Source organism: Cucumis sativus, chromosome 1, assembly GCF_000004075.3.
Source record: "Cucumis sativus cultivar 9930 chromosome 1, Cucumber_9930_V3, whole genome shotgun sequence".
Classification (NCBI taxonomy): domain Eukaryota; kingdom Viridiplantae; phylum Streptophyta; class Magnoliopsida; order Cucurbitales; family Cucurbitaceae; genus Cucumis; species Cucumis sativus.
Genome location: NC_026655.2, coordinates 8,984,884 through 9,129,062, shown reverse-complemented (window position 1 = coordinate 9,129,062; position 144,179 = coordinate 8,984,884). Strand labels below are relative to the sequence as shown.

Here is a 144,179-nt window from a genome sequence, read left to right as displayed (position 1 = left end):
TATAACAATTGAAAAACAAAAAAAAATCCAAAAAATATCATGTGATTAATTGGCTTCTAGCGTGCGTAATATATTTAAAAAATAATTGTTTAGATTTGGCTATCATTTCCTACACGATTGTTTAGATTTGAGAGTTTATTTGATTGTTTAGATTTGAGAGTTTATTTGATTGTTTAGATTTTGCTACCTCAATCTAAACGATTTTTCAAGATTCTTTAGAACATGATCATTTAGATTTGGCTATTATTTTTTACACGATCATTTAGATTAGGTTATTTTTTGCTATACGATCATTTAAATTTGGGCAACCAAATATAAACGATTTTTTAATATTTTTTGGTACACTATCATTTATATTTGGTACAAGATCATTTATATTTGATATACGATCGTTTAGATTTGATCGTTTAAATTTGGGCAGCCAAATCTCACCGTTTTATTTTTAAGATTTTTTGGCACAGGATAGTTTAGATTTGGTGTACAAGATCATTTATATTTGGTATACGATCGTTTAGATTTGATCGTTTAAATTTGGGCAGCCAAATCTCACCGTTTTTTCTTAAAGATTTTTTGGTACATGATAGATTAGATTTGGTACAGGATCATTTATATTTTGTACACAATCATTTACATTTGATATAGTTTAAATTTGGCTACTCAAATCTAAACGAATTCTTTTAAAATTATTTGGTACACGATCGTTTAGATTTGACTATTTTTTTATATACGATCATTTAGATTTGGGAGACAAATCTAAATAGTGTTTTTCTTTTCCAAGATCTTTTATATTTTGTAAACAATCTTGAACAACCAACCGTTTGAAAAAAGTAGATGTTTCATATTTGGTACACGATCTTCAACCAAATAGCAATTCAAAAATAAAATAAAACAAAAATGACAGAAGAAGGGAAGAAAGACGATGAAAATGAAGATCAAATATGAAATATATTTTAAAAAATGGCCAGCCTAACGAGCATTTTCATTTTGTTACACGGGCCATAAATATTTTAAGTATATTTATAAAAATTAACCTATATAATAAATATTGGGTTAATTTTCTGAAGTATAACAAACAATCAATATATTTACGGCTCATGTAACAAAATGAAAAAGTCTATTAAGCTAACAATTTTTTAAAAAAATTTCAAATTTACCATTTCTTTTCATCGTCTTGCTTCTCGTCTCTTTTGCGATTTTTTCTTTTCTCTCCATCGTCTTTCCTCTTTTCTTCTGCCATTTTTTTTTCAAAGTTGTTATTTGGTTCAAAATCATGTACTAAATATAAAAAAAAAAAAAAAAAATTCGAACTGTTGGTTGTTCAAGATCGTCTACCAAATATAAAGGATCTTGAAAAAAATATCGTTTATATTTTGCTCCTAAATCTAAACGATCATATAAAAAAATTCCAAATCTAAACCACTGGTACCAAATCTAAATGATCGTGTACCAAAATATTTTGAAAATAAATCGTTGATATTTGGCTATCCAAATTTAAATGATTAAATCTAAACGATTATTTAGTAAATACAAACAATCATGTACCAAATATAACGATTAAATCTAAATGATCGTGTACCAAACAATAGTGAAATCTAAATGATTGCTATCAAAAGAATCTTCAAAAAAAAAATATTTAGATTTGGATACAAATCTAAATGATTACGTAGGAAAGAATAACCAAATCTAAACGATCATTTCTAAAATATATTACGCGCGTTAGATGTCAATTAATCGCGGGACACATTTTGTATTTTTCATCGTTGGCCTGTGAGATTTTTCTATTTTTTAAATTGTTTTGTAGGAGGTAAATATTTTAGCATTTTGTTAGATCTTTTAAAAAACCCTAAATATTTTTCATTTATAAATTTGAAAGTTCCAAATTTTCTTTTAATGTATTTTATTCTTGTTAGTCAAAAGAAAGTTAGCAAGGGACCTTATAGAACAACATGTTAGAACAACAAATTGATGATCCAAGATTAAATTATAACTAAACTCTTTAACTAATTATCATTCTTTCACATTAGCTATAGGGAAACCACTATATACCTATTGTTAAATTTTAGACACTGTATTATAACTAAACTCTTTAACTAATTAAACATTCATTTTCATTTATATACCTATAATGAATGAATGCTATAGGTATAACAACTAAACCACTGTATAGTACTATATATACCTATAGTTGATCAATTTTAGACACTTTAGGACAAGTTATATTCATGGATATAATTACTGTAGTTAGTAAGTTGAACCTTAGAGAGTTTTTCATAATTACACAACTGGATTATTAAATGTTTGTTTTATACTTGTAATTAACTCTTTTTCTCCAGTATTATCGATTCCTTCAAAGAACAATGTCTTTATACCCTAACCATAAACCAAGTCCCTTCAAGTCAATGGGAGAGTGGGCTCCGACTTTATTCCTCGAAGTCAGCAGCTCCGACTTTATACGGAAACTATTTAATTCCATATATTGTGAAGTTATGTTTTCAACTCTCTATTGGCGTTGGACTCTCTAAAGTCTCAAAAATAGTAAGGTTTGAATATCAATCTACAACTCGAGTCACTCTCATCCGTGTAAATAAAAAATAAAACCTCACAAAAAGAAGCCCATAACTCACTTAAGATTCAAACCAATTTATATGTGATCATCCTAAGAAATATTAATCTCATCCATTCATTGATTTACATCTCATCGATTCATAGATTTACAAAAGAGAGATATTCCTTAGGGAGATATTCCTCCCTAAGAATGGTTTGGATCAAACCATTAGTCATATCCATAGTGTCACAAAAATAAAGCACACAACCCTACCTACATATATAATAGAATATGATCCACCTATGTTCAAGATTACACACATAAGAACCTATATTTATTTTTCTAGTTTTATTTGATAATAATGTTATGCAACATAAAACAGCATCTTGTTTTATTAATGACAATAAATAGTTTATCCACAAAACTACGAGCTTTATGGCGAAACCTCAACACTAAAGTGGTAAATAATCAAACTATATTGAAAAAAAAACCCAATATTGTTATGAATCATTAATATCTCCATATCATAGGCTATCATATTATATCATAGGACCTATCATTGTGAAAGGGCATTTGTGAAAGTTGTACTTTATGACCTTTTGAGGTCAACCAATATATCTCAACTTGAGCAAAGTAATTTCAAAAGCCACTAACGAGAGAGAAAAATGAGTAACAAATTAAATTTATTGACGTGTCTTCAACTAATAAAAAGAATAATCCCTTTTCACTAGATCATCTTTTGGATGAGATACGTAGTGAGTTCTCCTTTAACGATTTATCAATGTAATTATAAAATATAAATCTTTCACATATATATTGTCAAATGAACTTCGAGTGATTTGTTAGACTAGGTATCTAGGTGTCTCCCCCTTAAAGTTTTGGGTTCAAATTTTTAATTAACAAATAGCTTTGTTTATCTTTTTAAGAATAACAATTTATAAATTTATGTGAAATTATTTATGTGCAATTCATTCCATTATTAACGTAATTACTCTAGGTTTGTAAGACAAGGAAGAAAATAGTGTTTAATTTAATAGCGGATATAAATACGAAGTTTTTGACAGATTTTGATAGAATAAAAGGTAAAATTAAAACGGAGAAAAGGAAGACTTAGCTTTCATCGCTTCAGATATTCCCCGAGTTCCTTTCTCTCTTCAATTTTTGCCCGCGATCTTCTATCTCCAATCAATACTCTTCCGAGATCTTCACTTCTTTGTCCCGAGGTCAGCTTCAGATTGCTTGAGATCAACCTCAGAACGCCAAAGATCGGCTTTCCTTTAGGTAGTATCAAGGAATAGTACTTTAGGTGTTTTGAGTGTTTAGGGTTGGCGAGAAGGAAGGATCGTAGAGGTTCGACGTTTTAGCTGACTTTATAAATGAGTTTCTCACAATTCATTTGAAAAGTTGTACTAAACTTTGTATTGAAAGTTCATAATTTGAATCTAGTTTATTGAGGAAGGCGGCTGGGAATTTTGGATATGAGAAAGTTGGTGTTTTGGATAAAAGAAGGGGAGAAGATCAGTTCGCGAGTGAATCTGAGTAAGATGCACTCTTAGAAAACTGCATAACACATAGTTTGGCATTTTGCTCCGAAATTTATAGAAAATAAAAGTTAACTCATTTTAGAAAAACATTGTAGAAGGAAGTTTGATCAAAAGAGTTAAAGATTGAAAGTTATAACTGTGAAGTGTCAATGCCTTGTTAGCATGTGTTTTGAGGTGTACAATTAAGCAGAAAGTTTCTTAATAAGATTTAATGTGGATTTAAGCAACGATGAGGTGAACGTAAATTCATGCAAGGAACTCTATAAATAGGTCAATTTCAGTATTGAATTTCTCACAATTCACTCAAGCGTTTTGAATGAAATTATTCTCAAAAGTTTCTATTTTGAGTCTTTTTTCTATATTGGGGCTATTGATTCAATTTAAGTAAGAAAAAGTTAAGTTTGAGTTAAAAGAAGAGAGGAAAGTCATTCTCAGGTAAAAACTGAATAGTCTTTTCACCAAGGAGGTTATAGACTGGTTAGATTGAATCTTTTGTTGAAAGGTTGAGGTAATATTATCAAAACATTTTGCAACAATAGAAGAAAGTATTTTTATTGGAGTTCTGGATTTTAAGTTATTAGGCGTTAAAGTGAAGATAAGATTACGTTATTGCTGAGTGACAAGGTTACGCGAGATGCGCAAAATTGTTATGTTATAAAGCTTGTCTTGATATTTTTTGGGGTTTTTTTCTTAAGAATCTTTAACATATTTTCATGTTCAAGGGGCTAAGTAAGGAATAAATATGAATTTTTCAGCCATGGAGAATTGGAAGAAATTCTCAAAACCAAGGCTATTTAAGTATGGTGAGTGGCGTTTTAAAATGTTATATGTGATTTCACTTTACTATTTTGAAGAATGATTTGAAAGACAGAAGAGTTTTGAAAATGATTTATATGAAAAGTTTATGTGTTTCAAGAGTGATTTATAATGGTGAAAGCTTGATTTGATAAAGTATGATTTGATGCTAACTTTTATGTGCACATAAAGAGTCAAGGCCATCATGGGGTGTACGAACCACATGATGAAAAGTGGGCTTATACGTTGAAAGGAGCATATAAAGCTTAGCGGCTTAAGCAACAAGGACGAATCTGTATATTCTTGGATGCTGTTTGTATAGTAGTCAAACTCGAGGTAATGAGACCAAGCGTAAAGAATGGTTCAAGATAATTGACAAAAAGAATATTTGACTAATGTTTGTTTAGCCTAAAGAAAGGTTTATGCGAAATGAAATGTTCTTATGTTGTTTATGCGAAATGATATTTGTAAAAAGGTATTGCGAAAGGTTTTCATAAAACCTCACTAAGTCTTTTAAATTTAAGTTTTAAAATTTTCTCTTCCAAGATTTAGGCGTTGAGGTCAAAAGGAAAGGAAGTTCTGGTTTGCTAGGTGAGAAGTTGTCAGGTGTTTAAGTTTAAGGGTTGATTTTTATCTTTTGGTTGTGTTGTATCATTATGTTCTAGTACTAAATGCCTTGTTAAGGAATAAAAGTTTAAAGTTGTTTTATCATTCCACATTAAGTTCTTTATCGCCTAAAGGAATTTCATGAAGTTAAATATTTTGGTGTTTAAGCTAAGTTAAGGACGTTAAGACGAGTGTATTTGACGTCTAACATCGTTAAGGATGTTCAAGTCACACTGCGTCTCGTGAGACAAGCAAACAGATTATTTGTGGGGCGAGGTGTGACATGTGATCCCGTAGGACACTATGCTAAAAAGGTACATTATCCAATAGCTAAAGTTAACATTTTTTCCTTCATACAAATAGGTTCAATACAATCTAAATAGTCACAACAAATATGATTAGAACTACCAACAATACTTTAGTTCAACATATAACCAGTCAAAATAAGCTTGCTAGTACATATCTCACATCAGTCAACAATATAGTAATTAAGCCATCAACACAATTTAACGCTACGAATAAATAGTTAGACCATCTCATACGATACATTATTTTGACTTCAATCTAAGGTCCGACAATAGAAATCTTATACCTTCAGATTGGCTAGACATTTGCTCTCCAATTTACTGCCAAGAATTTTCAAATTAAACGGTTCTTAAACACAGTAAGGAAAATTTGAGTACCTTTCATTAATAAAATTGACAATTGAGTATTATTCAAGAATTCTCCCAATTTACTTAACCAAAAAACCAAAATGGCTCAACCAATTTACTTAACCAAAAATACCAAAATGGCTCAACATGGCTGAACTGGTGGCATGGCTAAACCAAAAGAAACTCAACTCGGGTTGGTTGGAGAAAAACATACGACTCTAGGACAAAGGTGTCGACTCATTACTGGGTCAGACACAATGGAAGCATGGCGGATGGAGGAGACCTTGAATGGAGCTCAAATGCGACTGCAACAAGGGACAACTTGGCTTGACAGAGGATAGCAAGGCTTCATCAGACGCTAAACGAAGATGTTGGCTTGTTGAACGACACACGATTTATGACGTGCTACGACTAACGATCCTTGATAGAAGAATGTGTTGTGGATCTGACTTTGACTCGAAACAACGCTAGAACATGGAAGAATGCTAGAACTTTGTTCATTATACTGAGATTTTATTAAAGAAATTTGACTCCTTCGATGTCTCTCTAGTGAGAACTCCCTACGATGCCAGTAAACACCTTAAAAAGAACAAAGGAGAGAGTGTATCTCAACCTGACTATGCTAAAATCATAGGTAGTGTTATGTACTTAATGAACCACACTAGACCCGGTATTGCATATGTTGTAAGTAGATTGAGTAGATATACACATAATCCTAATAGATACCACTGGGATGCCTCACGTCATCTGTTGAGATATCTTAAAGGAACTATAAACTACAATTTGCACTTCAATAAGTTTCCTGCTATATTAGAAGGATATTGTGATGCAAACTGGGTTACAGATAACGATGAGGTAAACTGTACCAGTGGATACGTATTTTTGCTCGGGGGAGGAGCAATATCTTGGAATTTTGCTAAACAGACCTACATAGCCATATCCACTATGAAATCTGAGTTTATAGCATGATTTTCTTTAGCAAACTTGATGGGGCATATAACATGATTGTGAAGGTGGGGCCGCCTTCTATGAAAGAGTTTAAGGACCTCTTTCTAGAGCTTTCATGATGACCTGGGGTTCATTCTATGTGCATGGCCAAAAAGGCACAAATTCATACTGCATAAACGATGATCGAAATTACGGATAGAGCGTGTTGTAAGGGTCTCAATTAACATTAGAGAAAGTTCAAGATCTAATTTTACTTTCTTCAACAAGGTTGTTGTCTTACTTCACTACGCATCAATTCAAATCTTCGGATATTTATGTCTAAGCTTAATATCTCATCCTTGCTCAGAACTATCTTTCTCTCGACCTTTATGTAACTTTGCCGCTACAGTCTTTTGTGGGGGATTGTTGGAAAAGCCTGTGGGCCAATGCCCAATTTAAAGTTACCCATCTATTGTTGTCCCACATTGGAAAATCTGGAAAAAAAAACAAATGAGTTTAATTAGTGAAGTGTTACTAGAGGATTATAAATTTTGTTGATGGTGATAGAATGACTTTATCATCACGCGCATCCTTGCCGCTCGGGCTTGGCAACTGAATGTACGATTTTTCCACGCGTCAAATTTGGGCCACTTCTCCTGAATAGTCGGTCTTCCACAAAGTGTCGCGTCTCTACCTTCCTCTACGCCCACGATTTCAGTTGAGGACTCCATTATAAATAGAGGCCTCCTCTATTTCATTATGATCATCGAAAACATCACATCTCTACTTTTCTCTCTAGATCTTCCTCTCCACCCATATATACTTCATGATCATTGAAAACATCCCATCTCTACTTTTCTCTCTAGATCTTCCTCTCCACTCATACATCTGAGCAATTCTTCATCGTTTCTATTCCTATTTCCGGCGAGTGCACATCAAGAATAGGGAGTTGTGTTAACCTTGGGGAGCAACCGGCAATGAGATTAGCACCACAGTCTGGCCGAATTTTGCTTTCAAGGCAGTGATTCATCACGACGCAACAACTAACCTTGATCGTCATCATCTAATTTTTTACTACAAAATGTATTTAAGCTTCAGTTTTATACTAAAATATTTATGAAAACCTGTTTTCTAAAACCGTTGGTCACTAAGTCTTTCGACTTACCTTATCAAAAACGTTTTTTCACTTTTCAGGTATAGATTGTGGATATCTGTGTGCTGAACATACTGCTGACAGGCCAACTTAGCTTTCATTATACAAGGACATTGTTTTGTTTCAAAATAGTAATGTGATTGTTCAAACACTTATATATTCATCTTTTGTTCATTATTCATGATACATTTTATAAAAGATTTCAAATGGGTCACCCAACGATTTTAAATATTTCAAGTTAAAAGACTTCCGTTGTTGATGATTTTCAGTCTTCCATTTCATGTGTCAGTTGAGGTTGTTCAAGTGACATTCACGCCAGGTCTAGGGACGAGAAAGTAAGTGCTTGAGGCAAGGTGACAAGATGCATTAGAATCGCCTTTTTGAACTCCATAATAATACTTTTGAAACTCTAAAAACCATTACTATTAGTACAACTCAAGTTTACTATCATCAAAATACTCAACTTTATTGAAGTTCTAAAGCTAACACAACTAGGGTAACGAAAACAAGCAAGAGCCAACTTCTAGATGAGAGCAAGATTTGAGAGCTTCCAAAGGTTTGGTTGATTGAAGAGATCCTTGGAGGGCCGTCTCAAGCTCAAGGACGGAAGTTAAGAACCCGATTTGTTTCTATTTCTCTATTTGATTGTATAAGTGAAATCTGTTTCTTGGTTCTATCTATGCATGGACCATTCTAGCATGTTAGCGTTTAATGCTATTGAACTTCTGACCAATGTTTCATTGATATTTGCTTGATGTCCTGCTTGAAAGAGTGGTTATTAGGTTAGATCTTACATTTCACGGAGCTATCAGTCTAAAAGGGTTGGATTAAAAGTTATGAATATGGCTATCATTTCTCTTAGTTTTAGCAATTTACTCTTTTAAGTTTTCCTTTCGATATTGGCCATCTTGTCCCTTGCCGTTTGACTCTTACTCTAGTGGTTCATTCAATACAAAAATTATTCATATATAATTAGGCAATTGGATTTAGGTACAGCAAACATCATTGTTCACTAACAAAATTTATTAGTTTTAAAAAGGAATATAAAAATATGCTTACGACCTAATTGAGAGGCCGAATGAGTGAAATAAAACTAGTTTTTTTTCTTCTTTTTTTTGTACAATAACAATATATTTGTTGCTTTAAAAGTACATACAAAAAATTAATATTTATTGAAGTTCTTTGTTACCTAGTAGAAACCTATGTTTGTGATCTTTTTTTTCCTAACAAAGTAAAGATCTTCCATGACTGTGCTGTAGATATGTTTATTTATTATCAAGATTGAAATTAATTTAGCCATAATTTTTATATATTTGTAATTGAGCATAAATATTAAAATAAAATAAAACTAAGAGCAAACAAAAAATATGTATGACGGATGACGACGGTGAACTGCAGAAAATGGTTAGTGGATCAACAACAGTGCATGCACCCAAATGAGAAAATTCTAGAGACTCTATTATCATGGATAAGAATAGTTTGCAATAATTATATTGTTAGTTTTGAGACTTTTTTTTTTTAATATAACAAACCAATTAATAATCTGTGCACGATATGAAATACCAAAAATACCCCAATCAACACACGATTAATAATCGACAACACACGGGTAAGTAATTTTATTCTAAACGATAGTTTGATACACGATCATGTAGTTCATTTTAAACAATCGAATAATAAACTCTGAACAATTGCGAGAAAGCTTTAGACATAAGCGACTATATAATATAATCTTCTTCTAAACGATCATTTACTATCGTCTAAACAATGATATAAATTATGATACACAATCCTATAATTCATTTTAAACGATGGAAAAAAAAATATTTTTCAAATTTAAACGATCGGATGATAAAATTTAAACGATTGAGAGAAAGCTTCAAACATAAATGATCTGTATAAATAATCTTCTTTTCAAACGATCATGTAGACTACAGTGTAATTAACAATGATTTACACCATGATACACGATCGTGTAGTTTATTTTATATGATGAAAAAATGCTTCAAATTTAAACAATCGTATAATAAACTCAAAAATGGCGAGAAAGCTTCCAATATAAATGATCACAAAGAAGAAGAAAAGAAGTTCACAACTCGTCCCATAATATTCAAAACCAACAAAAACATTCATATAATAAACTCCAAAATGGCGAAAAAGCTTCCGACATAAATGATCACAAAGAAGAAAGAAAAGAAGTTCACAACTTGTCCCACTGTATTAAGAACTAACAAAAACATATATGAAATTTATGGAAAAATAATTATCAAACTTGGTCGGCTTTCCTTCTCTTTTTTAGATTGGCAGTAAATATTTAGATACTTTTTACATTTAGGTAGATTAATCAAGTTTTTATACCAAATAAGTTGAATTGTTCTAATTTCTTTTCTAAATGATAAAAACTCTGTAGTTAAGGATGTGGTTGGTTTGGAAGAGTTTTGTAGTAAAAACATCCAATTTCTCGTTCTTTAGGAAACTTCTTCAATAATATGTGTGTGTGTGGAGTGGTGGAACAATCAAACCTCCAACATTTATGCTACTTTTTCTGGAAGAGCTGGTTTATGCAAGTTTAATTTTGAATTTAAACTTACTTTTTCTAGAACCCTTACTCATTTTGCATCTTAATTTTCAATTTAAAGTTTGCAATTTTATGTCCATGCTATTCAAAAACCACGTCATTTACCTTGATGAAAATTAGTTTTGTTGGATTTGGATGTGAAAATCTGATTTGAACAACATTTCAAGGGCACTGACAATTCTATTACTTTGTCCAATTTTTCAAGATTAGTTGTATTAGATAATTTATTTTATTTGCTATAATGCATACTGATAGGTTTTTTTATTTCATTAGTACAAATGTGACATCTTTCATAATGTTATTAAAGTTTTTTAATGTTGGTTGGATTTTGAAGTCCGTTTACAACCGACATTAAAAAGACCTTTAATGCTAGTTTAAAATCGATATTAAAGGTCTTTAATTAACGTCGATTTTCAACCGATATCTTTAATAGTGTTATTACCTCGTCGCTCTACATCTATTGCTAAGAAACTTATGAAATGGTGGAGAAAGAAAAGTTGTGCTTATAATATTTTATCTATTTCAACCCTTAATTTGGAAGGAATTTTAATCACAAAACAAAATAAGGAACTTAAGCTTCACCCTCTAATCAACTTTATCCTACAAGAAACTAACTCTCTAAAAAAATTAGACAACACCAATTCACATGCATATGTAACTCTAAGCGAATTCATAAGCTTGAATTGTCTAACCGACGTAAATAGCAGATCTTCGAAGATGTAGAATGGTGTGATGATGGGCTCGAAGGTGGGGTTCTAAGTGACAGTGGGCATGAGGGACGATTGGCCACAAAGGCGCAACAGTAAACAGTTCGGTGTGCTCGATCGGTATTGCAATCCTAGAGGGGTGAATAGGGTTTAGTTAAACTTTTTAACAAATAAACCTAAATTAAATTAATTAGATAAAATTTAAATTAAATAAGGAATCTTTCTAGAAGTGTTAAATAACAAGATTGATAAAAAGATATGGATAGGAGTATGCAATCAAACTCAACCAACAAAAATATATTACAAAAAAATTAAATTAATAAATAATTAGAAATGAGTTAGAGAAGAAGACACCGTAATTTTACCAAAACTCAACCTACATCCACTTTCCCAAGCACATCTTGGGATTTTGATTGAAAATTTTCTTTTGGCTCTTTCCACGGATTAGACCTGAACTACTAGTTGCTCCTTTTTCAGGTTCAAGAGAAAACTCGATTCTTTCCACGAGTTAGAATTCAACCGTTACAATATGTTGAAGTTTTAAATCACACAAAAGATAACTCTCTAAAAGAATGAGTATACAATTTGAAACTCTAAGTCATTAACCCTCACAATACAATAAGAATTCTCTCAATGACAAATTGAAAAGAATAAAAATTGGAAACTTTACAGAAAACAACAATATTGACTTCCACAATTTTTGAGAATCCTAAAGTTCAGTAATATTCTTGAAAATTTGTTAAAAAAATGAAGTATTTAATTAAAAAAAGGGAAACATAAAATCAAAATTATTTTGGGTCATTGGAGGTAAGTAAAATGAAAAATGAATGGATGAGATTTTAATTTAAATAGCCGTTAGACACAATACAAATAATAATATAATATGTCTTTTCAAAATTCTTTGTTTAAAACCCAATAAAGCAACATCACCATCTTTTCTATTAAAAAAACTAGTTGTTAGACACAAAAATAAATAATAATAATAATATTAAAGTCGTTATCTTTTTAAATTCATTTTCTTTATAAATCAAAATCAAAAGCCACATTTGTTACTCCTTCATTGCTGCAAGTGACTTTCTCTAATTGGTTCAAATTGAATACTTAGTCGCCACATCACCATCTCGGGTATTTTTCCATTAGGCTTCTTTTATAGCAATATTTTCTTTGTTTGAACTTCAATTTGTACGATTCAAGAGGCTTCAGAATCATTGTTTCAAACTCTACGTTATGAACTATTTAAAATAATAAAATTGTCAATAAAAAAATTAAATTTGTTATCATCAAAATACTAATTAATTAATTAATTTGAAATTAATGACCAAAAAGTCAACACGGTGGTGGTTCGACCCTAAACCCTAAAGTGAGATTGAGAAGAGAGGGAAGAAAGGCGTGAAAGAGTAAAATAAGAGCTGATAAGAGTAAATGAGGTTTAATGTTGCTTTTAATTTTATTGCCTTGGCTTTACAAAAAAAAAATAATAAATGAAGTCGGTTTAAAGCTCCCTATTGGATGTCGGTTTAAAACCGACATTAAACATTTGCATTTTAAAAAGCGACATTAAAGACCTGTCTTTATTTTTTTCAATAGACGTCAAAGCCCATATTTCTTCTAGTGTTTTTTTCAAAAATATAACAAGCCAAAAATTATTTACAATATAGAAAAATTTTGAAAACGGAAAAAGTTCATAGACTCGCGATGAAAAATTCAAAAAATGTCTCAGTTAACAAGTGATTAATTGGTCACTTGTGCGCGTATGCATAATATTTTCGATACATGATCTTGTATGTGAGATCGTTTAGATTTGGCTACCAAAATGTAAACAATTTTTTTCAAAATTCTTTAGTACAAGATCCGTTTAGATTTGTCTATTTTTTAGTACATGATCATTTAGATTTGGCTATTCTTTGGTACACGATTGTTTAGAATTTTGGTATCTAAAACTAAATAATCTTTTTCAAAATTATTTGGTACATGATCGTTTAGATTTAACTATTCAAGATGTTTTATATTTGTTAGATTTGGTTGTAGCCAACTCTAAACATGTACAAATTTTCCAACGATTTTTTTTCGAAATTGTGTACAAAGGTCTTTTATATTTGGTACACGATCTTGAACAACCAAATAACAGTTTAATAAAATAAAAGAAAAATATATCTTTTATATTTGGTACACTATCTTGAACTAAATAACAGTTTGAAAAAAAGTTGCAGAAGAAAGAAGATGGAAACGAAGGGCAAACCTGAAATATGTAAAAAAACAACGGGTGCTTCCAGGGCTTTTTGATTTTGTAATGCCCCAAAGGTATGTATATATATATATTTTGTTTTTAATTATATATATATATATATTTTTATACTTAATTTAAATAAAAAGAAAAGAAAAGAAAAGAATATATCTTTCCTTCCTTCTTCCTCTCGCGCGAGCGCCGCACACAACCCCTCCCTCATTTTTCTTTTCTTCTCCTTCCGGTACCCTAGCAGCCGCCCCATCCGTTCGCACAGCAACCGCCGTCGGCCATCTCCATCTTCTCTTTTCCTCTCCGTTCCGTCCAAACCCAGCCGGACGTCGCTGCAACCATCGGCCAGTTCGTGAGGCAGCCGTACGCGTCACCTTGCGGCCGCCGTACGCGTCACCTTGCGACCACCGTCCAGATCTGTACCGCAAGACCTTCCGCCGCTGCCCAGCCGTCTCAGCCGGTTCTGTCTTCGTCGAAGCCCGAGCCGCCATGTGAACCAGTAACCGCCACGTCCGCCACTCACAACCGCCGTCCAAGCCAGCCGCCGCCGATCCCTTCTCCTCCGTTGTCTGCACTGCCGCGCGACTCTCCGACCATCTGTATACGGTCTCTCCGTCGCACGTCATCTCTTCGCAAAGCCACTGCTCGATTTCTTTCGCGAAGATTTGGGTAAGTTGCAAAAAGATTCACATTGGGTTGAATTTAAATGACTGATGCGTTGAAGGGAATTATTGAGAAATTGTCTTAATGTTTAGGTTCGTTCTTCATAGACTTCAACGTGGTTAAGGAGCTTAACAAATTTGAAAGTAAGGGATTTTCTACTGGACTCACTTATGATTGTGAATTGTATGTCTGAATGATTATCCCTGACTGAGTAAAGATGTTGAGATGATACATATGTATATACACGTATGGGTGTAGATTCGGTGTTGAATGTATACTGTGGATTGACTGAAAATATATATATATGCATATGAATTGAAGTAGACTTAATGTTGAATGCATATTGTGATTGTCATGGAATATATATATATGTGGGTGGATGTGGACAGGACGAAAATTGTAGATTATGCTTGTATGAGATGCAGATGCGATCTTGTGATTGTCGTTTAGATTGGGTGTCGTTACGCTAAAGTATGACTGTGTGCTGGTGATCTGAGGGGTGTATTGACTGTATAGTTTGATTGACTGACATAGTAGTATATTATTGACAGACATATGACTAAAGTGAGATAAGTTGACTGTTAGGACGTTGAGAGAAAGAACTCTATGTTTTGAAGTATCTGAAAGATGGGTTGAATGGAATGAGGGGATAAATTGTTAGGTTGTATTGGATGATTACCTTGTAGGTGTCCCACGGGATCACCAATTTATTTTGCACCTTCGGGAGCATTTGACTGATATGTGTTCTGCAGAACACTTGACTGATATGTACGTCCCTCGGGGCGTCAGACTGATATGTACGTCCTTCGGGGCGTTAGACTGAGATGTGTATCCTACGGGATCACAAGACTGCGACTGTACAGGGTGTCCCAATAGAACTTTAACAATTTATTTTTCCCCTGACGAGACCAGTAGAGGGTCTCTTACTGAGTATTTAAAATACTCACCCTTCTTATGTTTAATTTTCAGGCAAAGGTAATAAAGGCGGCAAACCGGCGAGGGGCAGGAAGGAAGCGTGATGCCATAGGAAACGTGTAATTGCTTCCGCTTATTTAAGATTGAGATAAAAATTTAGTTTACAAACGTTTGTTGCAAACAGTATTATTTTATGTTTTCTTGAATGTTTAAAAATCAGGCCTGACTTGAAGATGTTTTTTTTTTAAATTGCTTACGTTTTGTTTTATATTAATCAAAGTCTTTTATTTGTTAAAAACTAACGATCTCGACTTACTTTGAAAAGTTGGGTCGTTACAGTTGGTATCAGAGCCTAAGTTTTAGGTTCTGTAGACTGACTTACGATGTAAGTCTATGTTTTTGTGTTCCTATGGCTAACGCGACCCTTCGTCTCTCGTCAGGTATGCTTTATGCTTATATGTATGGTTTATGTATATGACCTTGCCTAAGTTAAACTAGAATTACATGAATGTTATGATTTAATGGTGAAGGATTTAATGGTGAAATTTAGGAAAAATGTTGTCATGTAGAGGTGTTCAAAGGAGTGGTCGAGTAGTAGAAAAGTAAGACGTTGTTAGCGAAAATGTCTGTTTTGTGATTGGAAATCTAAGAAAAATAAGTTATGTAGGTGGTTTTAAAGAGGACTAAATACACGGTCAAGTTTATACGAAACACATTAAATGGTTTTAGAATGGAGGTATTGGAAAAGAAACAAGGAAGATGAGCATGGTTGTCTTGATGTGACTTTAAGAAACAATTTTGAGTTTCTCGTGAATGAAAAGTTACTAGTTTGGAGTTTGAAAATTGGAATGTAGTTTAACCATGTAAACATAAAATGTTCAGCGAAAATGTAGTTTCTAATCCTTCTCCAGAGGCTAGTTTCAAGTACAAAGAGGTTGGAACTATCGTTTCGCTAAAAGTTATCCCAGCTATGAAGGTTAGTAAGTTGCTTGACCAGGGTACCTGTTGTATTTGACTAGTGTGGTAGACATCAGAGAAGTCGATGTTTCTTTGTTATTTGAATCAGTGGTGAAAAAGTATTATGATATTTTTCTAGAAGAGTTTCTAAGAATACCGCGCTAAACAGAAATTGGTCTTCCTATTGAGATAGAGTTAGACTCGTTCCTATATCTAAAGCTTCATACAAAATGGCCCCAACAGAGTTGAAAGATTTGAAGGTGCAATTGAAAGAAATGTTTGACAAGGACTACATTCGACGAAGTATGTTATCTTGGGGTGCACCAATTTTTGTTTATTAAGAAGAAAGATGGGTCGATGCACTTATGTTTCGATTGTAGAAAGTTGAATAAGGTGTCGGTTAAGAATAAATATCTTTTACCAATGAATGAGGATTTGTTTGATCAACTGCAATAAGTCCGTGTTCTTTAAGATTGAATTACATTCAGGTTATGACTTGTTGAGGATTAGAGAACAGTGACATTCCTAAGGCAGATTTTCTTTCGAGATATGGACATCATGAGTTCATTATGATGTCTTTTGAGTTGGCAAATGCTCAAACAATGTTTACGACTTGATGAACAAAGTGTTTAACGATCTCTTAGACACTTTTGTGATTGTATCTATTGACGATATCTTAATTTATTCCAAAATAGAGACAGCGCATGAGGAACATTTAACATGGTTTTAGAGGCTCTTCGAGTCAACAAATTGTATGCAAAGTTTTCAAAATGTGAGTTTTGGATGAGGCCAAGTATCTTTCCAAGCCATGTGGTATCTAGAGGTGACATTTATGTGGATCTCACAAAAGATTGAAGTTGTTACTAGTTGGCCTCGACTTTTCATAGTCAGTGAGGTTTATAGTCTTTTAGGGTTAGCAGGTTATTACTAACGGTTTGTATAAGAATTTTCTCGTATAGCTACTCCTTTGACTCAGTTAACTAAGAAAAGGGACTCTGTTTGTTTGGGACAAAGCCTATGAGGATAGTGTTCAGGATCTTAAGTAGAAGCTTGTACAACTCCCGTGCTTACCGTACATGATGGTTCAGAAAGTTTCGTAATTTATAGTGATTCTTTTAGGAAAATTTAAAAGGTATTCTGATTCAACAAGTTAAAGTAGTTGCTTGTGCTCCTCGTCAGTTGAAGAGTCATGAGGAAAATTATCCAACTTATGATATGGAATTGACAGTTGTGGTTTTTACATTAATGATTTGAAGGCACTATTTGTATGATGAAAAGATATAGATATTTTCTAACCAAAAGAGTATAAAATACTTCTTCACTCAAAAGAAGTTGAGTATGAGATAGCAAAGATGGTTTCAGTTAGTAAATGACTATGATTGTGAGATTTTGTACCATCCTGGTAAGGCGAATGTGGTGGCTGATGCTCTTAGTAGAAAAGTATCACATTCGGCAGCACTCATTACTAGACAGGTACCAGTGCATCGAGACTTGGAGAGAGCTGAGATTGCAGTGTCTGTGGGGAGAGTCACCTCACAGCTAGCTCAATTAACGGTGCAACCGACTCTGAGGCACAAGATTGTTGATGCTCAGAGTAGTGATCCTTATTTGATGGAGAGACGTCGCCTTGTTGAAACAGGGCAGACTGATGAGTTCTCCATATCCTCTGATGGTGGGTTGATGTTTGAAAGACGTTTATGTGTGCCAGCGAACAGTACAGTTAAGATTGACTTACTAGATGAAGCCCATAATTCCCCATTTTCCATGCATCCTGGTAGCACGAAAATGTATCAGGATTTAAAACGATTTTACTGGTGGCGGAATATGAAAAGGGAAGTGGCGGAATTTGTTAGTAAGTGTCTAGTATGTCAGCAAGTTAAGGCACCTAGACAGAAACCAGCAGGTTTATTACAACCTTTAAGTGTGCCAGAGTGGAAGTGAGAGAATGTGTCGATGGATTTTATTTCAGGGCTGCCTAAGACCCTGAAGGGTTTCACAGTGATTCTGGTTGTCATAGACAGGCTTACAAAATCGGCACATTTTGTACCAGGAAAATCCACTTATACTGCTAGTAAGTGGGCAGAGTTGTATTTAACTGAGATTGTGAGACTGCATGGAGTGCCTGTATCGATTGTTTCTGATAGGGATGCACGGTTTACTTCCAAGTTTTGGAAGGGACTTCAGACTGCTATGGGTACGAGATTGGATTTCAGTACAGCCTTTCATCCACAGACTGATGGTCAAACTGAACGTTTGAACCAAGTTTTAGAGGATATGCTACGAGCTTGTGTTATAGAGTTTCCAGGTAGTTGGGACTCTCATCTACATTTGATGGAGTTTGCTTATAACAACAGTTTCCAGGCTACCATCGGTATGGCACCATTTGAGGCTTTATATGGCAAATGTTGTAGAACCCCTGTTTGTTGGAGTGAGGTTGGTGAACATAGATTGATGGGACCTGAATTGGTTCGGTCTACTAATGAGGCTATTCAAAAGATTAGAGCACGTATGCAAACAGCGCAGAGTAGACAGAAGAGTTATGCGGATGTACGACGAAAAGACCTTAAGTTCGATGTGGGAGAAAAGGTATTCTTGAAGGTAGCACCTATGAAGGGTGTTATGCGTTTTGAGAAGAAAGGAAAGTTAAGTCCTCGTTTTGTTGGACCATTTGAGATCTTAGAGAGGGTTGGTGTTGTGGCGTATCGCTTGGCATTACCACCATCTCTCTCTGCAGTTCATAATGTTTTTCATGTTTCGATGTTGAGGAAGTATGTGGCCGATACGTCTCATGTAGTGGACTATGAACCCTTGGAGATTGATGAGCATTTGAGCTATGTAGAACAACCTGTGGAGATTCTGGCTAGAGAGGTAAAGATGCTTCGTAATAGAAGCATTCCATTAGTAAAGGTTTTGTGGCGGAATCATCGAATTGAAGAGGCGACATGGGAGCGAGAGGAAGAGATGAGGACTCGTTATCCAGAGTTATTTCAGGAGTAAAACTTTCGAGGACGAAAGTTTCTTAAGGAGGGAAGAATGTAATGCCCCAAAGGTATGTATATATATATATTTTGTTTTTAATTATATATATATATATATTTTTATACTTAATTTAAATAAAAAGAAAAGAAAAGAAAAGAATATATCTTTCCTTCCTTCTTCCTCTCGCGCGAGCGCCGCACACAACCCCTCCCTCATTTTTCTTTTCTTCTCCTTCCGGTACCCTAGCAGCCGCCCCATCCGTTCGCACAGCAACCGCCGTCGGCCATCTCCATCTTCTCTTTTCCTCTCCGTTCCGTCAAACCCAGCCGGACGTCGCTGCAACCATCGGCCAGTTCGTGAGGCAGCCGTACGCGTCACCTTGCGGCCGCCGTACGCGTCACCTTGCGACCACCGTCCAGATCTGTACCGCAAGACCTTCCGCCGCTGCCCAGCCGTCTCAGCCGGTTCTGTCTTCGTCGAAGCCCGAGCCGCCATGTGAACCAGTAACCGCCACGTCCGCCACTCACAACCGCCGTCCAAGCCAGCCGCCGCCGATCCCTTCTCCTCCGTTGTCTGCACTGCCGCGCGACTCTCCGACCATCTGTATACGGTCTCTCCGTCGCACGTCATCTCTTCGCAAAGCCACTGCTCGATTTCTTTCGCGAAGATTTGGGTAAGTTGCAAAAAGATTCACATTGGGTTGAATTTAAATGACTGATGCGTTGAAGGGAATTATTGAGAAATTGTCTTAATGTTTAGGTTCGTTCTTCATAGACTTCAACGTGGTTAAGGAGCTTAACAAATTTGAAAGTAAGGGATTTTCTACTGGACTCACTTATGATTGTGAATTGTATGTCTGAATGATTATCCCTGACTGAGTAAAGATGTTGAGATGATACATATGTATATACACGTATGGGTGTAGATTCGGTGTTGAATGTATACTGTGGATTGACTGAAAATATATATATATGCATATGAATTGAAGTAGACTTAATGTTGAATGCATATTGTGATTGTCATGGAATATATATATATGTGGGTGGATGTGGACAGGACGAAAATTGTAGATTATGCTTGTATGAGATGCAGATGCGATCTTGTGATTGTCGTTTAGATTGGGTGTCGTTACGCTAAAGTATGACTGTGTGCTGGTGATCTGAGGGGTGTATTGACTGTATAGTTTGATTGACTGACATAGTAGTATATTATTGACAGACATATGACTAAAGTGAGATAAGTTGACTGTTAGGACGTTGAGAGAAAGAACTCTATGTTTTGAAGTATCTGAAAGATGGGTTGAATGGAATGAGGGGATAAATTGTTAGGTTGTATTGGGATGATTACCTTGTAGGTGTCCCACGGGATCACCAATTTATTTTGCACCTTCGGGAGCATTTGACTGATATGTGTTCTGCAGAACACTTGACTGATATGTACGTCCCTCGGGGCGTCAGACTGATATGTACGTCCTTCGGGGCGTTAGACTGAGATGTGTATCCTACGGGATCACAAGACTGCGACTGTACAGGGTGTCCCAATAGAACTTTAACAATTTATTTTTCCCCTGACGAGACCAGTAGAGGGTCTCTTACTGAGTATTTAAAATACTCACCCTTCTTATGTTTAATTTTCAGGCAAAGGTAATAAAGGCGGCAAACCGGCGAGGGGCAGGAAGGAAGCGTGATGCCATAGGAAACGTGTAATTGCTTCCGCTTATTTAAGATTGAGATAAAAATTTAGTTTACAAACGTTTGTTGCAAACAGTATTATTTTATGTTTTCTTGAATGTTTAAAAATCAGGCCTGACTTGAAGATGTTTTTTTTTTTAAATTGCTTACGTTTTGTTTTATATTAATCAAAGTCTTTTATTTGTTAAAAACTAACGATCTCGACTTACTTTGAAAAGTTGGGTCGTTACAGATTTTGTTACAAAAGGCGTTAATATTTTGGTGTTTTGTTATACCAATAAAAATTTCCCTACTTTACATGTAAATTATTATAAATTGCAAAATTGTTACAAATATTTAGGAAATATAGTAAAATTTTAGATTCTATCAATAATAAATATTGATAGACTTCTATCGGTATTTATCTACATCATTGATAAACTCTTGATAGATTTAAAATAAGTTAATTTTCATAAATATAACAAACCAACAAAATATTACGACCCGTGTATCAAAATCAAAAAGCTCACGAAGCTGGTCATTTTTTTAAATACTCCAAGTTTGTCATTTTCTTTCATCGTCTTTCTTCTCTTCCTCTTTTGCAATCTTTTTTCTTTCCATTGTCTTTTTTCCTTTTTTCCTTTGTCATTTTTCTTTTATATCTTTTTGAAATAATGATTTTTTTTTTTCAATCAATCATAAATCTAATATTATTTTTTTCAAAGTGTTATTTGGTTTGAGATTGTGGACCAAATAGAAAAAATCTTGAAAATAAATCGTTGGAGCTCAAAACACGATCATTTTCTTTCAATATTCTTTGGTACACGATCGTTTAGATTTGACTAACAAATTTAAACGATCGTGTATCAAATAATCTTAAAAAAATCATATAGATTTGGATAGTCAAATCTAAACAATCATGTACAAAAGCATTTTGAAAAAAAAATCATTTAAATTTAGGTAGACAAATCTAAACGATCGTGTAGCCAAATCTAAACGATCTTGGTACATGTACTAAATATATTAGGTGTGAGAGTGACCAATTAATCGCGTGTTGATTGGACCATTTTCTTTTATTTTTCATTGAAGTTCGTAGTTTTTTCTGTTTTCAAAATTTTTCTCTATGTAGTGTAAATATTTTAATGTTTTATTATATTTTTTTAAAAAAAATCCTTTAAAATATTACTATATATATTTTAAATATTTTAAACAATATTGTTATATTTAAAATTTCCTTCTTTTATATTATATAACAAAATTCTAATTAAACTATATATAAATAAATAATCTTCGGTTTTAGAAATAGTTCAAATTAAGAGACTAGAACAGGGAGTTGGTTGAAGAATCCCATTTCAAATTTTAAGCCAATTTCCATATTTCCCTTATAAAATATAAGTATTAATCAAAATTAGAAAGTTAGTAAAAAGAGAAACATTAAATAACTTAAAAGAGAATTTAAGAAGCACACTCAAGTACATCGTGTAAAACACTCATTAGCCAATGTTGAGCAAAAAAAAAAGAAAAGTAAAATCGAATATTACCAAACAAACATTTTTCATTGTGTGTGTTAAAATATTAAAATAGTAATTCACACTACATTAAAAATCCAAATAAAAAGAAAGAAAAAATCATTAGAATTTGATCATTGTTTGGTGAAGAAAATGTTGTATATGATTTCGATTAAATAATTAATCCCCAAAAATCTCACTTTTTGTATAAAGAAGTGATTTAATGAGAAAGCAAGGAAAAATAATTTAGTGTTTGGGGTTCACAAAGCAAAGCCAAGAAGCAATTTATTGTCACCTTATACATTGACTTTCACTATTTTAAATGTAAAGCACTTTGGCTTTCTACCTGATTTTCCCTGTTTATAGTGACGTCAATATCAATCCCATTAGTGTTAATTGGCTCAAAAGAAATGATTAAGTTCCCCACTTTGGATTGCCTCTAATTCCTTTTTTATGTCAAATCCAACTACTAACAAAAAGAATAAGAAAGATTAAAAAGCATTTACCCTTTTCACAACTATATTTTAATTTAGAAAATAATTTAGCGATCATCAATATAAACCATGAAGACTATTTATTGGCATGTTTGTGTAAAGACAACTTTATGGCATTCTTTAATGTATACGTTGTGGGGTGGAATTTGGTTTAGAAAATTAAGCAAAAAATCAAGATATAATACAATATAGTATGGTATAATAAGATTTGATCATATTAACTGATATAGGATTATGAAATTCATGTTACAAAAATAACACAATTATAACTTCACTTGACATAAGTAAGAACTTCTAACTTTGTCTCAATTCTATATAACTGTCTTGCTTATTTAAGTATCTTTGGTTTTTTTTTTTTTTAATTTTACAATTCCTCTCTTTTTTAAATGAGAAATTTACCATCGTTATTCCTTCAAAGTTAACTATGTTTTCTCATACCAAAATTTGATCTCAACAGTATGCAACATAACAAACTTTTTTTCACCTTAATAAGTGAACATGAAATAAAGTTGTTCGTGGTATAGATCACCAACACTTTTTGTCGGAATGTGTGTGGAAAGAGAAGTTTATAGGATTCTTCAATGTACGCAACAAAAAAATTTTATGATCCTGTTTTTTTATTTTGTAAGTTTCGAGCAATTCAGTGGTAGAACTATAGGTTGGTGTCAATTTGAAGCTTAATTAGGTTAATACAATGTCAATTTGCATCAATCACATAAACGAATATTTTAAAACCAAACTGAGATCGTTATTAAAGTAATTATTTTAACTTTCTATAAACAATAGCGAAAGCATAAACCAAGAAGTTTCCATATGGTTGGTCGCGGGTCCTTGTTGCTCGCCAAATTAACTTTTCCCTTACATTTGCTTAGAAAGTTAAACATGAAAATGGTGAGTATATACAATATACCTCGTAAGTAATCCCTCTACCGTGGCCTTTTGAATGAGTTATTAAACTCATTTCAACATAGACATAATGTGCGAATATAACATAGCATAGACCTTGAAGGATAACAAATCATAACATAGGTAGTGAACCCAAGGGAAAATATTGAATGAGTTACCTATGTCATGATTTGTGATCCTTCAAGGTCATTATCTGTGTCATATTATTATCTGTACATTATGCTTATGTTGGAATGAGTTTAACAACACACCCAAAACTCCCCGGTAGGGGGATTACTTACTGAATATTTTTATAATTATTCTTTCTTATTTCGTGTTTTTGAAGACAAGCAAGAACATACTGATAAATGACAAATAAAACTCGGCGATGAGCGATATGGCAACTGCTTGATTTATGCTTTCACTATATATTGTTCTCTACAAGTTAGGAGCACCGACTCTTGCGAATTTACATATGAAGCTGTAAGGCACTTGCTACCTTTATCACACAATATAATGTCGTGGGGCGGCTCTCAGAAGATGATCTGAGTAGAAACTTCATGTCATTATCACGAGCCCATCGCAATTTACTTAAGTATTTCTCCTCCGTCTGGTCATCTTATCTCAAATTTCCAACAGGCATATCATGATTTCTCTTGATTTTCGAAGCTCTTCTGACTAGTGTATGTCTTATAACTCCTTATCACCCAAAATGTGGATGTGAGGCTATGGTACTCGTTTCAAGCTTGGGTCTCTATGATAATTTCTCTATCAGCCACTTTACAATATAAATGATACATGTTCTACAATGAAATAACAAAATGGAAAGACAAAACAATGGAACATATTTTTACAAGTCAAGAGATAAACAACAACTAATCTTTCCTAGTATCATTGTTGTTTAATCTCCCCGTGCTTTTTTCGAACTTTTTCTCTCTTTGTGTTTTTCTCCAATCGCTTGAGTCTTTCTTTCTCTCTGACCTATTCAAGCTCCAAGCCTTTTCAAGCCACTCACCCCCCATTTTCTCTTTGAGTATGAAGTGCTTGTTATAAGGTCATTTTCGACGGTAAAACTTGGTTCCTCTAAGTGTATCAGCATCGTAATCTATCCCCTGTGAAGTCACATCATTACAACTATAATTTTTTCTTTTTGAGAGCTTTCCTCGCGTGATGTTTAGGTTCATCGCTTGGGTTGGTAGTCGTCGGGCACAATCCATATCATTGTCCTTGTGCAAGATGCCTCGTATGAATTGCTCATTTTTCTTTTACACACTTATCCTGCATTTAGACATGTTAAACGTGGAAAACATGAACTACATTTATGTAAGCCTTATTTCTAAGTATTTATGCTTTTACGACATAAGTTTCTACTCAGATCATCTTCTATTATTCTAGTAAAAATGGTTATATAATAACGATCATTTCTACCCGTTATTAGGATACAAGCCATATTTTTTTCAGATGATCGGAACAAAAAGTCAATATCATAAAACAAGAATACAAAAATACGAAAATACATCACACCTACCAACATGAAACAATAATGAGATTGTTTTAAATTTATGGACTAATCATCTTTTCTAAAAGCCATGTGTCCAAAAAAATGTTGGATGGAAAAAGTTCGAGATATGGATATTACTTTTTTCTATCTAGATATGCTTAAGTTAACACAAAATCACAACAAAAAAATTCACAATGACTAAAATATTGAACTGCTTAAAGTTCCTTAGTTAACTTCATCTCATAAAATAGAGCAAAAGCAACAATAGGGCCCAAAATTTTGGATAAAAATTACACAAATATGAACTCTAAACCTCAACATTCAGCAACAAAAGTTTGGATTTTCATTAGTAATAAAAGTTATATGGTATAAAACTCAAAATTGATCCATAAACAAAGTTATAGTTTGTTCTTCAAATGAAATTCACTAAAATTCCAGTTTTAATAATTACTAATGCATGAAAATCATCCCTTAATTGGAACCTTCTGTGACTTGGCCAACACTTTTGTCTTATAGGCCTTGTTCTCTTCCTTAGTTTTCTTAATCCTTTCTTTAATTTCACTGAAATTCCATCAATATCCATGGATCAATACAAATTCATGTTTGTATGTTATATAACATTCAATCCTAATTTTGATCGGTCGTTCGTGAGAGTACACACATTTTATTAGCAACAAAATGTTACCTTTCTGTTGGCTAGCCGTTACTACAAAATCAAAATGATTGAAGGCAAAAATTAGGGTTTGGAGTGGCTGAAGATAGAAAATAACATTCATGATTTAGGGAACAAAGATCCATAATTTCGTGTAGTGTAACCTCACAAAGTCTTGGTCACATAGCTCACCTTCTATGCTATTGGCTTGCCATAACACCTAGCTTGGAACTTTGGAGGTCCCCCTCGCCTAGCGTGCTTGTCACTTGACATCTAACCTTCTGACCTAGATATGCCCTTGATTGCATAGGACATGCCTCAAGAAGTTCTCAACACTTCTTAGTCGCCTAGCAATGTCCAAAACACCTAGTCTTTCAACACTTGGCCAAAATCTACTTAATCTTCATTTATATCCTTCACTTGGTCGCCAATCCCTCAAGTTCTCAACTTTTAGGCAAATTTTAGCTTTAACTTTTCCTTCAACAAGGCAACCTAAGCAGCAGAACAACAACTCAAAGCTAAACTTTGGCATTCCTTTTAATTGAAAAAATTCTTAAGATATGTTAGGTTTAGGGTTTACAAATTTAAATTGGAGATTGAATATAAAAAAAAAATACAATTGAGCAAATATAATAGGATAATTTTTAAAAATAGTAGAATTTATAAAATACTTACAATCTATAACAAATTTTATCACTGATAGTCATTGATATGCTATAGTGATAGAAGACTACCAGTGATAGAATCCAAAATTTTACTATAGCTTGTAAATATTTTAATTTATTTTGGTATTTTTAAAAATGCCCCAATATAATAATTAATTAATTAAACAAACAAGATAATATTAAAGTTTTTATAAAAATAATTATTAGAGACCGATCGCGACTACCAAAAACCAAAATTAGATCAATATTTATCGTTATTTCAAACCCTCCCTCATTCATTAAATAAAAATGAGTAATGATAAAGATAAATTAAATTAAATAAATAATTAACTAACTAATTAGTATCAAAATTAAATCGGACAAAATAGGTAGCTATAACATGCCCCCTTTGTCTATCCTATAACGTGGACAAAGGTATAGACATTATTTTATTTGGTTGCATCTACAAAATGATGGCTAAACCCATAAAAGAACTAAGAAGTCCCAAGCAAAGAAAATTAAATTATGATTTTCAAAATAAACCAAATAAATGTCGTAGATTATAATAAACAAATACCACTCATAGCACAATGTCGAGGGCTAGAGATAAAGAAGCACCTCATGACAAAAAGAGAGCTATAGGCCAAGGATAAACAAGCATCATCACAACAAAATAAAAGTTGAGGTTAGGGTTAAACAAACATCACCAATCACCACAACACGATATCAAGAGTCGAAGATAACAAGCATCTTGTGATGAAAAGAGAGCTAGAGGTCGAGGATAAACAACTGTCATCGCAAGAAAATTAAACTTTGGAGGCCAAAGATAAACAAGCACCACCATATCATGATGTTGAGGGCCAGGAATAAACAACTGACTTGGACAAGATGGAGGCAAGGGATAAAAAAGCATCATCACAGCAAAAATAAATGTCATAGACTAGGGATAAATAAGCACCACCACAACACTATGTCAAGGGATAGGGATAAACAAGTGCCTTTTGATGAAAAGTGAAAAGTGAAAAGTAAAAAGAGTTGGAGGTTAGGGTTAAAGAAGTGTCATCACAAAAAAATAATTAAAACAAACGTTACAGACACAATTTCAAGCTACTCAACCACAACTGCAAACAAATATAATTTAATATAATTTAAAGTTATACCATCTCAAGTGCATGAACATACTTGTAGTACACTCAGTAATCAAAATCATCACTTTCTCTTATATTATCAAAATGTTAAAGTACTAACTCATATAAGTGCATGAGTAATATTAGTTCCGACTTTGAAAAGGTCCCCTACAAATTTGATATATGTTGGAACTATGAATACAACCCTTAGGACACTCCAAAAATAAAAAATCAAAGACTAAATAAATAAAAACACTAGCAAAAAATTGTTCCTTCTATGTTTAATACTTCTTTACGAAATCTACACTTAACGGGTTAGACAGGTCACTCCCATCCATGTTCGTTAGGATCAAAGCTCCACTAGAGAATTCATTTTTTCACTACATATGGTCCCTTATAATTAGGAGTCTACTTTCCTCTATGATCCTTTTGAAATGGCAGGAGCTTTTTTAAGAACAAATCCCCCTCTTGGAAACAATGTTTTTGAATCTTTCTATCACATACACGCGTCATTTTCTTCTAATAAAGTTGTCCTATACACAACGCAATCATCCTTCTCTCTTCTATGAGATTTAACTCCCCATACCTCGCATGTGCTCACTCATATTCTTTTAGTTTAACTTAATTAATTACCCTAAAGTATGGTCGTTTGACCTCAAAGAGAAAAACAACTTCCACACTTTACACCTGAGACAATGGAGCTGCTTTAGTTGATGTGTGAACTAACATTTGGTAGTCATGTAATGCAAATTGTAACATCTCGTGCCAATATTGATAGGTGACAGTCATTTTCTTCATAACTCTTATGATATTTTTATTTACCTCCTCCACTGGTCCATTCATCTTATGGTGGCAAGGGGTAGACTTGGAGTGTTTAATTTTAAATCGATTGCATAATTCTTCCATCAACTTATTGTTTAAGTTCTTTGTGTTATTGGTCATGATGCGTTTGTATAAATTTTGACAAACGCTTGTTTGGTGACACTCTCATATGAGGCAACCTCCACCCATTTAGTAAAATAATATATGGATACCGAAATGAATCAGTGACAATTTGATGTCTTTGGTTCTAAATTACATCCATTTCTCACATAGAGAAAGGTCACGGTAAGGTTAATACGTGTAAGGGAAAAGTAGGACCATGCATTTTATCAACATATATTTGGTATTTGTGACATTTTCTTGCATAAGATTTTCCATTTAGGAGACATCATAATAGCCCTCACACCATCATAATAGTCCTACTTCATTTGTGGTTCCATCAAACAAAATTGACCATGTTTTTGTATCATGCGATATGTCTGATACTGTCATGATATCCTAAATTTGGAAAATTCAATTTCATTTGTTTGTTGTCTCCAACTGGAAATCAGCTAAACAATTCGCGATTCCACTTCCTTTTTATGGTTTTTCTATTAACATAGACAATAGCATACTTTGATAGCAATACATTTCATTTAGCTATTCGTCCAAACAAAGACAACTTATTGAAAATGTACTTTTAGATCCATTTTTTAGACGCATAAACCTAGTCGTGTAATACAACAAGTATTGTCTTAGTCTTTAAGATTATTTTATTGAAAGTTGGCATTCCCACATTGCTTTCTTAGCAATGTGAAAGACCCTTTAAATACTCACACCTTTACTTGTAGTTTTGGGTCCCAAGGGTCATCCAAGTTTTGGAAAATGAGATGAGACATGCGTCGTTCCTCTAGTTGATCGAGCATAGTAAGGTGAGAAATAATATAATATTTTTTGATAAAAATTACTTTAAATTTTCTCAAATCGATTCAATTACATAATTAATTTTCATTGAATCGTTTGCAACCATGGATTTAATTTTGTTGGACCATTTTTTATTGTCGCTAAATCGTCCAAACCATTTTTTACTGTCATTAATACTCAACAATTGGTAGCCTCCCTCATCTATATATACTCATCTCTCTTCTCATTTAATAATGTACCACCAAAAAAATCCAAGCTCTCTTATTTCTCTCTTGAGTTATCCTTTCTCCCATTCTATTTTCTTTTAGTTTTTCGAGCAAATTTTTTTTCTTAGTTTTTCGAGCAAACAAGTATCTATTGAGTGTTAGTATACTGATTGGTTCTAGTGTTGCTCATACCGATGAAATTAGATGTCGTTTTATCCTAGAGACGACAAGGGACATATGATATCTATTTGCACATTCGAGTAGAGTCATGAAGCCTCTTAGAGAGAGTCAGATGTGCAACTCAATCAGTTTATTAACATGCTTCTATTTTGCATGTTTTCTTAGGACGCTTAGATCCATCAAAGTGCAACAATAATTTTAAGACATTTCTTATGCTCTGATAGTCAGTATAATTCAAGTCGACATAATGTTCTTAGATCTTAATTGGCCATTCCGCTTTGAAAGAGCACATTTCAAGCCTTTGAAACAAAAGATGTTCTTTCTAACCTCGAAAAAGATTGTCATTGCTTGCACTACAGAAGAACCAACAGTTCCAGCCAAAAACTCTAACTTGGATGGAGATTTGAAATAATGATGCATGGACAAAGTCCGACTTCATATGTAAATCTAATTTTGAATGCACTTACTGATGAGCTTTATGATTACTACAATACCACGTTTATCTCGAAAAATTGTAGGATGCATTGCAACAGAAATACGACAGAAGAGGTCAAGTCTAAGAAGTATGAAGCAAGTCGATATTTATGGTACCAAATGACTGACGATAGATCTATGGAGGCCCAATCATACGAGTTGCAGAAAATTGCTAATGAAATAATTAATGAAGGCATGTCACTTAACTAGTAGTTTCAAGTTGCTGTTATTATTGACAAGTTACCTTGATTATAGGACTTTACCATAATACTCTAAGGCACAAGAAGGAGTTCTCACTAGAGAGTCTAGTTACCCGATTGAGGATTGAGGAGGAGACCCGTAAGCATAACCAAATGGAGGAGGTGAATGTTGTTCCCAAGAAAAAATCTACAACTTTTTTTTAAACAAGACCTGAAACCGAAAGGAAACAAAATGAAGGTTTAAAATCGAAGACCAACAACCAAAAGAACTCTTAGAAATCTCAGTTTATAAGTAAAATACATATATGTACTACAATTATAATAAACTTAGACCTTAGCTAAAAACGGTAGAAACAGAAATCATCCTACTACAAAAGCAAACCTGATAGAAGAAGATTTAGTAGTTGTGATCACAGAGATAAATGTGATCAAGGGGTCGGAAGGTTGGTAGCTAGGCGTGATAGAACTAAGTCATGCACAGCGGAAAAAGAATCGAATTTCTACCCTAATTGCCACAATTAACATCTAACCATAAACTAATCAAATTAGGGTTTTAAGAAGTATTACCTTTGAAGCTTTCAAAAGGTTTGATGTCTTCTTACCAATTCTACCCGAGACCACCACTAGTACTCAACTGCTATCCTCTAGACAAAGAACCGGGTTGTGGGACCCAATTTTGGTGTAGAAAGTAATGGAGATAAAATGAGATTGGAAGCTTTCTTTTTTCTTTTGTTGAGATTATGAAAATGATAAAAGAGGCAAAAAGTCCTTCAACATTTGAAAACATCTCTATTTATAGCCTAATTACATGCAAAAATGCATGCAATTCAATTGCCAAATCTCAACACCTAATATTCCACTAACAATTAGTGGAACTTAGTGGGCTAGGTGTCTATATCTCATATAGCCACATATCCCACTAAGAGTTAGTGGGATTATCCAACAAAATGTTGGATTTTCCCACTAACTTAGTCCAAGGGTAAAATGGTCATTAGATTTTTCTAGTCAAAAGTCAAACTTTGACTTTTCTAAGTCAAAAGTCAATATTTTGACTTTTTACCATTTTGTTCGTCCCCCGAGCATGAATCCGCATGAATCCGCATTCATTTTTCCAACCTCCCGAGCATGAATCCGCGTTCATTTTTCCAAAATTCAAATCACATTTGAATATAAGGCCGGTCAAAGTTTGACTTTTCAAAGTCAAAAGTCAACATTTTGACTTTTTACTATTTTTGACCAATTCCGAGCTTCTTAGTATGAATCCGCATTCATACTTATAGTATGTAAAACATAAAGCTCTATTTCTAATTAGAAGACCGACGATTATATCACTGTATATGTCGGTTTTCCTTTCTTCTCCCTATTCGAACAATTCGACTTATTTCATCACACTGTTCTAAGTTTAATCCATATGAGCTAGCAGAGGAACCTAATGGACCTATAGATCATGGGCTCCAACGATTCAAGATTAACTAGCTAAACTCTTTTAAACCGAGTTAATCAACATTCGTTAACTAACGGGTCATTCCACTAAAGTCCCGTAGTTGCACTCCCCTCACTATAGATATATTTGTGTCCATTTGATAAAACCATAATCAGTAAGTTAATCCTTCACAGGTTGCTCGTAACCTTAGCTGGGTCAAAATACCGTTTTACCCCCAAGATTACATCTTGCTCCTTAAGTCCCACTAATCCACTATTGAACAATTGGTTTAAGGTTCAACCTATAAACTTAATCCCTCTCGGGCCAATGAGAGGGTGGGGCCCCTTGTTCAAGACTTGGATTCAGTGCTTAAGAGAGCAACCTATCTACTAACCCTAAAGCGGGTAGGAGTGAATTCCATCTTGTACCCTATGTTCCCAGCTATCCACCCGATCTTACCCCTGAAATGGGAGGCTTATTGGGCCAACGCTGATGAGCTGCCCTCACCTATGCAGATCTAAGGATAATCTCGTATGAACAGGAGTTCATAGTTAACTCAGGATTAAGACTAAGTTACCTAGGTCATCAATAATTGAGATAGTCAGTTTTAAACAGTAAACGGTGTTATAACGTAAAAATGACTAATTCATGGTTCAGTCTTATGTAAACATTTTACATAGGATGCCCCCACTTTCATGTCTCTACATGAACGATTAGGATCACATCGTTTGTACTACAAAGTGGGCCGCATCCATAGTCTCTCAAAATAAGGCGCCCAACCTTTATTTCATATACTATAGACTATTTAGGCTATATACTCGAACTTGATCCACGTTTATGTTTACACATAAAGTTCAAGTTTATTCAAAAAATAGCCTTGGAACTTTGATTTATTGGATTTAAGATTATAATATTTAATTTCTCAATAACAACTTTATTGAATAGAATATGATTTACAAACTACGAGTTTTAGGACAAAAAATTCCAACAAGGCGTTGGTGCATCACGCCATGTCTGTCATGATCTTAGTCTGTTTAGAAAATATAATGAAACTAATGATAAGAACTTCCTTCTGAGGGATCACCACACGACCAAAGTAGTTGGCATTAGGGAAGTAGAACTAAAGGTCATATCAAACAAGACACTTATCCTGAAGAAAGTCCTGCACACTCGTGAAATTCAAAAGAAACAAGTTCAGGCTATCTCCTCGGCAGAATGAGTTTCACTCGGGAAATACGATCAGATCTCTTTACCTTAACTAAAAATAATGTATTTGTGGGGAATGGATATGCAATTGATGGCATGTTTAACTGAACTTAGAAATGAATAAGAAAATGTCTTCTACTTACATCTTGCATTCTTTTAATATTTTTTATGCTAGGCTTTGTTACGTAAATAAAAGATTAATTCGCAACATGAGTAGGTTAAACCTGATTCATAAGTTATCTTTGCATGAATTTGAAATATGTGTATGTTGTAGTCAAGCTAAGATAACTAAGACTACGCATAAATATGTAACTAGGGTAACTGAGTCATAGAACTAATTCATTGTGATTATTTAGTTGCATATTCAGGTCCTCTAGAATTAATTCATTTGGATTTATGTGAATTCGATAGCATATTGATTAGAATAGTAAAAGATATTTTATAACCTTTGTAGATGATTAATCTGATTTTACTTTTATTTACTTGCTTAGAAATAAAAGTGATGCTTTTGACATGTTGGTGTTTGTAATTAAAGTAAAAAATCAAATTAATAAAATAATTAAGAAACTTTGTAGTGTAGAGGAATTTAATATGATTCAATTGTTTTTATTGAGTTTTATAACTTAAAAGGAATTATACACAAAAAAAATTGCACCTTATTCTTCTGAAATGAACGAAAAAGTTGAAAGGAAGAATAGAACTCTAACTAAATTAATAATTGCTATCTTGCTTGATTTATGGACATTACCATCTTGGTGGGGTGAAGTAAGTAAGACAATTAATTATGTCCTTAATAGGATTCCTAAATCAAACACCACAACTTCACCTTAAAAAGTTCTTAAGCATAAAACATCAAACTTGTCTTATCTCAAAACTTGAGATTGCTTAAAGTCTATGTTAGAATTTCTGATCCTAAGAGAAGAAAACTAGCCAATAGAGTCTATGATTGTGTCTTTACAAGATATGCTAAAAATAGTAAATCCTATAGGTTCTGTGACTTAGAAAATAAGGTAATCATAGAACCAAATGATATGCAAACTTCTTTCAAGATATATTTTCCTTTAAGTCTATAAATAGTGGGGGCTCAAGTTCTAGTAGCTTACCATCAATTAGGATCCAAACTTAAAATAAGGAAGTAGATCATGAACCTAAAAAATGTAAGAGAATGAGAACCATAAAAGACTTTGGAGAAGTCTTCAAAATGTACAATGTAAAAGAAAATCATAAAGATGTAACAGAAGTCTTATCCCCAGTAGATGTCAACTTCTGGCAAGAAGCTATCAATGATGAAATGGATTCTCTTGAATCAAATAGAACTCGATACCTAGTTAACATACCCCCGGCTGCAAAGTAATAGGTTGTAAATGAATTTTGAGGAAGAAACTCAAACCTGATGGATCAGTACATAAGTATAAGGCTAGACTAGTAGGAAAAGGTTTTAGACAAAGAGGAAAAATATTTTTTTTTTACACCTTCTCCCAAGTGACTAGAATTTGTCTCAATTAGAGTGTTGATTTTTATAGTTGTCCTAAAAAAATTCTTACTACATCATATGGATATTTAGATTGATGGTGATTTAAAATAAGAGATCTATATGGAACAACCTGAAGGTTTCATAGTTCATGGTCAAGAATCTAAAGTCTGTAAGCAAAATAAATCACTCTATGGCCTAAAACAAGCTCTTAAGCAATGAATGAAAAGTTTGATAATCTAATCATGTTTAAAGGGTCTAAAGTAATGAGAGAGTGATAAATGCATCTACTATAAGTATGAGATTGACTTATGCACTACCATATGCTTATATGTAGGTGACATGTTAATCGTTTGATTAAACTTGACGTCATAAATGATGTAAAATCAATGCTGAGTTCAAATTCTAACATGAAAAACTTAGAAGAAGATAATACAATCCTAGGTTTAAAAATCATTAGAACTGAAAAGGGAATTTCTTTAGATCAATCCCATTACATAGAGAAGATTCTAAAGAAATATAACTTCTTTGATAGTAAACCAGTTTGCCACCTTATCATCCTAGTGTTAAGTTGTTTAATAACACTGGTGACATTGCTAATCAATTCGAGTATGTGAGTATGATAAGAAATTTGAGATATATTGTTGACTATACTAGGCCAGATATAACTTATGTTGTAGGTTTACTAGTAAACTTAGCCTAGAACACTGGAATCCTGTAAAAAGAGTAATGAGATACCTTAAGAAAACCCAGAAGATAGGATTACATTATCAAAAGTTTCCTATTGTTCTAGAAAGTTACTATGATGTTGATTGGAACTTCATCTTGGATGACTCAAATGTTACAAGTGGCTATATTTTTAGTAGGAAAGGTTGTTGCTTGGAAATCCAAAAAACAGGTTATTTTAGCCAAGCCAACGATGGACTCATAAATGATAGGACTAGTTACTGCTAGTAAAGAAGCAAGTTGGCTTCAAAGATCGATACTAACCATATTAATCCATTGCGATAATACTGCAGCTATCGCAAAAGTTCAAAAAAATCTTATTACAATGGCAAGAGACAACAGATACGTAGTGAGCACAGTACCATTAGAGAGTTTCTCACTATTGGTGCAGTAATAGCGGATCACGTATGGACTGATGATAACTTGGCTAATCATTTGACCAAAGGTCTAGCTAGAGAGAGTTTTTCAAAACCTCAAAAAGAATGGGACTCAAGTCTATAGAAAATTGAATCGTCTGTAAGGTAAACCCAACTTTAAAGATTCGAGATCCCAAGAAACAAGTTCAATGGGTAATAACTGACCACAAGTGATATGAAGAGAATTATGCTAAAACACCTAGGAGTTTCATTCTTATGATTAAGTGATTAGCATGATATATCCTAAAATAAGTGAAAAGGCTAAACTTAGTTATTAATGAATTCTATACTTGATGTCAAGTAGGGTACCTAGCTACAGGAGTACTCTTGAGAGATTCACCTTTGTGGATGTGGAAGTGAAGACAACTTGCTATGAAATTCTAGGCAAATACTCTAGAGCATCCACTGAACTAGGATATATGTGCAAGGCTTAAAGCACAGCTATTTAGAACTTCACTCGAATAATACTTTGTGTGTATCGTTGTTAGACGAGGTAAAGTTCAAAACCAATTGTTACTTGACAAGATTCTAAATTTTTGTCACTACGTAAAAGTTCAGAGTCATAAGACATTTTTGCTTAAGCTCAGTATTACACATATAGATATTGGTCGATTAAAATGTTTATAAAAATTTTCCAGTGAGGGGTTGTTAGTAAAAAAAATTTAAGTAGGGGATTTTTAATGAAAATTTTTAGCAATAATAAATTATAATATTATTTTATTCAAAAGTAGCATTCTCAAGTTGCTATAGCAATGTGGAAGCCCATTTTAATACTCACACTTTCACTTTTGGGTTGGGGCACCCAAGTTTTGGAAGGGGAGGGGAGATAGGCGTTGTGCGATCAGTTGGTTGGGGTGGCAAGGCGAGGAATAAAATAATATTTTTGCTAAAAATTTATTTTAAATTTTTTCAAATTTAATTACATATTTAATTTTTGTTAAATCATTCCCAACCATTGATTTAATTTCGTTGAACCGTTGGACCGTTTTCAACCGTTGGATCGTATCCTTATATAATTTCCCAACCGTTTCATTTTGACCATCATAAATACCCAACCATTGGACCATTTTTTATCGACATAATATCAGACAGACTGTTTTTTACCATCATTAATACCCGACCATTGGTAGCCCTCTCATCCACTATATATAGCCACCTCTCTTCTCATTTGATACATAACCAAAAAAAACTTCAAGCTCTCTCTTATTTCTCTCTCAAGTACTCCTTTTTCGCATATGTTTTCTTTTAGTTTCTTGAGTAAATTCTATTATCTTTTAGTTTTCCGAGCAATATTAAGTGTTAGTATATTGGTTAGTTCCAGTGCAGTTCCTATCGATGAAATTAGAGACTATTTTATCCTAGGAACGACGGGGCACTTGATATCTATTTGTACATCCTAGCATAGTCGCGAAACGTCTTAGAAAAAGTGAATTTGCAACTCATACAGTTTATTAATGCGCTTCTATTTTGCATGCTTTCTTACTACGACAACGCTTAGCTGCACCGAAGTGCAACAATAACCTCAACACCCTTGTTGTTTCGAAACTGTCAACCAACATCTAAAGCCATAATTGTTGTAGTGAAAATCTATAAAGAGTATATTAAAGTATATCAAAGTATATCAAATAACAGTGATAGAGATATGTCGTGAAATAAGAAATTAATTTTGTGCCTATGACTGTGTTGTTACATCAGTGAGCTTTTTGGACATGTTCACGGGTTGAAAGTAAGGTTTGCTGAAATGGCAATTAGTTTTTTTTTTTTTTCTTTCTTTTTTTTTTTCTTTTTTTAGAGAAATGGAAATTAGTTTAAGTTCTACAATTTCTGTAATATTTTAGCTTCATTTTGTTAAATATCCATGGTGTCTTTTTATTTTTCTTATTGTAAAATTTCTTATAGAAAATTCAAGAACATTATTTTTGCTATGAGCAAGCCCAATCGTGAATGTATACGTCAAACCTATGTATAATATTTCATCTTTCTAGGGGTAATTTCACAGGAAACTAAATCATTAATGCCGATGAAAAACACAGTTTCTCTCAATAATACATGAAAGCAAGTTTTCCTATTTATACACAGATTTTCTCATCTCAATCATTATATTCCAATGGATTTTAAAAAACAATTTCTACGATTTGTGGCTAACCCACTTAAACTTTGCCTTGTTTGGTGGAGATGAAAAATCCCACTAAAATAACCATATAAATAAACACTTCCTCCTTCATATAATAGAGCCACAAAACCACTTATACAAACATTCTCCCTCAAAAGAAGTCAAAATAGTAAATTATATATTCATTCTTTTTCCCCCATCAAATCCTTTTCATTACATTTCATGCAGAATCCATAAAAGTTCTAAAACTTGAAATCACAAAACTTTCTTTGCTTCTTTTTGCAGCTGAGAAGATGAGACAAAGAGTAGCGGTTGCCGTAATCATCATGTTGGCGTTGATGATTATGAACACTTTCTTCCTTGTTGATGGAAGGCATTTGAAGTTGCAAGACGAAGAGGAAGAGAAGAATCCTATTGAGAATCAAAAGTTAACAGGTAGAAAACAATATGAAACAAGTGAATATAATCACCATGGATGCTATAGAAGTGACTATAATTGTTGGAGTAATAAGGAGACGAAGGAATAATGGATTTGGAAATACGCGAAGGAATAATGGATTTGGAAATACAAACATACACACCGAGAGATATATTTGTCTGAGTTTGTGTTTTGTATAAGATGAGTATTCATTTTTCGAGCTAGGGTCGGCTAGAAAGATGATAACAAAAGAAGATATTTTGTATGCAATATTATGTTTGGCTAAAAATGATGTATGAGAGCTAGGAGGCGTACTTATTTATGGTATAATATATAATGCATGTGCATGGAATTTCAATAATCAATTGGTGGATTCAGAGTTTATTAAAATTAGTCTCAACCTAAGTATGTTTCAATCAATTAAAATATAAATTTCGACCAATAAATCAAAAAGTAAAATAAGAATCTTATAGTCTAATAATCAATATTACTTCGTGTGGTTGATAGATGTGCATGTTATGAGAATAAATTACGTACGGAAACAAATGTCTCCTCGAAGTTCTTTTTTTATCATAATAATATATGTTATGGAAAATTCTTAATCGGTGAAAAATAAAAATGGGAAAATTGTCTAATGTTGGAAATAGACAAGAACTGCTAAGAAGTGAGCCTACGAGAGCTCTTAACAAATAACGAGAAAAAATAATTGGACCAAAAACTAATTGACATGCCTTGACCTCAACCCACCGGTACTCTGGTATGGAACATCTCTAGTGGCCAATCCTACCCTTGAGCATTCCATTTTTCAAAAGGGAAAGGAAGTAAAATCTTAACTGCACCGGATTAAGAAAAGGGAAATTAGATCGGCCAAAACATTTAGAAAAAACAACTCATGGTATCAATTTTTTGTATATTACGAATATGGCAAAATTAATAATACCAAACGATTATGAGATGGTAATCATAAGTTATCAGAGCACTATCAAACGATAATCATAGAGCTATCAGATGGTCATCACTTTTAAATTTGTTACTTTTACAAATTTAGAAAATGTTGTAACATAAGTTCTATTATCATAAATTTTTTTGTCATTTTTACAAAAGTCCCTCGAGAAAAATACATAAACTCTATTATAAGTAAAGCATGATTGTCGTGCAAAAGGTAATTTCAATCTCTCTCCAAACTACTTACTATGATGTAAGATTTGTGCTAAGATATCACTTAAACATCAAAATGCATGTGACAAGTATCACATCAGTATGTTATTTTTTACTTTTTTGCATATAACATGTTCTCCAACTTACAAATTTATTGTTGGCAACACGTGATAGTCAAGTGAATTCACTTGACCAAAATTTCCCATCAAAAATGTATATTGGTCAGGTTTGCCTATCAAAATAAACTATTCTCATTTTGATGAGGTTTTAAAGTTACATATCATATTAATGAGATGACTTATCGACTAGATGTGTATGATTGATAGAAGTGTAAATAACATAGGTATCAGTGCAAGCAATTTCAAGTGTTGAATCCCACAAGATTAGTTTGAATTTCAAATTGATTATGAACAATAAACCAATGAAACCAAGGTAACCCAACGAAAATTTATAATGAGACAAAGGAATGTAGAAGTTTTACAGGGGTAAGCAAAATGTTTCAATCTTTCTGAAGTTACGCCTATAATGAAGTGACTGCATCATATCAAAACATGAGTTACACATGAACAAAAATCTACACTTGTTCGATATAGGAGGTCTAAGCAATTATTGACTAATGTTTCTATGAGTAGTTGAATCTTACACTAATTCAAGTTCAATTGTTTTATTAAGTGGTGTTCCTTGTTTTTAAGGCGACATGTGACACTTATATTTCTAAGAAATAATGGGAGAACGGCTCTAGAAGCGACAGCGCAGACCAACGGCAGCTCTCGGAGAACAGCACGATCGCAAAGGCTTACAGCGTCTGTCAGTCGTCGACGGGGGTTAGGGCAGACGGAAGCCTGCATGCGGTCATCGGCTAGCCGGTGGCCAACCAAAGAAAGTGAAGAGGGGTCGCATGTGATCGAATGGAAGAAGAAAGGAAAAATTACATTTAATTTGATTTCTTTTTCTTAATACTTGCATGCAAAACAAGGCAACCCTGATAATTATATATATATATATATATTTACTTTAAAAACTCCAATTTAACCTTTTTAATCTCTCCAAATCAAAAGTATATATACTAATTATATATTTTTTTAAATCCACTCTTTCTAAGTAATCAATATATCCATACAAAATTCAAATCTTCACACTCCACACATTAAATACCATCTTTTCCCAATTAATTATATGTATAATTTATAAATCATTACTCATAAATTCTCACATTTTCTCAGATTTATACATATATTTAATTACTTAATCCATACTCCACCAAATCACACATTTTTCCTAAACTTTCAATTAAATTAAATAATTAACATCCTTAATCAAATTAATTTTGAATAAACTCACTTATCATTTAATTAATTAAATATAATTAAGATAAAATTATCTCAAATTTGAGACGTTACATTGCAATTCAAAGAAAGGGGTTCAAGTATGAAGATTAAATTAACTTTGTTTTGATGTTTTGATTTCTGGGTTTAGGAACATATATATTTAACTATTATAAATTCATACTTCAAAGTTTTGTGGATTTATGACTTCATTAACAGTAACTAGGTCATAAAAATTTAATTGAAGAAAAACTACAGCCAATGTAGCCAATTTAAACATGCATGGTTTGGATTAGATAAAGCATGCCAAATGTTCAAACTTCATCCTCAACACATATTTTGAAATTCAAAAAGGAGAAAATGGGTAATCTTTTGTTTTATTTTTCAGTTCTATCCTTAATGAATTTTCAAATTTTCAAATTTACTTTTAGTATATTTAGTTAATTAAAATTTTATTAAAAATTGGTTCTCAAAACCTTGAGTAACTATTATATTATCATTTGTTAAGATCCAATTCATATGCCCTCAAACTTTGTCTATCCAACAAAGGAAAACTCACTTTTCAAAGCGACCTAAAAATCTTTGAAAACTTAAACAATTTGGGTACCTTTTTTAATGGATTATAATAATAATTGATGTTTTATGCATTGACCTGTTGCTACGATTGACATTTCACCTATATATCATTAATCTAACAAAAAGTAATTAAATAACTTAATTTCTAGACCACTATTGTATTGTAGCATAAAAAAGAAAACAGATGGATCCAATTTTGCAAAATTTAGAGGTCAACTTGTTATATATAATTCTTTTGTTTTCAGTTACCTTCAATTTTTGTTTTCAACAAAATATAGATAAAAGAGAGAACAAGAAGCACCAAATATATATCTGAGCTAAATTGACATACTTTTAGTATCCTCATTATTCTATGATTAGATTTCACTAGACAATCACTATAGAAAGATATCAATTGTGAGCTAGATAATAGCTAGATAATAAAAAAAAAAATGTGAATTTGAAACAAGCAAGATTCAACATTTAAGTAATAAATTTTGTTCCTAAATTTTTTTAGCATATGTTTACATAAAGAAGGAGCTAAACTCAACAGTTAATAGACACTATCCAATCAAAATGATTATAGTTCGAAGACATGGGTTTAAAATTATCTAAAAGATCAAAGGTTGATAATTTAATTTCTGTTATTTTTAGGGTAATTTGAAAATAGAATCTCAATCCTTTTATATTACACAATATATTTCAAATTATATACATATATATAACAACCTTTGGAGTTTTCCCCTTTATAACATTTGGCACTTATTAGTGGAACTTTTCTATTTAACCTCCAAAATGTCAAATAAATTTCCACGATCTCCATCATAATTAAAATGGAAAACCACCTTTTTTGCTATATGGGCTAAGCACTTAAGTTTGTCTCACTTGGTGGAAATCACCATCTCCATAATTTCAAAACCTTAGCCACCATCTTCCTCATCTCTCTCTACAATAACAACCCAATAACTCTCTTCTTCAAACCCCAACCATCTATATTATTTATAGCCCTGACAAAATTTTCTTTCTAATTTCATTTTTGCATAAAAAAGAAAAATGAGAAAAATTAGAAACAACCCATTGTTATTGCAAATTGGGTTGTTTTTGTTATTGCTTTTGAGCTGCTCTTGCTTTCCTTCAGCTGATGCAAAGCAATTTGAGGCCATGGAAGAAGCTCAAAGAAATCAATTGAACGAAGATGGGAAGCCTTATGTTATTGCTCGTCATTATCCAGAAGATGGTGGTTCAAAGAACCATCACTTTATCCCAAGAGAAGCTTTCAACAACTATGGTGGGAGTGATAATGGTGGTGGCTAAGAGCGTGTTTGGAGTGCTTTCTAGGTGTTTATATAAGTGTTTATAATTGCAACAAGCAACAAAAAAAAAAAAAAAAAAAAGTCCTTATAAACACTTTGAAAGATGGTCTAAACAGATCTAGAAAACTCAATATCTATAGTTTTTCTTTTAGGTTAGCAACAAATCTAGGAGATGAATTTGAACTGCTGACTTCTTAGCCCCTGTCTAAGTCAGTTGAACTAGACTATGAATTGCATTGTGTGTGTTTATAGTATTGTTTGTTTGCAAACAACATCCTAGGCCAAGAAACAGTTCATCAAATATATGATAAAGCTTTGGTTTTGGATGTCTAAATATGTTGATTGTTGTTCATCAAATGTTTTATAGTGTATTTAATAAGGTGTATGTGTTGGATTGTGAGTTTGATTGTGATATATGTATATGAGATATTTTGTAACATTTAGAGCTTCATTTATATTTGTTATGAGATTAGTTTGTTGGTAAAGTTTTTCATATACGTTTTTATTTTACAATAAAAATAAAAAAATAATCTTGAGTAGCTATGTTTTTTGTTTGTCATACAGTTTCTTTTGTAAGAATATTAAAATAGTTTAATGAAAAACTACTATTAGACTCTTACAAAAACCCCACTTTTTCAAGGGACTTCTTTAGTAAAACAATAATTTATTGTTTGAAAAATTAGGAGGGGGTTCTTCCCATAAAATAAAAATATATATTCTGAAAAGAAATAAATAGACCTTTTATATTTTGTACACGATCTTGAATCAAATAACAATTTGAAAAAAACATAAAAGAAATTACAACCTGATATCATAGGTGTTCCTTCGGATTCACCGATAGATGAGAGTATTCGTTCGAGGTTACTAAATTTATTATTTCGGGATCATTAGATTGTGTGTGTTCCATCGGGCAACGGAAAGTTTTGGATACTGTCTCACGGGATCCTAATGTGAAGTTAACAGACCACGTAGCGAAACTACTAGTGGGTCCCTTACTGAATATACGTTTATACTCACATTCTTTTTATTTTTAATATTTCAGGAAAATGTAGAGGTAGAGAAAATCTGGCAAGCAACAAAAAGGGCTCGTGACATGCCATATGTGGACTTAGTTTTGCTTCCACTTTTCATTTTGTTCATTTCCAGTGTTTTGATCTTACACATTTTATCTACATATTTTTATTATCTTTAAAATTTGTAAAATGAGCTGCAACATGTTTTCATAGTATTTTTAATGAAAATTTAGTTTTCTTCTTTTCAAAAAATTGAAAAATTTGTTATTTATCTTAAGGTAATGAGCTCATCTTCGTATAAAGAGTTGGATCATTACATGACAATCAACGACGTTATGCGGCTTGTAGCAAGCTACGACTAATAGGCTTACCAAAAATAACGAAGAGCAACAGTTTGGAAAAAACGGACAGCATGGGACGAACAGCAACAGCTTGGAAAAAATGGGCAACATGGGACGAAGCTCACTTGACTGGATGGAGGTCTTTGACTTCATCTGAGCAAGCGGTGAACAATGAAGAAATCGGTGAATGTTGGACGATCAACGACGAGGGACGGTGGCAGCAACTTAGGGTAATGCGAGAGGAAGAATAATATTAGTAGTGGAATAGGGTTGCATGCTGATCAAGGTGGTCACTGACGAAATTATCGAAAATGACAAACGAAGGTTGGCCTGCAACGGTCACTAGATGTGGCATCTGAAAGTTGATGGACGAACTTTCTAAATTAAATTAGGAAAAAAGTAAACAGTAACTCGTGGGTTCAAATAATGTTTATTATTCAAACTCGTGAGAAAGTTAGTAGGAAGCTCAAGATTCTAGAATTGTATTTGTTATTGAAAATTTGTCACTAATTCTTTCATTCATTTGTCAGTAACTTTATCAAAATTTATAATTGTATTTTCTTTTAGTTATTGAAACATATGATTGTTGAACCTTTTTTTTAATAATGACTTATAATTGAAAAAATTAAATGTAAATTAAAAGCATCTTTTAATAACCAAGTTACATTCAATTAAAAGATAAAAGAAAATCAATAATGTGTTCCACAATCCAAACGTCGTCGATTTCGAGCTAGTTGTTGTCGTCGACTCTGAAATCTATGTTGTTCTGGCTCCTCTTGGTTGTCTAATTTTTGTTGGTACTATGTCGATCTGATATCTCTATAGGTGCTTCATAGTATAAATATTCGTTAAGTTCTCAATAGCCATGTATGTGCCATGCATGTAAGAAGTTGATGGATCGGCATTCATGTATGAAGACAATGTACCGATTTCTTAATCATAATATCATGTACCGACTTCAGAATCACCATATCCTGTTTCAAATGTTTGCATCATCATCATCGGGCTACCATAACCAGTTTCTGTCATGTGAGGCACTTCTTCCACATTATGGTAAACTTTATCGAGTTCAGCTTCTTTCACTCAGACACGTCCCCTATGAACTAGTGGAGATACAATAGGTAGATCGTACATATTATGTATCTCTTCCATGTACCTCTTATTATTATAACATATATCAAGGACTTGTTATTGATCATCTGCAATGTACAGGGAGAGAACTCACCTCTTTATGCAATTAGGAGACTTCTTATTAATTAATTCTCTAGTTAGTTAATTACTAAATTAAATCTAGATATTTAGTTCAATCTAAATTTGAATCATATTCAAATATAAATTTCTCTCATAAGCTATAGTTTTAGTGTGTATCATATACATATTAAATTTTAACCTATAGTTTTAATATGAATATAATTCACATTAAACTAATATTTGAACTCATTCAAATATTTTATCTCTCATAAATTAATTTTGAATCATATCTAAAATCATATCTATATAGTAAAGTTTAATTAAGATATAAACATTTCAAATTACAACCAATAGAAATAAATGTCATTATCCTTTACGAGCTAGGAAGTGAACCTAATGGACCTACATATCAGAAGCTACAACGATATGAAATTAATTGGCTAAATTCATTAACCACATTAATCAATATTCGTTAACTGTGTGTACACTCTACTAAAGACTCAGTTGAACTATTCTCACTGTAGATATATTTTTGTGTCCACAGATATAGACCAATAACAATAAGTTAGTCCTTCGCGAGTGTTCATAACACTAGCTGGGTCAAATTATCATTTTACTTCTAGGTAACTTCTAGTCTTTAAATATCAGTGCTCCTCTAATGAACAACGGTTCAACTTTGAGACCTGGGACTCTCCCCTCACCTAGACTTGGGATTCGCACTCATCAATATCACGTGAGTTACCTGGGATCTTCACTAGCATTCAGCCTTACGAATACATCACAACTCACAACCACGCGAATTCAATAAAAGAGCAGTCAGCTCACCTCCTACTCTTAGCAAAAATTATCATAGATTAGTAAGGAACCGTTGCTTCAACGTTCTGAACTTTTTCCTCTCACTTTCATAAAAAATCTATTACTTTTTAGGCAAAACACTTTTTCTTTTCTTTTGGCTTCCGGCCCTATTTATAGAAGTCTTTCACCTCTAAGGGTTGCTTCCATGCCTTACATGTGTTACCTTTCTATCACGTCGTACTATGCCATGAACCTAAACTCAATACGTACTCTATCCATCAACAACGATTTAACTTTCCCTTTGAGATGTGCACCCTATCTCTTTGGGAAGCCAAACTCTAAATTGTTTGACTGTCCTTTTCTCTTCTCAAAAAGTCATTGTCATTTCCTTTCCCACGGTGAGTTATCAAGTCACTTTAAAAAGACATACTTCTTCACTTTAATCTCTTGGTTCAGATACTCCTTCTCACAGTATCCTATCAAACGCCTAGCTCTTGGTGCTTAACGCAATACCTTCCTTACTATTCTTCCCCATCACGTTGCTTACCTTCACACGATAAAATCTTTTGGCTTACGCCTTTCTCTTTCCATCACCTAATCTCTTTTTGCACCATTTCTTTTGGGATGTCTTGACACTTATCCGCAACAACCTTCCAATAAGAGTCATTCACCACAAGCGTTCCTTTTTCGAATTAGGGCCTCACATTTGATTTATCTTCACTTTCTGTCAAGCCGCAAGTCTCCTCTATTAAAGCTCCATCCAGTCCTTGTCGAAGAACGTAATCAAGTTGTGCGCATTTACCATTCGAGTCGAGCTCTCCTTGGACCCACCTTCTTTAGCCGAGCTGCAAGCTAAATTTCCCCATCTTTTAAGCCAGTTGAGCCATTTTGTATTGTTTTTCTTAGTGTGTTTTGATTGGCTTTTTGGTATGCCCATCAAATATGAATTTTTGTGCTAAGTAAATTAATTTTTGGATTTAAAGACTAGTTTATTTTTTTAAGGTTGTTGACGAACTTTTTGCAATTGTGGAATTTCTTTCAACCAAGATTGAATTGGATTCAACCTCGGTTTTAATTAAGTTTGGAAACATATGATAAATAATTCGATGACTGGTTGACAAAATTATTGATTTAATTTTGTTTGTTTAATTTTGACTATCAACCAAGGACTGGTAGTTAATCTCGAGGTAAGAGATTGTACTACTAGACCTCAAATGAAAATGAAATTAAAGGGCTTGCGTGCATTTAATTTCTGTTATGCATTGATGTAGCTAAGATGCATATTGTGATATAGTTGCTCACTGATATGTTTATGATGTATGATATATTAATCACATGATTAATAATTTTATGATTGATATTCATGTTATGTTTATGATATTTAAGATATTGCTACATGGTATGGACAGTGATGTCCCGTTAAATTTGGCAATTAGGGTTGTACATGTCTGGTGTCCTTCGAGATCACTAGATTGCATGTGTTTCATTGGACACATGATAGTTTTGGGTACCTTCTCACGAGATCCTAATGAAAAATTAACAAACACGTAGCGGGACTAGTAGTGGGTCCCTTACTAAGTATATGTTTATATACTCACTCTTTTCTATGTTCAAATTTTCTGGCAAAGATAGAGGTAGAGGAAACCTGACAAATGACAAGAAGAGTATGTGACTTGTCATAGGGGAATTATATTACTTCCGTCTTTCATATTTACATAATTTTTATTTTTATTTTTTTATTTTTTTATTTCAGAATTTAGTTTTTCTCTTTTCCCTCTATATGAAAAAGTTATTTATTTTAATTGTGATGATCTCAGCTTAGTATAAGAAGTTAGGTCGTTATAATATACAATTGAAAAATCAATGTTATATTTTTGTATCGATCCAACTTTTCAAATTAAGTCGAAGTTATTATTTTAAACAAAAATACTTTGATTTACACGAAATACGATAGAATTTGTTTGAAACAATCGTTATCAAAGAACTTCATTCGAGCCATATTTTAATCAAAATAAATTTTCTAAAGTATCGTTTATAAATTACTTAAAAACAAACCATCCTAAACATGAAACTCATTTTAAATCCTCAAAAACTGGAAAACAGTAAAAACACTAAACGAAAGCAATTTTGAAAGTAAATTCCCCTATGTCGATCACATGTCCTTCTTGTTCCTTGTCGATCAACCTCTCATATCACCTTTGCCTGAAAAGTAAAACATAAAAGATGAATATAAATATATCCAGTAAGAGACCCATTGTTGGTCCCGTTAGGGGTGAAAAACTATTAACTTTCTATTGGCAGATACCCTACATCATAACATTCTCGTGATGTCGTAGGATGCACATAATCAATCTAATGTCTCCAAAGGATACACCTATCAATCTAGTGCTCCCAAAGAATGCACAACAGGTGGTGATCATGTGGGACATCTACAAGGCGCACTACCCCATGATTCAAAATCCTTATAGTCGATGATGAGGTCGAAATCTTATATTTGTTACATTGTTTTTCATACTTGTGTGTTAATTTTTAACATATTTTTTCTACATTGTCTTCTGTGATTTGTTCCGTTTTTGCTGACTTAATTTAATTTATTTTCCTCTGTTTATGCTGGCTTAATTTATTCTTTATGTTTATGCTAACTTAATTTATGTTTCTATGTTTGTGATGGCTTAATTTATTTTCCTCTTTTTATGTTGACTTAATTTATTTTCCTCTCTTTATGGTGGCTTAATTTATTTTCCTCTGTTCTCACCATTTTTTTATATTTGCTGAGTATGCTAGGATTATTTGAGTGAAATGCTTTTTTTCCATAATCTCATTTCTTTTTCCTTTCGGCATGTTTCTGTTATGATAATTATTACTACTTTGCTCATAATTTTTTTATCATGTTGCTTCAATCCTTGTTTATTTTATGTTTTTTTCGTTTCCTTATAATATTGTTTAGGCTCATGAAAAAATAATGTGTTACTTGGTTTCCTTTGCTCAAAATCCTTGTTCAGTCCATATTTCAAAACCTATTGTGTACTTATGGGTCATATTTTACACAGACTTGTCTCCTCCTATTGTGTACTTATGTTATTAGGTCTCCTCCTATTATGTACTTATGCTATTAGGTCTTTCTTTTGACTGCCATTTTTGCTTGTGATATGGGTCAATTCCTTCTTTGCTTCCGATATGGGCATATCCCTTATTCCTCTTGGGATATTGTTGGCTCTTTACTGCTCCAAATCTTCATTACAACATTAAATACTCTCATTCCCTCTGTTATAAATATGTTATTCCATTTTCTCATTTCATTTCATCCTTGCTCTTTCTGCACATACAACCTTTTTACACTTTGGTATGTTTACCATTCTTCATTCACATGGTTGCTTAAATCGATGTCCATGTTCAGTTCATCTTATACAACACAATTTTTACTTGCATGTTAGAATTGTATTTATTACATTTTCAGTTACTGTTGTTGTGCTTATTACTGCTTCCACTTCAATGTTAGTTTTAAAAGAAAATAAAATATGTTACTATCTTTTTCTTCTTTTTTTTTGCACTAGGTTCGATCAAGCTAATCTTTGAAGTTGTCTATGTTATTTCTTTGAATCCTTGATCGGTCACCACTTCCATTCAAATGCATTTAAAAAAAAAAATCTTCTTTTCATGGTATTTTGTTGCTGCTTTCTTTGCATTGAGTGTTTGAAGACATCTTGTCATACATGAAATTCAAGGTCAATTTATAGGACGAATTTCAATCCTCTTAGGCTATTTTTTTTTCCTACTTTTTTACTTGCTGGCTCTTTAGTTGGTCCTTCAGGGTTTTATAGTTTTATGCAATTGTGAGGGTTAATTCCGGTCTTTGTTGTGGGTATGTCATCTCAACTTTTCTTTTCTTGTTTCTATCCAACTAGGATTCATTTACATTTATTTTTGTTATTCATCTCTTCAGGTCGCTCGAGTTCAAAATTACTATCAACTGAGGTACTAGGGTTCCTTTTGTATTGAAACTTTTATTTTATATGTTTGAATCATATTTATTTTACTATATTGTAATAGTTAGTAATATTTTCACAAACGATCATTGTTCCGAACATTGTATGTGGACTTGCTATTTTTTTATTTAATATATTCTAGCATTATCTTATCATTCACTTATAAATACATTACTAATATGCAATACTTTATTCCATGTACACTATAGAAAATTTGACTTTTCAATTTCATTTCAAAGTATTTCTTAGGTATATCAACTATGTAGAATTAAGCTAGGAAAACATTTTGATTAGTATTGCACAGTTTTTTTTGTAGATAATAGTAAGTTACAAATAATAAATGTGAAAATCCTTGGAGAAAAGTAATGAATTGAGAATATGGTTGTTAGAAAAACAAAGGTTAAAAATAATTTGTAATGCATTCTAGGGGTGTTTTTCAAAGATTTGAAAATGAGAATAACACTTTCAATTCAATAATTTACTTCCAAATTTGAACCATTAGACTATGTGATAAATTTAAAATTAACTTTTTGAAATAAAATTGCCATTCAAAAGTGTAACACACAAACTAATTTTTTCAACAATGATTAATTACATAAGCTTTTTATTCAGAAAACTTCAAAAACGTTCTTATCACTCATTATAGAGTCCATTTAGGATCTTTTTAAAAGGATAATTCATAGGTTTAGACAATGTAATCTTTAGATCAACTATACAAACTTACTTTGATTACACAGACTTTCTTAGTCTTAGCCTATTATAATTTGGTATAAAAAGCGTGAATAACATACAAACTATAGAGTGTTTAGGAAATTTGACTAAATTAGAATATATTACTACTAAATTTATAACTTTACTAATAAATTCTCATAGTAAATATTATAAGCAAATGTCCAAGTAGAATAAACATGTTTTTTTTATTTGTAGTCTTGCAATCTATCTTTGTACGATTGAATAATACAAAGGGAATTTGTACGATCTGGTGAGACTGTTTCTAGACATTTCAACCTCGTCTTGTTAGCTATTTTATGGTTACACGACGAACAAACGTCCACTCCCCAAACGTCCCATTTGTCTGTACTTTTTGGAATTTTATTTGGGTGCTTTTTAACAGATCGTGTGCTATGTTCAAACATCATAATTGCAATTATAGTTTCTTAATTTGGTTGATTTTATTATTTACCCGTATAGTATGGTGGCCATTTAATTTTTAATACTACTTCTACCTCTAAACACTTTATTTTGTATCTATTTTTAAGGAATGATTTCAACAACAAAAAAAAAAAAAGTTTACCTATAATTTCAAATATTTCTCGTAAGTAGACTAGCAAAATATTCAAACAAAAAAAATCAACAATCAAATAGTAAATTGATTTTATTTTTAAACTCTTAAACTACATATTTTAATAAGCTATGATCTCTTCATAAGTAAACTTCAGAAAAATAAAGTAAGTTAACCAATAAATTAGAAGTGCAGCCCTCGTGTGGTTGAAAACAAGCCCTACAAAGATTGCAATAATAACCATTCTTTATTGAGTATGAGTAAATATAGGGAAATAAAAAAATATTTACAAATATAATAAAATTTAGATTTAGATTAGAAAAGCTATCTTACATTACCCCTCAGAATTTATGACTAATATTAGCCACAATAAATGAAATACTAAAAACCAAGAAATTAGGGTTATTTATAAACAAATCAAACTAAAAAAAAGACATTGTAAATAAAAATATTAGTTTTTATAGGGACACAATAATATTCATAGGGTGAATGGGATTTATGAGTGCCCTCAAACTTTTATTAAAGGATGAAGAAGAAGTGTAATCTTAATGATTAGTAGTGAATAAATTAATGAGCCTATAATGTGGTGATATCAATTAGCACTATAAAAAGGTAAAGGTGATCACATTAGCTTCCAATTGCTAGGAATGTAGGTACCAAAATGCAAAAGTAGAAGTCACAACACATTTGCTTGTGGCCCATGTGGCCTTTACAAGCTTTTCTTTTGTGTCAATAATTTAAATCAAACTTTAATTTTTAAAATAATATATTTACTAACCTTTAAAATCCATGTCAATTTCTAGGGTATAAATACTCTAATTCACTATTTTTAGGTTTGAATTATTTACATCTTCGTTAACTTGGGCTTTCTAATTCGCTTTCGTATTATAAATACAATGGTTACCTGTAAATTAAGTGATTTGTCACTGTTCCTCCCAGAATTTACTCTCATAAATCCAAAACGAGATGCGACTTAGGTAAAAGAAATGTCAACATCCTTGGTTGGGGTGAGAATCGACTACTAAATGAAACTTTAACTCCTTAATGTTTGTTATGCGTTCAAATTACAAACTTAACGAATGTGCATCTTATCTATTCTAAGCAATGAAAACATAGCATTACAATCAAACTTATCTTTATTTATTAACAAATATTTTATAATTACGAGTTAACTTAAGTTCTTTATAACAAACTAAATTTACACACAAGCTAAGGTAACGTGATGAAGCTAAAAACGCTATGCGAAAAGGAAATAACAACTCCTTGGACGCTTGAAACTCTTCGATATTTAGACAAAAATATTTGAACATAAGTCTAATTCATAGTGAATGATAGGTTTTAAAAAAATAGTTTTGGAAATCATTTTATAACGCATAGAAACCAAATTTCAAAACCATTTTCTCTCTTTAGGCGTCCATTTGTTAATGAGCCCTCTCAAGGTGTCACACACCAAAACCTTATTAGCCTAGACTCGTCCAAACTTCTGGGATGGACGTATATATTCATTGTACCCTAAGTTGAATGTTGAAACAAACTCAACACTCCCAACTACGTGGTTTAAGCAAACTCACACAACCTATAAACAATTTGATTTATGATCAATTTATCAATAGAGATGTGCTAGAAATTTTAACAAAATCTGAAAAAATAACTTTCACATAAAAGATAAATTCGTTACAAACAGTAAAGTATGGTAACTAAATTGTTTGTCATTAAAGTTCAAACCAAAAGTGACTTTTAACCTAATTAAATTCACTAACAACCTATAATTAGATTAATCTTGTTAGTACATATGTTGAGTGTATGACACACTAACTAACGTTACATTTAGAACATAATTTTGAACTAGTGGTTATTTGCAATATATGTAATGGAACGAATGTATTTTAAAACAATGATATACTAACAATACACCAACATTATACTCAACTTGAAATGTTTGTTTTTGAATTACAACTATTGTAAAATTGAAATATCAATTGAATATTATATTTATTGATATTACAAATAAAATTAACTCATACCTCACCTATTTTTATCCTACCAGTATTTTTAAAAAAAATAATATTAGTAATAATATCTCATAATATCTCATTTTTATTATTTTAAGAATAACACATTTATGTTATTTGTACTATTTTAGAAAAAAAATAAATGAATTTGTTTTAAATAAAATCTTCTAATATCAATTTTGACTTATTTAAATCATTTAAAAAAAAGAAAATAATTTTAAATAAAGTATTTTAATACTCATTTGATTTGTTGTATTAATTTATTTTTCATCAAATCTCAAAATATCTCATTTAATTTATTTTAGAAAAATGAAAATTTGTTATAATGAAAATTTGTTTTATTAATATAATATCAAATTTTGATTTTATTCTTATTACTTTTTTCTAATTTGTGGTACACTCTCGATCTATAAATAGGAACCATTGTCATTAGGAAAGAAGAAGAGTTTCTTAAACAAAGAATTCTTGGAAAAAAAAAGTTTCTTAAACAAAGAGTTGTTAGTCTTTTTTCTTCTCCCTAAAAAATAGAAAAAAAAGAACATAAAGACTTTTTTTTAAACCTTGATCTTTATTTTTTTCACAATGAAAATATATAAAAAAAAAATAAGAAGTTCACCCACTTATATTTAAGTTTTTTATGTCTTATTTTACTTATTATTAATATATCTATTATTGGTTATTAACATTTTTTTATATTTATGTTCCTTTTACTTCTGTTTTCCTCTTTCTGAACTTTTTTATTATTATTATTACAATTACTTTTATATATATATATATTATTAATTCTTGTTTGTCATTACTTTTTTATATTATATTATGATTATGAGTGGCGGGAACAACCTGTCACCACACCTCTATTTTAAAAAATCTTTTTCTTTTTTTTTTTAATTTCTTTTTCTTTTTCTTTCTTCTTTCCTTTTTTTATATTATTATTTACTTGATATATTCTTTTTTGTCCATTGTTTCTATTTATTTTAACTTATGGAATTAGAAAGGAAGTTCGTTATTTCTAAATTTTTTATGTGAGAGAATCAATTCTTTATAGATTTTCAATATTTTTTTAAAAATAAAATTCTATCTTACTTGCTTAATTCGTTGTATAATATATTTGATTTCATTGACCATTATTTTCTATGGACCAAGTTTTGAAAATCTTTCTTAAATTTCCTTTTTTAACCGTTTAGAAATTTTTACTTTAAAACTATCCTTTTTAATTTTTTTAAAAAAGTTTAAAATATAAATCTATATTTCATAAGTTTTACCTCGTCAACTTTTTTTAATAATTCACTTATATTTCGCTAAAAAAAATTCCTACAATGGAATTTAGGAAATATAGGAGTCCGATTTCTTAGAATTCTTAAGGTGGAAAATCAATATCTTTGGGAGTCCGAGATTTGATCTCAAGAAAAAATGAATTTAATCAATATTTAAAAAAATTATTCGAAGACTAGTCAATTGTAATAAATTTTTATTTTCTTAAGCGGAGAAACTTTTCTCAATATATAGTCTGATTAATTGAATATTATTCTAGTTATTTTATGAGATTATTGCTTTAAATATTGGGGTAGTGAGGAGTAAAATAAGACATTAGTTTTAAAATAAATTAAAAAATATTTTTTAATTTAACATTTTAAATTTGGCCACCATTTTTCTAAATTGGTGTCGTGAAGTGTTAATACTTTTCTCACACACAAATTACTCACAAACTCAACCCTATTTTTGGCAGACCATTATTTTTTAAATTGTTTACTTTATTTTTTAATTCAATTACACACTAAAAAATATTGGTGACGATTCTTATTTTCTTTTAAAAATAACTCTCTTGAGAATAGAAAATTTCACTCGTCTGAGACACGTGGCGAGAGTAAGTTGATATAATTAAGGAAGCTATATGACATGAATCTTAACAGACCTATTTTGCCGTTACATTTTTCATAAATTTCCTATTCTTTGTTAAGCCTTTTTCAATGTATTTTTTTGTTTACAAGGAACAATAGATTTTGACTATCTAATTTTTAGTTCACAATAAATTTATATAAATACAATGGATGTTCTAATTTTTAGTTCACAATAGCATGAATCGATGTTAGCAAGATGTGACTCTTTGAGATACGATATAATATATACCACTTGGATGCATCTATATATTTAAATTTGAGGTTTTTATGGCATCAAATTGGTACATTGATTCCTTCAATATATATGTGACGTGTAAAGTGTAAAAAAAAAACAAAATAAATACTTGAGGTTATATTTTTTAATCAAAATTTAGAGAGTATATATATACTTTACTCCAATGAAAGTAGTAACTACAAGATCCCATGTGGATTGTAAGTGTTTCCTAACTAGTAATAAGGCAAATGAACAAAAAAAGCTTCATGTCTATATATTCCAGATCCAAACACACATATTTTCTACCCATTAAAATTTCTCTATAATTCCTACTCCTCCAATACTCAATAACATATCTTAGTATCTGCACAAACAAATAAGTATTAAAAAACAACTGAATACTTGTTCAAATCTCCCCCAAAAGAATTGAAAAGTTAGAGTAAAAATAACAAAACAAAGAGATCTATAGGCAAAATATGGGATATCCTTAAAAAATATATTAAGAAAAACTAAATGGTTGGTTAGGACACATGAAGTTGTTAAATATATTTATTTCTATTCTAAAAAAGTTGAAGTTAAACCCTACTTTGTGTTTCATTCACATTTTGATTCTTGTGTTTACAACAAGTATCTAATTTAATTACATTATAATGGGGTTTCCAGCAAGCTAGTTGATGGTTGAACAGTGGGCATGGCAGAAAAAAACTAAAAGAAAAGAAAAAGAAAATTGGAAGCATATAATCAGAGAAACAGTAGAGTTACAATGCCCAGTAAAATCCAGTAACAGTTTGAAAGTACAAAAATTATTCTTAAAACATAGGGTTTCAATACAGTCATTTCGGCACAGGCAGAGTAGCATTGGAAAAGATGGAAAAAAGTACAACAAAGCAGAGACTTACACACAAAAGCTGAAGAGAATATATTCATTATAGCCCCCCAAGTTATCACCATTGCGTCTCTCCTCATTGTCGAAAATTCAACCCTACTCAATAACACGTTTCTTCATCTGTTCGATTTAATCTATCCCTTCACAGAAATATATATATATATATATATATATATATAATCATCATTAATAATTCTGACAAAGAGTGTTAAATGAAATACCTGAAATATGGAGAGATTATACCAATGGCTCGTCAGTCTACTCAACGTAACTTATCCGGCAAGGCACTGATGTTAATCTATCCCTTAAAAACTTTCATAACTACAATATGATGTTCACAAGAAAAATAAATTTTCATTTAAGAATAATCCAACTATTCTACAGTTTCGTAGTTTTCCATTGTTCAACTAAATACCCAACGGTATTTTTAAACAACCTACCGACAACTCTAACTTTCCTACATCTTGTCCCTGCCTTCCCACCAATCAAATATTATAACTTCTGTCTCTTCTCTCTTAAATAGTGATAGCCCAGTTTTCCATTCTTGAAACCAACGGAGATTCGTGGGCTGATTGTTAGTCTGGATCAATACGAATATGTTAAACTATGGTTTCGTCGATCAATTCCATGCTTGTGAATGATTACTCCTTTTCTTCTGCTTTTTATCATGTAAAGTTGGTTGGTGAGCCAAATTACCCCACAAAATCATGGATCATTTCGCTTCCATAGTGGCGAATTAGTTGGTCATCTTGTTGCTGTAATTGATGCCGTTGCTGTTGATGGTGTGCACTCTCGACTCTGTGGCGAAGGCCTAATGTTAGAGAGACAGCACCAAGTCCTCCAACCTCGGATGCACTGGCCTGATATGGCATGAACCCCGTCAGTTCCCTTTCCATGTTGGACTGAATCCCATTGTTCAATTTTGATTGTTTGCCTTGATCCCATGGTTGGGCGCTGCTGCCGAGTCCATTTTGGTCGCCACTAGTGGAATCTACCCCAAAGCACTGCAAATGATGAGTAGACATTTCATTTGCAACACCCTGGTTTTTTAGAGGCTGGTGTTCGTTACTGGTCCAACCGGCTGTGTTTTCTAATGTAGAACTTCCATCTCTCGTACCATGGCTTTTGTTGTTCGTTTCTTCCATGCCCTTGGTTTCTAGCATGTGTATCTCTTCAACCATTGGCTTCCACACCCGCACTCGAGCATTTATGAACCAATTCGACACCTGAATTATGTGGTCACATTGTAGTCATCATCCAACCGACATCATGAAAAAAAGATATAACATATTCATACAATAACCACATGGTGTAATGAGCTACAAGTTCTAATCTCATGTACCGATAAATTACATATGAAGAGCACCGGTGTCCTACTTTTACACCACAAAGCAAGTACAAGGATACGAAATTGCAAAACAAACTGTGTTCAACAACCAATTTCGACACCACTTTCTACCAAAAAGAAATCTAATAATAATAATTTACCGAGAAGACAAGAAACATTAATAGAAGTCGTAAAGAGTTATAGGCCCACAAATAGATTCTTGATTAGATAAGAAATCAGTAGAATATGATATTCATTGCAGTCCTTTAACATTAGTTAATTCGTAAAGTACTAACAAATTATAACCAAGAGTTGACCCCTATACCTGGTTTCGAGATAGGCCTGTTTGAGTGGCCAACATGTGTTTATCTGTGTCTGTGGGGTATCTGAAAAAAGAAAAAAAAAGGTAATACAGATACGTAATCAAAGTACTTAGAAAGTTAAGAACTTCTCAAGTCAGCCCCGACGTAGAGTAGTCAGTCTAAGAGACATCTTACGGGTGAAGAAAATGCTCGAAGAGCCATGCTCTAAGAATCGCTACAGCACGTTCAGGCAAACCTCTCTGTGGCCTCCATGCATTTTGGGATTCGAGGAATCCAATATTGACAATGCCAGATTTTTGCTTTTGGAAGCTCTGTTCCATGTATTTCAACCTAGCTGAATTTGCATCGCCTTTGCTGCCGCTTGTCCCAGCAGAAGGAGATGACAAATCCTCACCAAGTACCTTCCTCAGATACTTCAGTTGTTCAGAGATGGCATTCTTTAGAGACCGGAAGTGTCTTGAGACTGTCTTGAGCGCAAGGGAAATGTACGGCGTTGCGGAACTAAGACCAGCTACTGATTCGAAGGAATTCACTACCATTTGCATTTGTTGATGATATTGTTTGTATCTTCTGCAAACCTTTTGATATTGACGGAAAAGACATTATAGATTGTACTAGTAGTCAAAAAGGCAATAAAAATAGATTAGAAATAAGGAATTGCTGAAAAAAATTATTATACACTTGTTGATGAGTTGAATACAAAATTATATTACAGTTTAGAACCCAAAAAGTTGAATAAGTTATAATACCAATTTAAGGGTGGAAAATAACAGGGAGATGTCGGCCAATATATTCAACTCTCGGGCTCTTAAAGGATAGAAGACTCCAATTATGACATAATTTAATCAGAATGCGCCTTGCTTTAAAAAAGCAAAAAAGAAGTGACAAAGACGTCTCTAAATTCTTTTGTCCTACAGCAACAGGAAGATATTGTGAAATTCATCCTTGCTTCCACAAAACAAAAATATGAATTTTTAATTTAGTATGAAAAATTAATATTAAAAAAATCAACAAGGTCAGAGAATAACTCCATACAAAATGACTTAATACTCCTTTTGAAGTTAAATGGATGGGTTTCTAATAGCTCGGACAAAGTAGCCAACGAAAATTGGCAAAAGTTAAAACTTAGTTGGCACTGCACAGCTAAAAATTTTGTGTCTGATGGAAAACTTCAGGAATTCGCCATTTAGCAACAATACAAGCAGTAAGAAACTGAAATAAATGAATTAGATCAAAAACTAAAAGCGGAGCATATAGAACAAGTTATAATTTAAGTATTGTAATGCATATCGAACCTCCTCAAGCATATACAGAAGTTTTGCTTTCTTTTGCTGATACTCCGGTTGATGAGAATCAGAAGAGATGCTTCCAACTCCACTAACATTTGATTCATTTGAACCGCAGAATTTAGAGGCATCTGCACATGAACTACTTTCCTTAACAACCTCATTTCTAAATGCATTAAGAGCCGTTGAGACACCAACTTCCCCGGGTGTTTTCTCAAATACCTCACAGGGTTGGACAAACCTATAATGACCATTTGAGCCACAAAATTCATCCAACAGCAGTTGGGCAGGTTTTAAGAATTTTGAACTCTTTAAAATAGTTGCATACCCAGTAAAGGGGCCAAGAGGACCTGTGTTTCTATATGGATTCACAGGAACTCCCATCACATCTTGAAAAGATTTCCCATAATTTTTAGTTCCAATAGATGTTGGCTTTGGTAATTTACACAAACTCTCAGATTTGATTGTTTTGGATTCTTGTGAATTTTTTAACACGGTTATACTTTCCTGCAATTCCTCTGATTCTTCAAACTGTGTGGTGGGCAGTTTAGACGGTGGATTCGAAGACAATGACAGGGCTAGACCTTGTGGATTGGAATCACTCATCAAAGACCTCAACTCTTCATCGGTTTTTCTAGCAATAGACCCCAATTCACCAATCCAGCTGCGGCAATTATAGTAAGTTCTATCAGTCCAAGAACCAGCACTGTCATAAGGCAACACATTTGGCTGATCCCTGTACACCGGAAGAAGAGCAAGCTCGTTCCCACTGCCTTCACAAGCAGCAGTTTGGTTGATCTCGGTAAAATTATGCTGCACAATGGATGTCATTTCAAGACCCTGAGTTCGAATAGAGGCTGATGTAACAACATCCTGAAGGGTATTTTGGTAAATTTGAGGCAAATGCAATTCTCCTCCTATTCGTTTTTGTCCATCCTGATTGAATGTCTGGTTGGATGTATTGTTAAAAGAGGAAGAGGTTTGGAATCCAATGCAAGTTGGCTTCAGTGAATACACTGTAGAATCAGTTACTTCCTGATTCAACAATTCACCTCCAAAAGAATTACTTCCACAGTTCACCACCCAATCACAGCTTGGATGAGAACTTTTCCAATAATCAATACTATTATCTGTCACAATTTGTCTACTGCATTGAGCCGGGTCTTCCAGTTCTTGACGCAACATCATATCCCTTACGTTCGAATCTCTTGAGAAATTTATCATTTCCGAAGGTAACAAAGACAAGTGATCATGAGGCAAAATCGCATCCTTGTTAAAACTTTGAATTCTAACAAGATCCAAATCAACCCCCAAATGCTCCGAGTTATGAAAACTCAATTGTTCATCAGAATTTCTCGATACTTCCCCGACACGCAAATAATTCTGCGGAACTCTTAACTTATCACGCCGACTTTGTTGAGCAACATGCTGTTCAAACCCATAACTATGTTCCATCCACACCAAATTTTTTTAATACCCTCCCTTCCAATAACACCATATAAAATTGCATCCACAACCCCAAATCCCCCAATGTTAATATACCATATTCCGATTAACCATACAAACCGATATCGTAGTTACCATCAAAGCCGGGAAGGCAAATTAAAAGTAACGTTTAAGACCTGCAAACCATCGAAATGCAATAATTACTACATCTTCGTAATATCTTTATCGAATTAACCTCAAAACTTCAAAATCATGAAAAGAAAAAAGAAAAAAAAGATTCAAATCATAACATGAATAGTAGAGGTGAATGAAATCACAAGAAACTCCTGGAAAAACTAATTCGAATTACAGAACAATTAAAGCTCAAATTAGAGAGAGAGAAGAGAAGAGAGAGAGAGAGAGAGAGAGAGAGAAGCGTACGTAAAACTGGTCTCGAATCTGAATTTCAATATGATAGCTCTAATATATCTCTCTTACTCTCTCTCATAGTCTGCTAAATCTACAAGTCTACCTCTAAAGACGGTGATAACTAGCCAATAATTATGCATAACACAAGATGAACAGTGCGAAATCCCACACAGTGTCGGTAAAACCTTCACTTGTGGAAAAATACAAATCTCGCTCTAATTATTTAAATTTTAAATTAAAATAACAATAATAATGATCACGTAAAACTCTATCTTCAACCTAAGCTTCTAGCATGCTCTATCCGTACTCAACCTTCTTCTCCAAGTCTTCACTGAAACCCTAAAATCTCCAAACGAAACATGCAGAACGAAAATGCCTTCTCCACGTGCTGAGCCAGTGGAGGAAGCGAATACACAAACAGCATCAAAAATCGTATATCCGGCAACAAATCGAATACAGTTCAAGTAAAAAAGAAAGATGCTCATCTTTCGTTTCAATAATTCAGACGGAAAACATTAAAAAAAATAAATAAATAAAATCACAACTACTTTCTCTCGTTTCGCAAGAGAGAATAAGAACAACAAAAGCCAAAACAATAAATCATTTCTTCATTACACTAAAAGAGAAACAAAAAATAAAACCTAACGGAAAGCAGATCTTCTTCGTAGTAGTAGTTGTCGCCTTCGTCTTGTTGTTGAACTTGTTAGTTCTGCGGTTAATGAAAACGAGGGCGAAGAGAAGAGAGAGTGGTGAAAGTGAGTTGAAGAGTTAGTTAGTGACGATCTAGGAAAGGAGGTAGCGAGGGCGGGGGGAAGTCCGGCGAGTTATACCGGCGGGGGAATTAGGGGACAAGTAGGGGAGTGGTGAGTGAGAGGGAGGTTTTGAAGAGCAATGATTGCAATAGAGAAAAAAAAATCGCCGTCAAGGATTTTAACGATATGAGGGCGGGTAACGGTTTTTCGAGAGGCGTTTCAAAAAGTGTGGTAATGAGGCGTTAAATTTAACGTCGAAAATATAATATAATATAGAACTATGAGACAATGAGTATACGTATAAGCGCGCCTAAAAAATTAAGCAGGGTCGGTCCTTAAACATGGCTTCTTGCCGGTTAAAACAAATGCCATTGCTTTGGATGCTAATTTACTATAATGCCACTTCCATGTGAAGTTTCGGATTTTTCTTATCCCCACGAATTACAAATTCTGAACACCTCTTTTTCTTGTTTCGGATATGTTGTTTTTATATCCATTTTTGGTTTTCAAAAAACATAATTTATCTCATCACTTTTTTCTTTTTTGTTTTTAATTTATTCTAATGTATTTTATATAATTTTATACCATTTCAATCTCAACTCATTTTCTATAGTCTAAATTATTTCATAAACATTTAAAAATTTTATTGTTTCAGTAATTTGAATCAATTCAAAATATAATATTTTTACATTTTCAACCTTAAGTATGTATCAATTATATCAAGTGTATTATTTGTGATGGACTTGTTTTTTATTATATATGTTAAATGGAAAAAGTTGTGTGATAAGTTTGCAAATCTCTCTAAACTCAAATTGTCGTCTACTATAATTTTTCTTTCTTAATATTTTGATTTACCAAAGAACGAACGTAGTTGAGAAAGATCAATACAAAATTTAAAGTATATATGGATCAAATTATTCGGTAGAAACATGCCCATAGTTACAAAATTGTAAAAAGGCATGTTAACAATTTTCCTAGGGTTCATTCCTTGCAAGTTTTGATAGTTTAGAGCATTGTGATTTGCAATAATCTCAAATCATAATGGGATTTAAATGAATTTTTGTGTTGGTCTTTTTTTTTTCTGCTTCTTGAGACAATTCTTGTTATAGTTATTGCAAGAAAGATAATGTTGAGTTTTCAAAGCTAAAGATTGTGTGGATGATGTGAAAGACAATATATATTGTCATGTCAACCCATATAAGTATTATATTTTTCTTTTACCTTTTTCTTGCAGTTTTGTCGTAAATTTTACTTGCAATTTTTGTAGTTATTGCTAATTTCATGAACATGTGTAGCAAAAGTCCTTTGCAATTCTTAGGGATTGATGTATGTAAAAGTTAATTATTATTATTATTTTGGTTTCATTAAGGCCTCATCCGTTAATCATTTGAATTTTTTTTTCTTCTTTAGATTTTATAGTTGTTTTCACAGTAAAAACCAAATTTGAAAAACTTAAAAAGTAGTTTTTAAAAAAATGATTTTGTTGTTTGAAATTCAATAGGAGTTCAAATGTTTGGTACAAATTAATTTCATAAATTTTAAAAAATAAACAAGAAGGTTTAAATGTTCTATTATTGATTGTTTTATTACATCCATGCAATTGTTTAATATATTTTAATGTTCTATTATTGATTGTTTTATTACATCCATGCAATGGTTTAATATATTTTAATCTACTGACCATTCGAATTAAATATCATCCTTGTTTTTTAATCTTAGGTTAAAAGATATGTAATTTAGAGTGTACCTTAATTATATGACTAAAGTCAATTCTTAATTTATATCGTTTGAATTGAGTTGAAATGATTTTTTAAAAAATGATTTTTATAAAATTAATTACTGCAAACTATACTTTTCCTTCTTTCAAAATCTATTTTAAATATTATCAAACACTTTAATTATAATTATTTTCAAAATAACTTAACTTCACAATTAAATCAAACATAAACTATCGTGATCTTAATTAGTACAGATTGTAAGTTAGTAAAACAAGAAAAACTATAATAGATAGTAATTTAAAAATAATAATTAAATACATGTCAACATTTTTAAAAAGATAGATAGTAATTTTAGAAATAATAATTAAATACACTTCAACATTTAAAAAAAGTTGCATATATAGCAAAGACTATCAGTAATTTAGATAAATATTTGCAACATAATAGATAATTTTGACCTATTTTGTTATATTTTTCAATTATTTTTAAAAAAATGTTATTATATATAATTAATATTTTGAATATATTTAGTATGTTTTCAAGTCTAGCAGGATAAAAATGGATATTGGTTTGCTTAAGATTTAATTGGACTGATCAGAAGACATTTGGGATATTGTAAAATCATTGACTTATGGAATGTTGAATCTCTTGTTAATTGCATTTAGTACTCCATATATATATATATGTCACCTTTTATATATATAGATATTTTTCATTTAATTTACATCAATTTATTTAGTTATTTCATTTTCATTATGCTTCTTTTTCACAATAAAATCAAAGGCTGATGAGTTAGAAAAACCAATTTAAATGATAATTTTGTATTATATTAAACGTGACTTGTCCACTTCTAGTTCGACACTTTTTTGTCTACAAAGATCAAGTTAAGAGCTCATAAATTAAGATGGCTAGTTAGTAAAAATTTTACAAAATATAAATTATTTACAAATTAATGATAGTTAGGGTTAGCTAAACTAAACATTATAATGAGAAAAAATGAAATAAATGATATGTAATCATAATTAATGTATAGTTAAATTAATTAACGAAATGAACATATAGCTCAAATGATACTTGAATAACCAAATGATTGTATGAATTAACACCATGTTGAGTGATCAAACACGGAGAGGATGAAGCAGAAAAAATGGTAAAGATAGCGGAAAAAACAAAGAATGCATGTATAATTAGTTAAAAAAATGAAAGAATTTAGCATACATAATTTTCCTTTTCCACGAAAGTATAGCTTTTGAAGTCAGTGTTGGTGATGGACGTTTTCTTTTGGAACACTTAGGAAAATGACCCATTAAATGATCCAAATTAAAACTGTGTAAGTACACTTAAAGCCAGATTGTTGTCAGAAACTTAAAGAGAAAAAAAAGGTTAAATTTGTAGATTAAACATATAATGATGAAGTTAATTAAAGAAAGAAAAAAAAGAAAATAATTGAAATTGGATGAAAGAGAAATGTGTTGATAGTGATAGTGATAGTGATAGTGAAAGTGATTGGATAATAATCTCAGGGGATCCTATTTCTACATGAATAAGAGCATTGGAGGAAGTGAGTGTGTAATTAAAACTAAAATTTTACAAAAATAAATAAATTCATTGATTAAATATGGAACTGGAGATTACGTCACCTGCAAAACCTCTCTCGTACTGTTTTGGGAATCACAAAACCGGGTTTTTTTATTCAATCTGGACCGTCAGATCTTTTGCTTCCAAACACCTCTCTATTCCCTATTTCCCATACACCCAACCATCACCACCTTTTACTCTTCAACTTCAAATGCAAAATACATATTTATTTATATTATAAAACCCAGGGCTGTTTCATTTCAAAACTATTTATACCTTCTTCAATGCTTCACTATTTTCTTTAGTTTAGATTATGGCAATCAATGTTAATCAATGTTTTTAAGGTATGACTACTGTTGTGTGAGTACAAATTAGTAAATACTGCAACCCAAGGAAAAAAACAGAGAATAAAAAATTAAAGAAATTAATGAATGTTAAATAGTATTTTACGTACTTAATTGTAAGGAGGGATCTTCTGAGATAAAGATTATTTAGGATTATAATAATCACTTCTTGCTACCATAAATATTATTAAAAGTCTCCAATTAGCTACTGCAAACAATTTTTCAAAACTTCTAATTTGCTACCGTTTTTACTATTTTCTTTCTTCTTTGCTATAATGTATATTATTTTCTTATCAAACTAAAATAGTCTACGTACGAAACACATATTATCATAATTCAAATTAAAATAATTTACACTCTAAACACAAACTATTCCAATCAAATTATAATAATCTAAGACTATAATAACTAATATCTTCCATCAAACACCTCCTAAATATTTGCTATGATTAAGCTAAAGTTAAGAGTGAAAAGGACAAAAACAAAAAAGTATTTTAGGCTAATAAATAATTTCATCTATGAACTTTTGTTCGGTACTGAGTACATGTTTGATTTTGTAACTATTTAGAGTGTGTAAGAAATTGATTTTTTTTTTTGTATATTATGAAATAATGTTGTTAAGATTATTTAATAGATAGACTTAATTATATCAACAAAAGCAACATTTTGTGCCAATCAAAGTTTGATCTCAAACTGTATTAGAGTTTTATATACTTCTTTTATTTTTTTTAGCTTTTTTTTCTATATATATTTTTCTATATATATTTTTCTTGCTTTTAAGATTAGTTTGTTGACGTGGTTGATTGTGACGTTAATGTCTGTTAAAACGTGAAGATTATAGAAAGATACCATGGTCATTAATCGAAACAGGTTACATACTTTGTTTAACGAAAGCTACAATTTTTTTTGTTTACAAAGCACAGGCTTTATAGTATGTATATATATGTTTCTGTTTGTTTTTTGTGTGATTATATTTACACTCTCAGATTATTTGATGAAGTTCCGGTGAAGCTATCATGTGGAGTATATCTTGGGTTTGTATTTATTATCATGGTTGAGTAAATGTGTTGGAAAAGAAATACATTCAAATAGAATCACTCCTTTTTATGAAGTCGTTTGGTTATTTTGAAATCAACTCAAGATGTTACAAGACATACTTTTTTTAATTTATAGAAATTTAGAGAATGAGATAAACGATTATAATCTTAAACTACAGTCATGGTGTTGGCATGTCGAAGTTTTGAAAGACGAGACTATCATATAGTTGGTCTATCTTCTCTCCTCAGGATTGAATTGAAGGGGAGTCATTACAATCTAAAGACTGTGGAACGTAAAATCAAATTCTACAGATATCGTTAGTGTTGATCTTATTGAGTTGTCTATCGATATCTCATAAACAAAAAAATTGTACCCACGTTGATTTCTTGCATGTTAAGTTGGTGTTTGCTCTTTCGTTAAGTATAATTTTTCTCTTGCATTCTGATTACACATGTTGTAAATTAAATTTGTTGTTCAACATTTTTTTCTTCTAGTTTGGAAAATCATATCTTTCATCTTACCATTTCTGTATGAGAATTATGCTTGCATGTTTGTCACAGTTTTTCAAAAAAATCTATAGCCATATACATGGTATTAAATTAAATACATGAGAAACTCCAATTCTAAAACAAGGTATTACTTGGTGACAAACAAACTACCTTACTAGAAGCTAGTGAGTTTATTACATTCAAAGGCAAGTAGCAACAAGAGTGATAGGGGAATAACAACAGAGATAAACAGTAAATAGTCGACTATGTAATTTCGCTTCAAACTTTAAAAAGAAATATAGGTAGGTTAAAATTAGTTACTATTTTGTCGTATACTATTGGAGATAAAATACATTTGTATTGACGCTAGAATTTTACTCACGAACCAAGTGAGTATAGTGAGATTTGAAAAAGTATATATATGTATATATAAAAGGCATAAAAATACAAAAATTAGAAAAAAGTCTTAATTGAAACTATTTGAAAGGAAGATTGTAATAGTTGAAGAAAGTACAGAAGTAGTCTAGGGTCAATCCAAGGGTCAAGGACGAAGTGTACATAATAATAATAATAATTATAATAAATAAAATAAAAGAATCAGCCCACAAAATTTTCAATTGGATAAAATAAAAAAGAAAGAAGGTAGGTCCCAGAAAAGCGTTCATCAGAGACGACCGTCAGATTAAGATCCGAAGGGCGGTAAGAAGCGTGAAAAATAACGGGCATAGACAATTGAACCTGCTGGGCGACAGTCCAATCAGAGTCGGGAGGCGCTATGTAATTTTGGGGCTGTCACGGTTCTGTGTGTCCTACCTGGGTGACCCACGTGGTCTTGGGATTCTTCTTCTTCAACCAGACGCCCACCAAAAAGGGAAATAAAAACAAAGAAAAAGCAAAAGCTTTAGTTTTATTATTAGTTAATTAATTAATTTATATTTTAGGGTGGGGGTAGAAAAATTAAAATAAAAAAGGAGACGTGGCGAAGATCTGATGTGGAAGTATGAATGAATCGTCCCCCACATTTGCGTAGCCATAGCACCTGCAAAATGCAACCACCTCATCAAAGACAAAATGGAAGTTTGCTTCTCCAAAACTTTCTTTAACTCCTCGTTGACCATTCTTTTTTAGATATCATTATTATTCTTTTTTCTTTTTTAATTTTTATTTCCATTTTAGTACTTTAACATAAAAATTAAGTATGTACGAGTGTGTATTAAACATTTTACCATCCAATTTTTATTTTATTCTTTTTAGAGTTAAAATTATAATTTAGCACTCTATTTTGTTGCTTATTTTCTTTTTTAAAAATTGACCATTTGAGTAGGAAATTTGAGCATGAATCTCATGTCTTCAAAGTAGAGGGCAACCACTTCAAACATTTAATTGGTCATCTATGGCATTCAATATTAATTAATCCAAGATGTTTCTTCAAAAACCCTCACTGTATTCTTTTCCTTCCCTAAAAAGCACTTTTATGAGTCTTTACTTATAAGGGTTCTTTTAGAATAAAACAAATATGACAAAATTTGATTAAATGAAAAAAAAAAATCCACTTCACATTTTTTTTCATGGAATATAAATATATATTTAAAAACCAAGTCTAAACAATCCCTAAAACTCTTTCCTAAGCCATGGAGTTTAACCTAATTGTTAGCTATAATCCAATAAGCGTGTCACATATTTTACATAGAAAATGAATGAATGTATCACATTTTTATTTAGTTGACATTAAAATTACATATAATTTTAAAATGAAAGTTAAAAAATTAAATAGATACAAACTATAAATAAAAAAGTTACTCCAAATAGTTAATAATTATATTTAACATTACTTTCCATTTGGAAGTTAGGAAGCGTCAACTTTTTAATTATTGCTATAAATAATAAAAAAGGTGAAAATTTTTGAATAAAAAGAAACTAAATCTCTATCATCAGTTCAACTTTCACTATTAGTTAAATCCTAAATTTTATATGGATGGAGAGTCGTTATTTTAAATGTGAAGCAACAACCAAATTTATTACATGAAACTCAAGCAACCCATATATGTGTGTTTAAAAATGAATGAACAATATGTTAGAGAAGAAGAAGATGTGAATACCAAGATGGAAAAATGATAAAAGAAGAAAGAATGTGTGTCAATTTAGAGGGAGAGAGAGAGAGAGAGAAGAAGTAGAATAGTAAAATTGGATGGATAATAATAATAATGAAACAAAAATAAATAAAAATAAAAAATAATAATGAAAAAGGCCAATCTAAATGGGATTTGGTTGTCTGATTTTTGTTGATATAAATGCAAGGCAGGTACCTACTTGACAAACCTCACAACCCCTCCAAATGTCCTCTTTCCTTTTTCACCTATAATTATTCAATTTAGAGTCCACCACATTCCCACAAGGTGCACATTAAACTTTTCTTTTATTCACATATATATCAATACGACCCACCAATAATAAATAATTACTGATTTCTATGATTATAGAATCAAAATTAAAAGCTACCTTCTTTAGGTCCAATTTTATCTTATAAATCTATTTTTATTTATATTTAGAGTATGTGCAAACTATTCTTATTTTTTGTTTGGGTTAAAAATAATAAATCCAAAAATAAGAGAAAATAAAAGAAAAGTAATGAATATTATAGTAAACACAATTTCGAAATAGTATTTATCAAACTTAATTTTAGAAAAAATATTCCAAAATATTGAAGTCCTTGTTTTATGAAAGTTTCAAAAAAAACTATGAAATTGGATGATAGTTGTTATAATTAGTTAATGATATTTTGATTGTAGTTGAGTTAGACTATAATCAACCATCTTTAATCATCATGTTTAGAAACTAAAACAATATATTTAGATGTATTATAAAATATTTGTGTAAAAATTGTTGCAAGAGCATAAATTTTAAATAAATGAAAAATAACTATATTAATATCAAATATAAAAAAATTTATCATATAATCAGAAGAACATAAAATATTTCCACTGTCATTATTTATTACAAATATAAAACTCTATGAGTTAGATCCACTCAAGAGAAAACGAGAAGACTACAAGAAAACTCGCTTTAATTAAGTTTGACTTAAAATTATTTGAAAACTCAATAAAAAAAACTTAAAAGTGAAAATATGTGGTTTTTTTTAAAAATATATTTTGTACAATAAAAGAGAAATAACTCTCCTTGAATTCCTTTGAGCTAGCATAACTAATTGTAAATAAATAAACTCAATTTCGAAACATGGAGATTTTATACTATTATCTTTAAAAATAAATAATTGTACAATACTAACCTATCTTGTTAAATAATCTTATTATCTTAAAAGAATTGAAACAATTAAATATTGCCAAAAGAGTGGTTGAAGGTTGCATTTATGTTCCCTTTAAAATAAATAAAAACTACAGTATACATTTATGTCACTCTCTAATCCTCTTATTAATTAAAGAAAATTGTAACTCTATGTTTTTTTAGAGGATGCCATATATATATAATCTCTCTCTATATATACATAGTTTTTAACAAATACTATCTAAAAATTTGGTTCCTATGATAATTTTATGGTTATAAAGTTGTAATACCATTTTGTTACTTATATTTAGGATTTTATATTAGTTTTAATTTACCATCTCAAGGCCACATACCTTTTTAATAAAAAGCTTTGAAAACACCAACAACAATAAAAACTAATTTTAAGGTTTATTTTAAGCAAAATAAAAAATAAAAACTAAAAGTACTTTGAAATGAGAAAGATCGACCTTTTCTTTTCTTTTCTTTTAGTTAAATAATATTTGAACCTAATATTATAGATAAACAATGATTTGAAATGAAAATATTTACAATATTTGTATAAAAATGTATTTGTAATTTATTAGATTTATAAAATGAGTGGAATTATTTAATATTATATATTGAAGTTATTTAGAAAAGAAAGGATTAGAAAGGATAGGAGAGATGGAAGTGAAAATTAATTAGAATTAGCAATGAAATGATGAAAAGGGAAGCAAAAGAGCAAAAAGAACAATCAAGAATGACGAAAGCCCTGGGAAGATGACGCAATCACATCACGTCACTACAGAACTAGACCTACACCCTATTCACTCCTATCTCTTTTTCTCTCTTTTTTCTCTATTTACCACTCCCTTTGTTCTTTTATTACCCAACTGCCACTTTGTTTTTTTTTCTTTTTTTTTTTCCTTTTCTACACATTGACCAAAATACCCCCTTGAGGAACACAATTGCATGAGTTTCTTTTTCTTTTTTAAAAAAAGACTTAAATATGTGAATATTAATTGCCGTAGAGATTCAAACTTACCAACCTAGAGTGTGACGTTGGAGTGGTGGAAAGTTATCTATATGGACCAAGTAAAAAACATTCACTTTTCAAAATGCATTAATTTGTTAGTTATATTATGATATTGAGTTACAATAGTTTGTGTTTGAAGTGTAGATTATTTCAGCTTGAGTTATAATAGTATATGTTTAATACGTAAACTATTTTAGTTTGAAAAAATAAAATAGTAACAAAGAAAATAAAAAATGACGAATGTAAAATAGTACCAACGTAGTAAGTACCGTTACAAATGGAACTTTTGAAATAGTGTTTGGCCATAGCAAATTGGAGAATGCAAAATAATATTTGTTGTAACATGTATGTGATTATTATAGTCTTAAGATAATCCTTACCTAAACACTCCAATTAATAGTTAAAGAAATGTTTACACGAATATTGATAAAGTTGCAAAGATAATAATCAAATTTAAATTATTTGTGGACATAATACAATTGCAAAATACAGTAATGTTTAGATTTAAAATTTGAAGTTTATCACTGCCAATGTAAGAGTAAGTAACTAACAGAGAGTCAATCAGAGATAAAGTTTATTATTGATAAATTTTGTAAAATTTTCAATTTATATACTTAGTTACTAGTCTTACTATTTAATTTGAAGGCATATCTCCACGATCTAAAGCATCACTTTTGGACCAAAATAGATTTAGTATATGTCATATTAATCATCTTAAAGTGACTCTGGAACCCTAACAGATCAATTTGATTAAGTTAATCATTCCCTATACAACAAAGAATTACTTTCAAATGAGGTAGCGAAAATCTTACTCTCCCTTGTTTCCACACTCTTTCACTCTCTAACTTAAACGTGAGAGGTGGTTGTGGCAAACACCATATTGACATGCAAGTTTTCTCTTTTGTGAGTCACATTTTTCTCTATTTCAAACAAATTCACTACTTTCTATTGATACGAATCACTTATGCATCAAATTATTAATTAAACTAAATTTGATAATTTTGATGTAATTTTAATATTTTTCATTTTTTTTATCATTTTATTGACATTTAAGTAGGGTTAACTTAATATTTTATTTTTATCATTTGTAATAACATTTAAGTAGAGTTAATTTAGTCCTTGTATAGAGTATTTTATTTGGAGGTTATTTAAGTATTTCTAAGTTTGATTAATTAGTTTTCACAATGATTCAAATTTAGCTTTTGGGCTTTCTTTCAAATTTAAGTTAGAAAGCTTGAATTTGCGATGCAGGTTTGAGTTAACATTTAAAGTAAGTCTGATCATCTTATCTTATTCTATGAAGTGATCTAATATTGAGTGAGAAATTTGTTACATTCTTGTTTAATATATTTGATCTTAAGACAATCACCATGTTGATCTAGTGGTTTTAATGATTGAAAATTAAGGGTTCTCATGTTAAGAGGGTTTCTAATTCCAATTTCTAAGGATTTCATATCATTTTGTGTCATAGCCTTCGGCTAGATTAGGTATATGTTTAATTTTGATGATTGAGTCATATTTGTTTTTGGAAAAGAAAAAAAATTGACTCTAAAATTGAACCGAAAGTAAAATATTGAAGAGGAATCAAACACAATAAATATTTTTTTTGATTGAGTGTGGCGCTGGAGGGAAGAATTGAAATTGGAAAAAAAATTGAGGTTACATTCAAAATCGTGTGAAATTTAGTTTTAAAAAAACAAAACAAAATCATTGAAATAGAAGACGAAGAATTCAGAGATGAGTTTCAAAGGAAAAAATGAAAAGAAATAATGAGTTGATGGAGTGATGGAAAGAGTGAAAAAAAAGAAAAAGAAAACAGAAGCGAAGCACATGAAGCAGGTAGGTGAAACATACTGTATCAATTAAGCTGCTTACATATTTTTATAAGTTTTAAGATGCTGAAATTGATCCTAACATATTAGTTATCTCAAAGCCATGTTTCATCTAAAAGAAAGGCTGGTTGAATTTCAACGTATAGATACAAAGCTTAGAGAGGCTATACTACGCATGCTACAAGAAAGTTTGTCACAGAAGCAATCCAATTAGAACGGAGTAGGATGTGTCAACCCTCAATGGAACAAACATGCAAACCAAAGCATAATCGATCACCCAAAGAAGAAAACGCAAATTTACCAAGAAGAATTAGATAGAAAGATTTGTGGCGATGAAGAAGCAAAAGTCATCGGGGAATAAAAATCATGAACAATTTGCAATCAAAATTAGAGAAAGAGAACGGGGAAGGAGAAGCTCTGTTAGAAGAGAAGGTTAAAAGAAGAATCTGACAATAACGTGCAATGTTATGAAATGAAGGAGAAATTGAGGGAGTGAGCCAATTTTGAGAGTACGTAAAGAATATGAAATTATCTTTTCAGAGTCGTTCATATTTTAGCCTACACACAAGAGAGCTTGTTATCGCCTAAGTGGAACTTAATTTTAAAGTATTATCTAATTCTTGTTTTGAGTTTTTGTAGGAAGTTAAAGCATTTAACCTTGAAACAAAATTCAACGATCGTCCAAATTTCTTCGATGACTACAAATTGAAAATGAGGATTAGAATAACCAATATTCTTTACAAAGTAGACAAAATCCACGATGGTATCAACATTTGACATCTCTTGAACTACAAGGTTGCTTTGCAAGGGAGACCATTCCAAGAGAAGTCCAAGGAGAGCAAAACTCTTTTTCTTCTGATCATCACTTCAAAAGTACAGCATTACAAGTCTTTCATTTGAATTTGGATTTGAATCTTTTAAAAGGAGAGGATATGATATGGTATGAACCAAAACACTTAAGTACGATTAATTTAGTTTTTTTTCAATGAAAGACTATTTAAGACTTGCTTTTTAAGTTGTTTAAGGTGGTTTTTAAAGTTCAAATCAAATTAGCCTTAGAGAGCTTCTTGAATTTGCAATTCATGTTTGAGTTGTATGTCAAAACATTCAAGTAAGTCTCATATTGCTTTGAGAGTGTTCAAAATATTGAGTCTTATCTTTTTGGTTTTCAATCAAAAGGTAATTCAAATCTAGTCATTTTCTTTGGATTGTTGTCAAATTAACTTAGAGGTTTTAAAATTTGACATTAGGGATTCACTAATTAGATTTTCAATTTTCAAATTGTATAGGGTTTTCATATCAAGTGTCATGCAAAATTGAGACGTTTCCATTTTCTCAATTTTGATAGCAACAAGGTGTATGAAAGGTAAAACTAAATTTCAAATGTATGTGACCATTAGACAATGTTTATTATAGTTTACAGTGTTTTTTTTTCCCTTAGCAGTAACTTTTATATAAACAAACAAATGCAACATTTAAGAGCATAAATTTATTTAATGAAGACAACATTCTATTGTTCAAAGAAATTTACTCTCTATCTTTTATTAAATAAATCAGCTATAGTTTTCATATTTTATCATTTCTCTTTCTTTGTAAACTTCTTTCATATACTACTTTTATCATTTCTCTTTCTTTTCAAATTTTCAGTATGATTATTGGTAACATTGGACAGGAGAAACATATTGAAATATTAAATGTGATTATTGATTGGCCAAAACATTGTCGAACCTTTTCATCAAACCAAATAATTGTATCTTTTTTCACTCTAACTAAGTAGTTTTAAGGTAGCAACCAGTCGATCCATACATAACCAATAAATTTTTCCTTGAGATCAACACTTATTGTAAAGTAAGAGATGAAGTTTATTGAATTGGTTTCAATTTCAGAATAAATTAAAACAATGACAAGAAAACACAAATTCAAAGATGATTGGTGAATCCAAAATTGGTTATTTTATACGAGGGTAGATGGATCCAAGCCTATAAAAGTACACCTCCTTTGTACAAATGTTCCAATCCATTTTGAGCTTTTGTGTATTAACTCAATTTAATTTTTTTTTGTATTTTCTAAATTGACAGTAAGAAAAGGTGTGAGTAATTTAAAGCAATTGAGAACGAGGATTGAATTAAAAATACTGTGTGTGAAAAATATTGTGTTTGTGTGTGATTGTAATAATTTTTTATCCTGAAAGTTTTTCACGTAAATTTATGTTTTTGAAATTTTATCGTTCTCTTTAATTTTTCTATTATTTTTCTACGTAGTCCTATCCTAGAATTTTTTCTAACAATTTGATTAAAATCATCAATGATGCAAACACCCAGTCCAAGACTTGTTTAGTTTACTTTTAATTCACAACTGATCAATCATTGATTTGTCATGCATATTATACATACGAACAAATTCTTAACTAATCGACCATGTCTAGAGAAGTTTGGGTGACATCCTATAAATCAAATTAATCCTTATGTTTAGATGAAAAATATCCTAAAATATGCAAACCATCAATTGATCACATTAAGATTGTTGATCTCACACTAAGATTTGTGGCAAAAACTAAGTAAACTAGCTAGCTAGACCAATGTTGTTAAGTTGAAATTGTTGAATCAATGAACATTCTCGCAACGCCCAACTCTCGTAACTTCGTTGTGTCGTGACGCCATGCACTTTACACCAATTAGCCCCAGCCCATTCTGCCTTACAACGTTGCAACACTTCTACATGTTCACTTTGTGTTTCCTCTCACTCCGTTAACGCTCCAGACCTCCAATTGGATTTGTTTTGTCTCAATATAGACATTATGGCCTAGAATGTTTTGAATTAAATTCAATACCTACAAAATCAAGAAATAAATATGTAAACTATAAAATTAATGATCTCGAGCTAAACAACATAACATCACGTATTATCAACACAGTCAAAGTAATTCTTAAAATTAATCCAAAATGTTGGAGCTTTTCTAAACATGAGTAGCTACCAAAAAGGTATGGCTATTCTAAAAGGCTTAACTAGAAAAATCAATACAATAACTCATAAAAAATCCAAAATTTGAAGCATGCATATATATATATATAAGAAATTGAAACTTTTTTAAAATTTGAAGAAGGAAAGAGAAAAGGAAAAACACAAATTGGGATAAGGAGTAAGGAGAAGGAAAATTAGATGGAGGGGGTGGGAATTGGGAGAAAGCGGAATCGGGAAATGACACGCAAGTGAAATTGATAGGACATAGGTAACAGTGAGAGTAGGTTAGAATAGATACTCAAAAATGGGAATAGCCAAAGGGCAAGTAAGCACCAAACATAGCATACATGAAATTGAAAGAGAAAATTGAACATAAACAGTGTAACCCAATCACTTGACCCTTCATGTGTTTGAAGAAACCAAATAAAGAAATAAATAAATACATAATAATAATGAAATGACAAATTTGAAGTAGTAGGGTCCTTCCTTTTAAATTTTGTTGCCCTTCATTTGTGGGTCACTTTGTTGGGTGGGACATGATATAAAGTTTCTATAAGGTCCTACCCTCACCTCATCCAACAACACATGCGCATCATAATATCTAACTTTTCCTAATAATTTTTTCATAAAAAGAATGTTTAAACCACTTTCTGATCTCTCTCCATCCTAAATATTTCCAATTCAATAGATATTTATTCAAACTCCACCATAAATATTAATGATTACATTTTAAAAACTTGATTTTTAAATATAGTAAAATAAACAAACCCAACCAAGCCTTACCAAATTGTTCCAATTGTTGAGTTATTTGAACACTCCAATTCTTAAATGAGTTAAAAGGACATTGTAAAAAATGTGACCTCCACATACATACATACATTCTAACAATTTGTGAAGGAGAAGAATAGCTCAAGATTCGTGATAGAAACTGAAATTTATGTTAATCAAACTACATCCATATATACCATAAATATTAAATAACTTCTATTAACACTTGTCAAAGTGAGTTTATATATTCCAATTGTAAATGACACAATCTACTTATGTGATCACATAAGTTAAAAGTTCATTTTCTCTTCTTGTTTTTAGCGCGTTCAATTCATCCATGTGCAAACTCGAACAATTTAAACGTGTAGATATAAAAATAAGAAAAAACAGTTTATTATATAATGTGTATCTCATTGGCCCAAGTGGAATATAATTTTTCCTTTTTCTTTGAAAAAAAATGAAATAATGAAATAGATGGTCGAAAGAGAGAATATGAGTAGAAGACATGGTTTTATAGAAAAAGTAGGGCACTATTTTAGAAGGACGTGTGGGCTCTAAAAGGCCTTACGAAGAACATGTGGGTCGGCCCACAACTTTCTAAAGTAAAAAAAGTTCTCTTTTTAACCTTTTTACTTCCTTATTTCTTCACTCTAATTTTTAATATCTAAAAGTTTGGAGAATAAATTGTACGTTTCTTTGTGTCCTTCATCGCTTATATATTTCCTGTTTTACCCTTCAAAACTAATATATATATATATATCTCAAGTGAATATATAAAAATTCGACCCTAAGGGAGGGAATAAATTTCAATAGGTATGTAATATAATATATATTTACAATTTAACTCTCCAAAAATAGAAAGAAAGAGAATAATAAGATTCAAACAAGTTCTCAAAATAACAATAATAACCTTGACCATCAATTAGAATACTATATATAACATTTACAAATATAACAAAATTTTATAGTTCTATTAGGGATTAACATTAATCGATATTTATTAGTGTCTAATCAACATCCATCACTTATATTTTGCTATATATACATGTATAAATTGAAGGGTTTAGGACAATTATTAGAGTGTTTATGTTGTAAATTGAAGATTCAAATATTTTTTTAATATAATTTTAACCTATAAAAGATCTCATGTTTCCTTGTGAATCTCTTTGAAAGGCATTAAAAAGGTAAGAGTGGTCAATAAGAGATTCTTATTAACTAAAATGGACAAAGGACATAAAATAGAAAGAGGGATAACTTTTGGCATACCATGCTCTCCCATAGTAACTCGCCCTTGGATAGTCCAACGTGCTCAACAGTACTTAACCCTTTGATATCACTCAACAAAATACATAGCCGAAGTTTCGAACCAAACTTATCCTCAGAAGGAATAGATAAAGCAATTCAATTGTAATCCAACTTTGAGTGAAGTCATAATATTCAATGGAATCCTTTTAATATTCATCCTTTATATCAATATATGAATAGTATTTTAAAAGTTGTCATTTGAAAAAATGACAAACCTACTTTTTCTCGTAAAAATGACCAAACGACTTAAAAACATAATAAAGTCAAAATTGCAAAAGTCCAACGTACCCATCACTTGTAAATGTGAGGTACAATGTTTATGTTGAAAATTTTGTAGATACATTTTAATTAAAACAACCAAATTACAAACATAGTGTACCTTACAATGTAATGGAAAACATACTCTAAAAATTGAAATTGGAGAAGCAACCTACCCTTCTGTCTTCCTACAACCCTAAGTCTTGAGCACATCAATCACTTCACATCTTTTCCACTTCTCCCACTGTTTACGTTTTCATTATGCTGATTTCTCCTCAACCATTCTTCCATCCTTCTAACCTTTCATATTCAACCAATCATTCATCTTAAAGCTACTCCATTTTTTAACCCTAACCTTCATCTTCAAAAAAAAGATTAACTTGGGTTTGTTCACCAAATTAAACCATGTGGAAACAGCAAGTTCTAAAAAAATTGGCTCAATAACATGCGGTGGAAGCCCTCTTCTCCATCCATAATCTCCATTGCTTTTACGCTTTTACAGCTTAAGAATTTAGGGTTTAAAGCCATTTCCTAATTTCACCTAACTTAAACATTGGTTTAAAGGAACCAAGGAAGCTTTTGAAACTTTTTTCTCAAAACTTAAGGAAAATAAAAAAGGTGTTTGTTAACAAATATATATATAGTTACACTTTAACTAATATTAGAAACTCACTGATCAATGTCCTAAAAAAATACATGAAGCATAACATATATACGAAGACTTTAGAGCATCCTGAATGAAATTTAGTGTAAGCTTCTAACCTCTCCAAGTGCCTTATGATAAAACTTAATGTGAATCTTGATTCATAACTCGCATCAACCACGTATTGCCTAATCATGAAACTTACGAGATTATGTAATGATATTTGTTTTAAGTACAAACTAAAGGTGAAAAGAGTTGAACACGAGACTTCTCGATCCTTAGATACACACAAGTGTTAATTGAACTAAATTCTTATTGACATCAAATGGTGATATAGCAACGAAAAAGATTAAAAACAATGAAAGAGCTAATGAAGACTTAATTAGGTAAAACAAATAATTGTGAACTAAACACAATAATTGAGAATTGATATGGATCGCAGTTGATAAACACAATAACTAAATCCTGTTGATAAAAAAATAAATAATTGTAAACTACCATATAAATACAATTTCATGTCTAAAATGAAATTACAATAAATATAATGATAAAATCAAATTTAAAAACAAGTAAGAATGGGTGATGATGGTGTAATGACTGCGATATCCCTTTTATTTATTGGAATTGAGAATTGATATGGATCGCAGTTCTGATAGTCGAACATGCACATGTACGGTCAATAGGCAACACTTAGGTTGACTCCACAGGCCAACCCCATAAGCTTATTATTGGACCAACCTTAAGCTCAAACAATGCCTTTTGCTATTCAACTTGTCACTCAGGCAGCTACATTTTGACTCAAAATGGAGGCACGAAGGGTTCTAAACGTAAGAGGCTTCTAACCATTTTATTTTTTTTGTGTACTTTCATTTTATGATCACTACATAGTAATGAACACATCCAAAAATATGAAAATAAGTGAAATATAATGAAGTACATTAAAAACAACAATAAAAAAAAAAGATTCATTCCCACATCTAACCCAAATCTCATTAACAACCCTAAAGCAAAAGACTATAGCCAACAATTTTCTTTTTCCTTTTTTTGATTAGCAGAGAGATTGAACGATACATGAAAAAGAAAGGGTTTGGGTCCAATAGCAAAGCAGAATGGAAGTTTTGACATCTGTTTGCCAAACAAGTCAGTGGGTAAAGAAGATTTCACATTTCTAACTTCCTAAAAGACTAAAAAGGGAACGAAGAAAAAAATGAAAAGGAAAAAAGAGGGAGAATGAAAAAACCAATCTGATACTCTATTCAACTTCACATAACTGTGGGCAAAGATACAAACATGTTATTAGTTGTAGATTTGAAGGATGAAGTTGAAGGAGCTGAGCATGATTCCTTGGATTTGTTTTCCCTAGGATATGGATAAATAGCCGCCAATTCCCGAACACGACATAGAACAGATTCTGGTACTTGCTGAGATGCTTGCTTCCGACCAAGCACCACCTGCTATTTAGATAGAGTCTAGTGTTAACCATTCGAATCTTCAGCCAAAACACAACCTTTTAGTAAAGCAAACCATGAAAATCCAAGATTATCAGAGATTTCAGCATTATGCAAAATACAATTGGGAATCACATCTTCAGTTTGCATAAATTTCAGGCTTAGCATTAATGAAGTTTATAAAGCATTGTACTAATATAGAACAAATAACATAATCCAACCTTTCTTCTGTTTTGCAACTGTGTGTCACTTGCCTTCAATAGATTTCTCCATTTGTCCTGAAATTGATGGAAAACAAGTTAAAACAACAACTAATGATGGCAAAACCTAGCAACTGTTTTAAATTTTATTTATTTATAAATGTCAATAAGTGTCCAAGCAAGTTTAGGTGCACTTCAACAAATCTTACGAGACAACCTACCTAATCCTACAACATGTGGGTGTCAACGAAACGAGTTACTAAATTTTAGATGGCAAAAAAAAAAAAAAAGCCAGCAGTTCAAAACGGATCATTTTGTAGTTCTCAATTTAAAGAGACACTAGTTGAAATGCAAACAGTAAACTGTTTCACCTTGAGATCCACAGATGTTCTATGTGAAGATGATGCAAACTGTAGCCTCTTTATTTCTGTCCACCTTCCAACTCCATACTCTGAAACACCTTCTACCAACTTCATTACCTCAGAAAGAGTCCACGAGATATGATGCTTCCTGCGACTGTTGCCCTTTTGAGTACTGTTACCTTTGGTGGCACATTCATCTTCAGTGTTCTCATCTTCAGACTCGGCTGAGAAAGATTCCACTTCATATTTATCTTTTATGCACAATATTCTATTGTCCTTGATCTCCTCCGGCTCCTGATTAGAGTGATAGCAAGTTCAATAGAGATAATATAACCAAGGTTATGAATAGCTGCTGAATTTGGAACCGCATACTTCATCTCTATATTCCACAAGGACTTACCATGCCTTAAGAACTTTGATAAGAGAAATACATTATAGATAAATACAAATTTACGAACAGGAACTATCCTTACCCAGCATGTTCTCTTTTTGGCTGAGTGACCTTCTTCTATTGGAAGACCGAACGGAACTTGAATACAACCTCCATTGAATGATTTATCTTTATGAACGATTGGTGCTGCTTTAACTTTCTTCTGCCATTGCTGCTTGTGAGACTCAGAATGGAAAGACTTATCCTTGGAAGCTTTAAGAGCGCTTTTCTTGCTATTAGACCTCGATTTTTGTTCAACTGACTCTTCACTGTATCTCCTGGGAGGCTTTCGCAATCTCTTTTCTGTAACAAGTGTATCTCCCCTATTCCCTTCACTAAAGGGATTAATTTTAGATTCGCTGTGTTCAAAATTTGTCTTCAAGGAGTCGCTGCTTGAGAGTCTCTTCCTTTTCATAGGTCTGTCGTCCGACATATTCTCATCATCCAAGCATGCAGTAGTGCTACCTGAACAGCCAGATGACCCAGTGCTAGATGAGATCATATGTTTGCCTTCCTTCTGATCAAAAGCCACATTATGCCCTGCAACCGTCAAACTATTTTTAAGCAGAATGTCAACTTAGAAAAGATGAATTCTGGTCATAAATGGGTTTTGACACCAGACCTCCAGCAAAAGACAAATCAACACCAATGTCAGTTGTAGAAAAGCCTTGTGAGTAGCTACCAAAATCCACATTGCCTAGAAAAGAAGCATTGGATGAAGCAGGAGCCAAATTGAAGATATCATCTGTGGTTCGACTGTTCACTGAGCAATGGAAAGAGGCAAGTGGGTCAAATCAAAACACTAGACAATTCCAAAACAAGTTGGTTGCAAATCAATTTATGGAACAAGGTCTCACCAGCTCCCGGATGTTTGTTAATCCCAGAACACACATCATCAGCTCGCAGTTTATCATCATGACCCTAGAAAGTATAGAATTAGTTTCAATGGTGTTAAAAAGTTCTCCAAGTTAATAGCTATTCAAAATCCTTCTAGAGGAAAAAAAGAAGAAAATGATCAGGTATACACCAAAGACAGTTTCCATCAATGGTCTTATCAACTACTGGCTGGCCACATGAATGACCATAATGATGTCAAAATAAAAAGGAAATTAGCAAAAAGGGAATCCTTTGTTGGACGTGCCAATTTTCATCATCTAGAACAGGTTGTTTTGTGCAATCATGGGTATTTAAATGATCTCATATTACATCATAGTTTCTGCTTCTCATAGATTAACCGAAGCCTAGTGAACGTTGCTGCTCAATTAAGTGCAACTAGATTGACAGTTAATAACAATGTTCAAAATAACTGATGCAACAAACAAAATTGGTTTGAATCATTAACACAATTGCACACAAAGGAATGGCGTTCCAATTTCCATTAAAATATAAATAGTAATAGTACTAATAACCCCAACAAAGGGTTCCAAAATTGAATGTCCATAGAAAAAGAGATATTTACATGTAGAGGATGACAGTCCTTCAGTCTCTTCTTTTATGTTCACTTATTTAGAGCATAACTTTTCACCAATTCAAGAATGGCTGTTCTCTTTCAAACCATTTGTATCTACTTTTTATCAATAAAGTGCAAAGGCAAGTCCAATGATTTTCCCTTGAATATCTAGTTGTCTTTTTCTGGTTTGAGCCATGTGTTAAAGCATGTCTGCATTGAACGCTACGAACTGTAGAAACATTATTTTGGGTACAGCAACTGTATTGGGCACATCCACTACTTGTTTGAGACTGAGCACCTTGTTGAGCATGCAATAATCACAAGGGCACGGACTAATCGCTGGTTGTTTTAGCAGTTATTATATTTAACTTTTGTTTTTTATGTCAGGGAGTTATAACTTCCTTTGTTAGTTTAGTGGTTATAATACATGTATGGGCTGTTCAGGATAAAGGGTGTGGACGGATTTATATGAAGTTAGTGTGGAGAGATTGTGACCCTCTAATTGGTCATAGCTGATAGGTTATAATTTATCTCATTGAAGAATTATAAGTAAATAATTACATTTTCAACCATCTATTGGCAGCATTTACATTGCCTCTTAATCTCCACTACTAGTTATGAATAGTGATAAAGGGAATTTGTGATTCAAAAGTGCGAGTCATACCACCGAGTGAGTTAATGTGGGATCTACAATTAAAAAGGGTCACATTATATACATGTTCATATTCCATACATTTTTTTAAAATTAAGAGAAGGGTGCTGGGTGTTTAGTCTATGGAAAAGTTCTCTAGAATTATACTTGTCTTTAGAGTAGCTTTTGAGAACATTTAAGTGTACATCTCAAGTTGACAGTTTTCTTCAAGAACGTAACTGAAATCAGCTCAAGGTTGTTATCTAAGGACTAAGCAAGTTTCTGTATTAGAAAAATGTCTGAGATAAAGTAATTTGATGAACCCATTCCCAAAATAGCACACAAGCAAGAAAAAAACTAAAGAATCTTTAAAAGTACAATAAAATCATATGAATTTATTCAAATAAGACCTGCCAAGTCTTGTTCATCCTATTGTTGACACTTCTAGTTTTCCCAAAATTTCAATAAAAACAACCCACTGGATTACCATCATCAACCCTGACCCCAATGATACAAATACGGCTACTATAAGAATAAGGAAGGTGCTCAAATTATAAGAATCATTATATTCCAACTTCACCGATGTTTGCATAATGCTTCTCTTTTACTGTTTTCATCAAAAGGTTGTTAACACTAATTTTAAGTTTCTACTGATCTTGATGATCTACAGGATCATTATATTAGAAATATCATTACCATATATGGATTCATTTTTATTGACACCATCACTCCCCTTAAACTTGTTTCATATTTCATTTTCATATATTTCTGACAACTGCCTTCTCTCTGGATCCACTTCTCTTACCAATTTAGGAAAGAAAGATAAAACTACCAATTAAATGCTTAGTCAAGCGTGAGCTTTACGTCTCCCCCACAACTCATTCCAAGGACCAAAGTTTTTTCTGTTTTTAAACCCATATGTCCACTGCACTAACAAGCTAACGAATTAGTATTTGATATCTCTGCTATCCTAGCAGTAGTTTATCTTTGCAGTATTCCTTTTTTTTCCAATCGTATCTCCTTAGTGTTCCTACACTTATAATCTACAAGAACCAAGTTATCCGAGCCCACTACCTTAGTGTCCATGCAGAGAGCTAGAAGACTATCTACAACCAGAAGTTATATTGTCTCAGATTAAGTAAAAAAACGTACAAGGGAGACAGAAAAATTGATCCTATCAAAGTTGACCCAGAATTTAAAATACAGGACACCAAATCCTGTAAAATCAGAGAAGTTGAAAATTATTAAACATCAAGAATAGGTAACTAACACTAAACGGAAAAAAGAAATTTAATGTAATTACAAACGTTAACGTTAATACACAATGACAGTAGGACCAAACGGCCGAAGTGGAGATAATGCTGATAGATTTCACACGTAGATTCAATAAAGGAATACCTCTAAACAATATTGAAGAATGAAATGAAGAAACAACTGTGTTAAAATACTTGACAGTAAGATTGTACCTCTTGCTTAGTTCTCTCTCCTTCTAGTGTAAGGCTAGAATGCAATGATTCTGCAAAAGAGAATTGAAATTCATTAGTAGAAAGTATGTGAAAGCATAATGTGTGTGTATTGAAAAAAACCTAAGAACGAAATACAAACAGAAAGGTTTAATATTTTATGGTTTATCCTGAGAAAAATGGTAGATAGTAGGAATGTATATCCAGATGATCCTACAACATTTAGTTGAAGACAATCATAAAATTCTAATCTCTCCTAATCAGCTAGGTAGATGGGTAGTGGCCACCATGGGTTTGAAAGGAGGCCAAAAGGAAAAGATTGTAAATGATAGATAAAAGAATCCAAATTGCCCTACCGAAACAAACACATGTATACTAATTTTAATGAAGAGCATGTTGACATTACTACCAAATGATAAAGCAGACCATCAATCCAAGTGTCAGTAAGCGAATCCAAATTTGTACGCAAGTACAAAAGAACGGCAATGATTATTAGATTTTACAAAAGTGAACACAAGTCTTCTATAGATAAAAGAGAAGGAAACTAGTAAAGTGCCAGTGTTGAAGTTGAAATGAAACGAACAAACAAAAATGTTCATAGTAAATGAAACAGTTAACTCACATAGTACTTCTCCATCAGAAAACCTTTTAAAGCCCACCTTAAGGGGACAGGAAAATAGTAAAAGATAAAAAGGCTAGATCCTATAACAGAAATACTAATGCAACGAAATCAAATTCTGCACCACTTCCAGGGAAACAAGAAGCTTCAACACCCATCAACCCCACAAGTTGACTGGAATGAAAATCAATGAGAAAAATAATATTTGAAGACCATTTACAGTTGAACGGTTCATGTAGACACAGTAATTCACTCCTTGAATGAAAAAAACACCTCCAGTTGCAATAAAAAGAGAAGTACTAACAAATCAATGAGATAATTACCGCTATCAATCTTTATCTGATCAAAATCAACAGCAAACGAAAAATGTTCAATGCCTAAGCACTTATGAGAGTGGAACGTGTTGAAATCTAGAACACTGCCAGAAAAGCATTTGTTAAAGTCAGGTTCCAAGAAATGTTCCACCCCTAAGACATCATCTTCTGGAACAGGGAAAATAGATAAATCCGAGTCAACCTAGAGGGAAAAAAAGAGGTTGTCAACAGAATAACAGGAGTCAGAAGCATCAAATTCCCGGGGGAAAAAATATAGAAAGACAAGATATTGACAATCAAAATTATGTTAACATCGAGAAATCCCCTTCATATACCACTAAATCAATAAAACTGCCAAACCAAAAACAATCAGATGGCTATTTAGATGGATAAATAGAGAGAGAGAGAGAGAGAGTGCCAAACCAAAAATGATAGTGTTCAACTGAAATGGGATATCTAATCATGATCAATTTGTCGCATAATTGTAAAATCATGATCTTTGTCAGTTCAAAAAAATTCCTTCTGAATAACCTTTTCTCCATAATTTTATCGTGCATGATGCATCTCTCTTTTCCCAACTCAATGACAAGCATAGAGGGAAAAAACAGGCTAAATCCAAGTGATGATTCAAAAGTTTAACTTAAAACTACATTGAAGTAACTTGGCAGTATCTATCAAGGGAAAGGAGAACAAGGGGAAATACACTTTCCATAATAGTTCCAAATCAGAACATCATCGTGAACGTATTGCCTCCTCCAGTAATGACTCCACTAGAACATATAATCAAGCAAAAAGAAAACTAGAAAGATAACCAACAAACTTCTAAGAACCCAACATAACTTAAACTCCACCAAGTTGCATATCAATATTTGAAAGTTAGAGATATTCATAGAATTAAGAACTAAAATAACTTTCTTGCTGGAATGTAAATCATGCATACATCAGGAAACTCATAAGTAAACAATTTTGTAGCCTGATTGGAAGTCATCATAGTTTCCTTGGACGCCGCATTCATCGTGTGGTGAGTACAATCCTTTCCCTCAAGCCAATGCTATGCCTGTAAATAAAGAACAAAACCCATGTTTCAAATTTGCAATGCAATTGAAAGCCATAAAATGAGAGAGAGAGAGAGAGAGAGAGAGAGAGAGAGAATTGGAATTCCCTATCTAAGAAAACAACCAATTTTTTCACAAAACACCAGATATACGAGCATATGCAACTAACTTAAAAACCTAAAAAGAGAAACACTCCGATCCTCTTCAAAATCAATCCCAAGTGAAGCTCATGCACACCAACAGTCGAAGCAAGACACAAAATCAATCAAGAAATTCCATGCAACCAAAGGTCAAACCAGCACTGACCCAGAACACCAAATAAGTAACCACAATAAATTCATCAAGAGTAAAGTAATAAAGCTTAAGCACCCAACAAGCAAAAATGCAAAGATGCAAAAAAAAAAAAAAAAAAAAAAAAAAACACGCACACACACACACACAGCAGCAGCAGCAGCAAGAAGAGAAAAACCGCAAAATTTTAGAGACCCCAGTAAGGAAAATAGAAAAAAAAAAAAAAAAAAAAGATAGCTGAAAAGGGAAGTACCAAAGGTAAAATTCTGAAACAGCGGAGAGGTAAGAATGGACATGGAGAGCAAAAAAAGGTCAAAAATAGAGAGAAGAGAGGCAGAAATCCATCACATTGCAATGGGAGAGAGAGGGAGAAGGGAAAGTGGAAAGAAAAAGAGAAAGAGGAGGGAAAAAGGAGTGAGGAGCAAAGGAAGTGGAAGAGAGCGGTGAAGTTTTAGGTGGCGGATTTGAAATGGGTTTGAAGAAAAATGGATTGGAATGAGAAGAGTGGAGTCCGGAAGAGAAGATGTAAGCGACAAATCATCGTCATTTTGCCGCCTTAACGATACGGTCCTTCACGAGTCCATTTTGACTCGTAATGCGTGAAATCACTTACACTTTTTTCTCACGCGCCTTTCCCCACACGCGCCCGCCCCCCCCCCCCCATATATCTTAAATTTCATTATTCTCTCCCCATTTTCTCTCTCATCTCTCCATTTTTGCTTTAGATTTTGTTTGTCTTTTCTTTATTTTTATATTACTTTGTATTTTACATCTTATTCTTTTTTTCTCATCTTTAATATTTGTTGGTGATGTGAACTAATTCAATTGCCTTTACATTATTATAATAAGTTTATATTATGTGTTTGGAGAACCTTCCATTTTATAAAATATTGTTTCTTTTAAAACAACCTTACAAACTTATTACATCTTCTCACTGCCCCCAAACATAATCTACCCACCAACTAAAACAAAAACAAACAAACTTCCTCAATACATACATATACTCAATATGACGCTTATAATTTCAAATAATTTTAAAAATTACATTTTAAACACCATCAATCTTTCACATATTTTCTTACAACACTTAAATTTCCTTTTTTATATTTATGAACCTTCAACTCTGGTTAATGACACATTCAAAAAGTAAATAAATTCACTTATAATTTGTGGATAAATTTAATTTAGTATCTATAATTTAAAATTTTTCAATTTCAAATCTATAGAGCTTAGGTATTATGTAGGTCCTATCATTTTGAAAGATTCAATTTTAAATTTAACTTCACAAATGATCCTTACTCTTGTCGCCTTCAAATCCATTTACACAATGCTGAACTTACCTATATATTACAGTAACTAATTACCTATATATTGCAAGAAGTAAAAGCTTTTAACATAGTTGACATTAGATTTTAAAGTTAGAATAATTGTATTTTTAATAATCATCCCAAAACCAAAACAATAGAGCAATATTCATTTGTATACTGACTATATATGTCTATACTTCATGGAAATCCGTCCAAAACGAGGCAGAAACTCTCTAATTACACTGGAAATGGAGAGGGAATGAGAAATATTTTTTTTTTCTCATTGACATTTTGAGGCCTCGAACGAGAAATATATTCTCCAACTCCAACCTCGCCCCAAAAGTAAAACAGTATATACTACGTAGGTATAAACATACATGTTTATATTTGTTTATTTATTTATCAGATGTATAATTATATATATACATAAATTTATATTGATTTATTTATAAAAAAAACAAAAAATAAATAAAGGAAAGCAAAAAAACAAAAGTGACTAATATTTTCCTACGGAAAACTTGATTCTCGCGTAATTCCTACAAATCCCCGCGAAAAAATTTGTGCGGATGGAGAATGGGATAGGGGGCAAGGATGACGGGATGGAGACGTCCCACTTATGGACATCTCTAATGTTGATGATATCATAACACTATCGTCTTAAGCATTTTAATATTTTTATGTAAATTTTGGAGCTAACAGTTTTGAGTCCATTTTTTTTTTTCAATTTATTATCATTTTTAGAGATCTCGAACTAAAATTTGATAATATCATTTAAAAACATAAGGGAAAGAGACAGGAGAGGAACATAACAAACAATTATACCTATCATATCATCCATTTTCATCTTTTTAACTTTCAGATAATTGAACCTATCAAATCAATCTTTTGTTATTTTGGAGCCCTTTCTTTATAGGGAAAGTAAGAGCAAATTATTTCTACAAAAAAATAATTGTCCTCTTTAGGAAGAACAAATTATTTCTACTAAAAAAAAATAATTGTCCTCTTTAGGTTTCAACTAAAAGGGAGAAGGAGACTGAGATGGAAACTTAAGAAAAACAAAACTTAATGCATTATTGTTTGGACCCTGAAGGGTTGTAATTGCATGGAACAAAATTATTTTACACTAAGATCATGTTATGGTTGACCACGGGTAGGACATATGCATTTTTCATCTTCGTCTCTATAGAATATTGTCATCTTCGTTTCCTATTTTGGAGAAGTGGGAGTCGGGGTCTGGGTTTGAGAATCTTTATTCGGGAATTCGAGTCCAGACAAAAAAAAAAATCCTTCACTTTTTAAATTTAATTATTTGTTAAATTTTTTAATGATTTAAATTTATTTAAAAGTTAGTGTTTACATTAATTTGTAACTATTTTAAGTATTTAAGGAGTTAAAGTTTTATATTATAATATTTATTTAAATGGAATGAACGGGGGTGGAGATACCAATGATGAGATGGGTCATTCATAGTAGTCTATGTGTTGAGTAAGTTCAACGTCTATGTGAGATGAATAAGTAGAGGCTAATGTGATTTGTGTTACTTAAATGAGTAATGCTACATTTATGATGTTTATGAAAATCAAAAGGTTTTATTGTATGCTGTCTTATGTTTTTTTTAAAGGTTTTTCTAAAATACCACTTTCTAAACATTAGTCTTGTGTTTTAAATTTTTCTTCCCTAGGCAAGCGAAACATTAAGACTATTAAAAAAATGTGATCTGATAGGCGTTTAGAAGTGAAGTCAGACGTTAAGAGTTGAGCTATGTGTTGAAGTTTTGAAGTTTAGTTTAGTTTTTCTAAAAAGGGTTATCTATATTTATATCAAATTTCGTGAAGTTAATAAAAGTTATTAAGTTATATTCAAGCCTAAAGTGTTAAGTTCTTATTGCACACCATGTTGTTCAAGAAATAAAGTTTAAGCTAATTCTAAGTTCAGGCATTTTGACGCTTCATTAGAGGTGTTGGAGCTGCCCAAGTCCATTCGCACCCAATATTACAAGGGAAGAATGCGTTCTAGGTGAGGGACGCATGACACTGTCCCCGTTCAAACTGAGGATTATCTACTCTAATCACCATGTTTATCGATTTTGTGTCCATGCTTTAATTGCATAGGGATTTTGCCAACTTTGCCACCATGTTTACCAATTCATAATAAAAACTGATGTAATCGTAATTAAATTTCATTGATAGATCAATCGTAATGGGTTTCAACCAGAAAATGTATTTTGATTGCTTTTGATCACATTTACCTAACATTAACAATTTTATCAAATTTATTGTGTTTGGTATGTTTACCTTTACCTCTAAAGGCAAATTCATAACGATAGTGATAATAATAATAGTAAATATGTCAAAATTCATATTGTTTTTCTTCTAAAATAGACAGTAATAATAAACATAACTATAACCATAACACTAACAATATACAACATAATTTTAAAACGCAATTCAATTGATTATCCCATAATCGTGATTATGGGGCGAAAACAAAAACTGATTCCCGGGCATATTTTTTTCGGCTTTTATGGGCAAAGAACTTTAATACCACTCAAAATGAGGCCACCCAGTAGTTAGGTGTGAATTTTCGAGATTACATTACTTATTACAAATTTTCATTTGAAGCTCATATATATGTTAGTACGAATGTTATCGTGGCTTGTGTTGGGTCAGTCTTTTACTTGGTCGAGGCAATGGGGAATATGTGAAGTCAGGATTGGCTGAGTTAAGAGATTTTGTGTTCTCAAGCAAAAGAAGAGGTATAATGGTGCTCTGATATTTTAACAACCTCCTTCTTCAAACTCTGCATACTGCTTTATTATATTCTATTACTTCAATAATGGTTCATTTCTTGTTATGAATTTATAAATTCTAGTATGCTGGGTAATCTTGGGATGAGTTAAAACTGATGAGGCAAGCAGTTGGATTCTTGGTATGTTCCTTCACTATCCTATATACCCCCAGTGCCACCCCTTTGGATTTCTATCTTTGCCATATATTTATATATACTGTGAATTCTGTTATGTGGTCTTATATTAGTTGATGGTTATAAATATTAAATATCTTTGTTTCGTGTCTACATGGTTTAATAAGGATTTGTTTAGGATTGATTTTGGAGGTGTTAAAAGTGATTGTGTGAGAATTTAAATGATTTTTGGCGTTTTGTTAAACTAATTAATTCACAGAAACTCACTTTTTACATTATGTTAGATTTGTAAAATCTTGTTAGCACATTTATTCAGATTTACTTAAAAATTTTACTACTCTTCCAACAAACTTTGCAAAATTCTTTGGCTTTCTCACTTTTAAGTTTGAAATTTACAAAATACTTATTTACATCATCCATCATCCTGCAGACTATCTCATTTTGTTCATTAGATGTATATGGAAGTTTCACTAACCATCTCATTCTGTTTATTTTTATGCAGTTTTACACATTTTTTAGAAATTTTCTTCAAAGAAGCTGATTCAGATCATCAAAATACATTTATTGTTTTTAGAAATGAAGGATTTGACCATGGTTCAAGCAACAAAAAATATTTTTAGATGTGACATTTGTGTTATAAAAAACTGTCATGATTGCCCTATATTTGATAGAAAAAAAATGTCGTCAATAACAAAACAATGACATTTAATTTTCTAAAAAAAATTGTCACGATTGACATATCCTTGACATTTAAAAAATATCATAATAAACGAATTTGTGATAGTTTTTTTAACTGTCGTTAACATGCAAATGATGACAGTTATTTGTTGTCATAATATAAAATATGATAGTTATTTGTTGTCATAAAATAGTACTTAACAATATTTATTTTCTGTCATGAAAAAACTTATTGCAACAGTTTTCGAAACCTGTAATGGAATGACTTTCTATGGCTCCTGATACTATGTAAATAATTGTCACGAATTTTATTTCGTAACAGAAAGTAACTGTGGTTGTAGATCTTTTTGTTGTAGTAAATACACCTAACTAAAAGTAAAAATAATTTAATTTAATTATAAATGACAAAACTACTTAAAGTATTTATGAAATATAGTAAACTTTTTTTCTATTAATGATAGACATGAAATCTAAAATTTTACTATAAAATCTAAAATTTACTATACTTGCTACATATTTTGTCCCAATTTTCTATATATTTTTAAATGCCCCAACTTTAAAATTGAGAACATAATAATAATAGTACTAATAAAAAGTTTATACAAGTATGTAATTTTTATTAAAAATGAAAGAAAATTGAGAGTACATACAAAAATTATCAAATAGGATTAGATTATTTGTTGGAATGTTTTAAATTCGTTTTGTTGCGCTACGAAATGATCCAATACGAGGGTCTCACTCTTTAGTTTTTTTTGTAATTGTGCATATGTAGTTATTTACACTTTTAACTTTAGGGTTTAATCTCTCTAACCTAATGGTGTTGTATTGTATTCTAAAAACATTCTCTCCAATAATATTTATTCTCTCTGCCTGTGGACGTGTAGTTAACACTCTGTTAGTGATCCACATATATCAGTGTGTCAATCTTTATGCTTTTGTATTGCTTAATTGTTGATTTCGTAACAATTTTTGCAAGGTAAAAGACTTAAAATAATAAACACAAATTATGACAACGATAGTTTGGCCACTGTCATTCATTTCTAGAGGTTAGAGGTTAAATTTTCAACTCCACAATTATTGTACATTGAGGGGGTGTTTGTTGAACAGTAATAGATTGAACATTTTGGACCACAATTGTAATATTAAGCTCATTATATTCTTACAGTTTTCAATCCAACCCTATTTTCACCATTTTTAGTCTCACGATCCTATTTTCATTTCACCATCAATTCTCATGCATTCCAACATTCATTTAGTTTCCAGTAATCTTAATTATATTTTAGTTCTTCAAAAGATCGACTCCTTAAAAGAAAACACATGTTACTAAATATTTTGCATGTTGTTTTTTTTATCTAAATATAGTTTAGTACGTGGGGAAGGTGTATCAGGAAGCCATGGAGGTTAGCCATACGATTATGACATACATGTGGCATGCTCTAAGCAATCGGTTAAAAGTAAATCCATGTGTCTTGATCATGTCATCATACATTTTGCGACCAAGGAGGACATGGAGGAGATGTTGAGGTGTAAGTACACGCTTAAGAGGTGAGTTTAATCAAGGATTAAATGTCACCTTAATCCCATGCAAATAATTCTATAAATAGGCCAACTTCAGCAATGAATTTCTCATAACTTACTCGTGAAAAATCACTCAAATTGGTTTTAAAAGTTAAAAAATTGAGTCTAATTTATGAGAGAGGGCTTCTGTACATTTTGGATCTAAGGAGCTTTTCGTTTTGATCAAGAGAAGGCGAGAATGTAATTTCTTGGGTAAATCTGAGCAAGGTGCACTTCCAGAGGGCTGCAAGACTCATTACTTGGAATCTTGCTTCAAAAAATTGAGGTAAGAAAGTTAAGAAAATTTAGAGAAAATTTGTAGAAAGAAGTTTTATAAAAAAAGTTATGGATTTTAAGTTATGATTTTTCATAGTTGGGTTGTGATTCTGGATGTTAATTAGTGTTCTAAGTAGTGGCAGTGAGTCATGCGTGTGTAGGCGAGATGAAGTGCGTTTTGTTCATAGAGGTTATTTTGGATCAGGTTGCACACACATGACAAGGTCATGTCACATTTGAGCTATAAGGCATGCACAAGGGAGCACCAACCCTCGCAAAGCACGTGATGGGAGCAGGAGGTAGGCGAAAAGCACGAGCCCCACCTTAGTAAGGTTGCCATGCAGGCCATGCGCGCACGGCCAACCCCATTCACCATGTCAATGGGTACCGTTGGGTTGTTTTCGAGTTATTTTGGGCTGTCTTGATATTTTTGAAAAATTTAAGGGAAGTTTTGGATATTTTATGTTCAAGGAATTATTTAAGGATAAAATATAAAATTTTCAGAACAAGGAGGATTATGAGAAATTTTCGGCTAAGGATTTGTACAAATATTGTGAGTAACACATTGATTTCTAAATGATATTGTGAAACATGATTTCAAGCTTTACAAGTAATAGTTTGTAAAATGTCTTATGCACATGATTTCCAAGATATTATCAAGTTATTTTTTGTGGTAAAATGTCTATGAACTATTATTCAAGTTACACTATATGGAATGATTTCATGATCAAGTTCAAGAAAATGTTTTCATGTTTTTAACTGTTTTTATGCATGCTCGAATTTTCCATGAGACCTATTGTATACATGTGGGTTAACTCCATACTAATGGTAGAATTGACAAGCCTAGTTTATGGGTGGTCAGGAAGGGTATATTTTATGCCTTAAAGGAAGGAGAGTTAGCTACCCATCAACTGTTCCGTCTTCGGACGAAGGGGTAAATACTGCCCGTGGCTATGGACGACTGTCTTCGAAAAACTATGCAACTGTTTCAAGTTTCATGTTATGACTGTTTACTGATAGATGTATTTAAGCTTCAGTTTTATACTAAAATGTTTATGAAAACCTGTTTTATAAAACTATTGCTCACAAGTCTTTCGACTTACCATTTCAAAAATGTTTTTCCTTTTCTAGGTACAGATTTCGGATCTCTGTAAGCTGAACTTACTATTGTTAGGCCAACTTAGTTTTCATTATGCAAGGACATTGCTTTGTTTCTAATAGTAATGTGATTGTTTAAGTACTTACATCTTCATATTTTGTCATTTTCCATGATACATTTTATAAAGATTTCATATAGGTTGCACTACAAATTTCAAAGTATAATTTAAATGTTTATTTTATTGAAAGACTTCTGATATTTAAAAGTTTTGCAAGTGTTCATGTCATGTGTCGGTTGAAGTTTTTCAGAAGGCGAGCGACTTTGGTTGACATCATGCCATGTCTCAGGACGAGCAAGTAGGTGTTCGGGGTGGGGTGTGACAATAACTCATAGGTTCTTGAAGGAGCACAACGAGACTTTCACAAATCTTAATATATCATCGCAAATGCTTTTTCGAGAAAAACCCTTTTTTCTCTCAACAAATGACTTTGTTGGACATTTATGTAACACTTCTATCTTCAACCACAACAATATCACACAGCTAATATTTTTAGTATTATTAATATTTATTAATAACCAACTTGAGAATATATATAGAAACAACCACAACCAACATAATATTTTTATTAATAAATGTTAGCCATATATTTATTAATAAATATAATAACAAAATCTCCAAACCTAACTAATCTTTATTAATAAATAGTATCCATATATTTATTAATAGATATTAACTATATAGGAAAATAAATTCCAACTTTACCATTAATAAAATAAGCCAACCAACCTCAAGAGTAGATCCTTAAAGAAATTTTTAGTATAGTGAATCGAGGGGTTTTTTAAAAGATAGAATAAAACCTGAAAATATATTTACATCGTATAGAACAATTTTGAAAAAGTAAAAAGCTCACATACCACAATGTGAAATAACAAAAAAAAAAAAAAAATCCCGCAGTTAATCGACCACACACATGTGAAAAGTGTTCTTGTACCTAATCTAAACGATTTTGTACTCAATCCAAACGATCTTATACTCAATCTAAACGATTTTGGCACATGATCTTGTACCAAATCGAAATGATCATTTGAATATATATCACTTATCTATTAGTGATAGTGATTTAGATATTGGTATACGATCATACAGTGAAAAAAGAACAAAGAAGAAAAAAGAAAAAAAATAAGAAAAAAATATTATTTTTATGAAAAAGATGAAAAGATAACCCCGAATGAATAAATTCTCGAAGAGGAAATCAATAAATTCTCCAAAAGGTAAATCTAAAATTTATGTAAAATTAACTCAAGTTAAATGAGTTTCACGATTTTTTATTTTATTACACGAGTCGTAAATATTTTTTAATTTTGTTTCATATACGGAGGTGGCTAGTGGTATGTAGTTGAAGTTCGAGAACAAACCATAAAAAAGTTGTGATTATGAATTATCCAATATACAAATCAAACCCATCAAAATTAATTCAAAATAATAATAATGAAAAAAAGAACCCCTTATCCAAATAATTGATTATTCCTCAAATTTAAAGAATTAGATTTTACAAAGGCAAAAGATATTGAAACTCGAAGTCATAAGGCAAAGTGTCAATGGTAGGCTGCGTTTTGGGATGTCCTCGAAAGCATTCCACCATTGATTTCCTCAAACTCCCCGACGTTGGCAGCTGGTGACACACCCACTCCACCACCGTCTTCATGTCCGCTGATGAAAATTCCGGCAAGCTTCGAACCAGAAGCTCCGGCACTGCGACCCTCTTGGAGCTGGTGACCACCACCGATGCCTGCAGATACTCGAGCTTGGATCTCTCGAGCTCCACCCCCACCCCCTCGCCACTGTATATTCTCACAGCCGGCGATGAGCGTGTCCCACAACATAGGGCGAATGTGACGTTGGGTTCTGATGATTCTAGGCCGTAGAGCTTCCGAACTATGGCTTCTTTGTTGTCGTCCTAGTTAATATGGAATAACACACATTATTGAAGCAAAGCCTTTTAGTTTTGGAAGAGATGGATGGAAGTTTTAAATACAAGTTATTGGGAGATGAAATTTTTAGAAAGAAAGAGGTATATAAATTGACCGGTCATAAAGAAATCTCAACTTCAACTTTAATCGTAATGTTTTTATTTTTCTATTTTTACATTGTTGAGAAATTCACTCTTCCTCTTCTACTTCTTTTACTTCTCAAATTTAGAGGCTGTTTGGCTTAATAACGTAGAATTAATAAGTTTTAGAGTTTATAGGTTGAAGTTAGCTAGTAAGACCAATATTTTTTTTTTTTGAAAATGCAAAGAAAGAAGGAAACATGGAATTACACGATAAATGTAAAACATAAATAAAAATGAAAAGATAGATGAAATCACTAGATGAATGTAAGAAGTGGAAAAAGAAGGAAATATGGGTATTTAATCCATAAATGTGGAAAGCCGTTACTATTGAAATTGAAATTGTGTTGTTTACATGAACTTAATACTTTGGTGGATCAAACCATCCTTTATTAAATAACTTATTTGTTCATTTTGCTCTAGATTTTCTACAATTATCAAGAAACTACGTTTTAAAACTATACACTATAGACATGTACAAATTTATTAACTACTATACACTATAGGCACGTACAAATTTATTAACTTTACTCAGTGGGTCAAACGATCCTATAATTTTATGATAGAGAGGATTTTTTTCTTTGAATTTTTCTAGTATCTATATCAAAAGTATGATTATAGGATTGAATCCTTTTTAAAAATGTTAATTGATGTCTTATTTACAAAATTATGTTTTGGAATATTTTTTCAACATGAGATGAATTACCTCTTTGTTAATAGACATTGGTTTCCTTAAAATGTAATGATCTATGGCTTGTGCATTTATGGTGTTGCCTCCTACGTTAATCATCGCCTGAAATCAAAGAAACAAAGAATAGTTGCAAGTATAATATTAAATTAAAAATATTTGCATATATATATATATATAGTAACATTTTAAAAAATTATAAATATAACCAAATCTGTGTCAAAGTCTAGCAATAATAAAAATTTATCACTGCTAAACTATGTTAAAATATTGGTCTATCACTAATAGACTATAATAGTCTAGCACTGATAGACCGTAATAGTCTATCACGTTGATAGAGTTTGCTATATTTATAATTTTGTTAAAATGTTGTTATATATTTAATTATTTCATTGTACCTATTATAATTATAAAAAAAAACATTCAAACATGTTATTCAAAAGTATATGCAATTATGATTAGCTATAAATTTAGGTTTTTATTCTAAAACATTAGGGTTAGAAGTGGCATTAGAGTGAAAAATCATACAACTTAGATATTAATTATAACTTATACTAAAACATATATTCTCGATAAAAAAAGATTAAAAGGTAAATTTGAACCGTCGTTCTATGCCTTTACATGCAATTGTGACAGATCTATAAATTTTGTTGATGGAAGATTTATAATTTAGTAAAAATAATATAGAAAAAATATAAAATGTAATGCTTGAATCTAGGTCTATGACAAGACTAGATAACAATTTTACCATTGAATTAGATTACTAACATTGATATCATATCAGTTTTTTTTAATTAGATTACTAACATTGATATCATATCAGTTTTTACTAACATAGATATCATATCGGTTTTTTTTAATTAGATTACTAACTTTGATATCATATCAGATTTTTTGTACATATTATATAAAGAGTATAAAGTTTAAGTGAGACTTGGGTTATGTATATACTAAGCATGCTAGTGTCTAAAAAAACATCAACAATTTACACACAGATAAGAAAGAAAAGAATTTGTCAAAAAAGAAAAAGAAGAGGAAGAAGAAAGAAAAAGATTGAAAATACACGGTTATGATTGATAGGGTTTACTTGCCTTGTTCATCAAAGTGGCTAGTTTTTCTGGAGACGAAGGAACTCCATATTGAAGAAATCCCTACAAAAAATATCATTCTTTTGTTATAGCAAAGCTGATCTTAAAAAGAAATTGAATGAGTTGAAATGGTAAAAGAAGATGGTGTTTTGATCCACAGGAATTTACATTCATGATACAAGCATTGTACATGTTGATCCAAAATGCTAGTTTTTGTTGGTAACTCAATGGCCTTAGATCTACTTTTTGTAAATTGCTCATCAACACCCTGCACCATTCCACAAAAGTGAGAACACAAAGCCAAGAATCAAAACAAAGAAAAAGAAAAAAAACCTTTGTTTTTTGGTTCTAGGTTTTGAGTCTACCTAGTGTGTCTATGACTCTCTTTGGTTATGCCTTTCAAAATACATTTACTTTCATGGTTTAAATTCTGAGTTTGAATTTGATTTAATTCCTAGATTTCAAAATGTTATAATTCATCTAAATTCTTGATTCTAATACGTACAATAAACATCAGTTTTTTATTAAATACCCACTTTTATATTATTGATTCATTTAAAATAATTATCAAGATAACTTTCAAACTGACCCGCGACAAAAATATAGCATAAGTAAAATTGTAAAATTAATTAAACTTAGAGAAATGAAAGTTCAAAACTTAAAATCTACCCATTTTAATGTCTAGGGACTAAAGGTATAATATTTTGAAACCTATGAATTAGAACGGTCAAAACTAAAAATTTAAAAATAAAAACAACAGAAAGTTTCAATCTTTTTTTTTTTGCTTTAAAGGAGTGGACGTTTGAATACGAGTTTTTTTTTTTTCATTTTATTTTGGTATGAATAACCCAAATATGGTTGGATCAATGTTGAATGACGTAGCTAGATTATAAAAATAGTGAAAATTAGCATTTTGTTTAGGTCACAAAGCAATGTGCAACGTGAAATTTTAACCATGGCAATGCTAAACGATCAAATTAGTTTTTTTTCCTTAAAAACTGCAATGCAATTTGAAAATGTGTCAAATATCCCATGCATTCATGAATGGTAAGCAAAAATTTCACGTTGTTCGTTGCGTTTTACAGAAAGATAAGCAAAAGAAAAAAAATAGTTTTTATTGTTTATAGAATTCTAATTATTCAACGTTAACGTAATCAGGTTTAGATGGACCGCATAGCTCCTCAAATACTAATTAGACTCATGAAGCTTAAAGAAGTGGGTTAAAAATACCTTAGCTTCCTCATGAGAGGGATGAAGGTGGCACTTGATATGGATTTGGGATCCATGGAAGTTGATGTGAATATGACCAAGTTCTTGTAAGGGCCAATATCCCTCGGTAACGATTCTTCATTTTCGAAGATGCCATAAGGATCTTGTTGCCTTAGTTCTTTGTGCGCCGAAAGGCTTGAGTTCAAACCATTCTCGACTCGGAAGCTTCTCGAGCTCAAAGAAGAATAATGCAAAGATCTTGAAATGGGACCTGACTTCTCTAGCTCCATTGTTCTTGAGGCTCTTAGCAGCCTCACATATATGAAGTTCAAGCATTTCATGATACTCTCCGATAGCTTGTTGGGATGCCAATTTTGGATGTTTTCTTCTGCTTGAGTTAGCATTGGGATGGATTTTGGTAGTGGTATGTCTAATGGATTTCTCTCTCGTTGCTAACACAAAAATGATTTCCGAAAGAAAGAAAAATAAAAAAAACTTATCAATAGATGGATCTACATAATTAACACAAAAGTTACATGTTGAATCCCTAAGTTTCAAAGAATAAATATGTTTGATCTCAAACTTTTCAAAATACACATTTTTAATAATAAAGTTCTTCAAGAGTGTACATTTGGTCCCTGCAATTTGAATTTTTAAAATAGGTTTAGGAGGAGGATGATATCGTAAACTTTTATCTCGACTAGAAAAAATAATGTTAAGAAGTTCAATTGTTTAGAAGCTATTTCTTCCATCTAAAATTATTTTATGTTAACGTTTTTTTTATTTCAAACGATCATGTAACTATTTTAAAGTAAATAAAAAATTATAAGAGATGTTTAAAACCTAATCTTTTGAGGATTTGGAAAGGAAAATTAATAACAAAACTATTGAAAATATTTACAAAATATAACAAAATTTTAAATTCTATTAATGATAGACATGACTTTCTATCGATATATCTATCACTAATATAAATGATAATTTGTATTTTGAATATTAAATATATTATAAACTATCAACTCAAGATTAGAAAACAAAGCAAAGGTGGAATAATTCTAGTCCGATAACCAAATCTTAAGTGTGCTAATATGAAATGTCTAAATCCTAGAAAATTAAACGTTTTACTTATGTTATATAAGCACTCAACAACTTGAAACTACGTCTCGTGATTGCAGCTTTTACCATCGATTTCTAACGCGATTTGCAGTTGTGGGTGCTCAACCACTACAAAATTATAGTAGAGAGCTCGACTGCAATTTTATTGGGTATCAAATATTTTGCGATGAATGAGAAGTGCCATGATGGTTGGAAAGAAGTTCCAAGTTGTTGAGAACTTTGTGATGTTAGTAGAAGGTTAGTTTTGATTGGTTTCTAGTATTGGGTCATTCTGCATTAGCACACACTTAGGATTTGATCATTAGTATAAGAATCTAAAAAATATATAATATGAACAAGGAAAATGATAAACGGAAGAACCAAAGAAGAGAATGAGTTATATGTAAAACTTGAAAGAACGAATCAAATAAAAATGATAAACGAAATGCAATGTGTACCTTTGGAGAAGGATGTCGGGGGTCTCGCAATGGGGATGAAGCAACGAGAAGGCCACTCTTTCGAGAAACTGATCTTTCATGGAGTTTAACCTCATGAAGAGGATGATGAGAGTCTTTGGCATCTCTAGGATCTAACTCATTATTTTTGGAAGTATCCAACTTGAAGTGATGATTGAGAGGCGCATAATCACCCTTGATGGCTTTGCTAATGAAATGAAGAGCCTTAGTGTCAAAAGTTGTTTTGCTAATTGGGTTCCAATTCAATGGTGGTTTATTGTTATTAGTTTGAGGTTGCTGTTCCGAGCTCCATTGCTTGGACTTTGTGGTTTGTTGTTGCTCAAATTTCAAGTCCTTTTGGAGTTGAGTTATTTGAATCTCAAGCCTTGCTATTTCACTTTCCACCATTGCTAATTCTGCTAACATCTCCTTCACCTGCATTCCATATTCTTCTATTTAGTTCTTCAAATTTAACTTTTTTTTTCTTTCTTTTTCTAAAAAAATCAGTTTAAAGACAGTGTACTTGTTTTGGTTCAAGTACCAAAATAAATTAATCATATAGTATTATTTGTAGTATTATTTGTGTTCGAGACACAAAGTTGAGTTATTAATTCTCCTACAATCCTTTTAATTAAGAAAGGTATTGGGATAATAGGGAATGGTTAAATAATAATCAACAATTTTCGAGTAATCCTTTTGATTAAGAAAGATTTAAATTGATTGAGTATAATTATCTAAACACTAAGTTATGATATCCGTGGGTTAAATTAGGTTATTTTAACAAAATGAACCCAACTTAAGTGGATGACGGTCAAACACTTCCAAAAAGTACATAAATTAGAGAATAATAATAACATTCGAATCTAAATATTTCTTATTTATTATAAGTATTAATTCTTTTTATTGTTGTAATCTCGTACGTTGCAACGTCATTTTAGTTTTTTTAACTCAAATTATCCTTAGTTATTAAATTTTAAAAGGTAGAAATTATATAAAAAAGACACCTATTAAATTTAAGAGGAAGAGGAAATAAAACCTTTAACTTTTTCAAAAAACATATTGAATAATTTTAATATATATACAACCCATACGTTTAGATTGTATTAATAATCAATCATATTGGTTGTTATTAAGAGAGTAACAAATAATCTTCTAGTTTTCTGTCACACTAATGATAACATATAATCCCCTTCATACTCAACATAGGACAGGCCAACAGCTACCCACTTAAAAGTGTTGGCCCTAACAACACAATCAAAATCTTTCAACTTAATTCTTTAAAATGAATTTTCATTTTATTGAAGTTGTCTAAATAATAATAATAATAATAATCTTAATGCTACAAAAAAAGGAAAGAAAAAACACTATATAAATATATTTTTACAACTTAAAAGAGTGCTCACACCTAGACTAAGATTTAGTTTGGATTTGATATGTTAATTTAAAAATAAGTTCTAAAAACAATGTTCTAAGAAAAACTGAGTTGTAATATGAGGCAAATCAGTGTTTGATAAGTTTTAGTGTAGACATAAATAAGTTGGATACTGGATTTGATAAATAAATTGTAAGTTATTGTGTTTTAGATGTAATAAGCCCCTAAGTATTAAAATAAACCTTGTATAGAAGTTTACATTCTTGTTGTTGGTGATTTATAATAATGGTTTTGAATATTATATTATATATATTTTTTGAAACAAAAAGAAAGAAATAGAGTGGATATGTACTTAGGGGGAAAAAAGCAAAGGTTAGCATCACATCAGGTCCATAGAGAGGGAGACAAAGCAGAAGTTGTAACTCAAACATGAAACATATCCCATCCAACATCATCTTTTCTTTTTTTTTTTTTATAATTTTAAATCATTAATGCACATTTTATTTTCTTTATTTTTCAAATTTCCAAAAAATAAAAAAGAAAAAAAAGAGAAAAGAATAGCATGTCAGAAGTCTAAACAAAAACCCACATTAATAATCATCTCACATCACAAATTTCTGTAAAATATAATTTTCAATACAATTATTATTATTTTATTATTAGGTTTTTGTAGGGTTTAAGAAATCTGCCCTAAAAATATTCTCAAATTTTGTCATTTGATTTTGTAAAAACAACCTTTGAGTTTGAGTTATAGGGGTTGTAATAATTAAATTCTTAAAATATCGACACATCATTCTAAAGCCCTCATTTCAATGGATATATATATATGATTGATTGTCAGTATCAATATTTAAAATGCTGGTAGTAATAAAAATATTAAAATTATATTTTATTTTAATTTTCATAAAAATATCCACCAAATGTATTAACATATATATTTTAAAAAAATTATAAAAAACAAAAAATTCAAAAAGTAAATTCACACCTCAGTCCAAACACTTTATAACTTCTAGATAAGTCAATTAACATGTCTACTCATTATATTATAATTATATATACGTAATATTTTTTTTTTTAATGTTTGTGGTTTTTTTTATATGTAAAATTATCCATGAAGTAGAAGGTAAAATTACTTTTATTAACATTTTCTTTTTCTAACCATCAAAATCGATAGAAAATTAATAAATTAATAAATTTATTTGGAAGAATAAAACGATGGTTAAAATCTACTAACGATAAAACATCAATAGAAAGTGTATAATAAAGCAAAAGAAATCTATCGATAAATCTTCAAACTTAATTTCAAAAATTTAAAATTAAATCAAAAGAATAATTGATGCATAATTACAACATTTGAATATCTTGTAAGTATATGAAAGATTGATAATCATACTGGTTACTATAATCTATATGTGTTTATATATATATATATATGTAATTGGATGGTGAACATAACATATACACAAGTATCACAATAGTGAACTATATAATTTTGAATGTAGGTTAAAATAGTAACAAAGTTAATTATATGTAGGGTGTTATTTTAATTTTAATTTCGATATACATACCTTGGGAGGAAGCAAATTTGAGATGCCAATTGCTGAACCATTTTGTTGTTTACTAACACCTTCTAAAATCTCATGCATCTTTTCTTCTTGATTTAATAATTTTTGAAGCATCAACACCTATTATAACAATAGTATCATTTCTTCTTCATTATTTGGTCTCATTAGGCTCAGTATATAAAATATTGCAAAACCAAAATTCATCCAAATCCATTAAACTCTTTGTACCCTAATTAATTACTCTATGCTATATTTTATAAATGGTTTCATTTTTTTTCCATTCATAACAATTTTTTTTAAAAAATATTTATTTTAATATTTGAAATTAAAAGAAAAAAAGACACCATTATTGTTGTTGAACACGTATGTATTAATTGAGTGATTAAATGTTGGATTACAAAAAGTAATATATCAAAAACTAACATCTTAATAAAAATTTGCATATTTCTAAGGAAAAAAAAATGTTTTATTTTATTTTTTAAATTTATAGACTACTAGAATAAAGGTTAAAGTTTTGTATATTGAAATTAAAAATTTATTTTAAATGACATGAATATTGAAAATATTTTTAAATTTTGTGGGGTTCATTGATCATATATAAATTTTATTTTATATGGATCGAGTATCCATTTGAATTTTGTGTGGACTCTTCCTTGATTTTTCAATGTAGGATTCCAAATTTAAACCTAATTTTTTTATAGAAAAAACTAATATCTTTTATAAACAACAAATTTTATAAGATTCAAGATAAATTGGAGTTGAGGTAAGGTACAAAATAATATAGATAAAACTTAGAAATAATTTAGAAATAAAGTAAAAACTCACCTAAATTCCCCATTATTGAAAGTTAAGTTTTGTAGTGTTGGTTTCTTTTAGTTTATAAAAGAAGGGATTTGGTTTACTTTGTTCATAAAGGCATAACAACAACACAACAGATGTAATTCTTCCTTTGAAGCTAAGGTAAACACTATATGTATCTTTTTCTATATAAACAAAGATTATTCCCAACTGCTAATAGTCTTCTAAGTGGCAATCTGGAAGAGATTATGTGTCACCCAATTTCTCCAAACCTAACTATAATAAAAGAATTATTGACTGTTAATAATTTGTTTTACTACATAAAAGAAAATGAGAGATCCTATTTATAAAGTATTTGTTTTTTTTTTTTCAATTTTACTTAAATATTTTTTAAAATAAAAAAAACATTCTTTTGATAGTATAATATAATTAAAAATAGAAGTTAATTTCCATAAATATTATTTTTAAGGTTAATAATTCAATACTTTAAGCATCACAACAATTGTGTATGTGATTGATAGACTATAAGAGTTGAATCTAAATTTTGTTATATTTATATTAATTTATTTTATTGTTTACATTTATGTCTATTAATATTTTGGATTTTATTAATGTATTTGTAGTTATCTCTAAAACAAATAATATTAAAATATGATTTTCTTTTACGTTTATAACAAAATGAACCAAAATATAGAAAAAAAATTAAATTTTATCCACATAAATACTGATATAACAAAATTTCATAATCTATCAATGATGAGACACTGATAAACTACAGTGATACTCACCTCTATATTGACATTAACAGAGTATGCAGTTTTACTTTATTTTGTAGATATTTTAACAAGTTTGAGCCAATACAATCATTTTCCAAATGATGATAAAAAGAGTTAATGAGGTTATGCCATCCCCTGTGGTTGTTCCTCTCTGATGAATCAATTCAACAACATAGACTCAGAAAGAGTACTACTAAGTTAATCCCATCCCCTATGGATCTATGTCTAGGGATTCTGATCTTATGAATATATATATATATAAACCTTATAATATCATCCAAATTATATCCCAATATTCAACATTGTAAAATCAGCAAAAAAATTAATATAATTAATAATAATAACAACAAAACTTATACAAACTACAAACCTCTCTTTCAAGCTCCTCCTTCTTTCTTTGCCCACTAAGCTTCTTCTTCAGCTGGATTCCGAAACATCATAAAGAAACAAAAGAGTAAATTTAATAATTTAATGAACTATTGTTGAACAATACATTTGTACTAAAGAAATAAAAAATAAAATCAACTATATACAAAATTTGAAATGAAATGTAATCCTTTCAACAAACTTTAGCCATTGTATAAGACTAACTAAATTAATAAGAACCCCTTGAAGTGAAATCTTCAAAAAAGATATAAAAAGACACACTAGGTAGGAACTTTTTATTTTATTTTACCATTAATTAAATTATGTATATGCATGAGAACTAAAAAAAATCCATTCAAATAATTAAATATGAGGTGAAGATTGAACTCACACAGGAGAAAATAGTGAGAAAATGATTTGAGATGAATATAGGGGTAGTATCTTAATTGAATCAACGATTGACAATATAAATTTGGGGGAATGGTCATAAAACATACACAGTTATGCAAGTAAGTAATGTGATATAGTTTTGTATAGAGGTAATTGAAATGGGAAAGAAAAAACAATTGAAGAAACTTACAAATTGGGAGGGAGAGTGAGGAGGAGGAGGAGCAATAATGTGAGCCATTGAGGGACGAAAAACAAAAATGCAAAATGAGAGAGATTATGATCATATGATTAAAAAGAAAAAGAAATTGATGGGGTTGGTGGTGAAGGGAAATGGGTGTGTGTGTGTGTGTGTGTGTTTGTTTGGTTGATGGTGGTGGTGACATTTTATTTGCAAAATTTTGAAAGGGGATGAGAGCTTTATCATTTTGGTGGAGGATGGAGAGGACCTTTCAATTTTAGGAGAAATGGTGGTGGTGTGACTTTTTTGTTTTTGTTACTTTCTTATTAATTACTTGTTCTAATTAACTTAGGGTAAATGTTTGAATCTTTAATCTCTATATGGTTATTTAAATGTATAGTAATAATAATACTTTTTTTTAACATCTCATTCGATCAAATAAAACTTGCTAAAAACCACATGATTATTTAAGTAACTATTGTTAGGTTTTAACAACAATAATTATATACTTTATACATACGTATACATATAGTTTTTCATTTTAGAGAGAAATGCATTTCGATTAAATGAAAGTAATAATGCATATCAAATAGGAGATTTTTTAAAAAATTTACAAACTATTTATACTTTATAGAAAAAAAATTTACACGAATTTGACGTGAAGGGTAAAATTTTGTCAAATATTCTATTTAAAAAAATCTATTATTTAAAATAAATATATAAAAAATGGTTATCAGTGAGAGAGATTTATATTTTAGTAATTTTTTCACTCTTTTCTATACCAAAAATTGGAATGTTTTCTCAATACGTGGATGCATTCGTAAATTTAAAAATTAGATATTGATGTTTGAATCGATTGATATCTCTTATGTTTAACATAAAACATAAAAAATGACCATTTATACATTAATCTAAATATGTACGAGAATACTTATAATAAGATTTATAATTTAGTTTGAAAGTAAAAGCAACTCGATTGTTAATTTAAATATTATATATATTTATCAATATTGATAGTTTTTTTTTTTATATTCACAAATTTGAAAATTTCAAGAATGGCGTTACATTTTATCCAACAAAGCGCCATCTCTCAAACATTTTGTATGAGACCATTAGGTTGATATGCAACCTTTAATTAATTGTTCAACATAACATGTAAAGAAAAAAAATATAATTGATGAACATGGTTTTCCATGACCCCTTGGCATTTAGCTACAATGTACCACTAGATGCATGAGTTTCATTTTTTAATTAACATGACATAATGAAAAGAAGTACATACATTTCTTGGCTCATTTATTTTGATCTTAAGCTTAATTACTACCCCTTTTAAATATAGTCTACTTTTAACCTTGACTATTTAGAATAATCTTACTTGAATTCTCTATTCGATCCCTAGTTACCATAAAAGAAAAATAACACTTTTCCTAAACTTTGAACCACTCACCCTTTCTTACCATCAAACAAGAAAATACAGAAGAGGAAATCTAACTTGTTATTACATAAAGACAGTGTAACCTATTTCTAATTAAGAAGATTTGAAATCAAAACTATAGATAGATTTGTTTTATTGTACTTGAACTACGTACGTCCCTTTCTTAGATCTTTCCCCTGGCTTTCTATAAATCTTGGATTTCTGTTTTCTTAAATATTTTGGCTAATAATTATTATGAACATTTTCTCATCTCTCTAATCAAATAGCTAGTAACAAATATATCAAATCATCATAAAAATATAATATTTAATTTATCTTCATTCATAAGAATTAAACTTTAACATGATATTAAAGTAATGGTCTAGGAAGACTTGTATATAAGTCATTGTATATTTTATTCATTTTTGATTAATTCTTTTTAACAATCTTCTCAAATTACTATTAATTTTTACTTTTTCAAATACATAAATCAAACAATGTATTAAATGACATAATTAATTTTTATAACCATCAACACCATCAACGTTAAACTATCACTTTTGTAATAATAATACAAATTAACCCATATTATTTAGAGTTCAATGCCATTAGGAATAAGAGTCCAACAAAATTGCATTTAAGTTGTGTAATTAAAAGTAAATTCAATAGACTTAAATATAACTAACCACCATATAACTATGGAACCAATGATTTACGTCTCTTAATTAATGCAATATTTAAGATTTCAATAATGTTGTTCTTTCTTTTTTCAAACTAAAAAAAATTCAATTGAAAATGTTTAGAGAAAATGAGAAATTTATTGAAGTTTCTCTCAAATATTCGAATAATAGAAACATTAGATTTATTATTATTATTATTATTCTACTAATTTCGAAGAAGGGAATTCCTCTCTTATTTTTTAATTTGTTTTCATTTTCTGATTTTAAAAAAGGAGTTTTTTAGTGATACTCATGGATCAACCTTCCTCTACCATTTTTTGAGTGGTTGTCGTTTGCTATCTTCAACCACCATCTTTACAACCAATTTTCAACAACAATTTTTGTGTCAATCGTGCTGGCCAACTCTAGTAAACAATACTACCTCGAACATTATATGATCGTTTTCCAACAATCACCATTGTCTTTGATGATTGTTTCATGCGTCTCCATTGACACAAAATATAAGTGTCTAATATATGCTTTAAAAAAAAGTCTTTAACATATAAATTAAACCTAAACAGAAATGAAGCTCTTAATTAATAATATAAATAATGACAATAAAAAGTAAAAATATAAATAATAAAATAAGTATGGGAAGTCATAATTAATTATGAGAAGAATGCTTGAAGGAGTATTTTGCTGTTGTTTTAAGAATGTATTAAGTTAATGAAATAAAGTGGAAGGTACAACAAACCGCCGTTTACAAACTTCTCAATTAACATGGCCCTTATAAACGCCGTTAAACTCTCAGTCAAATCATGTTTTCTAATCTATATTTCAGTTTTATATTTCCTTTCTTGATTTAATTATAATCTAATTATATATATGTTTAAGAAAACACTTACGAGCTAATTTTTTGAACTTACCTTCTTTAGGGTATATAGTTGATGTATATTTGTTTAATTACGATTGATTAGTGGTTGGTTGTGATAACTTTCGTAAATTTGCAAATATTTGATTTCGGCTTTTCAAAAATGGGTAACAAGTTGTTCACACTCAATCATAAAACTTGTTCTACAAAAAAAAAAACCTTGTTTATAACCTTAAAGGGATTGTTGTTCAAATAATGCATATGGCTCATAAAACATGAGGTACAATTGTACAAAATGCCTATATTTTTTTTGAAGATAAGTCTTAGTTACAGTGACTTCAAAAAATTTTATTTTTTAGTTCATGTATTTCAAAATTATTTTAGAAATCATATTTAGGAAGCTTTTATATCTTAGTCATCACGAAAACGACATCCTTCAAATAAAAGGAGAAAGAATATCCACACGTCTTAACAATAATAGGAGAGTTCATTTTGGATATAAGCCCTCATGCTTTTATCTTTAGTTTTTTCAAAAAATTTCACATCAATGGATGTATATTGTACGACCTCACTTTTATACCCATGATCTTCCTCTTATGTAGTAGAGAACACGAGACTTTGGTTTCACTCCAACCCATCAATCATTTTCTTGAACAAAATAACTACATTGAGCTTTATATCTATACATTTGACCCTTACGACTAAGTCGACTCTTTCATCCTTTTCAAAGTGCTTAGAATTATCGATATGATATACCCCTAGCTTACTCAGGTCAATATAACCTCTAAGTTGTAAACAAATAATGAGTTATGGGCCTAAGAAAATAAAGACAATGGGGAGGACTAGTGGTTTGATAAGTTATTATGCATGTACTCCAGAGAAGAGGAATTAGATTGGACAAGAGCTAGATAAATAAATAATTATTTTGAAGGGATTTAGCATATGCTACTTTGTCCAAGAAGAGGATTGTTAGAAGTGAGGATCCACGATCAAGGTTTCTCTTTGATCTATAAATTTAAGGAACATCGTGGTATATATAAGTGAAGGATAATTGCTTTTATTTGTATATAAGACCATATATCTTAAGAGATTTAATTTTAAGAACAAAGCTATGTAGACTTATCTGTAAAATTGACAATATCATATACTATCGTTGATTTATATTGATATCCGGTTATCTCTAGTATTTAAAATGTCATTCACAAAACTAATGTTTACGCTATATCACTTATTCACTTTAACAATAATGCGGTAAACGATATCAAGTATGTGTCTTCTCACGTTTAATTTTTTGCCACGATTTTCATTATTCAATGATTTTTGCCACGATTTTTCATTATTGAATGATTTTGAGAAAAGACTCCTAAACCATGTATTTTAAGATCAATATAATTCTATAATAGGGTTAAAATGTCAACCTTTTTTAAAAAAAAAGTTTAAACTCTTAAAAAACCTAACCTATGCGAAATTAGACAAAAGTAGGGATGGATATATGAAGTTTTGGTTGCGTGGCCTAGATTGAAGACATGCACACAACATAAAGAAGGGGTATGGGTATGGCGGATGGAGCATCTTCATAAAGTTCATTTTGACATTGGACCTTTAAATACAAAATGTCTATTTTAATACAAACAACTCTTATTTACTCAATGCCCACAAAACTGGAGTTTGTTGGCCTTTTTCTAAATCTCTAGTTTCTTGGAAATGTAAAACTAAGAAGCATTCCATTTTGAAACTAAAAGTTTTGGTGGTAGGTTTAGGTAATACATTATGGTTTTTATTCTTGTGTCCAATTCTTAATTGAGTCCTTTCACCTTCTAAAATATGTGTTCTTTTCTTAAAAAAAAGAACAAAACGGAAAATATTTACCATGTATAGAGCAACTTTTAAAGCATAAAAAGTGTAGAAACCCACAATGTGAAATAACAAAAATATCCCACGATTAATCTACCACACACGTGAGTCAAAAGTTTGGACACATGATCGTTTAGATATTAATACACTATTGTTCAAATCTTGGTACATGATCATGTATCAAATCTAATTTACCAAATCTAAACAATCATGGTACACAATCTTGTATCAAATCTAATTAAAACGATCGTGTACCAATATCTAAACGATCTTGGTATAATATCTTACACCAAATCTAAATTAAACAATCTTGGTACAAGATCTTGTATCAAATCTAAATGATCATTTTTATATTTGGTACATGATTGTTTAGATTTGTGGGAAAAGAAGAGGAAGAAAGAAGATGAAAAAGGACACAGTATCATATCTAATAATGAAAAACGAATAAGGAGATAGACGCTGAAGATTGAAGATGACAAAGAAGGAGGAAATTCTAGAAGAGAAGATGAAATTGCGAAAAAAAAAAAAGTGAGATTGTGAAGAAGTAGTAGCATAGAAGAAGATGAGCAAACATTCAACGCAAAATTCAAAACTAACAAGGAAAAATCTAGAATTTATGAAAATACAATTGTGGCTTCATGTGTTTTTGTTTTTTATTACACGGACCATAAATATTTTTGGATTTTCTTCTATAATCTTTAAAGACCTCATTTTCTAGTGAATTAAAAGTACTTCTCATAACTATAGAAATCTTAACAAATTAGTTATCCGTTTGTAAAAGAAATATAATTACAAATTAGTTAGAACATCTTCTTTTAACTTTTGATTTAACTAGAGTTTTAACTAGAGTCATAAGAGAGACTACAAATACCTTGTATCATTTTGAAATTACAATCATAGAACTAAAATGACATCTTGCTCCCAAGCACAATGGACGTAGGTATTTTGTCGAACCACTTAAAAATCTCGTGTGTTCATCTTTTCCTTCTTCCTCTCTTCATCTTCATCATCTCACCATCCACTACAAAATAAAACTATCAGAAAACTCATAAAGAAAACAAATACAGAAGAGAAAGAAAGGAAGAAGAAAACTTGAAGTTCTTATTTTCTCTATAATCAAAATACAAAACACGCAAAAAGAAAAGAAGTGAAAGGAAAGAAGAAAATCTTATTTTTCCAATGCAAAAGGATAGAAATATAAAATAGAAAGAGAACTTACCTTTAACATGTATTAAGTGGCTTTTCCTTGTTCATACACGTGACTGCCCCTTCAAATTGGTATCAGAGCATGCATAGGAATATTCAAATTCTTGATTTCAAGAAACCCAAAGGTGGAAGTTGCAAGGTATGATATTGAGAAGTTTGATGGTAAGAATGATTTTACCTTATGGAAAGCTAAGATCAAAGCCATAGTTGGCCAACAAAAGGAATTGAAAGCCCTCACAGATCCATAAAAGCTACCTAAAACAGTTACTCAAGAAGACAAAGAAACTATGGAGAAGGCAACCTATGGTGCCATAGTTTTAAACCTAAGTGATAATGTTCTTAGGGAAGTCATTAATGAAGAAACAACTTATGGAATGTGGACAAAATTGGATGAAATATATAAGTCCAAAGATCTACCTAACCCTGCATACGTAAGGGAGAGGTACTTTACCTTCAAGGTGGATGACAACAAATCTTTGATAGAAAATCTTGGAGAATTCAAGAAGTTGTCTTCAGATTTCAAAGAATTGGGAGACAAGATTGATGATGAAAATGAATCCTTCATTTTACTTAATTCACTCCCAGAAGCATACAAAGAAGTAAAGATGACTCTCAAATATGGAAGGCAAAAAATCACCACAAAGGATGTTATTTCAGTAATAAAAATAAGAGAATAGAGCTTAATTCATAGAAAAGAGATCAAACAAATGGTGAAGGTTTGTTCTCAAAAGGGAAAAGCAAAAGCAACTCAAAAAAATACATGAAATTGAAAAATAAATCAAAGCTTGAATGCACATTTTGCCACAAAAAGGGACACCTCAGACAAGATTGTTTCTTTCTAAAGAAAAAGCAAAATCAAAAGAAATAAAAAGAAAAACAGCAGGAAGAACCTAAGGCATAAGCATCAGTAGTAGAATAAGTCCCGTTTGTGTATTCAGATGCCTTAACTATTTCAGAAAATTCAATTCAAGCGGAAGGTAATAAAGATACTCATGATTGGGTACTTGATTCAGGGTGTTCATTTCATATGACACCATTAAAGGGATGATTTACAACACACAAAGTGTGGAATGAAGGCCTAGTATACATGGAAAATGATAATGCTTGCAAGATAGTAGACATTAGATTTGTTACACTTAAGTTCAAATATGAGACAATAACACTTCTTAGGAATGTGAGGCATGTTCCATCCTTGAAAAGAAATTTATTTTTTCCTGGCATGCTAGACTCCATAGGTTGTGAATACAAGGGCTCTGCTGGAAGGTTTGAAATATTAAAAAACTCCAAGGTTGTTTGTGATGATATGCTAATTGAAGGGGATTTATGGCATAGAAGACTTTCCCATATAAGTGGAAAGAGATTAAAAATGTTGTCAGAACAGGGGATCCATCCTAAAGGAGTGCTGAAAAGCTTTCTTTCCGTGAGCATTGTGTAGTTGGCAAGTCTATAAGACAAAGTTTCCAAAAGACTGATCATAACACCAAATATATCCTAGACTACATTCATTTTGACCTATGGGGACCCTCACAAAACATCATCTTTAAATCATTCCAGGTATTTTCTAACCTTTACTGATGATTAATCTAGAATGAGTTGGGTTTATTTCTTAAAGTCTAAAGACCAAACTCTAGAAAAATTTAAAGAATGGAAAACCATGGTAGAAAAACAAACTTCTAAACAAGTTAAATGTCTAAGAGCTGATAATGGTTTAGAATTTTGTAGTGAGGAATTCAATAACTTCTCAAAGAACATGGACTAATGAGGCATAGGACTGTTAGATATACCCCTCAACAAAATGGTGTTGCTGAAAGGTTAAATAAAACAATAATGGATAGGGTTAGATGTCAAATGTCTAATGGTTTTACTCCATAAAAAATTTGGGTAGAAGTTGTTTCCTATATTGTTTACACCCTTAATAGGTGCCCTCATCAATCTACAAACTTTCTAACACCTGAAGAAAAATGGTCTAAAAATCCTCATAATTTACAAAACCTTAAAATTTTTAGTTCTAACCCCGTACACGACTTCAACAAATTGAAATGGTGTCGTGGACCGGGCTTACGATATCCGAGTGGAGTCGTGGACCCGACCCACGTTTTCTGACTGGAGTCATGTACCGGGTACACGACTCCCGTACAGCTGGCACATTTTGCCGCGTATGGTGGAAGTCGTGTACCCCGTACACGACTTCCGTACAGTGAGTCAACGGTCAACAGTCCAGTCAACCATAGGGTTCACGGGTGGACATAGGGTTCAGTGGGTGTGGACACGTGTCGCACATGCAGGAAGTCGTGTACGGGGTACACGACTTCGCCTATTTTAAAAACCCTAGAATCCCTTCATTCTGCCTTCATTCGAAAACTTTTTTCCTTCCTCTCTTAATTTTTCCTCTTCCTCTTTTTCGTTCTTCCTTCGTCTTTCCTTTCCTCTTCCTTCATCTTTCCTTTCCTCTTCCTTCATATTTCCTCTCTTCACCTCATAATTTTTACTAGTTTTTTCTCTCTTCATCTTTCCTCTTTCTAACCCATTCTTCCTCCCAATTTCAAATTTCCTCTTCCTCTCTTCATCTTTCCTTTCCCCCTCTTCATCTTTCTAACACGTGTCGCACATGCAGGAAGTCGTGTACTAGGATTTATGCAGTTGGACTGGCATTTGATTACTGCTCTGGTCGAGCGTTGGAGACCAAAGACCCACACATTTCATATGCCTTGTGGGGAATGCACGATCACCCTACAGGATGTTGCAGTTCAGTTAGGGTTACCTGTGGATGGTGAGCCTGTGGTAGGGTCGTTATTATATGACTGGAAGGTACTGTGTGAGGATTACTTGGGAGTTCGCCCACCTGAAATGAAAGGTCAACGATTGAGCCTTCCTTGGTTGGCATAACAATTCACAGAATTGCCACCGGATGCTGATGTAGTGAGCGTTCAAAGATACGCTCGTGCATACATTATGCAGTTAATTGGAGGCTTTCTATTTGCAGACAAATCAAACACCTTGGTCCACTGTATGTTCCTCCCGCTTTTAATTAATTTTGACCAGGCTGGTACGTATGCTTGGGGCGTTGCATGCCTCGCATGGTTGTATAGGGAATTGTGTCGAGCGAGTAATGCACGATCTTTAGAGATTGCTGGCCCATTAATATTGTTGCAAGTATGAGCGTATGACAGATTTCCTATTCTGGCACCATAAGTACCAGTTGAGGTGTCAGTTGGTCGACCTTTGAGTTTCAGGTATTTTATATATATATATAATTTTTTAGTAAAATTTGCAGGGTTTATAACTTAATAATGATTTCATTTCTCACATTAGATGGAGCGGCGTTATACCATTGTCAGAACTGTCCGCAAATATGTTGATCACCTACCGAATGTTTTTTGATCGACTGATCAACTATCAGGTAGTAAAATATTATATCAATATTGCGTAGGCATGTTTTTTGTTGTTTCCTTATGTTCATTTTTTTTAACAGATTAATTGGACACCATATACGTCCCACATTATGACATTGCTTCCACATCAATGTCATAACGGTCAAGCGATGTGGACATATGTGGGTCCTATGATTTTCTTTCATCTCGTTGACGTGTATTGCGACAGTTCCATATGCTACAAATGCCACCAGAGTTTTGCTCCACAGATCAGGGCCTACACCAAATTGATTTAAGAGGCAAGCACGATCAAGATTGGAGTAGGATTCATGCAGAGCATATAGCAATGTGGCATTCAAGAAATAATTTTTGTGCCGAAGCAGAAGCAACACAGAAGCCGACAATATCAGATAACTACTTTTCCTGGTACACGTCGATTACCCGACGCTTCATGACACCTGATGGCGCTTACTGTTATCGCAGGGTAATAGTTTTAATATGATTTATAAATTTAATACAAGCATGAACATTTTTTAATCATATTATTTACAATCGTTCAGAATAATTTTGTTGAAGACGTACGTCGAGTCTCCATGGAAAACAATTTTAAACTTTTTAGACCAATGTGTGACGAAGTCATGGGAGATATAGACAGCCTTGTTCAGCGGACTCGACGTTTAAATGTTGCCGACACAGATCGTAGACGCATTCGACGGCGACGACAACGACAAGGCGATGATGTCGTAGAGGGAGATGGGGAAGCTTCTTAAGTTGTATAATTTAAGTGTTTTTAAATTTTGCTAGAACTTATTCAAGTTGTATAAATAAAAAATTGAACTTTTTAAAATTAATTATAAATTAGAAGTTGCTAATAGGTGATTTAGATGTAGGAGTATTCTTAATAATATCAATTTATAATATATATTTTTTTAAAGTAGAGAACCAAGTATTAAAAAAAACGTTCAAAATATTTTTTTCTCCATCTATCTTAAGCCACAAGATTTCTTTAATAAATTAACAAAAATTCTTATAAGATATCACTAATGATGTGTTTTACCTTTGGTTTATTTTTTTAATTTGTTCATAATAAACATAAATTACCAAAAATTTGGCCATTTAAACAAAAACTAAAATTTTCACATATTTAAAGTTGAACATTTAAACAAAAACATAAATTTCCAACTACCCTAATTTTGAAAATACTTTTTAAAAACACATTATTTAAAAAAAAATCCGTCTTTCACAAATGTTTTTATCCTAAAAATAGTTAATCTTTTAAAATATAATAATTTTAAAAACAATTATTTAGGAAGTCGTGTACCCCGTACACGACTTCCGTCCACGTTGGTCAAACTCGTCCATACGTGGAGCGAAGTGGTCAAATGTGTTGACATGTACATTTTTCAAAATAGTTTTGGAAACAGTCTTATTCTTATAATTTCTTTCCCAACAACCCTATTTTTCAAAATATTTTTACAAAACACATTATTTTTAAAAAAAAAACCCTGAATCTAATAAAATGGTTTTAAACAAGAAAAAAAATCTACTATTTTTTTAAAGTTGATTAAAGAAATAGATTGATATTTTCGAAAAACAATTAAATAAAAATTTACTAAAGATAAATATAAGGAATTTTTACAAAAATAACAAAAGTATGATAATAGAGTCTATGTCACGATATTTTCTAAATTTTCAAAAAGTAGTAAATATAAAAGTGATGACTCTCTGATACCCTTATAATTACAGCCTGATAACCATATGATATCATTAATTTTGTCATATTCACTATATGCAAAAAAATTGGTACCATGAGCAGTTTTCTTCTAAATGTTTTTGTCATATGATGCAATTTTTCTAAATATAATTAGTTTAATACAAGTTTAAAATCATAATTAAAAAATGGGATCAAATAACAAAAACTAATAAAAAAGGAATAAGTTTACAAACCTATTTTTAAAACTTATTAGAAATACATTTCAAAAATCTTACTAAAAATAGATATCATGGATGAGTGAAATATATATTTTTGAAATGTTAATAAATAAAGATATAAATATTTAGTAGATATAATACACTAACTAATTGGAGAAAGGATTTCATTGATATAAGAAAGACTTTATGCAGCAAATAAATCTGAGATTAAGTTGGAATAAAATTCAATAGATTCATTGTGTTTCACAAATTGGATCACCTTGCCAATATCTTATACATTCAAAATACACTATACATGGAAACTATGAAATACCATAAAATCAGGGTAAAACAATATATTTTAAAAAATTAGACCTACTCAAATGTGTAGATTTACAAGTAAAATTTGATATATATTAGAAAGGAGATCACATATTTTGAATATATCGATAGTTCATTTGTTAGATCCTGTGTTCGGTTATCGGTTATCGTTTAAACATCACAAACCTAAACCACCTCATGGCTACCTTGTCAACTCTATAAAGAATGATCTATTTACAATCAATGTCACTTATTTTGCTCTCAAAAGCTAAAAAAACTGTTGTTTTGTTTCCCATTTCTATGTACATGAACATGAATGTCAGTTTTCCAATTTACTTCTTTTGGAAAGTTACCATACAAAAGAATGCTGTTCCACGGCTAATTGCTCCGGTTGCAAACAGACAGATTAAACATTTGTACCAATTCTTGAGATCGTAGCGATTTTGCATTAGCGAACCACATCGTGTAATCAACCATACTCCCGAGTACCTAAAAATTCAAAAAAGAATGCAACTCTAAGTGAGTGAATCTGGGTTGTATCCACCTTTTTCTAGATCACTAAATCATCCAACTACAGTTTGATACTGTCACTCTTTTATTTTATTTTTTGGCTGGGATGCACTTTAGTATTATTGTATGAAAAATATGCAGAGAAAGATAAGTGTTTCCCATAGTTATTGTTTACCTTTTAGCATTGGCTATGACAAAAGCCTCCAAGGCCCACTTTGTGTAGCAAACCTTACTTATTGAATCTACAAGTTTGTTGTCATCATTATTGTGAGTTGCAATGAGCATCAAAACAACTGGAAGAAGCACTGACCACTGCAATTGACACCACAGCGTTTGGATTAAGCTTGGAACTGACTTTATACTTTATACTTCCCAATGTTCGTTTATTAATGTCAATCTTTTGATCAAGCTTGCTAAATCTTGATAATTAGTAAGAATAATGGGGTGGTTGTGCTAAAAAAGGAGGGGCAAAAATCCATTTTATGTGGAAGCCACAAGTCCCTAAATATGTATCAGATGAACTTGCTACACATTCTTTAAATAGCACATTAAGCGACTTGCTACATAAGACGAAATCGACAATTTAGAAGCATATTATAAACTTTTTAAAGTAAAAGAAAAAGCCAAATAGACTAAACCTTAAAACTACCTATTAAAAACTTTTTAAATGAAAGTGCGAGGACTTCTTAGACAAAGCAAAGTTCAAGGACCAAACTTGCAATTGAACCTAACAAAATCAAGTATATGAAACAAGTATGAGTTGAAAAGTGGATGTGTTGTGTTTACTCACAAGTTGGGCAGGGCCAGGTTCGAGAAAGATGGCTAAAGCATAGGCAATTCCAGTGACACAATATACCAAGCAAACCAACACAATGTAATTGTCAGTGATAGAAGATCTTGGATTGTTGAAGAAATAGAACATAGAGAGATAAACCATAGGCTTTATGATTGTGTTGAAGTGATCAATTGTATCTTTTGCAAGAAAATAAGCTAAGCTGCTCATTCCAGATGAACTTTCTCTCCAATAATGTAGTTTATCTAATGAAAAAGATCTCAATGCTGCAATCTTGCATAGCAGAGCTGAAATTAAACAAAACCCAACAAAGGAAATAAAAGAAGTTGTCAATTGATTAATACAATGTCAAGTGATTATGAATTCATGAATTCAAGTGTATAGAGGAAAAAAAGAAAGTTTGAACTTACAGACAGCTATGACAGTGTATGTATAACCAAGTGAGCCAAATGATTCATCACTCACTTTAGCCAAAGTTCCTAAGCATATCCCAGCAAGCAATAAAATCAAATAATCTACAGCCTGTGTTCGCGCTTCTCGTAGTCTCTGCTTTCCAACTCTGCAGATAATCAAGGGCATACAATTTCAAAATTACTGACGTTAATTCAGAAAACCCAAGATTGTTAAGTCACCACGGAGACTAAAAGTTAATATCAGAGCAAAAGGTTGCGTGTTCAAACCCTTATAACCTAGTTTCAGTTTGAATTCAGCAAGTTTTTAGGTTTAGTAGTAACTTAACATGGTATCCAAGCAAAATGTCCTATAGGGTAACGTCATCTCCTCTCAAATTAATGTTGATGATCACTAGCTGAGCCTTGTTCTAGTTTCCAAACACAGAGTGAGAGAGCATGTTAAAAAATGAAATGTACCATAACCCTTTGCCCATCAGTCTAATCTCTCAGGTTTAGCATCAATTTAACAATTTAAAGTGTTTGAAAGGAGGATATAGTATAGGAACATACCTTCCAAGAAAGTACTTATATTGCTGGGCTACACTAGGGGTCTTACGGTTCGACAAATCACTCGACTTCAAGAAATTAAGTTGGATATGATCTCTCTTCATCACAACAATATGCTTAACATCCTGCCAAAACTCTCCAACAAATGACACAGAGTCACCAGAATCAGTGGCACCGGTCCTTCCATGGCTCGAGTTTTCACCGGCCTTTGAAGCTTCCATCCCCTCAATGCTTTGCAGCATGTCCATAGGAACTGGGTAACCATTGTGGAGCATCCATCTCACAGGGAGTTGCTTGTAAGTTATGCCTGTAGTAGTAGTTGGTTTCACAATTCCTTCCAAAATGTCAATAAAATAGTCAGGTGGGTTAACTCTTTCAGGGACTGTTATGCCAAGAGTTGCAAAATATTCCTCCAATTTCTTTACTGGTCCATGGTACACTGTTAGCCCTCCTTTGGCCAGAAGAATCAACTCATCAAACATGCTGAACAATGTGTAGCTGATGAATCATTTCAAGAGAGGGAAAAGTTATGGTGTTATTTTCAGCTGATAAGAATGTGTACTAATAACAAAGAGTCATTAAGACCAACTTTTATTTAGAATATGCATTTTCAATGATCACTCTAAAACTTTTAAAAGTAACTTAAAAGGTTATTTATTTTATAGAGAATAAAATGGATAAAAGTCAAAAGTGCATAGATTAAAATAAAAACAAAAGCTAGAAGAACGGAGGCCAAACTAGGATTTAGACCGTTTTGAAATAAACAAAGTTAAATCTTTTCTCTTAGTTGATTACCTTGGTTGATGAACAACCATGCAAATGTTTACTCCTTCAAGAGCCTCACGTCTAAGTGCTTTTAGGAGTAGCTGTGAAGAAGAACTGTCAAGACCAGAGGTAGGTTCATCCAAGATCAAAAGTGAAGGTTCCATAACCATTTCCAACCCAACATTTACTCTTTTTCTTTGACCTCCAGAGATTCCTCTCTTCTCCACTGTCCCAACAAGACAATCCCTCACTGCTTGTAATCCCAAAGATTCAATGACTCGCTCGACAACAAGTACCTTTTCGGGTTTGAGCAAATCAGCAGAAAGTCTACACAACAAACAACAAAAGCAATTTGAATAACCGGAAAAAAATATGAACTATCTCAATTCAACTAAACTGCTTTTAGGCTCATTTGGGATGACTTTTGGAAAAACATTTAGGGGTTGTTTGGGTGATTGAAATGTCATTAGGATTACTGAAAATATGAGGGGTGTTAGAATGATTCAAGAATCAAGAGCTAAACGAAAACGAGATCGTGCAGTAGGAAAGAGAGTTGGGTTGAAAATTTTTGGAAATGGAATGAGTTTAGTATTGCAAATCCGACCTGCAACGCTCAATCCAACAAATGATTTGTGGATTACATTACACTAGAAGCTCATTCATTACAGCCCTCCAAACAATCCCTTGATTAGTTTTTCTTCCAAAAGTCATCCTAAACGGATCGAATTATTAAAAAAGAAAGATGTGCCTGCATCTCGCACTAAACCAAAGATTCTCCTCCACTGTCAAGTTCCCATGCACAATATCATCTTGTGGGACAAAACCAATGACTTTCTTATATGAATGAATTGATGCCGTTTGACCATTAATAAGAATCATTCCAGACATAGTACAACCAGTCACTTTTCCAGCTAAAGCAGAGAGAAATGTTGTTTTTCCAGCCCCTGATGGACCCATCACAGCAGAAACTTTACCAGGCATAATTTTCCCAGTAACACACCTCATCAAATGCCTATTGTTGCTTTTTAAAGTGAGAGTTAAGTCTTTAAAAGCAACCTCAATCATAGGCCTTTTCCTAATCTCAATATCGATATCGTTTGCCATTGAGATTACTCCAGAAAATGTCAAATTCTTATTCTGTTCTTGCAGGGCTTTCTCTTTCTCAATCTGACCATATGCATATTTGAATATTTGGCTTTGTGTGTGTAATTGCTTGCCCTTTGGTGCTTGTTTCTTTATGTTTTTATCTCCTATATCTAAATTGAAGCCTTCTTCACTATTTGGGTCGTTCTCAATTGATTGCATCATCTTTGTCAGGTTGCTCTTCTCCTTTTTCCCTTTCGATGCTGCAGACGATGAACTACCACCTATACGATAGCAAATTGGAGTAAACATTGAAAAACAAATACGTAGTAAATCTATAAACTTCGGGAAGTGTTTCTATGTACAATAAGTACTCAATATTGAGTATTGTGTCTAATAGATCACTGATCTATATTATTGGAAGGACCTAACAAAAGGGCTCAAGCAAAAAACCTCCTGAAAGGTAATTTATATTTGTTTATACATTGTTAACGTTTTCTGGACATACGGTTTGGATGTGTCATATATAAACCCCTCTCATTCTATTGGCACCTCTGCAATCTATTTCTAAGTCTACTTGTAAACGTAGCCAACACATTATTAGTGAATCCTAATAACCCACGTCTACGTATCGATTTTTTTACTGCTAACTAACATATTTGATACTTTTTTAAGTCCTTATCGGACGAGAAGTAAATATTCATGCCAGAAGTTATTAGACACAACTCTGAATGTTGGTGGACTAAAATTATAATTTAACGAATTCAATAAATATTAAAAATTTGTTAAGATATTACCCAATGGTGGCATAGAGCCTAAGGCAGCATCTGTTCCAGGCTTAGGTTGGCCAAAGCCCTTAAGATCTGGCTGTTTTGTTGATTTTCTTCGAGAGAATGTGCGAGAGAATTGTGTTTGTAGGTCAGTTGCATGTTTCTTTGCAATGTCTTTTGCAGATTTCCATTTCTCACGTGCTTGTGCTGTTTCTCTGACACTTTGGACAGCTTTCTCTCTTGATTTCGCCTGTCGTCTCTCTCGAGTCGACAGAACTTGATCCGAGCAGTTGTATATAATGATTAGAAGAAAACTTAATCCGGCCTGCATTCACAAGTAACCCATCAAAGTTCAGTATTGTTTAAGAATATGATAAAAAGATATAATTTACTATGAGTCGATTATCTTAAACAGTCTAAGTCTAGTGTTGTTACATGGAGATTAGAGTAGGACGTTTAGTAAACTATTGACTTTTAACTTTTGGATGAAGTGGTAATTTGAGAATCTTGTTTTGTACGTTATGAACATCCCAAGAAATAGAAGAATATTTTCATCAATCAAAATCTAAAAACCACAAATACAAACTAGAGCCATGTATACGACACCAAACATACATGATGGACAAACACGTTTATTAATATATATATATATATATATATCACTTGTATACAAAGAAAAGAAACTTCAATAACTTTTTTTTCTTTTTCAATTTACATATTTAAGAATCATGAGGTAATATATTTCTACTCAATGTCTGATGTCTAATATTGTTTGTCCTACAAGTTGTAACGAGTGTCAAACTTATATTCCCTTGGTATAGCTATTATTTGACACAACCCTATTGCGTTAATAAGTATTTTACACACTTTAGAGTATTTGAGTTAGGTTGGAGACAAAATATGTTACTCAAACTAAAGTGTTCTTGGTTTGTAGATTCTAAATCCTCTTGATAGTGATAGATGACATATTACATTACTTGAGTCGGTTTAAAATAATATGGTTCTCTAAATGAGGGAAGACTAGAATACTTACAAAAAGCATGACACCATACGCAGTGATATTTTGATTAGCAGATCTCGGTGTACATGTTGCCATCCGGAAGCATTCTAGGCATGTCATCAAGATTAGACATATTATTGAATATTAAAGAACAAATAAAACAAATGAGGAAGCACATAACAAGCCATGGAATACTAAACTTTAGTCATATAATTATTGAAGAAGTAACATTTAGAAAAGGAAAAAAAATATATAAATACATAGGTCTATTCTACCTTCTAAAAGAGGTTTTTGTATTCAATAAATTAGATACTCTAAAACTTGAAATACTTGGTAGATTTTGTGTGTATCAAAAGATGGAAAAAGAAATATAGTTTATTTTCATTGGGGAACAGTTATCAATAACAAAAAAAAAAAATATTTAAATTTTTTTCAACTGAACGGAAAAGAATTCAATAAATTTTGCTATATTTGGTAAATAGTTGAAATATTTTACTGGTTTTAAAAATGTTTCATTGTTCTCTGCAATAGAATTACTAATTTCATGAAAAGTTTAAAATATTTTAATTGGTTCATACATCTACTAGTTAGCACTCATTTTCATCTTTTTGTTTTTTTTCAATGTTTTTAAATTTTAAATAGTAATAGAATATAAGAAAATAAAATGCAAATGTTGTTTTCAAATTATATTAATGATTAAATTTTGTTATAATATGAACTCGTAATATGGAAGGGTATAGATATATTGTAAAATTCAAATAACTATTCTCTTTGGAAAGCTTTAATTAGAGTTAACTTAGGAAGAAATGAAATCTTATTTTATTTATAAACTTACATTAAATAAATTAAATTTAAATACATAATTAAAATTTTTAAAAATAAACAAAACAATTTATTAAATATTAAAAATTGAATTGTTTCCTAGTATAGCAAAATGAAGCAAAATGACTACAAAATAGATTAGTTCAATAATTGAATAAGAAGAAAAATGAAGTTTAAAACAAAGTCAAACTAATCTATTTTATGTTGTATATTATACACATGCATATATATATATACATATACACGTATATCTATGCATACATATATATATACATACATACACAATAATTATCCAACACCTTGTTAATTGAGAAACTTACTTTGTTGAGAAATTGAACCAGTCCTACAATAATACCTACAAAAGAAAAAACAAGAAAAACAAAATGATTAAAAAAACATCATATAAAATTGTAAAAAAAGAAAAAAAATGTACAAACATAAATGTAACATATGATATACCTAAATATTTTTTAATAAAGTAGAAATATAAAAATATGAGTTTCATCCTTACACTTTCAATAAATTTTAAATATCAACATGTTATTTTACTGGCGAATTATAATAGGTAGTATTTTTGAATCAATAATTTAGTGTATAACATTATAAAAAAAATTAAAATATAACAAAATCTATCGTTGATAGACTTTGAGAATTCGATCTAAATTTTGTTATATCTACGACTTCTTTTGAATTGTTTTATATCTATAAATGTTTTGGTTAGAGGAAAAGGAGAAGGTTGTAGGATGGAATATCAATACCCACTACTGCAAGGATTTTTTTGGATAGTAGAAGGACAATAGGATCCTGGTGAGCAAAAAATCTCACTACTGCTCAATATATCTGCCCAAACATCTGCTCCTCCACATGTGTGATTTATCTTTCCTGGCGGTAACTGATAATGGTAACTGCATCATCATGCACAACAACATTTCACGAACACATATTTACATACACGCACGTACATATATGCATGCAATATTTCATAAGGGTATATAGACAACGACACTTACGGTTCACAAATTCCTGTGGATTTGTTGAGTTTTGCAAGTGGGCAATAAGAACCCAATGGACAAGCTTTAAGAAAGAAAGATTATTGTTAATAATAGTGTTTAGGCTGGAGACCCTGTTCGAGTTTTTTTGGGTAGTCTAGTTGAAGAAGAAGAAGAAGAAGAAGAAGACAACTTACGAATCATACAAGTAATGCCATGGGGACAGAAGAAACCTTCACAACAAGAGCGACAATTAGTTGTTCTTGAAGGTATAACTTTAGCATTTTTATAATCAACCTTCTGACCTCTTTTAGAACTACAAGCCCAACCAGGTTCACAACCAGAAACCCATGATGACAAATTACAATTTTTGTTTGGTTTTAAGTAATTTGTTCTCTTTGAAGATGCCTTACTGCTGAAATAACTGTCTAAGTAAAATTTCACTTCTGCTGCTGTGCATATTCTCGCCATAACATCTATGTCACGCACCACAAAAAAACCAAATAACATACACATTTAATACATCATTATTTGTAGTTTAACAACTCAATGGTATGTTTAATATGATTCTTTTTCTTTTTAATTGTTGAGTAGATTTGGTAAAAGAAGAAAAAAAAGTAGTTTTTCTTTTTTAAAAAAACTTGGTGTAGCTCACCGATTGTCTCTAATTAAAAACTATATTGTTAAATTATTATATATTCGGATCATGGAGTATTGTTTTCAATTCTAGATGGAAATTAAAGTTTAGGTTAAAACCTATCACTTGAGGGTTTAGGGTTTAAGTCAATCTATCGTACGTTTAGTCTTTTTTCGTTAAACAGTAAAAGTAAAAAATTCAATTTTCAAATATAACAAAACTCCTCCAAATACTTGTAAGTAAAATTTTATTTTCGTGCAAACCATTTAAAACAATTTTCTATTTATATACACTAATAAATAATAATAGTAATAGTAATAATAATAACTCCCAATTGTTTATAAAAGATAACTTAATATTTTATTTTATTGAGAACCTACAACGATGCATGCAAACTCAAGTATTTTCTTTTAATTATTAATTAAAGATAATGTGTGGGACTCACATGCCATAAGTTTACAAAATTGTTTGAGTTCTAAAAAAAATGTTTATGAAAAAAGAATTAATAAAAAATGGGACAAATCGTAAATATAATAATTAAATTCAAACTATTAACATATAACAATAGTTTTTTTAAATATTACATGTACCACTTTATCAATCAAAATCAAAGAAGTCTATCATTGATAATAAGGAATTGTTTGGGAATTGGTTATCATAGTTAGATTATAATAGTTTGTTTTGGAGAGGTGGATTATTTTGATTTGAATTGTAATATCATGTCATTTAAATATAAACTAATTTAGTTTTAAAAAGTAATAAACATTATACGAAGAAAAATGATGATTATAAATTAATACAAACTGCAACAAATAACAAATAATGTATTTTGAAATGAAAAGAAAATGGAATTTTACCTTTGTTCTTTTTAGCGCATTTAGAAATGAATGCAGAAGAACTACGTGTGAAATTGAAGGCTCCATCCCAGTCAGCATTCCTATAATTTAAAATTTAAAAATCACATATTAATATAGAAAATGAGAAATTGCAAAAACCCTTCAATTATGACAATTAGATTTTAAAAATGTTAAAACAGACTCTTAAATTGAATAATTATGAAAATTAAACCTAAAAATGATCAAAACTATAACTTCAAACTTATATAATTTATAATGTCACTTAATTTTGAGTATCTAATTTTAAAAAATTGGATAAAGCAATAGAAATTTGCCGGAAGGAAAAAAGGAAAAGAAAAGAATTAAAAAAGGAAGAGGAAGAAGGAGAAGAACAGACGCGTCGGAAATGCAAAAGCCGAAATGCTTCTGAATATCATCCTTGAAAACGGTGGTGAAATTCTTAATCCGATCATTAACAAGCTTAGCCAATATATCGCCGGTGGCGGATTGAAGATCAAGACCGCCTATGCCTCCGCCTCCGCCTCCGCCTCCGCCTTCATCATCATAATCATAATCCTCCGTAGAATAATCCTGACCCTCAACAAATCCAACAGAAATTAACAACAACAACAGAAAAATGGAGATGGAGGAGGAGAAGGAGAAGAGGGTGCAATGAAATGTCTTCTCCTTGTTCATGGCGACGCCTGAGAACAAATGGGGTTCAGATACGGAAAGAATACAGAAGGGACATGGAAGAGATTAGAGAAATTAGGAGAAAGGAAATTTGGAAACGGGTTTTGGTTAAATTTTGGTGAGGTGAACAAATGGAGGGGAGGAAGATTAATTTGGGGAAGGATATGAGGTGAGGATGGAGGCGAAGAAAAACAGGGGAATTTTAACTGACCTCCCCCCAACCACCAACGACATGTCGCTCTGTTTTACGCTTTTTGGATCTTTACTTTTTTATATATTCTTTCTCCAAATATAGACTTTTTTAGATTTCTTTGAGATTTTCTTTTCTTTTCTTTTTTAAGAAAAGAAAATCTATGGCTCATTTAGGGTAATTAATAAGAGGTATAGTCTTTTGAAAAAGTAAAGAAAAGAAAAGAAAAAGAAAATATGATCACTTGTTATAAAATAGAACCTTATGAACCATATCAATAAAGAAAACAAGTGAGAAAAGTACATGTAAGAAAGTAAAGAATAACAATTTAGCTCAATTCTCATATATTTGATCTCTACAACATCTATTGATAGAGTCACGAGAATAATGGTTACAAAACCAAAAATAAAGAGGGGACAAGAAAGTTACGAAGATTGATGGATGTGTATTTTGTTAACATTTTTTAGTGTGTTTATTATATAGTGCTCGATGTCCTCCTATATAAATCTTTTGGATCTGCCACTGCCCGTAGGATGCACATCAATCAGTCTAGTGATCTGCCATACCCAAAACCATTCTGTGACGAAAACGTCGAACTAGTAGGAATAAGATGCGAGTTAGTTACAACCTTGAAATTTTTTTATTGCAAAATCTTATTTTCAACTTCTTTTAAACTATTAACAACACTCAAAACGTAACAGTGGTCAATGTATTGCCAACAAAATAAATAAATAAATAACGTATATTTTATTAATAACAAACGTATCATATATTATTACAATATTTTGACCAAATAACCAATGTTTAACCATTTTCAAAACGTCTTGAATCACCTCGCTGCAAATCCTTCAACATTCTTCTCTACTTGGCCTACATGCCTAATCCTGGATGATAGATTTTTAAAACGCAAGTTTAAAAGATTTAATGAGGTTTTATGAAAACTTTTCACAATACCTTTTCATAATTATTTCACAAAAATAGTACCAAATCATTTAAACATACCGACAAATCATTTCATTTCGCATAAACCTTTCTTTATATTTAACAAATTATTTCATTTTGCAAAGGATCCCGACTAGTTCTATATGTTTGGTCTCATTATCTCGCATTTAGTTTATTGTACCAACAACATTCGAGAACATACAGATTCGTTCTTGTTTCTCAGATCGCTAAGCTTTATACGCTTCTTTCAACGCATAAGCCAACTTCTTATCACCATGTAGCATGTACATGGTGGCCTTGACTCTTTATGTGCACATAAAAGTTAGCATCATCTCAAAGAAACATAGTATTGAAATCATAATCATTAAATCAAGTTTTAACATTATAAATCATGCTTGAAAACATAATTTTTCATAAAAATCTTTTTGAAACATTCTCATTTCAATTCTTCTTTCAAATCAGTAAAAATAAATCATAATAAAGATTTATAACATAAATTCATTTGGGAGAAAAACACTCACCAAACTTTACTAAAGAAGTCATTATTATTCTTCTTCTCATAAGCATCTTCTCGTGTGGCTAAACTTACAGCACTTTAACATTTCAACAAAACACTCATCATCCCCTTCTTAGTTAACCAAATTCTCTTATTTATAGATCCCTTAAACAAACTTAGTCATGCATAAACTCTTCTCAGTTCGCCAGCTCTGATTTAAAACTTCACACATGTAAAGTTAATATTCAACTTAGTCATGCTTAAATTCTTAATCTTACATGTTAACCACTATCAAATCAGATTTGACGTTTTCTTCGTCAGACCTTGCTTCCCGCCTAATCTAAATTGTGAATAACTTCAACCACTTAACATTTCTCGCAAATAACTTTATCGCATGATTATATTTTTACTATAAGAAATCTTCCACGCTAACTAACTAATTTTTACTTGCATAAAACTCTTATCGCAAACTTAAACTTCAAATCTTCCTCGCAAACTTTTTCTCCGTGAAACACTTGGTTCTTCTCGCAAAGACCACCCAAAACTCCTAGTCTAACATTCAAAACTTTCACTTCTTAACTTACCTGAAAACTTTTTCTCTTCTTATCGTATAACTTTTTTTCGTGAACTACCCACTTAATCGCAAAAACATATACTTAACCATAAAAGATTTTATCGCTTAATCGTTTTTGTAGATTTTTTCTTTTAATTTTTCTTTATTTCTTTTTTCCTTTTTTATTATTTATTTATTTATTCATCTTCGTTGTCTATCGTTTCTATTTTCTCTTTTTATTTATTTTAACTTATTCTCCTTACATGCATAATAATTATTATCGTGTAGTATTAAATATATGAATATTTTTTAAAAAATTTGCAATGTTACCGAAGTATTTTATATCAATTTTTTTTCTCATATCATATTTATCTTTACATTTTATCATTCTAAAAGAAATCCGACGATGAAATTAGAAATATCTAGGAGTCCATTATTTCTAAATTTTTGAAGTGAGTGAATCGGTTCTTTGGGAGTCCAAGATCGATTTCCAATATTTTTTTAGAAAATAAAATCTTATTTTACTTACTTAATTCGTCATGTGATAATATTATATTCCATTTGTGCATTATTTTCTATTGACCCTAAATTTGAAGTCTTTCTTAAATTTTCTTTTTTAACCGTTTATAAATTTTTACTTTAAAACTATCTTTCTTAGTTTTTTTTATAAAAAATATCTATATTTCATAAGTTTTCCTAATCAACTTTTTTTTAATAATTGATTTCTATTTCATTAAAAAATCATAAGATGGAATCTAGAACTTTTTGAGAGTCCGTTATTTCTAGATTTTTGAGGTGAGGGATTGATATCTTGGATGTCCAAGATTTGATCCCAAGAAAAAATGAATTTAATCAACTTTTTTTAAAAAATTATTCGAAGACTATCCTATGATATATTTTGAGAAATCGTAACAATTTCTCATTTTCTTGAGGTGGGGAATTTTTCGCTAATATAGTCTAATTAATGGAATATTATTTCACTTAATTTTATGAAATCATTGCTTCAAATATCGAAGTAATGAGGGGTGAAATAATACATTAGTTTTAAAATAAATAAAAAAATATTTTCAATTCAAGATTTAAAATTTGGCCACCGTTTTTCTAAATGAGTGTTGTGGGGTGCTAATACATTCCCCACACACAAATAACTCTCGAACTCAACTCTATTTTTTGCAGACCATTTTTTTAAAACAAAATTGTTTACTTTATTTTGGTATCCAATCACACCGTAAAAAAATTGGTGGTGACTCCTATTTTGTTTTTAAAATAACTCTTTTGAGGACGTCGAACGCTCCACGTCGTTTCAGGCACGTGGCGACAGCCGCTATCAAGTACCCTTTCTCGCCCACACAATCTCTTTAGAGGTTGTTCTTCTCCTCTTGGCTACCCAACAAAACCTCTAAACACCTCATTTTGACACTTAACCAAAATTTCAAACTTTCCTTTATCTTAAACACATTTTCTTAGTTTTACCCAGTCTTAGCAAATTCCCATGGTCTTAGAAAGTTTGGAGTTTCACATATGTCATATGAGGATTAGGTTTTACTTTCTCTTTACGTTTTCCGTATTTGACTTTAAGTATTTTATTTAAACTTGTTAATTATTTCATTATTACTTTCTTTAAAATTTAGATAGGACGCGAACTAGGATTATGTTTATATAGCATTTTTGTTGCTTTATAAAATCATGATTTATGAAAGTATGTTTGAAATCATTTATAAAAAATTTAGTTGTTTTTCTTCTTTTCTTTTAAAAGAAAAAATTGTTATTTATTTTACTAGTAATGACCCCAACTTAGTATATGGAGTTGGGTTCGTTACAACTCAAATCTTCTAATTAATTAAATATTCATCCGAACAACTATTTAATTAATTTCAATTTTCACAAAACCAAATATTTCTCATTCAATTAAAATCAAAATAACACCTAATAACTTGTAACATCCTCAGTTTAGAAGGGAAATATGAATGAACCGGTATTATATTTGAATGAGAGGGATCATGAGAACATGAAATGAGAATGTGAAAGTAATGTTAAGAAAGACTTACAAGAATTAAAATTTACTACCTAATAACTTGTAACATCCTTTAGGACATGTAAGGATGATGTTGTCTGGTCGTAGGGGATGCAGAAAAATATCGATGATTCGAATTCTGAATCCTAAACTTGAGGCGTTACATAACTCAAACATAATAAACAAAAACTAAGATAACTAAAATAAAAACTACCTTAAGTTTAGGACGTTACAATTTAAAACATACATCTAAAATGATATAACTAACAATATTTGCATACCCATATGATATTTAAAGCCAAGATATATTTGATTTTCATTGTATTTTCTAAGGTTTAAACATGAAATTCTTTGGCTTGCAAGTTCCATCCATCACTATTGAACTAGTCACTACGAGAAACAATGACTATTGAAAGTCACTAACAACACTTTTCGACAACTTAACTTTCATGGTAGCATTTTGTTCAAAATACTCCTACATTGGTTATATATAGAGAGAGGTTATAAATATAACAAAACACCAAAATATTTATGGACCGGGTAAGAAAATAGAAAAGCTCATGAAGCAGGTGGAAATTTTTAAAAAATTTCAGATTTTCTCTTCATATTAAGGATGATTCATCACTTCTTTTTCTTCTTCTCCTTTGCGATTCATTCATATTCTCTTCCAGATTTCTTCAGATCCTATTCAATATTTTTTTTCTTCTATTTTTATTCATCTTCTTTTTATCTTTCTTTCTTTATTCATCTTCTCTTTCTTTCTTACAGCTCATCTTCTAGAATATCAGGATTGTTTAAATATTACTTTGATATGATCTAAACAATTGTTTACCTAGTCAACGTGATAATTTAGTAGTGTACGTATCATTTTTCATTGTTAAAAAGAACTATATGATCGTCGTGTAACATTTTCTACGCAATCGTGTATCATTTTCTACATAATCGCATATCATGATTGTTTAGAAGAAGAACTACACGAAGCATTTTTGCCAATGTTCAAAAGAACTACACGATTGTTTACATTTCCTACATGATTGCATATCATCACTGTTTAGAAGAAGAATTGCACGAAACATTTTTTTTCATATTTAAAAAGAATAACTACTTGATCGTATATCATTTTCTACACAATCTTGTAGTATTACCTACACGATAATTTATTATGATCATTTAGAAGAAGATTTATGCGCACGCTTGTGGCCGATGTCGATACTACCTACACGTTCGTGTATCATAATTGTGTATCATAATCATTTAGAAGAAGAATTACACGCGTACGTGTAACTTGCACGTTTGTGTATCATTTTTTACACGATCGCGTATAAGAGTTGTTTAGAAGAAGAATTATCTGCGTGCGTGTGGTCGATTAATCGTGTGTTGACTGGACCTGTGGATCTGTGGGCTTTTTCTGTTTTTAAAATTTTTCTATACAATGTAAATATTTTGTCAGTTTGTTGATCTATTTTTGAAAAAACCCCGATACATATTTATTTATTTATTTTTCTTACAAATTTTAGAACCTACAACTTAATGCTCAAAATTATTCAAGAAGATCTAAACATCCATAAAATTATTGCACACATAAAAAATATTTGTAAATGAAATTATACATACAGCTTGACCTTTAACGATGTTAAATTGTTCTAAGCACAAAAGAAATTTAATATCACATATGTGATCAAATTTAATATGACATGTGTGATCAAATTTGCAAACATATGTGGCCACCATACATTACATATATGGTAAATGAAAATACTTACCTTTTCAAATACCTCAAACATATATGTAGATAATTTTGGTGGGTCTCTAGTATTCTTGATATTTTAGTGAATTGGCTTAAAACTTCACAAAATCTCCAAACAAAGTGGTAGAGAATATTAACAATATCAATGAAGAAAAACAAATGAGAAAAGTATAAAAAAGAGAAAGTAAACTCAATTGTATTTTTGCAAGTAATCTCTACGACATCTATTTATAAGATTGTGAGAATAATGGTTTCAAAACCAAACATAAAAAGCAGACAAAAAAGTTATAGAGATTGATGGAGAGGTTAGTGGATGATAATTTGTAACTTAGAGATTATCATCATCTAATAATATTCAACTATAACTTCTAATACTTATAATAGAAATGAATTAGTCTCCAAATTAAATATATATATGGAAATTACTTGGTTTTAAAATATTTAAGGTTAAGTATTAAGAGAGTGTTTGAATTAACATTCTAAACTATTGGAGTGTTTGGGACAATGAGAGAAATAAACTTGTTCGTTGTCGTTTGGATTTTAAATTTTCAATTATGTTTAGGCGACGAGCCATCTTCTTCTACGCGATGAATGATTTAATAACAATGCACGATATTCTTAGAGTCTATCTCTTATGTATAATGAATGAATACGATACTTGAGTACAAATTTTCCTACCTTAAATCCAAGTATAAACTTAAATGAGATTTTTTGGCGAAGCTAGGGTCAAACACATGCATTGAACGCTTGAATGATCTTTCGAGATGAATATATAATTTTTTTCACAATACGTTATCTATGTATGGTCTACCTATTAATTGCAAACTATTGATAGTTTATGGAAGGATTATGAAAGTGTGTGGATGAAATGTTTTAGACGATCACTTTAAAACCAGTTGAGGGTGAAAAATGAAGAAAAGAAGTAGTTAATCAAACAAGCTTTTAGTAATTACCCGAGTATTCTTGCATAAATTTAAAAGATACACATACGTTGAAAATTGTCAAGCTTCCTGTCCTAAAGTTTGAACACTTGCTATGAGTTATGAGTCCAAGTAATTAAATATATGATTGTTGGAATTTTTTATGATTATTACCTTGAAGATACTAATATTTGTTGAATTACAACAACAATAAATTTATCAAAAAAAATGGAGATAGTCAATGGTAAAAGAAAACAAATATGTAAGTATAAGTAGAAACATTTTCGAGTTTATTTAATTATTTATATTCCACATATTACGTCAAACCAGACGTACTTATTTAAGGCATTTCAAACACATAAAATTTTAAACCATAATATTATCATTGAAGATCACAACTTCTTCATCAACGAACATCTGGCTGTCATACAGAAGGTCACTGTCCTCTCTGACATGGAATGGAGGAGGAGGAGGTGGAGGAGGAGGACCAACAGGAATCCACTTAGCCTCTAACCATTTAAAAAACATACAAAACAATATAAATTAATGACAACTTTTAGCAAAAATTGAAATAATAATATATAGGAAAAAAAACACAACAGAGAAATAAGTAGTTCTGTACATACGTGCGTTTCCCATATTTGGAATCTCTTTCTATTTCTTTAAGAAGGAATGCGAGATGTGTATGTGATGGTTCCTGAGTATATAGCAATATTTATAGCTGATTTTTGTTTACGAATAATATACAGGATCTCATATTTAAATATATTTCATATTTATTCTTGTTTATTTTAGATTAGAAGATGAAGATGAAGATGAAGATGAAGATAAAGATACAACAAAATATTGTAAATGTCAATAAGTAGGATATTATTATAATAAATAAAAGATACAATTGTAACAATAGATTATTATCTGTAAACAACTTAAAGAAAGAAGTAAGACAGACATGCTAATAGAAGCATGGCCCAATAAAGTTTATGTTACAATTAATTATTTCACTTCGATTGTCTTAATCAGATTCTTTTGTATCGTTTAATTAAAATATTTAGATACCTTATGTTTATTTTTTTGAAAAGAAATATTATCTTTTAATTGTCTAATGTGTTTATTCTTTTTCTCTCTCTCAAAAAGAATAATGGTATAGCTAAACCTTTTATATAATATTAAAAGATGAAATCTTTCAACCCTGTTTAATAGAATATGAATAATATAAGAGTTACAAAAGAGATTTATTGTCGCCAGCAAGCCTCTTTATCAAAAGAAATTTATAATACCAAAACTTACTACTACTGCCTTCAAGACGTAGCAATGGTGGCAAGACCCGATCAATCCGCATTTAGTTTTTGTTAAGTCAATTTTCTAGTTATTGCTCGATAAATGAGGAATTTTTCGATGGATAAAGAGAGGTAAAGTGTGAAGAAAATAAAGTGCAACGAGTATGTAAACGTAACTTAGGATAGGAGTGATTTAGTTTTTTTTTAGAGAAAGTGGGATTCTTATACAATTTCATCAACTTTAGTTAATTAGACATGCAATTGATTCATTCGTGTATACCGACTTGCTTAACACGATCTAGTTAGCCTCTACGAAGACAAACACTAACTAGAAACGAACCAAGAAAAGTTCCTTGTGTGATTAATTATATTAGTGGATTTCCATAACCTAATCAATCAAATTTCTTGAACTATGTTAAAACATGCATAACCATTTGGTATTTGGTTGACGACTATAAGGAGGTGTGAGCTAAACATCAAATAGCAGAGACATATACATTCAAGAGGAGGGCGTCAATTCATTCAAGAAGATATATCTGAATATGCATTAGCTCAAAAAAGATATAAAATCATAAACATACATCCATTAGACAGAAAATTTCAAGAAACTACAATGTCTTGCTCCAAAAAACTAAAAATAAAAGTTAGCTCATCATCTAATAGACAAGAGCTGGAAGAGGAAAGCTCCAATCCATGAGCTACAAACTAAAATCTAATCCTAAGATAGTAGAAAAGATGAGGAAAAAGAAGAAATTTGGCTCCATTCCTCAGCCTCCATCAATCCCACATCCTCAAACCCTAAAAGAGAGAAGAAAGTATTTATGAATTAAGGTAGAGTGCAGCTGCGTGCCTCACCATTTGTCCTTTAGTCAATGCTTGTAGCATCGCTAGAGACATTTTGTGTCCTTTGATCCTTTTGAAGCTTTGGTGCTCGATCTGACTCCCAACAGCTCCAAATGAACCCCGAAAGGCACGAAACTCTTGGATGAGTATGATTTACTAGATAATCCTACAAAATATGCAATTAATCACATTATACTTTACAAGAAAAGGGGATTACAGACATAAATATAGCTCTTTATGAGAGATATCGATCAAAGAGACATTTGTGAACACCTTGATAAAATTTTTTGTTTTAGGAAGAATTGCATAAACTACACTTAAAATTACAATTTCAACACAGGTGGAAATGGAACGACCTATATTAACTTGGGAAATTGCCAAAAATAGGCAAATTTTGGAGGGGCTGATGACTTTTTAGTAATGAGTTTGAAAAAAAGTTGACTTTTAGGACAATTTGTTAGTGTGATAACTCAATTTTTTCCTTAATGAAATTTGCTTCTCCTTAACCTGAAACACAATGTTAAAAAAAAAATGAACCCTTCTCCTTCCCGTTCACAATGTTAAAAAAAAACGAACCTGAAACACCATTCGATATTCAATTCTTGGTCTCCTTCCCGCGAACCCTTCTCCTTTAACACGTCTGCAACGTCAACCGTTTGGCAACGATAACGGTGCATGTGCAACGTTGCCAGTAGTGAGACATGCTTCCTCCTTGCCAGCTAAACATTTTCACGTCGCTAATTATTTTAACGTGATAGTACTTAGACTCACACACTTCTCTTCGCATCATCTTTTGCCCAATCGTATCCTTCCCCGTAGAAGGCTTCTTTCTTATACTTAGTAAAAAAATAACCTTCCTCAGTTGAGTTCTGCTTCAACAGGATTCCCATTTTTAAGCAAGATCTCATATTTAGTTTAATTAATAACATCTTTATTATTTACACATTGGTCAATTTAACCAGAACATTTATAATCATTTTAAAATATAAATATCAAAATGTTCAAAACAATTTTAGTTGTCTCATAAAAATAAAAATTCAAATTTTATGATTACTTTTATTAATCAAATGTAGATTTATAAAAAAAATTATAAAATTTCATTAATTGAATTTAGTAAATTATAGGTTGAAAAATCCGATCTTTTTAAATGAATTAAAGTGACCAAAAATTTATGAAATTTTATTTAAAACCTAAGTAAAATCAAAATATAAATTAATAAACAATAAACCAAATAAAATTAAAATTATAGTTAAGTCTCTATTTCAAAATTTACTTAAAAAAAAGAAGGGATGTTTTAGAATAAAGTGATAAAATATTTACACGTTATAGAACAATTTCGAAAATCGAAAAAGATCACAAGCCCACAATGAAAAATACAAAAAATGTCCCGTGATTAATTGACATCCAACGCGTCTAATATATTTAAGAAACTCACAGCTAATATATTTGAAAAACTATCATTTATATTTGGCTATTCTAGACAATTTTCAAATCTAAACAATTTTTGTACATATTGTTTAGATTTGGCAAACGATCATTTAGATTTGATCGTTTAAATTTGGGTAGTCGAATCTCAACTATTTCTTTTCAAGATTCTTTGGTACACAATCGTTTAGATTTGACATAGGATTGTTTAGATTTGATCATTTAAATTTTGGTAACCAAATCTCAATGATTTTTTGAAGTTTCCTTGGTACATGCGATCGTTTATATTTGGAAAACGATTATTTAGAATTGGAAAACGATCGTTTAAATTTGACTATTTTTTTTACACTATCATTTACATTTAGCAACCCAATATCCCAACGAATTTTTTTCACGATCTTAAACAACTAAATAACAGTTTGAAAAAAATTAAAAGAAATTGCAGAAGGAGAGAAAAAGACAATGGAAAGAAAAGAAAAACAACCAAATAACAGTTTGAAAAAAAAATTGTAGAAGAGAAAAAGCTGATAGAAAGAAAAGAAAAATTGCAGAAAAAAGAATATGGAAATGAATGACAAACGAAAATATTTTTAAAAAATGCAGAAGAAGAGAAAAAGACAAAGAAAATAAAAAATTGTAGAGGAGAAAAATAAAAAAATCTTAATAGAGAAAAGAAGAAAGACGATGATAAGAAATATCAAACCTGAAATTTTTAAAAAATTGGTAAATTTCATTGGTTTTTTCATTTTGTGACACGGGCCGTAAATATTTTTCTATTTTTTCTATTTATGAAAATTAACCAAAAAAGAAAGAAAAATAAATATTGTTTTAAATTTGGAGCATTTTCAAAATGTTAGACATTGGTATTTACAAAATATAGAAAACTTTCAAATTTTATCAATGATAGACTTTTATTAGTGTCTATTACTGCATATAATAGATATTAACAGACTTTTATTAATGTCTATCGTTGATAGAATCTGATAATTTCTTATATTTTGTAAATATTTACAGAGGTTTTGTCATTTTCAATTATTTCCCTTTAAATTTTTTAGTTTATTTAAATTTAAGTACATTAAAATTATTAAGAGGAGACCATTTAGACTAATTTAAAATCTAATTAATGGTTAAATAAAAAAAATATTTCACAAAATCAAGTTTTAAAAGTATGCACTTTATTCCTAGGCTTTCTAAGTCTGCACTCCAAACACGGTTTTCTTAAGCTCAAACAACCTAAACCTGTACACCGAACACTCTAAACACAGCTTTTACATTTCTAAGCTACCTAAACTGTCCAACCTAACTCTCAATCTTAATAGTCATATGCTTACGATTCTAAACTTGCGTAACAAACGCACGAGAGGGCTCAACGACATTTTAAATGTATTTCAAATTTTGTTTGGGCTTGTGTGTTTTTTTCCTTTCTATCCATATCAATTCCCCTTTGCTATATATTCATAGAAACAAGAGATAACTGTCAGATTGACAAAAAATTGGATAACAAACTGAAAAATAGCAAATTTTAAAAATATTAAAATTTATAGCAAAACTGTGGTTGTAAACTTCTTTTTTACTTTTTTTTAACCAATTATACCCCTTTGTATACGAAAATTCTTTTTCATCAGATACGGTGTATTTGTATAGGTAAAAAAATGATATAAAATATCACATATTCACAAATACAGTGTATTTGCAAAAACCATCAATTTTGAAAAATATTAAATAATTTTTTATTTTCAGACTATATAAGATTAGACCATCATCCCTTAGATTTATGCCTTCAATTTATACCGAATTTTTAGATTTTTAGGTTTCAAATCAATTAATTAACAATTTATTTCTATAATTCATAATATATATAGTAATGACTATTTGAATTCAATTTTTTTGTCACCTCTAAAATAATGGTTAATATAATTTCATCATTTTCCATTTCATCCGGTTTCTTTTAATATTTATTAATATTTTATTATATAATACATAATACATATTTTTCATATTTCTAATAACAATTTAAAGTTAGATTTTATAACATCCAATAAAATCGTCAACTTGAATTCTTTTAAACGATCATATTCCTAAAATAATGACAAATTTAAATCCAACGTTTTTTTACTATTTATATTTCAAAATATTTATAAAAAAAATTGAATTTAAATACCTCCAAAATACTTATGCTTAATAAGCATTTGAATTTAAAATTTTATCATTCCCTAAACTTGTGCTAATTACGATTATCCACTTATTTTATTAAAAATTATATCATCTCCTAAAATCATGTTATTTGATTGATATCCATAAAATAATAAACATAAATTCAACATTTTTGGATTATTTATATTTCAAAATATTTATAAAAATTTTGAATTTAAATACCTCCAAAATACGTATGGCTAATAACAAATTAAATTTAAAATTTTATCTTTCCCTAAAATTGTGTTAATTGGTTGATTTTATTTTTAAAAAATTGGTTTATTGTGCCAATGATATTGAATAATTATTTTGAGACGTTGTGTTTTTAAATTACGTTAATATCTACGTTTATTTTATGGGTAATTGTAATTGATGACCATTTTAAGAATAATAATTAAGAATATAGCAACATTTAAAAAAAAATTACAAATATAGCAAAACTATCGCTGATAGACTCGTATGGTCTATCGGTGTGATAGACCAATATTTACAACATGGTCTATTGGTGACAGACTTCTATCATTGATGAATTTGACAAATTTTGCTATATTTGCAATTTTTTAAAAATGTTGTTATATACTTAATTATTTTGAATATAATTGCTAAATTTGCAACTATCTCTATTTTAATCTAATGAGAGTCTCAAATACACCATAATTGTGATCCACAATCCTTAAAATCTCATAGTCATTCATTATACAAACATATTTCAACCAGATTTGGGACGTACGAAAAAAAGATAAAAAATTTGGTCATCAAGATGTAGTATCATTCCCTAGATACGTGATAATTCACATATTCCAAATACAATGTATTTCAATATGTCAAAAAATTGAGACAAAATATTAAAAATAACACAAATTATTAAATAATACATAATATAGTTTTAATAACAATATGAATTTAAATTTTAGATCACCTCTCGAAATAATGCCAAACATAAATACAAGAATTTTCCTTTTCTATATTTTCAAATCAACCTGAGACCTCTTGTCCACAAGAACATATGGTGTTCGCTGAGCTAACTCATATTGGCTATTTGCAAATAATTCAGTTGTGTAAAAATATTAAATAAATATTTATTTTCGGATGGATCTAATTGAATCAACCTCCTCTAGATTTATGGTTGCAATTTATACCAGATTTTTGTGTTTATAGGTTTCAAATCAAGTAATTGACAATTTATTTAGTTGTGGTTGTTAAATTTAAAATTGTATCTTTTCCTACCATTCATGATACTCGACTGATTTCCCTAAACTTTTCATATTTCTAATAACAATTTATTTAACATAATAATAAATTGGAATTAAAATTGTATCTTACACCTATAATTATGATACGTTTAATAGGATTATTCTAAGAAAATTTTGATCTCCCCTATAATAGTGTTGATTGATTTCCCTAAAAGGATGTCAAACATAATTTCAAAATTTTAGGATTATCTTGTTAATATCACTTATCTATTTTCCATAATTATTTTTTAAAAATAGATTTTAAATTTTGATTTGAAACTGCCAAAATATTTAAATTGCTTTAAAAATAGGTATTGTTAATAATAATTTAAATTTAAAATTTTATCATCTCTACAATCGTGCAAAGATTATCTATTTATGTTATTAAATTTTTTATCATCCCCTAAAATCGTGTTATTTGCTTCATATCTCTAAAATAATGGCAAACATAAATTTAACATTTTTGGATTATTTATATATTCCAAAATTTATTAAAAAAATTGAATATTTTATTTTTGGAAGGAATTAATTGAGAAGAAAATATTTGTTTTATTTAAATTGGAAAAGAAAAAAGGAAAAGGAATAATATAATAATATTTATTATTATTACTATTCATCATTTTCTTCACTCTCACCAAACCCTAGCTGCCGAAGACACCTTTATCTCTGTTCATGTGTTCTCCGTCCAGTCGAGATCTCCACCTTTGTAGTCATCCCTCCATTTTGTTGACTAAGAACTAAGTCGTAAGAAAAAGTCTCATTTGCTGCAAGCCACTAGTCGCATTTTTACTTCATTTGAAGTCGAGCGCCTTTGCGCCGCTTGTTCCTTCGTGCATCGCATGTCTGGCCGCACCGGTCTCCTTCATCACCATTCGTTCACCGGTTCTGCCAAAACTTCCAGTCATTGTCAGTTGCCAGATTTTAGTGACTTTATGTGATTGTTGGGGTTTTGTTGTACTTTTTCTTAATTACCCCTTGAAGTTAAAATAATATTAATTTTTAGATCTTTTGGAAGAAGATGATAGAAGACAGAAAGGGCTAGCACACCTACTACCTTTCGTGATTCTAAATGTATGAAGACTTTGAAGGTTTTGAGAAGGACGAAACTTGAAGCTCCAATATTTTCAATAACTAATCGAAGACTTTGAAGATTTGGTGGAATTTAGAAAAGTGGAAGATAGTGGAGATGAATTCTTTTCGGCTTTGAATACCTAAATGTGCATAATTTCAACAAGGATTTGTTATTTAATTACAATGTATTTGAGTTTTAAGTGAACAATTGTATTTAAACTATTTTTTAATTGAGTAGACGCATTTGGGATATTGTTTCATTTATTTATTTTTTAGATTTCTCAGTTTTGCTATTCTAACAATTTAAAAATAAATTTGCTACTTTCCTAAAGTAAAAGTCATAATTTATTATTTTTCTTGATAGCCCTAGAAATAAATAAATAAGTAAAAGCAAAAAATCCATGCAATTTTTTAGGTAATTTGAGACATTTTCTATTAGTATATATGGGCGTTGAGCTTAATTTTTTTTTGTCATTTTTATAAGGGATAACCATATAAATGGAAAATTTTAAAGTTTACTTTGTAAAAGTAGCAAAAGTACTATTTTAATTATAAAAATAGAAAACTAAAAAATAAAATAA

At 31.0% G+C, this 144,179-nt stretch overlaps 4 protein-coding genes, 4 long non-coding RNA genes and 1 pseudogene across 12 annotated transcripts; 3 read left to right on the top strand and 6 right to left on the bottom strand.

The window, feature by feature from the left end:
- The first annotated feature begins 37,783 nt into the window (after positions 1-37,783).
- LOC116402986 lies at positions 37,784-38,662 on the top strand. Its single transcript, XR_004215723.1, has 2 exons — positions 37,784-38,048; positions 38,165-38,662. It is a non-coding gene; the product is annotated as an uncharacterized LOC116402986 (long non-coding RNA).
- A 10,074-nt stretch (positions 38,663-48,736) lies between these two features.
- Positions 48,737-50,133, top strand: LOC116401755. Its single transcript, XR_004214113.1, has 2 exons — positions 48,737-49,331; positions 49,932-50,133. It is a non-coding gene; the product is annotated as an uncharacterized LOC116401755 (long non-coding RNA).
- Positions 50,134-56,538: 6,405 nt separating this feature from the next.
- Positions 56,539-61,977, bottom strand: LOC101214235. 3 transcript variants are annotated; one of them, XM_004139392.3, is made up of 5 exons: positions 61,698-61,977; positions 59,212-60,824; positions 58,091-58,494; positions 57,919-57,979; positions 56,539-57,492 (listed from the first exon to the last, which is right to left on the bottom strand). In XM_004139392.3, exons 2-5 carry the CDS (start codon positions 60,655-60,657, stop codon positions 56,959-56,961), a joined length of 2,445 nt encoding a protein of 814 aa, XP_004139440.2. In that variant the 5' UTR covers positions 60,658-60,824; positions 61,698-61,977; the 3' UTR covers positions 56,539-56,958. The 3 variants fall into 3 exon arrangements, with proteins under 3 accessions (XP_004139440.2, XP_031746021.1, XP_011653907.1); XM_031890161.1 differs by having other exon boundaries at positions 61,703-61,973; XM_011655605.2 differs by lacking the exon at positions 61,698-61,977 and adding an exon at positions 61,069-61,653.
- Positions 61,978-79,989: 18,012 nt separating this feature from the next.
- On the bottom strand, positions 79,990-87,830 carry LOC101213992 (telomere repeat-binding protein 1). Of its 3 annotated transcripts, none has more exons than XM_031885921.1 (10): positions 87,555-87,830; positions 86,896-87,012; positions 85,965-86,157; positions 85,026-85,075; positions 82,336-82,399; positions 82,101-82,241; positions 81,522-82,018; positions 81,058-81,342; positions 80,708-80,764; positions 79,990-80,492 (listed from the first exon to the last, which is right to left on the bottom strand). In XM_031885921.1, exons 2-10 carry the CDS (start codon positions 86,968-86,970, stop codon positions 80,301-80,303), a joined length of 1,554 nt encoding a protein of 517 aa, XP_031741781.1. In that variant the 5' UTR covers positions 86,971-87,012; positions 87,555-87,830; the 3' UTR covers positions 79,990-80,300. The 3 variants fall into 3 exon arrangements, with proteins under 3 accessions (XP_031741781.1, XP_004139439.1, XP_031741784.1); XM_004139391.3 differs by having other exon boundaries at positions 79,990-80,489; positions 87,555-87,827; XM_031885924.1 differs by having other exon boundaries at positions 85,965-86,059; positions 87,555-87,796.
- Positions 87,831-96,534: 8,704 nt separating this feature from the next.
- LOC101221529 lies at positions 96,535-107,441 on the bottom strand. The gene is made up of 9 exons (XM_004139503.3): positions 107,244-107,441; positions 106,668-106,718; positions 104,727-104,843; positions 101,790-102,221; positions 100,258-100,688; positions 99,196-99,295; positions 99,031-99,090; positions 97,958-98,044; positions 96,535-97,098 (listed from the first exon to the last, which is right to left on the bottom strand). The coding sequence occupies exons 1-9, from the start codon at positions 107,289-107,291 to the stop codon at positions 96,691-96,693; spliced, it is 1,734 nt and encodes a 577-aa protein (XP_004139551.1). The 5' UTR covers positions 107,292-107,441; the 3' UTR covers positions 96,535-96,690.
- A 5,298-nt stretch (positions 107,442-112,739) lies between these two features.
- Positions 112,740-113,584, bottom strand: LOC116401724. The gene is made up of 2 exons (XR_004214061.1): positions 113,249-113,584; positions 112,740-113,050 (listed from the first exon to the last, which is right to left on the bottom strand). It is a non-coding gene; the product is annotated as an uncharacterized LOC116401724 (long non-coding RNA).
- A 5,321-nt stretch (positions 113,585-118,905) lies between these two features.
- On the bottom strand, positions 118,906-128,896 carry LOC101221291 (ABC transporter G family member 28). The gene is made up of 15 exons (XM_011655582.2): positions 128,400-128,896; positions 128,024-128,103; positions 126,727-127,005; positions 126,551-126,614; positions 126,299-126,445; positions 125,861-125,895; positions 124,752-124,825; positions 123,746-124,043; positions 122,614-123,232; positions 121,896-122,192; positions 121,104-121,598; positions 120,552-120,700; positions 120,139-120,428; positions 119,524-119,660; positions 118,906-119,327 (listed from the first exon to the last, which is right to left on the bottom strand). Exons 1-15 carry the CDS (start codon positions 128,696-128,698, stop codon positions 119,171-119,173), a joined length of 3,420 nt encoding a protein of 1,139 aa, XP_011653884.1. The 5' UTR covers positions 128,699-128,896; the 3' UTR covers positions 118,906-119,170.
- A 6,924-nt stretch (positions 128,897-135,820) lies between these two features.
- Positions 135,821-136,277, bottom strand: LOC116401738. The gene is made up of 2 exons (XR_004214079.1): positions 136,184-136,277; positions 135,821-136,066 (listed from the first exon to the last, which is right to left on the bottom strand). It is a non-coding gene; the product is annotated as an uncharacterized LOC116401738 (long non-coding RNA).
- Positions 136,278-143,366: 7,089 nt separating this feature from the next.
- Positions 143,367-144,179, top strand: part of LOC116402764 — a 16,872-nt pseudogene continuing 16,059 nt past the window's right edge.

What these genes read in the sequence shown, in the direction of transcription:
- LOC101221291 (XM_011655582.2), bottom strand. Translation starts at nt 128,698, where the DNA reads ATGAACAAGGAGAAGACATTTCATTGCACCCTCTTCTCCTTCTCCTCC. An exon ending in GGCTTTTGCATTTCCGACGC is followed by an intron (nt 128,104 to 128,399) that starts GTCTGTTCTTCT and finishes TTTAAATTATAG; the next exon opens with GAATGCTGACTGGGATGGAG. An exon ending in ATACACTGTCATAGCTGTCT is followed by an intron (nt 120,429 to 120,551) that starts GTAAGTTCAAAC and finishes GTTTAATTTCAG; the next exon opens with CTCTGCTATGCAAGATTGCA.
- LOC101213992 (XM_031885921.1), bottom strand. Translation starts at nt 86,970, where the DNA reads ATGAATGCGGCGTCCAAGGAAACTATGATGACTTCCAATCAGGCTACA. An exon ending in TGATTTGTCTTTTGCTGGAG is followed by an intron (nt 82,019 to 82,100) that starts GTCTGGTGTCAA and finishes TGACGGTTGCAG; the next exon opens with GGCATAATGTGGCTTTTGAT. An exon ending in AGTTGCAAAACAGAAGAAAG is followed by an intron (nt 80,493 to 80,707) that starts GTTGGATTATGT and finishes CTATCTAAATAG; the next exon opens with CAGGTGGTGCTTGGTCGGAA.
- LOC101221529 (XM_004139503.3), bottom strand. Translation starts at nt 107,291, where the DNA reads ATGGCTCACATTATTGCTCCTCCTCCTCCTCACTCTCCCTCCCAATTT. An exon ending in ACAATGCTTGTATCATGAAT is followed by an intron (nt 99,091 to 99,195) that starts GTAAATTCCTGT and finishes TATTTTTTGTAG; the next exon opens with GGATTTCTTCAATATGGAGT. An exon ending in TAGCCACTTTGATGAACAAG is followed by an intron (nt 98,045 to 99,030) that starts GCAAGTAAACCC and finishes CTTTGATTTCAG; the next exon opens with GCGATGATTAACGTAGGAGG.
- LOC101214235 (XM_004139392.3), bottom strand. Translation starts at nt 60,657, where the DNA reads ATGGAACATAGTTATGGGTTTGAACAGCATGTTGCTCAACAAAGTCGG. An exon ending in TTCTGTATATGCTTGAGGAG is followed by an intron (nt 58,495 to 59,211) that starts GTTCGATATGCA and finishes CAATATCAAAAG; the next exon opens with GTTTGCAGAAGATACAAACA. An exon ending in CAGGCCTATCTCGAAACCAG is followed by an intron (nt 57,493 to 57,918) that starts GTATAGGGGTCA and finishes CACATAATTCAG; the next exon opens with GTGTCGAATTGGTTCATAAA.